The sequence below is a fragment of the Lithobates pipiens genome, unplaced genomic scaffold, assembly GCF_037356315.1.
Source record: "Lithobates pipiens isolate NorthernLeopardFrog02 unplaced genomic scaffold, aLitPip1_a1.2 Scaffold_3, whole genome shotgun sequence".
Lineage (NCBI taxonomy): Eukaryota > Metazoa > Chordata > Amphibia > Anura > Ranidae > Lithobates > Lithobates pipiens.
Genome location: NW_027507790.1, coordinates 6,349,943 through 6,494,121, shown reverse-complemented (window position 1 = coordinate 6,494,121; position 144,179 = coordinate 6,349,943). Strand labels below are relative to the sequence as shown.

The 144,179-nt window shown below is 45.4% G+C and overlaps 2 protein-coding genes across 4 annotated transcripts; one reads left to right on the top strand and one right to left on the bottom strand.

Annotated features, from left to right (window-relative positions):
- Positions 1 to 38,618: 38,618 nt before the first annotated feature.
- Positions 38,619 to 65,751, bottom strand: SF3A1 (splicing factor 3a subunit 1). 2 transcript variants are annotated; one of them, XM_077461201.1, is made up of 16 exons: positions 65,610 to 65,751; positions 61,331 to 61,449; positions 57,216 to 57,414; positions 56,217 to 56,474; positions 52,742 to 52,816; positions 52,064 to 52,214; positions 48,229 to 48,425; positions 48,003 to 48,120; positions 47,726 to 47,911; positions 45,910 to 46,031; positions 45,490 to 45,780; positions 44,142 to 44,352; positions 43,123 to 43,277; positions 42,931 to 43,032; positions 42,691 to 42,762; positions 38,619 to 38,991 (listed from the first exon to the last, which is right to left on the bottom strand). In XM_077461201.1, exons 1-16 carry the CDS (start codon positions 65,661 to 65,663, stop codon positions 38,890 to 38,892), a joined length of 2,412 nt encoding a protein of 803 aa, XP_077317327.1. In that variant the 5' UTR covers positions 65,664 to 65,751; the 3' UTR covers positions 38,619 to 38,889. The 2 variants fall into 2 exon arrangements, with proteins under 2 accessions (XP_077317327.1, XP_077317328.1); XM_077461202.1 differs by having other exon boundaries at positions 61,331 to 61,446; positions 65,610 to 65,742.
- Positions 65,687 to 127,794, top strand: CCDC157 (coiled-coil domain containing 157). Of its 2 annotated transcripts, none has more exons than XM_077461205.1 (11): positions 65,687 to 65,823; positions 69,877 to 70,135; positions 73,609 to 73,783; positions 87,696 to 88,335; positions 88,439 to 88,516; positions 99,700 to 99,887; positions 101,726 to 101,902; positions 102,229 to 102,391; positions 106,258 to 106,397; positions 123,111 to 123,211; positions 126,404 to 127,794. In XM_077461205.1, the coding sequence occupies exons 2-11, from the start codon at positions 69,888 to 69,890 to the stop codon at positions 126,603 to 126,605; spliced, it is 2,112 nt and encodes a 703-aa protein (XP_077317331.1). In that variant the 5' UTR covers positions 65,687 to 65,823; positions 69,877 to 69,887; the 3' UTR covers positions 126,606 to 127,794. The 2 variants fall into 2 exon arrangements, with proteins under 2 accessions (XP_077317331.1, XP_077317330.1); XM_077461204.1 differs by lacking the exon at positions 65,687 to 65,823 and adding an exon at positions 65,940 to 66,187.
- The last annotated feature ends 16,385 nt before the right edge of the window (positions 127,795 to 144,179 follow it).

Here is a 144,179-nt window from a genome sequence, read left to right as displayed (position 1 = left end):
CTGCTTTAATGTATCTTAAATGGAAAACTATCTTTAGATCTATCTCACTATGATTCTGATTGTGGCTCTGCGGACATGTTTCTAGCTATTTCACTATGATTCTGATTGTGTTTCTGCAGATATGCTTTTAGCTATGTCACTATGATGCTGATTGTGGCTCTGTGGTCATGTTTCTAGCTATCTCACTATGATTCTGATTGTGGCTCTGCAGATTTGTTTCTAGATATCTCACTATGATTCTGATTGTGGCTCTGCAGACATGTTTGTAGCTATCGTACAATGATTCTGATTGTGGCTCTGCGGACACGTTTCTAGCTGTCTCACTATGAATCTGATTGTGGCTCTGCAGACATATTTCTAGCTATCTCACTATGATTCTGATTATGGCTTTGCAGGCAGGTTTCTATCTCACTATGATTCTAATTGTGGCTCTTATGGACACGTTTATAGCTATCTCCCTATGAATCTAATTGTGGCTCTGCGGACACGTTTCTAGCAATCTCTCTATGATTCTGATTGTGGCTCTGCGGAAATGTTACTAACTATCTCACTATGATTCTGATTGTGGCTCTGCGGACACGTGTCTAGCTGTCTCACTATGAATCTGATTGTGGCTCTGTAGGCATGTTTCTAGCTATCTCACTATGATTCTGATTATGGCTCTGAAGACACGTTTCTATCTATCTCCCTATGATTCTGATTGTGGCACCGAGGACATGTTTCTAGCTATCTCACTATGATTCTGATTGTGGCTCTGCAGACATGTTTCTTAGCTATCTCACTATGATTCTGATTGTGGCTCTGCAGACATGTATCTAGCTATCTCACTATGATTCTGTTTGTGGCTCTGAGGAAATGTTTCTAGCTATCTCACTATAATAAAACTGATTGTGGCTCTGCAGACATGTTTCTAGCTACTTCACTATGATTCTGTTTGTGGCTCTGAGGAAATGTTTCTAGCTATCTCACTATAATAAAACTGATTGTGGCTCTGCAGACATGTTTCTAGCTACTTCACTATGATTCTGTTTGTGGCTCTGAGGAAATGTTTCTAGCTATCTCACTATGATTCTGATTATGGCTTTGCAGGCAGGTTTCTATCTCACTATGATTCTAATTGTGGCTCTTGTGGACATGTTTCTAGCTATCTCACTATGATTCTGATTGTGGCTCTTGCGGACACGTTTCTAGCTATCTCATTATGGATCTGATTGTGGCTCTGCAGACACGTTTCTAGCAGTCTCTCTATGATTCTGATTGTGGCTCTGCAGAAATGTTACTAGCTATCTCACTATGATTCTGATTGTGGCTCTGCAGACATGTTTCTAGCTATCTCACTATGATTCTGATTATGGCTCTGAAGACACATTTCTAGCTATCTCACTGATTCTGTTTGTGGCTCTGCACTATTATACTGATTGTGGCTCTGCAGACTTGTTTCTAGCTACTTCACTATGATTCTGATTGTGTCTCTGTAGACATGTTGCTAGCTATCTCACTATGATTCTGATTGTGCCTCTGCTGACATGTTTCTAGCTATCTCACTATGATTCTGATTGTGGCTCTTGCATACATGTTTCTAGCTATCTCACTCACTATGATTCTGATTGTGGCTCTGCGGACATGTTTCTAGCTATCTCACTATGGTTCTGATTGAGGCTCTGCAGACATATTTCTAGCTATCTCACTATGATTCTGAATGTAGTTCTGCAGACATGTTTCTAGCTATCTCACTAGGATTCTGATTATGGCTCTGCAGACACATTTCTAGCTATCTCACTATGATTCTGATTGTGGCTCTTGTGGACATGTTTCTAGCTATCTCGCTATGATTTTGATTGTGGCTCTGCAGACACGTTTCTAGCTATCTCACTATGATTCTGATTGTAGTTCTGCGGACATGTTTCTAGCTAGCTCACTATGATTCCGATTGTGATTGTGGTTCTGCAAACATGTTTCTAGCTACTTCACTATGATTCTGATTGTGTCTCTGTAGACATGTTGCTAGCTATCTCACAATGATTCTGATTGTGCCTCTGCTGACATGTTTCTAGCTATCTCACTAAGATACGGATTGTGGCTCTGCAGATACACTTCTAGCTATCTCCCTATGATTCTGATTGTGGCTCTGCGGACATGTTTCTAGCTATCTCACTATGATTCTGATTGTGGCTCTGCAGACATGTTTCTAGCTATCTCACTATGATTCTGATTGTGGCTCTGCAGACACATTTCTATCTATCTCACTATGATTCTCACTATGATTCTGATTGTGGCTCTGCGGACATGTTTCTATCTATCTCCCTATGATTCTGATTGTGGCTCGGCAGATGTTTCTAGCTATCTCACTATGATTCTGATTGTGGCTCTGCAGATGTTTCTAGCTATCTCACTATGATTCTGATTGGGCTCTGCAGATGTTGTTGAAATGGATAAGAACTATAAATTAGTTCTTGGTTATCTGCTGCTATTTCTAATTAAAAAGTATAAATGTGCATGCACATTAGAAGTAAACACTCTCTGAGATATGTTCAGCTCAGGCTACTTCTAAATACTGACTAATTCGTGGGCGGTGTTAATATTTTATACAGAAAGATACGTCATTACTATGTCAGTCTAATTGGTACATCTTATTGGTTACAATACAAGAGAAATGAAGAAACTTGATGCTTGAAGATTGGTTGAAGCTGGTTTTTTTATCTCGAATGCATTCTTCTGCACGCGTGGGATGTAGGGTGTAGACGCCATCTTCCCGCAGAACAGGGTCAATCTGTATGCTACATAATAAGTAAGGAGCATGGGAACATGTATACACATAAGCAAATAGACATTTTCTGATTATCATTATGTACGTTGGATTCCTCAACAGTCCCCCCTAAAATGGCTATTTTCTTCTGTCCCTCATCTAAAGGTCCTACTCACCTGGCCCATTCTCCTCAGCAACTCTTTTTAAGCTGTATATAGAGTTAGGCAGCAACTAGTTCACTACCCCCCTCGATACAGCTGGAGAAGGGCAATCAGGTGCTATCTATCCCTATAACCCTAGAGGATTGTGAGATTTTGGACAGGGAGTGACTGTAGAGGAGTGAAAGGTTTGTTATCCTCCATCATAAGAGGGTCCTCTTCTTCTTGATAGAGAAATGTAGGTGTGCTGTTGTCCACAGCCTTGCTCATTAACTTCTTTACAAAAGGTAGAATACAGCATACAATCAAAGCTAAAAGAACCAGGATTATTAATACCGTTACCCCTATCTGGGCGACCACCTTCTGCCACCCACTCATCCAGCTAAAATATTGATCCCATGGGTCTGTAATACCGGAGTTCTTCAACTCCAATGACAAATCCTCTAATTTCTTTATGGCTAAAGTTACTTTACCATTTGGGCCGGTATTATCAGGAATGTAGGTGCAACAGGTTCCCGTTTTTTCTATCATTTTACAGACACCTCCTTTCTCAGCTAACACCATGTCTAAGGCCATCCGGTTCTGGAATGTCATGTAGGAAGTGGGGGCTAACTGGTCAGCAATTCCCTGGAGGGCATCTTTAGTGTAATTCACAAATCTTTGTTGGTTGTAGTATATGTAATTGATCCAATCTACATTCTTGTTCACAGTTATTATGGGGATCAAAGACTCAAAACCAACTTTTACCTGATCCCTGGCTTTGAATTCATCAGGGACCCCCCTTGGGACCCCTATAGCATCTATGTACACATGAGGGTCAAAGCTTCCGGAGAGAGCTGCTCGCTTCCTCCTCTGACTGTGTGCTGGGTCAGTGTATGTATCAGGGGTATCTTCTGCTAGGATATGGAGGGGCATAATCACCTTTTCAAGGGCACATTCACCGGTCCAGATACCCTCTAATCTGGTCCTATGTTCCAACCCACTGTCCCTCCCAGGAACCACAATTCTGGCCCCAGTAACTGTCTGTAAAACACACATATTACCATCAGGGATGTCTCACCTTACCAACAGGGATGTCACTGTACCAATGGCATTGCCATGAAAGAGTCAAACGGACAAGGTACTATGTCACAGTAATCAAAGGTAAAGGTGGTCACATGTGTACCTGAAGAGTTGTACCAAAATGTAATTATGTAATTTTTTTTTTATTTTTTTTTTTTGTGATGACCACCTCCTGGGCCTCCCCCCTAGACCAAACAGAAAAAGGATATGCAGCATGGTCGTCATGAAGTGGGCGGGATCTTGTCCTCGGGGGTGGAGCTTTCTTGCAGTGGGAGGCGTGTATTCAGGTATTCTTCCCGGCCAATTCCACTGAGGTGGCTGTGGTCAGCAAAACTTGGAATGGACCATCATATCTGGGTTCAAGAGAATGTTTTCTCACAAATTTCTTTACCAGCCCCCAATCTCCAGGTAGTAGTTGGTGTGTTCCTGTATCTAATTCAGGATCTGGAATGGAAGAAAACACCTGGACATGCATTTGGGTTAATTCTCGTGATAATGCGGTTACATAATTAGTCAACACATCAGATTGCAACTGTAACTGTTGTGGAAAGTGACAGCCAAGTCTGGGGGCTGAACTAAACTAAATTTTATAAGGAGATAGGGCATATTTCCCCCGGGGTGTGTGTCTGACACTGAACAGGGCAATGGGCAAACTGTCTGGCCGACTCATGTTAGTCTTTTGGGCCATCTTTAACATCCTGTTTTTCTAGTGTCCCTTTCATCCTTTCTACCTTCCCGCTACTTTGAGGGTGGTAAGGGGTGTGTAGAGCCAACTGAACCCCCAGTGCTGCCCTAATCTTTTGTAAGGGTTGCTGTGAAGGCTGGGCCTGATCGCTCTCTATCACCTCTGGGACCTCAAATCTACATACTATCTCACTCAGTAGTTCCTTAGCTGTGGTGCTGGCAGTCATGTCCACCTCCACTAGGGCGTATTCGAATCTGTCACTCCTTTGACATTTGGGAGTGATCAATTTGTATCCTCTGGAAGGGGTATAAGAGCTTTTGCCAGGTGCTTCTTCTGTGCCTTTTCTGTACATTCTGGGTTACATTTGTTGCAGATAGTGCATGATCTGCAGAAGTTGTTGGTCAATGAAGTAACTCATAAGTTCATAAGAGTCTTTGTCAAGTGGGCAGTTCCATTTCCCCATTGCACCATGGCTGGGTACATACTCCTGGGTAGACAAGGCTTTTTGCTGCACTCGAATAGTCCATCTCTGAGAGTTCCTCCTCTCCGTTTTCCAGCTTTCCTTCTCATCCGGACTTGCTGCTTCCTGTAATTATTTCAGATAAACTCTGTCCACTGGGAGAGTCTGTAGGGTAAGCATGGAGTGGTCTTCTTCTACCACCCTGCTGTCCACTTCCCGTGGACCACTGGCTGTCTGTTTGGCAGCTGAATTGGCTAGATTGCCTCGAGCTTCCTTCGAGTTGAGTTTGTTGTGTGCTTTTATTTTTAGAATAGTCACTTGGGTTGGGAGAAGCAGGGCGTCCAAGTCCTTGATGGCTGAGCTGTTTCACAGGTGTTCCTGCAGCCGTTAGGAACCCTCTGTCCTTCCAGATAACACCAAAATCATGGGCAACGCTGAAAGCATATCTTGAGTCCATATGAATGTTGGCTCTTTTTCCCTCTGCCAATTTACATGCTGTAGTAAGTGCTTGCAGCTCTGCCACCTGTGCAGACATCACCGGCGGTAAGGTTTCAGTTTGGAGAACCGAGTTTTCAGTGGTGACCTGGATCCTGCAGGGGTATTTCACTCATGGTGGGGATATGCGTGGTTTCCAGCTGCATTAGTTCGATGCAGTTATGGGATGACAAGTCAAGACTCGACTCCTCCTCCTTACCCCCCTCGAGAAGTGGAAGAAGGGTGGTAGGTTTCGGTGTTTGACAACGTAATAGAGTAATGCTGTCTAGAAGGTAGAAACACAGGAGTCTCAAGTGTCTGGCAATGGACAGATGTTTCGGCTGGATCTTGGTGGAGTATGGGAGCAATGTCATGGGGAGCAAGCAGAACAAGGCAGAGTCCGAGAGCCAAGTTTGAAGTTTTGTCAAACAAGGCTTGTGCAGCAAAGACAGCTCACAGACATGATGGGCCTCCTCTTGCTATCGCATCCAGCCGACAGGAATAATATCCTATAGGGCATTGGCAGATGCCGTGTGATTGGGCGAGTACACCTGTAGCATGTCCCAGATGTTCAGATACAAAGGGCTTGAACGTTTTGTCGTAGTCTGGGAGCCCTAGCACCAAAGATGGTGTGCTTGAAGGCCTCAAAGTTGGATATTGCTTCAGGAGACATCTGGAAGGGGTCTGCTTTCAGGGTATCATACAAAGCTTGCATCAGTAGGGAGCCTTCTGGAATCCATGCTCTGCAATACGAAATTAGTCCAAGGAAGGAATGAAGGGGCTTCTGGCCTTGTGGCAGTGGGATGTCAGAGATTGCTTTCACCCTGTCTTCAGTGAGGTGTCTTGTCCCATGGGACAAGACAGTGTCCAAGAACAATTACAGATGTTGAGCACCACTGCAATTTGGGCTTTGAGGCTTCGCAACCCTGTGTGGCAAGATAGCCCAACTGGCTTTCTGAGGTGACTTCAACAGTGGATAAGGCAGCTGCACAGTGGAGAAGGTCATCAACATATTGGAGGAGAGTCACTTCCAGGTGATCCTCTTGTTATGTGTCAAGGATGTTAGCCATAGCGTTTGCAAACTAGCTTGGAGAGTTCTGTGCCCCTTTTTGGCATAACTGTCTGGGTACGTTGCTGTCTTTTCGTGGGTGAATGCAAAAGGTACCAGCATGAGGGGTGAGGGTGGACACTGAAGAGAGCGTTTGCATGGTCCACCACTGTGAGGTACTTTGCAGTCAGGGACACCCCCGCAACCAGCTTGTTCTCTTTTAGGGGTTCTCTTCTTCCTAGAGAACAGAGGTGTGTTGCATAGAGATGCGCAGGGTGGGCTCCATCTGACACGAGGGCCTTGACATGCTTCAAAATAGCTGCAGATTGAGCTAACTTTAGGGGGGGGGGGTATTGTGGTTTCCGGGGCAATGATGTGCCCTCTTTGAGCTTGACTGAAACTGGTGTCACCATTAAGTGACAGTTGTCTTCCGGTCCTGTGGATCATAGGCACACAGGGATTCTGTCAAGTACTTCCTGCGGTATTGAACTTGGAGTTATTGCTTCATGAAGTGTCATCAGGTGAGGCAGAGAATACAAAGCAGATGAGTCTTCCAAGGATAGGGGAGTATGTAACTTCACCGCCCCCTTCAGGTGTGAAGATGATTGACGCCTGTAGTCTGGACAGCACATCAGCTCCTAGTAGATTCAAGGGACATGTAGAGGACACCACAAATCTGGTAAGCAAATCAGGAAATGTCCTCACTTGGAGAGGCTCAGTGAGTGGACTGGAGCGGGGCACCCCATCCACTCCCACGCAGGAAACATCAATAGTGGAAAGAATTATCAGGCAGGTCCTCAGCCCTCAACACACTCCTGGCTGCACTTATGTCAATGAGAAAAGTGGTAGGTTTTCCTTGTATAGGTAACGTGACCTTTGCTAGGGGTCCCCCAGTCTCATTTGAGGACACTGTCATAAGGGGTGACACGGGTTTGCTCATTTCCTAGCATAAGTTGGGGCGTGGTGGTGAAGGTTCATGTCCATGTTGCCCTTCGCGGGGATCCCTGTCTTGTCTCAGATGTCTTGGGGCTCTGCGTACTCTTCTGATGTGACCCCGCTTCCCACAGTTGTAACAGATGATCTTCTCCCTGGTATTGGGCAGTGGTGGTGGACGAGTGTAGGCGGGATCTTCGTCTTGTGTTACCATGAGGGGCGTTGTTTTTTTTTCCTTTTTGGTTTTCTATCCCTCTGGCCACCAACAGTAAATTGGACATTTTCATTGAGCGATATTCAGGGCGGGCCACCATCAGGCTTTTTCTGATATCCTGTCTGAGTCCTGAGACAAAAGCAGATGATAACACGTGTGTGTGTGTCTTTTCATAGAGGGAGAAGCCCAGATGTTCAAAGGCCTGTATGAGTCTAGCATGATACTTCTCCACAGACTCCCCTTTATCTTGGGCAATATCTTGGATTGTGGTGGTCTGATCTGCCAATTTCTCCTTTGCCCAGTCGCGGAGTTGTGCACAGAACTCCAAGCCTGAGGTATAAGAAGTGGCACTTGCCAGGCAGGCATCATTGAAGGCTGTCTGCATGACTGGCCAAAAGACATGTCCTGCTTTAATTTGGCATAGGCTGATCAAGTCTCTCCAGGCAGCTGAGTAAGCTTCTTGTATCTGCACTATCCTGCGGTAGAAGAGCATTGGCTGTTTCTCTGGGTCAGGCAGACTTGTCACTAAGGTTGCTGCTTGTGATGGGGTAAAAGCGACATACATCACCAGTGTCCCTTCTGGTAACCGAGACTGGTGTTGGGGCGGGGGGCTGAGAATGGGCACTGTTTCTCATGGTTGTCAGCATATGTTTGCGATCCTCTCGGAACTGTGAGTCCGGAGCCGGATTAGGGGTTAAATCAGCAGGTGGCCTTGCTGCCTGTTGTTGGTCTTCCCACTCGGACGCTTCTTCATCATTAACATATCCGGCCTGTGAAGGTAGTGCTTCCATATTAGGGAAGACAGGTGTGTGGTAGGAACCATCCTGGTTTAAAACGGGAAGAACTGGTTATAGGCCATGGCTGGGCCTATTGGGTGTACCAAGATGGCCGCCGGCAGGAAGTGCACTGGGCTGTGCTTGAAGTGAGGGCTTGGGTGTACCAAGATGGCCGCCGGCAGGAAGTGCACTGGGCTGTGCTTGAAGTGAGGGCTTGGCTGTACCAAGATGGCCGCCACTGGGAGTGGTCACAGTGGGTTGTGCTCGGGTTGGGGTGGTGAAAAGGGAGTGGGCGTTAGGCGGATAGCAGGGTTGTCCCTCTCCTCCTTCGTTCCAGTTTTTTGTATATGGGGGCGGTACAGCCACATTATCAACTCTGTGATACACATACATAGTACAATTTGCATCTTTCTTGATTTTCTCTTCTATCCAACCTTCTTTGTGCAATGCCCTTGCCGTCCTGTACCATGCTTCTGCCACATCCAATAAGCCGTTATCACTCAGACTCCCCTTTGTCTTCTTATCAGCACATGCCATTCCTCTGCTTCTTGCAACATCTTCTCTCCTCTTCTAATATCACATTCTAGCATTCCCTTGTCTCTCTCTCTCTCTCTCTCTCTCTTTCAGCGGACTGCTTAAGAGGAGAATACAGGCAACAAAGTGGTTAATACTCCTCTGACTGCTGTCTTATCAAAGAATTCCTAGGGTGGGGGCTCGCATCCCTGCGAGAGATCTATCTCCTAGCACACTCCTGACTATTCTATCTCTTCGAGGGTCAAAACTAGCACATCAGAGGTGGTGTGGAGCAGTGGCTTATGGCCCAACTGATCCTTCAGGTAGCCACTTTCTCTCACCGTCACCCTCTTCGTGTATATCAAACAGTAATGGACAAATACACACACAGTACAGGACATGACACCTGACACTCTTTGAACTGCAAAGATAGCTCTCGGGAAAAGCTCACCTGAGTCACAAGACTGCCAAATTCCAGCTAGCCTTCTTTCAAACTGCCCTAATTCACAGTTTGAGATAAACCCTCAGGAAAGCTTTCCCGAGCAGAACATTCATAGACGGTTGCAAGGCTGCCACTTCCGCAAGCCTTCTTTCAAACTGCCCTAATTCACAGCTTGAGATTAACCCTCAGAGGTCCTACACAGCCAACCTCGAGTAACCCCGTCTATAAATGCCTGCAGAATTCCACCCAACCACTAGAGGTAGAATCTAGGGGTGAGGATGGACACACACCTGCAGCTGCACTTTCAGTCTGCTAAATTTTCAATCCTTCAGAATGACAGACACTGAACAGATAATAGTCAGCAGAAAACCATTAGCAGGTTCGTTAAAACGGCTTCAGGCGAGAAATAAGTTACCTGCCTCTTTGAACAATCGAAAGGAGCCAACAAGACAAAATCAACCAGCCAAACCAGAGAAGTCGTACAAATGGTAAGGATAAATATGCTTACCGTACTGTTAGGGCTGCGCGCTTAACCCCCTTCTCTGATCTGGCCAGCTGTTCAGTCCTGGAATGTGGTCTCCCTTCGATGGAAGCCTGAAAGCCGCCCCACACATTTGGGCGCCAGTTGAAATGGATAAGAACTATAAATTAGTTCTTGGTTATCTGCTGCTATTTCTAATTAAAAAGTATAAATGTGCATGCACATTAGAAGTAAACACTCTCTAAATACTCTGAGATATGTTCAGCTCAGGCTACTTCTAAATACTGACTTATTTGTGGGCGGTGTTAATATTTTATACAGAAAGATACGTCATTACTATGTCAGTCTAATTGGTACATCTTATTGGTTACAATACAAGAGAAATGAAGAAACTTGATGCTTGAAGATTGGTTGAAGCTGGTTTTCTTATCTCGAATGCATTCTTCTGCACGTGTGGGATGTAGGGTGTAGACGCCATCTTCCCGCAGAACAGGGTCAATCTGTATGCTACATAATAAGTAAGGAGCATGGGAACATGTATACACATAAGCAAATAGACATTTTCTGATTATCATTATGTACGTTGGATTCCTCAACATTTCTAGCTATCTCACTATGATTCTGATTGGGCTCTGCAGATGTTTCTAGCTATCTCACTATGATTCTGATTGTGGCTCTGCAGACATGTCTCTGGTTGTCTTACTATCGTACATATATACATGGCTCTGGGGACATATTTACATTTTAAATGGTAATGGAAGTTATTTCATATGTGTTCATTTGTCGCAGAATAAGTAACATTTTTTTTTTCAATATAATTGTGTGCATTACAATTTTTTTCACATTCATGATATTTTGACAGAACAATGCACATACCTTATGTATGTGTTGGGAAGTTAGCAAACAAACCAGTTGTGGGAGGAGGAGCCATAAGGTGACTGGCCTGGGGGGGCAATATAAATCTGGTCCTGCATCAAATATCTTTTATAACTGCTTAGGGAAAAGTTGTACCTTGGAGGTAATCAGGTTAATGCCATGTATAATGTTTAAACAATGAAATAATAGGAATGAATCTATGGGATTGATTAACTAAAACTGGAGAATGCAAAAACTGTCTCAGATGTGCATGATAGTCGATCAGCTTCTAACTTCAGCTTGTTCAATTAAGCTTTGACAAAAAAAAAAAAAAACTGGAAGCTGATTGGTCTCTATGCAGTGCTGTACCAGATTTTGTACTTTCTAGCTTTAGTAAATCAACCCCTATATGATGTTATTGGTATGCTCAGGTAAATAAATTTATCTCATCAGTGAAATATATTTAGCGGTGTGACTGGGTTCAAAAATCACATTTAGTAAAGAATCTTTTTGTATATGAAGAGTAACACTAAAAGTATTCTGGAGGCCACAAAAATTTAGTAGGAATTGGCCACCATTTTCCTCAGCTGTTTATTTAATTAAAGGAAGATTATTTTGCTGCCATGATCTCAGTGTGATTGTAACAGGGTTGGATGTCATTTCTATTCTCCATAATTCACATACAGAATTTAGAGACAGAGTCAACATCAGGGTGGAAATGTTCTCCAGTTGCTAGCTAGTTAAAATTTGTATGAAGTAGTGAAAGGAAGATTTCTGGGAGAGACAATGTTTTTTTTTCCGCTCATATATTTTACACAGTGAAGAAGTATAAAAGCAGTGTAGAGTACTTGTATGTGTATTCTGGGTGGGGTGGCTGCTGGGAGACTCTTCTTGGTATCCCTCCCAACCCAGCTGCAAGGACTGTCCTCAGTAAAGCCTAAATCCAATTCTCTAACACAGCTGTTTTTTAACTAGAGGGCCTTTGAAATTTCAAGAGGTCCACAGGTGAAAAACCTGTAACAGCAGGCCATGGCACATGGCAAGGGTCCTAAAAAAAACTGTGTATTAGGTTGCATTCGCAGGGGTGGCTCCTGCCAAGTGGCCACATTAAAGTAAAGTCTATTAGGTTGCACTCGCAAGGGTGGCTCCTACCAAGGGGGCCACATAAAAGCAAAGTGTATTAGTCTGCATTGTTCATTAACACAGCACAGTTGGAACAGGCATGAATAGCTGTGGCTGCTGACAACCTGCCATTGCAGTGTATGCCCTTGTACACACGGTCGGACATTCCGACAACAAAATCCGACGGATTTTGTCCGATGGATTTTGTCCAAAACTGTTGCATACACACAGTTGGACAAAGTTGTCAGAAAATCCGATCGTACTTAACGTGATGACGTTATTTCGTTAGGACAGGACTACATTCAGGTTGGTAGCCAATAGCTTTGGTCTAGGAATTTGATCTGAGCATGCGTGGCACTTTGTCCGATCTGAATTTTCTACACATGATCGGACAAAATCCGATCGGATCATGTTGTCGGAAAATTTTATAGCCCAGCTGGAAAACTTGATCCATCGGATACTCCGACAGAAACAGTCCGATGGAGCCCACACACTGTTGGATTATCCGACAACACGGTCCTATCGGACATTGTCCATCGGAATGTCCGACCGTGTGTACAAGGGCTAAGGGCTCGATGCACACAGCTGTCAATCCCAGTAGCATTAATCAGTAGATTCCTGCTGTTGGTACTTGCACCGTGGCTAAATGCCCTTGCGAATGTATATAATGTCCCACTAATACATTTGCAGTGAATGTTGCTGATGCTACATTGGGGGAACTCCTTATTTTCTTATGTAATCTTTATTCATGTATTTATGTAATCTTTATTCATGACAAAATAAAAAGAATACAAACAATAATAGCTTAATCAAACATGTTTGAGAAGCAAGGATTAATTAAACAGACTGACGCAAGCTGCCAGATACACCTTATTAATGCAAAACAAACATTTCCTGCAAAGGGACAGATTATATGGCTAGCGCACAATTTCTCGATGCTGGCATAAATATGTTCAGGTGGATACGCATTTGTTCCCGGCTTGCTTGGCCTGTGTGGACTCACAGGTCCAGCAGAAACCCTGTACTGCAGGCCCTCAGCAGAGAAGGGGGGGCACAAAACAATCTCCATCTGACCTTCTCTGACCAAAAGTCCTGCCCAGGGACAAGCAGGAACAGGCCACCGCATATATGTGTGGACTCCATCTCCAAAACAGGAAAGAGAGGGGGGTGTTGACCACTAGAGGGGGGGTGTCCTATGATAACATAGCAAGTAAATGCTGCCAGATATCACACTTGAGCCGGGTTCACACTGCTGCGGGGGGAGATCCGGATGTGATTCGCACCGCACTGCAGTGCAAATCACATCCTATCTCCGTAGCGATGCGAGTTCAGCCATACAGATAGTATGGCTGAATTTGCATCGCTCCCGCAGCAAACTCGCACGGGACCCTTTTTTTGGTCCGCAGCAGAATCAGATCGCATGGGTGTTCACACCATGCGATCCGATTCCTGTGCGAGTCTGCAGATCGCACTGCGATATGCGGACGGATCTGGGGGTGTCATTAACATTTCATTGACACTCCCAGCCGTTCGCATAGGGCAGTGTGAACTGCCGGCGGGAGTCATGCGATGCGGGAAAACGCCGCGGATTCGCGGCGTTCCCGCATCGCTGTGGTGTGAACCCAGCCTTAAGATAAACATATGCATATCAAAAACACAACCTACAATCTAAAATTAAAAGATTAAAGAAAAAAAAAAAAAGAAGAGGGAGAACCCTCTGTTCCAGGCTCCCACTAGGAAAATGTAGAAGAACGCTCACACCAATGATAATGCAAATACAGGGATATTCTTGAGCAAAACCTGTACCACTCTGTGTGTGATTTGAGGCTAGGATGGAGGTTCACCTTACAGCGGGACAATGACCCCAAACACACTGCTAAAGCAACACTTGAGTGGTTTAAGGGAAAACATGTAAATGTGTTGGAATGGCCTAGGCAAAGCCCAGACCTCAGTCCAATACAAAATCTGTGGTCAGACTTAAAGATTGCTGTTTACAAGCACAAACCATCCAACTTGAAGGAGCTGGAGCAGTTTCGCAAAGGAGGAATGGGCAAAAGTCCCAGTGGTAAGATGTGGCAAGCTCATAGAGACTCATCCAAAGCAACTTGAAGCTGTGATAGACGTAAAAGGTGGCTCTACAGAGTATTGATTTTAGGGGGGTGAATAGTTATGCACATTGACCTTTTCTGTTATTTTGTCCTATTTGTTATTTGCTTCACAATAAAAAAAACATCTTCAAAGTTGTAGGCATGTTCTGTAAATTAAATGATGCAAATCCTCAAACAATCCATGTTAATTCCAGGTTGTGAGACAACAAAACACGAAAAATGCCAACGGGGGTGAATACTTTTGCAAGGCACTGTATATGGTCACATATTGTTATCTGCCCAATCATTTAAGAATCGGTTTGCGATCACATGACCATGATCACATGGTATTGTTATAAGTTATGTGACTGGTTACCTTCTGGTGCCATATTTGTACCGTTAAGCTCCCTTGCTACTTCCATGCCCTATCATATGAGGATGTATATGATCACATGACTTGGATCACGTGACACTATTATACATCACGTGAATCGGCCATTTTGGCGCCACCACACCCTTTCCCCTCTCTTTTGTCACTTCCAAGCCTCTATATAAGATACATGGATTTTAGGTGCCATACACAGTGAGGAAAGCCATACATAGGGGTGCGGTGCCGAAGGGTAAGCCGCAATGTTTGCTTAGCCATTCTAGCAAATCATTATGTAACATCTTTTTTTGAAATTGGATATTTATTCAATTTTTACAACTGTTTTTACTATAGGGGTACATTTTCCCCTGCTTATGCGGCAATACTGATCTGAGCCCTAACAATGTTCTCCCCTATGGGATATTCAGGTCGGTTCTCACGTCTTCTTATTTTTCCTTTTCTTGTCAGCTATGCCTGCATTTGGGCGTTTTCCACATATATGCTAATAGGTTGCTATGCCCCCCTTTTTTAGACATCCTATCAGTCTCTATACTTTAAGGGATTGAGCACTCATCCATTTAAAAAAAGGCGCTGTACTCAAGGGCCATTTCTCAGTACTACTGGTAAGTACCGTTCATACATATATTGTGTATCTTTTGTGTATTCAATTCTAGTATATATATATCCCCGCTCAAAAGGTTTAACACCTAATCATGGATTCTGTCTATTTTTAGATACTGTATCAAATACATTTGTAGCGGGAATCTGTGACTTTTTACCGCTGTGTGTGATTTATAATATATTCTAATATACCTCTACATGAGCGTTGTATACGAGGTGAGAGCCATTCTAGTATAAACCGTTTTTTTTTTTTATCTTTATTTAAGGAATGCTGAATACACAAATATGCCATACAAACAGGGCTCGAGTCCTGCGGGAATGCGTGGGAATGGCGTCCCTGCACTATTTTCACAGCGGGAACGCCGTTCCCTTTGCAGGACTAGAGCCGCCTGAATGAGATGTATGCAGAGTAGCGCAGGAAGCGTTTTGCTGTAGTAAGCTCTCCCTCACTTCACACAGCGCTGTTCGCTCCCCGGCAGCCCCCCCTCTCTTCTCGTCTATGGTCTATCCCAGATGATGTCACTAGCCAGTGGGGATAGACGAGAAGAGAGGAGGGGCCGCCAGGGAGCTAACAGCACTGTGTGAAGTGAGGGAGAACTTACTACAGCCAAACGCTTCCTGTGCTACTCTGCATACTGCCTAGTAAGATGACGATGTGCCCTATAATGTGCCCCCTGGTGTGCTATGTGCCCCATGCTGTAATGTGCCCCACTGCCCTGATTTCCTATGTACCCCATGCCATAATGTGCCCCCTGCTCTGATGTCCTATGTGCTCCACTGTGCCCCATTATGTGCCCTGATGTGCCCCATGCCGTAATGTGCCCCCTGCCCTGATGTCCTATGTACCCCACTGTGCCCCATTATGTGCCCCATGCCGTAATGTGCCCCCTGCCCTGATGTCCTATGTGCCCCACTGTGCCCCATTATGTGTCCCATGCTGTAATGTGCCCCCTGCCCTGATGTCCTATGTGCCCCACTGTGCCCCATTATGTGCCCCATGCCATAATATGTCCCCTGCCCTGATGTCCCATGTGCCCCATAATGTGCCCTGATGTGCCCCATGCCCTGATGTGCCATGTGGCCTGATGTGCCCCGTGCCCTTATGTGCTATGTGCCCTGATGTGCTATGTGCCCCATAATGTGCCCTGATGTGCCATAATGTGCCCTGATGTGTTATGTGGCCCATAATGTGCCCTGATGTGCTATGTGACCCATAATATGCCCTGATGTGCCATAATGTGCCCCCATGTGCCAACATTTCCCCATGCCCTGATGTGCCATGTGGCCTGATGTGTCCCATGCCCCGATGTGCCCCGTGCCCTTATTTGCTATGTGCTGATGTGTCCCATAATATGCCCTGATGTGCTATGTGCCCCATAATGTGCCCTGATGTGCCCCATGCCCTGATGTGCCCTGGTGTGCCATGTGGCCTAATGTGCCCCGCACCCTTATGTGCTATGTGCCCTGATGTGCTATGTGCCCCATAATGTGCCATAATGTGCCCTGATGTGCCAACGTTTCCCCCATACCCTGATGTGCCATGTGGCCTGATGTGCCCCATGCCCTTATGTGCTATGTGCCCTGGGGTGCTTTGTGCCCCATTATGTGCCCTGATGTGCCCTATGCTGTAATGTGCCCCCTGCCCTGATGTCCTATGTGCCACACTGTGCCCCATAATGTGCCCTGATGTGCCCCATGCCGTAATGTGCCCCCTGCCCTGATGTCCTATGTGCCCCATAATGTGCCCCATGCCCTGATGTGCCATGTGGCCTGATGTGCCCCGTGGCCTTATGTGGTATGTGCCTTGATGTGCTATGTGCCCCATAATGTGCCCTGATGTGCCATTATGTGCCCTGATGTGCTATGTGACCCATAATGTGCCCTGATGTGCCCCCATGTGCCAACATTTCCCATGCCCTGATGTGCCATGTGGCCTGATGTGCCCCATGCCTCGATGTGCCCCGTGCCCTTATGTGCTATGTGCCCTGATGTGCTATGTGCCCCATAATATGCCCTGATGTGCTATGTGCCCCATAATGTGCCATAATGTGCCCTGATGTGCCATGTGACCTGATGTGCCCCGCACCCTTATGTGCTATGTGCCCTGATGTGCTATGTGCCCCATAATGTGCCATAATGTGCCCTGATGTGCCATAATGTGCCAACATTTCCCCCATACCCTGATGTGCCATGTGGCCTGATGTGTCCCATGCCCTGATGTGCCCCATGTCCTTATGTGCTATGTGCCGTGATGTGCTATGTGCCCTGATGTGCTATGTGCCCCAATGTGCCACATAATGTTCCCTGATGTGCCCCATAATGTGCCATATTGTGCCCCATGCCCTGATGTGCTATGTGCCCCATAATGTGCCCTGATGTGCCATAATGTGCCCCGTGCCCTGATGTGCCATGTGGCCTGATGTGTCCCATGCCCTGATGTGCCCCGTGCCTTGATGTGCCCCGATGTCCTATTTTTTTAATTTTTTTTGGGTGGTGGAGTGGATCTTGGGTGGGAGTTCCCACACTTTTTTCCCTAGGACTTGACCCCTGCATACAAACGACAAAAACAATCATCTGTAACTGTAGTTAGGTATTCATAGGAACACAAACAACCCGATTTAACTAACAGGTCCGTTATGTCAGCAGGAGTAACCCTCTGCTCAGCCTGAAATATCAAACTTAAACTGAACATATTACCAATAGACCTGTGTTGCTTATTTTAGTATGACCCTCTGTGTAGAGGGAGACCCTCCAGGGGGTAAGACAAGTTTATTCCTATTGGTCAGATAGCAAGGCAAGATATTTAAACAACATGCATCTAAGCGTCGTCTTTGTCTGTAACATATAGGGCTCACTCCTATAAACACGGGAGTGGTGCCAAAATGGGGTATCGCAAACCAGAAGTTTTTCTTAGTTATGGGAAGAAAGAGTGAGTGACACCGTTGGTGTCGCTGAAATTAGGAGGGGAAAGCGAAAGAGAGGGGAAAGAGTGAGGAATTAGGGGGAAAGGGGAAAAAAATTGATAAAGCCCTGCCGAGGCCGACGATCCCCGGCTCCAATCCGCTGAGGGGCATCCCGATTAATTGTAGGACCTGTATTCATCTGAAAATCGAAACAGATCCCAATGTGTCCAACGTGCCCTATGTTCCTCCTCCCTTTCCCCCAAAGCAGCCGTGAGGCACTCCATCCGCTGAATGTCACAAACCCTAGCAAACCACTGCGTCACTGTCGGAGGGGACCTCTGCTTCCACATAATGGGAATACACGCCCTGGCTGCATTCAGGAGGTGCTTCAATAGTGATTTATGATAAAGCCTACTGGACATTGGAGTTAGGTTCAGTAATATCGCCGCTGGGTTGTCTTGAAGATCCACATCCGTTAGTTTGTAAATGATTCCTAGTACCTGTCTCCAAAAGGGGGTCAAAATTGTGCACTCCCAGAAGATGTGGAGCAACGTGCCATTTTGCGTGCCACATCGCCAACATAGGGGGCATAAACCGTTTTTTTGATTTGGGGATGCGGTGTAACAAGGTCCCGTCCCCCTAGACCGCCTTTTATGATAGTAGATTGAATCAGTATTCCACCTATGAAACAAGCTGTTCTAGGGGGTGGGACCTGTGCAATGATGCATTGATCGGCACAGTGAGGTTGCATTTATGGGCACCGTAAAGCTGCATTTGATGGGCACAATGAGGCTGCACTGATAGGTACTGATATGATTTATGTTAATATTGTTAAAGTTGGTTTTAATATTTATTTTTGGAACTTAATTCTGCTTAAAACATTTAACAGTGTAATTTTATGAGATAATTTACAAGGGCGTGTTTAGGCGCGAACTTAGGGGGTGGGGCAGGGGAGGGGTTGGATGGGGCAACTGGTGGCGAGTAGTGGCGGCCTCTCCATAGGGGCCCCCCCGGCAGTCTCAAAAAAAAAAGTCAAAGCTGGCCCAAAAATACAAAAAAAGGTCCTTAAGTGCACTGTGTTCGGATGCTGGACACGGTGCGACGCCGGACACGGTGCGACGCCGGACACAGTGCACTTATGGGAAGCACCATGTCTATGCAATCACGAGATTGCAGATGTGGCGCTTCATTTGCGGGCATGTAGCCTGACTTGTGGCGCTTTCTGAAGCGCGGAGTAGCTTCCGTCCGGCGCTCGTAGTACAGTGCCTTGCGAAAGTATTTGGCCCCCTTGAACTTTTCAACCTTTTGCCACATTTCAGGCTTCAAACATAAAGATATAAAATTTTTATTTTTTGTGAAGAATCACCAACAAGTGGGACACATTTGTGAAGTGGAACGAAATCTATCGGATTTTTGAAACTTATTTAACTAATAAAAAAATGAAAAGTGGGGCGTGCAAAATTATTCGGCCCCCTTGCGTTAATACTTTGTAGAGCCACCTTTTGCTGCGATTACAGCTGCAAGTCGCTTGGGGTATGTCTCTATCAGTTTTGCACATCGAGAGACTGAAATTCTTGCCCATTCTTCCTTGCAAAACAGCTCGAGCTCAGTGAGGTTGGATGGAGAGCGTTTGTGAACAGCAGTTTTCAGCTCTTTCCACAGATTCTCGATTGGATTCAGGTCTGGACTTTGACGGCCATTCTAACACCTGGATACGTTTATTTGTGAACCATTCCTTTGTAGATTTTGCTGTATGTTTGGGATCATTGTCTTGTTGGAAGATAAATCTCTGTCCCAGTTTCAGGTCTTTTGCAGACTCCAACAGGTTTTCTTCCAGAATGGTCCTGTATTTGGCTGCATCCATCTTCCCCTCAATTTTAACCATCTTCCCTGTCCCTGCTGAAGAAAAGCAGGCCCAAACCATGATGCTGCCACCACCATGTTTGACAGTGGGGATGGTGTGTTGAGGGTGATGAGCTGTGTTGCTTTTACACCAAACATATCGTTTTGCATTGTGGGCAAAAAGTTGGATTTTGGTTTCATCTGACCAGAGCACCTTCTTCCACATGTTTGGTGTGTCTCCCAGGTGGCTTGTGGCAAACTTTAGACGAGACTTTTTATGGATATCTTTGAGAAATGTCTTTCTTCTTGCCACTCTTCCATAAAGGCCAGATTTGTGCAGTGTACGACTGATTGTTGTCCTATGGACAGACTCTCCCACCTCAGCTGTAGTTCTCTGCAGTTCATCCAGAGTGATCATGGGCCTCTTGGCTGCATCTCTGATCAGTCTTCTTCTTGTCTGAGCTGAAAGTTTAGAGGGACAGCCAGGTCTTGGTAGATTTGCAGTGGTCTGATACTCCTTCCATTTCAAAATGATCGCTTGCACTGTGCTCCTTGGGATGTTTAAAGCTTGGGAAATCTTTTTGTATCCAAATCCGGCTTTAAACTTCTCCACAACAGTATTACGGACCTGCCTGGTGTGTTCCTTGGTCTTCATGATGCTCTCGCGCTTTCAACAGAACCCTGAGACTATCACAGAGCAGGTGCATTTATACAGAGACTTGATTACACACAGGTGGATTCTATTTATCACCATCTGTCATTTAGGACAACATTGGATCATTCAGAGATCCTCGCTGAACTTCTGGAGTGAGTTTGCTGCACTGAAAGTAAAGGGGCCGAATAATTTTGCACGCACCACTTTTCAGTTTTTTATTTGCTAAAAAAGTTTAAAATAACCAATAGATTTCGTTCCACTTCACAATTGTGTCCCACTTGTTGGTGATTCTTCACAAAAAATTAAAATTTTATATCTTTATGTTTGAAGCCTGAAATGTGGCAAAAGGTTGAAAAGTTCAAGGGGGCCGAATACTTTCGCAAGGCACTGTATATAATACTATGGCCGGGCGGTTTGATTGACATCTGAGTTTGAGGTCACTTCCTGTTTTCTCTCTCCAATTGCGCCCAGGAGAGAGAAAACAGGAAGTATGAGAGGACGGACCTCTCCATCGCCGCTGTGGAAGGAGACAACGCTGGAGAGGACAACACACAGCAAGGTAAGTAACAGGGGGAGGGGGGGTTGGATGGTGACACAGGCAGGCTACTGCAATTGGTGGTGATACATGCTGCTGATTTTGATGGTGACACATGCTGCTGCAATCGGTGGTGACACATGCTGCTTCATTTTGATGGTGACACATGCTGCTGCATTTGGTGGTGACACATGCTGCTGCATTTTGATGGTGACACATGCTGCTGCATTTGATGGTGACACATGCTGCTGCAATTTGATGGTGACACAGCCTGCGGAAATTGGTGGTGACACATGCTGTTGCATTTTGATGGTGACACAGGCTGCTGCATTTGGTGGTGGCACAGGCTGCTGCAATTGGTGGCAACACAGGCTGCTGCTTTTTGATGGTGACATGCTGCTGCATTTGATGGTGACACATGCTGCTGTAATTGGTGGTGACACAGGAGAGAGAAAACAGGAAGTATGAGAGGACGGACCTCTCCATCGCTGCTGTGGAAGGAGACACAGCTGGAGAGGACAACACACAGCAAGGTAAGTAAAAAGGGGCGGGGGGATTTGATGGTGACACTGGCAGGCTGCTGCAATTGGTGGTGACACATGCTGCTGCATTTGGTGGTGACATATGCTGCAATTTGATGGTGACTCAGGCTGTGGCAATTGGTGGTGACACACGCTGTTGCATTTTTATGGTGACACATGCTACTGTATTTGGTGGTGACACAGGCTGCTGCAATTGGTGGCAACACAGGCTGCTGCTTTTTGATGGTGACATGCTGCTGCATTTGATGGTGACACATGCTGCTGCATTTGGTGGTGACACATGCTGCAATCTGATGGTGACACAGGCTGTGGCAATTGGTGGTGACACACGCTGTTGCATTTTGATGGTGACACATGCTACTGTATTTGGTGGTGACACAGGCTGCTGCATTTTGGTGAAGAGACAGGCTGCTGCATTTTGGTGGTGACACATGCTGCTGCAATTAGTGGTGACACAGGCTGCTGCATTTGGTGGCGACACATGCTGCTGCATTTGGTGGCGACACATGCTGCTGCAATTGGTGGTGACACAGGCTGCTGCATTTTGAGGGTGACACATGCTGCTGCATTTGAGGGTGACACATGCTGCTGCATTTGATGGTGACACATGCTGCTGCAGTTTGGTGGTGACACATTCTGCTGCAATTTGGTGGTGACACATGCTGCTGCATTTTGGTGGTGACACATGCTGCTGCATTTGGTGGTGACACAGGCTGCTGCAATTGGTGGTGACACAAGCTGCTGCAATTGGTGGTGACACATGCTGCTGCATTTGGTGGTGGCACAGGCTGCTGAATTGGTGGTGACACATGCTGCTGCATTTGATGGTGACACATGCTGCTGCAATTTGATGGTGACACAGGCTGCTGCAATTTGGCGTTGACACAGGCTGCATGTAAAGAGGGACTGGGGGCACCTGATGTAAGGACGGACTCCGCAGGGGACACCTGATGGCATCTGGTGGCAGGCAATGTGGCTAGTAACACGCTCAGGGCTCCCACTGATTCTGCATTATGGTGAGTTGAATGATTTCATTTTATATGTAAACAATGTAATAATAGAAATAATGCAATTCAATCATCCTGACACCATAACAATCATGGTGCCGGGATGATTTAAGTGCTAACACCAGGTTTTTGGAATACCTTTATCTACTGATTGTTAAACTTTCTAGAATACACATTTCTATTGTTGTGTAGGATCTGGGCCCGCTGTCCCACCATCCCTCTCTCCCTCGTTCATCTCAGACACGAGCCACACCCACTATTCTGCTGAAACCACGCCCACTTTCACCAAGTGGGAGGGGTCAAAAAGGAAGGGCATGGTCTGGCGCCCCCCCATCCTAAAACTTCACCAGCCACCACAGGTGGCGAGTAACTCTTAAGGCCTGGCTAGTGGCTCAGGACTTGAAATGTTGAGCCCTGCCATAGACCACATGATATGTGTGTATTTTACTATCATTGCACACATAAAAATTTTAAACTCCGTCTTTTTCAGTTGTCTGTTAATTCTGTGAGGTTCTCCTATACCCTGAGCCACAAGTTTACCAGGCAAGCATACATGTTGTTTTGTCTATAAGTAATTGGTCTTTTTGTATATGTACTTCTTCTGAAAAAATGTTGTAAACAGTCATAGTTATACTTAAGCTGGCCATACACCTATAGATGATCTGCAGATTTTCTATGGTTAGATGGAAAAAGTGGGAGATTCCTCCATCCACACAGTTTATCTAACATTGAGAAATATGTTGCACTTTTTCCATCTAACCATAGAAAATCTGCAGATAATCTATAGGTGTATGGCCAGCTTTATACAGATATATACTACACTAAATATTTACACATATACTCTTTTGTTTTTAAATATACCAGCACCTACCCAGTTTTTGTCCTGAGGAAGCTAATATTTTAGTGAAACGTGTTAACAAGCAAGTTTTTGGAGGCATTACTGGATCATAAATTCTTCTCCTACTTTAATACATTATGACATAAATTTTTGTACCTTAGATCCAGCCCTCTTTAACTGCATCATTGGGTAACTGGTAACTGTGTCCATATAGGTTGTTGTTTGTATGTTGGTTATGTGTTTTTTCTAATTTTAATTACCCTGTAATAAAATGTATACCTTTTTACCGATTTTCCCTCTCATTGTGTACCCACAAAGTCCGCCAATTTTTTGACTTGGTCAATCCTTGTATATGAGTAGAATACCATATTGTTAGTATTGTAACACCAGACTCCTGGTATTTTGAGAAAACTGAGATTTTATATGTAAAAAAGGATTATAGCCCTTTCCGCTAGCGTAAAGGTAATCTGAAAATCCCACTTCCCATTTAGATGTATAACTCAATAGAGCCAAAAATGGTAAAAAGTTGTGCTTTACTCCAAAAGAAGAGTTTGGGGGGGGGGGGGGGACATTAGTGGTTTCATAGAAAGCCAACAATCCCTGGACACAAAATATTGGTCTCTAAACAGTTGCTGCTGTAGGAGGATTTTAAAAGGGTCTTTAATGCCTGTTCTAAAAGAAGGATTCTCCACATTTGCATAAAGAAGGAAGGTGGAGCACGAAAGACTCTCCTACATACTGTATATTCCAGGTAACACGAATGGAAGGATGGGTTGTAAGCAAGTGTGGTACAGCAGCTTGGCACATACTCCATTTCTTAGTGAATTCATTCTCCATAGGGTATTGTAGAGAGTATTTGTTTGGCAGAACGAACACCTTGTCATGATGAGTCCAGTCCATGTACAAAACTCCCATTAAATGAGAATGTACAGGAAAGGATTGGAGAGGATGTTGTGAAAACTGCCATGAACCAAATTCTGTAAAAATTGGAGTAGATGACTCAGGAAGCAGTGACTTCAAATTACTCTGGGCAACTTTACAAGAAAACTCAGAACAGCCTTTTGGATCTGAGATAAATCCTGACCCTGAGGTTCTTTAGAAGTAGATCCCTCGAATGAGGATTATTCTGCATCTGCTTTTACCAAAACATCCCTGTCTTCCTCTACTGGTTCTTCCTCCATTAAAAAGGAGGGGGGGGGGGGGGAGAGGTGGAACACTTCCTTATACGAGCAAGGCAATCCAAACCAGCAAGTATTCTGCTGCCGTACCCCTAGCAGATGTGAGTTCCTCCATCGTCATAAAGGAATTGTAGAAAGGTGCCCCAGAAGTAGCAGAGATACCAGATAGGAGCCACATGTCACATACTGAGCCCCAGGCAATATGTTGCACAGGGTAGCTGCGCCCAAGTCAAGAGTCGAGAGCTTGCCTGCCTCTTCCAGTATTTTCTCAGGATCCTATGGGCTCAGCACTTTAATAAGTGACATTACTGCACAATAGGGAATGGAGAGGAGATAAATATTGTCAAGAAGGATTAAAATGTACATGTTAGAGCCGGAAAGGCATCATCAAGTAGGAGGTTGTTGGACGAGTTGTTGGTATGAGATGAAAAAATTGTGGTCTGTATATTAAAATATATATGAACAAGAGATTACTCCAAGTCAAATACCTTATACTCTATGCTTTGCTTGGGACTTTTACAAGCAATATGGAAAGTAATTTTCTTGTACTTTTTCAGTGTAAAATGGAATGTTATATTTTATCTATCGGTTTAAAAAATCTAGTGACTTGTTTTGTAATTTCCCCCTCTAGTGGTCAAAAATTGTACTTCAGCATTGTAGAAATTAGCATTTTACTAGAGATAGGGCCTAAACAATACAGGTGATAGAAACATGGATGTCGCCCTTGGGACTTTGAATGAAGTGTGCACAATTGGCCGATAAAACTGACAAATGTATATAGAGTAAAGTATTTATTACAGAAATAGTCACACATAGAAAGTAACATAGAAAGGCAAAGCCGATTAACTATGTGCAATATTGTAAGATCGCATTGCATTTAAAGTACATGAGTATACATTACATCTATAACACCAACGTGTTTCACAAGATGTGGCTCGCTCTTTGGGGGGATGCTTGTAGGATATATCTGGAAATTAATAATTAAAAAATCCAAGTTAGACTTACCGGTAACTTGTTTTCCATAAGGCTTCTGGAAAACAAGTTACCGGTTTAGCCTAACTTGGATTTTCCCAAGGAGTCTTTGAGGAAAGCACCTCAGGGGATAACATAGACTTACCCCCTTAGGGTAGGACAACAGCTTGGAGGACCTTCCTGCCAAATGCCTGATCGCTGGCAGATGTGAGGTCTAGCCTGTAATGTCGCACGAATGGGCAGAAATTTGACTACGTTGCTGCTTTGCAAATCTGTTCAGCGGTGGCATCTGCTCTCTCTGCCCAAGTGGCCACAAGTGATCTGGTGGAGTGTGCACAAATTCCCGCTGGTCGAGACAAACCTGCGTGCTAATATGCCTCCGAAATGGACAATTTCAGCCATCTAGCTAAAAAAACTTTAGAAGCCTGGCAACCCTTTCTGTTGCCCAAAAAATGACAAATAATGAATCTGTACGCTTAAAGTCCTTTGTTTTTTCTAGGTAACATAACAAAGTAATTTTTACATCCACCATGTGGGAAAAAAGTCTCCTTCTCCTCCGATGGGTGTGCATAGAATGTTGGAAGCACAATGTCTTGAGAATGATTATGCATTGAAGCTACCTTAGGTAAGAATCTTGGGTCTGTCCTTAGTAGAACTCTATCCGGAAATATAGACAAGTAAGGTTCCTTAATTGACAGAGCATTTAGCTCACTGATCTTGGGTTTAGAGACAATGGCGATCAGAAACACAGCTTTAAGAGTGAGATATCTGAGAGAAGCTTCCTCCAAAGGCTCAAACAGGCTCTTTGTTAGGGATTGCAGGACTACCGACAGATCCCATTTAGGGAAACCTTTGACCGGTGCTGGTTTAGATCTTGTAAGAGCTCTAAAAAATCTGATTACCAGTGGTTCCGGGGCCACAGATTTTTCTAATAACACTGCTATGCTAGCACAGCAACCTGTACTTTCAGGGTACTGACCGCTATTCCCTTATCTGCTCCATCCTGTAAAAACCCCAGAATAGAAACAAGGCTCCCTGAGTTTTGGGCAGATGATTCGCACCGTGTATTATAGACTTTAGTATAAATATCCCTTGTTACATTTTTTCTAATTGATATTAATGTTGAAATCAGCTGGTTAGAAAATCCCTTGCTTTTTAGGAGTTGCTCATCAGATACCAGGCTGCGAGGGCCAGACTGGCCTCCTCTGGGTGATTTACTGAGTCTTGTATCAGTAGATCGTGCCTAAGAAGTAGATGCCAACGGTTGAGAACCAGGCCCTTTTTGGCCAAAAGGGCATAATCAAGATGACTGGTACCCTTTCCCTCTGAATCTTCATCAATATCAATGGAATTAACTGGAATGGGGGGAAAGCGTAGCAAAGATGAAATCTCCATGGATACACCAATGCATTTGTTCCTAGTGACCCATCGAGATTATTTAGGAAAAATAACTGAGGAACCTGAGCATTCTCCTTTCAGGCAAACAGGTCCACCTCTGGCTGTCCCCACATTCTGGCAATCATCGCAAAGACTTCTGGATTCAGCGACCACTCTGCTTCTTGAATGGGATCCCTGCTCAGTGCAAGGTCCCCTTTAGATGGATTGCTGACAGAGACAGCAAGTATTCTGCTCACCGAAGAATTTCCATTGCCAGTGCTTGCAAGGACCTGCTCCTTGTGCCCCCCCAGTCTGTTTCGATAATCCACAGCCATGGCATTGTCCATTAGAACCTGAACATGGTGTTAACAGAGATCTTGAGCTTGTTACTGGAGCTAACACGATCGCTTTGAGCTCTCTCCAGTTTGAGGAACTTGTCGCCTCTTTCTTAGACCAACTTCCTTGAGTGAAGTCCTTCTCTAGGTGGGCCCACCAACCCCAGGAGCTGGCATCCGTTGTCAATCTTTGTTCGACTGGAAAAGCCCAATCTAGACCCCTTGATAGGATCTCTTGCCTCTTCCACCACCATAGTGACCTCTTCACATGGGTTGAAATCATCACCTTTGTGTCTAAGGATCCCAAACTAAGTTCCCATGATCTCAGGAGAAAAGTTTGTAGACATCTGAAATTCAGTCTCACCCACTGGACAGCCAGCATTGTTGAAGTCAGTACTCCTAATGCCGTCATAACCTGTATTATCGTTATCTGCTGGTTGGTCTGCAGTATTGACACTGTGTAGCAAATCTTGTTCTTTTTCTCTAGGGGGAGAAAGATTTCCTGATCTACTGAATAGATTAGATAACCCAGAAAGCGAATATCTTGAGACGGGCTTAGGGAGGATTTCTGAAGGTTTAGAATCCATCCCAGGGATTCCAGATGGTTACGTGCTTTAAGTTGCTCTGCAACTCTTCCCTTGAGTGGCCGAAAAATAGCACGTCTTCTAAATATGGAATTACTGCTATTCCCTGTAGATTAAGCGGAGCTAGAGCTTCTGCCATCACTTTGGTAAAAATTTGGGGTGAGGATGACAGACCGAACGGTAAGGCCCTGAATTGTAGATGATGAATCACTCCTTCCAGCCTTACCACCAACCTGAGATACTTCTGGGACTAGGGTGAAACTGGGATATGCAGGTATGCATCCTTTAAATCTATTGACGCCCTGAAGCAATATGGGGTCAGCAGATTTCTGACTGAAAAAATCAAGTCCATCTTGAACCTTCGGTATTTGATGGATTTGTTCAGAGGCTTTAGATTGAGAATCAATCTGAATTTTCATGTTGGTTTTCTTTCCAAGAAGACATGAGAATAAAACCCCTCCTGCAGCTCCTTTGATGGCACTTGGATCACAACACCCTGCTGCATCAGCTCCTCTAAAGGGGACTTCATACCCAGGGCTTTTACTGGATCCTTTGGGGTATTCGTCACCATAAATCTTTTTGGGGGCTTTCGGTAAACTCCACTGTGTAGCCCTGAAAGAGAGTGGTCAGTATAAACTGATTTGATGTTATCCCTGACCACTGCGGAAGGAAATTTTGCAGCCTTCCGCCCACCTGCTTGGTCAAGTCATTGGGGTTTTTCAGTTTATGTATGAGGACAGAAAAGGATTCCACCCTTTCCTTTCGCCCCTTGTATTGACCAATTCTTCCTTTTCCCCTGGGACTTGCTGTCCTGCTCCTAAACTTTTTGAGGTTGAAAAAAACTCTTTGGGGTTATTTCTTCTTTTAACTGGGAAGGACCTTTTTCTTATCAGCAGTCCTGTCTAGAATGTTATCTAGATCAGGGCCAAAAAAAAGTCACCTGAAAAGGGAATCCAACAAAGTTTACTTTTCGACGATGCATCACCTGGCCAGGTGTTTAGCCATAAAGCTCTTTTTGCGGTATTTTTCAAGGCTGCTGATCTAGCCAACATTCTAATTGCTTCAGCCCAAGCATCTGCTATATAAGCAACTGCAGAAGATGAGGTAGAAAACGAATCCAAAATCTGCTGTTTGGGTGAATCTGCCACTATATGACACTTCAGCTGGTTAATCCAGTATTCCAGGTTCCTGGCTACACATGTTGTGGCCATAGCTGGCTTCAAATTGCTCATGACTGATTGCCACAATCTTTTGAGCAAAAGATCCATACGTTTATCCATTGAATCCCTTAGAACCCCCATGTCTTGAAAGGACAGGTTGGTGGATCTCGAGACCTGGTAGAAGGCAGCATCCAACTTGGGAACCTTGTTCCAAACTGCAGAGGGGTCTCCTCAAAAGGAAAATGTCTTAGCCCCTGTACACACGGTCGGAGATTTCCACAACCAAATCCGTCGGATTTTGCCCGTCGGATTTTGTCCGTCGGATCTTGTCCGAAATTGTTGCATACACACGGTCGGACAAAGTTGGCGAAAAATCCGATCTTTCAGAAGGTGATGACATCATTTCTTTACGATGGGACTACATTCAGGCTAGTAGCCAATAGCTTTGATGTAGGAATTTGATCTGAGTATGCGTGGCACTTGGTCCGATCAAAATTCTCTACACATGATCGGAGTATGTCTGATCGGCCCAGTTGGTCGGGAAATATTTCCAACATGTTGGAAAATTGGGTCCGACGGATATTCCGACGGAATCAGTCCGATTCATACCACACACAGTCGGATTATCCGACGACACAGTCCGATAGGACACATTCCGACGGATTCTCCGACCGTGTGTACAAGGGCTAAGTGGGCTTTGGAGAAAAAAGGTTTTCTCTCCGGATCCTGCCAACATAACATGAATGGCTCTAAGAAGCCCATCAACCTCTTCCAGGGATAACTTGAATTTGGAGGGGGCCACTTCAGCCTCCTCCTCCGAGTCCTAAACGGAAGGTGCAGGGGAATGTCCTTCGCTGGCAGAAGGACCCTCAGATAGAGTTTCTAACACCGGGACAGAAAGCGAACCCTGGGAAGACCCTGAAGTGGAGGGCTGACTAGCAGCCGGATTAACTAATGAGTCACGAAAAGTCTGAATCGTGGCATATAGTTCTTTATTTGCAGAGGCAACCAAGTCATCACAAACAGAAGCCGATTCCCCTCCTTAACTAAAGAAGTGATGCAAGTACTGCATAGGGCTTTCTTCCAATTTTCTCCCATTTTGGCCCTGCATGAAGGGCATCTCTTTTTGCCTGGGTCTGAGCGCTTGGCCTGTGAGAGAGGACAGAAAAAAGCAAGAAAACCAGGGGAGCCTTAGTGAGACCCAGTCTCTGCTTTTATAGACCACCCCACAGGTGCATTAGGAAGAAACAGGTAACCTCCAGTGCCCAAACAGGCCCCTTGCCACTAGGGGGAAAAGGTAAAAAGAAGAAAGAGACCGGAACAACAGGTAAGGGAGCCTTGCTGGTGCCTGTGCCTGTCCCCACCGCTGCTGACGCTGCATCCTCCATGGTGGGTGTGCAGCGTTCCACTCGTGGCTTCACATGCCACTTCCAGACTCCCATAGTGCCACTGCACTGGACTGGAAGCGGAAATAGGCATCAGCTTCTGTCCTGCCTCCTCCCCCTGCGTCCACGCCGGAAATGATGTTGGCTCTGACCCGGCGACCCGCTCTGTCACTTCCGGCCCAAACTTCCCATTGGCCCACACAAAATGGCTGCGGTGCATGTGCGGCCGTGCCTCCCAGAACATTGCAGGCCACTTGATCTCTGGCTCTCAGCGAGCACCAAAAGGGGGAAGAGGATCCCAAAGCGCTACCGCTGCCACTGCCTGGGTAGGATGGGAGGACAAAGGGTCTTTAAAAGAGGAAAAAATTAGAGTAGGCCACGTGTCTCAGGAGCACCTAAGAGGTCCTGGCTCCCCTTCTAAAAGATGTTCCCTTTGGGCCGGAGGAAACACAAAAACTGAAGTGTGGTAGGGAGGTGCCTCCCTTTAAAGATCTGGAGGAAGGAGGTGTTTTCTGTGGTCCGTGGGAGGAATCACTATCTCTGAGGTGCTGTCCTGAAAGACACCTTGGGAAAGTAATGTAACACATGAATAAATGATGGACAAATGGTAAGGGGGCCTTTACAGAAAAAAGAAAGACCCCATACTCACCAATCACCAATTGGCAAAGCCTAGGTGCCTGTGGCTATGTTCACCGAGGATGGCAGCAATATATGCTTGGTAAGGGAGCTGAGGAAGCGGTGCCAACCAAACAACCCTGACCAAGGAACGATGGGAAGGCGGACATGGCATGGCTAGAAATGAGTGACCTTGGAGATCCTAAATGATCCATTCAGGTGTCAGCAAAAATTTAATGCGATATGTATATAATCAAACATTGCTAAATTAGCAAAATAGTAGAGAAATTTTCGCGGAACTCTACACCTCCAGGGTGGACTATTTGGACTACGATCTCTCCTCTTTTTTTAGACTCCTTGTTCTTTCCTATTCTGCTGACGTCACCCTGGAGGAAGTGCAACTGGCTATGGGTGGTCTAAAGGGAGGCAAAGCCCCCGGGGTGGATGGCTTGCCGTCCAACTTTTACTCCACCTTCACGGAACTCCTAGCCCCCAAACTGATGACGCTACTTTCTGACTTTGAATTCCTGGAGGCCCTACCTGACTCCATGAATGTAGCTATAATAGTGTTGGTCCCCAAAGCAGGCAAGGATCCCCTAGACTGTTCGTCCTACAGACCCATATCCCTACTAAACGTAGACGCCAAGATTTTTGCAAAGATCCTTGCTAACTGGCTGTCCCAGATGATCGAGGATTTGATCGATATAGACCAGACAGGATTCATGCCGGGTAAAGGGACCGACATTAACATTAGAAGACTTTTCATAAATACATCTGTGACACATGATAATCCGGGTACCAGGGTAATTGCCTCATTAGACACCAAAAAGGCATTCGATTCTGTCGGATTTATGGGAGGTTTTGCGTCGATTTGGGTTTGGCCCTAAGTTTATCCACGACATCCAGCTCCTATATCGTGCACCCAGAACGCGAGTCTGGACAAAAAAATTGGCTATCGGAGCCATTTGCTCTCTTTCGTGGTATGTGACAGGGATGCCCGCTCTCCCCCAGTCTGTTCGCCTTGGCCCTGGAGCCCCTGGCAACTTTGATCAGGTGTGCCCCAGATGTTCTGGGCCTGCGGCTGGGTAAGCTGGAAGAGCAGCTGTCCCTGTATGTGGACAATGCATTATTGTACCTCAATGATGCGGGTCCCTCACTCCTTGCCGCCCTATGAATTTTTTACAATTTTGGGGGGTACTCGGGTATCGGGATTAATTGGACCAAGTCAATACTTTTCCCCTTAGATGAGGGGGCAATCCGCGGAGCGGCCTCCTCCCCCCTGCATTGGGTTGAGGAGTTCCGCTACCTTGGGGTCCTGGTAACTAAACACCCTTCAGATTTTATAGGGAAAAATCTATTGCCTGCCCTGTCAGCTCTATGTACAAAATGTTCAGCATGGGCGAATGTGCCTTTTAATCTACTGGGTCATATCAATCTAATAAAAATGGTTATGCTGCCTAAATTTAACTACCTATTTAGGAACTGTCCAGTGTGGGTCCCTGTTGCTTTCTTTGAAGAGATCGATAAATGTATAGGCTCCTTTATCTGGAATGGAATGGCCCACTCCACATTGTGGCTGCCTGCTCACCTGGGAGGACTAGCCCTCCCCAACTTTCAGGTCTATTACTAGGCTGCAGTACTAGTTATGGTTCAGTGGTGGTTTCAGGGATCTAAATCCAACGCTGCAGTCTGTCTGGAGGTGAGCTGCTTGAGCTCATTGGCTGGGCTCCGCAGTTTTGCCTACAGGGGACCCGGGGCATACGAGAGGCCACCAAGGCCAACTAGGGTGATATGGAGGGTGTGGACTGCTGCTCAGCTGCATTTTATGTGGCCGGACCAGTGGTTGCCAGGGCCCCCTCTGTGGGGAAATCCTAACCTACCGCACCATCCCAGACCCCCAAGTGTGGGCCAGATATGGCATTACAACTTTATGCCCCAGGGTACCCTGCTACAATTCACAGATCTGAGGGCCAAATATGACTTGCCTCGATGGATAGGGTTCCCGTACTTGCAACTACAATATGCAACCAGGGCCCAGTTTCTGCGTTTGCCTCTCCTCATTGAGGAACTTCTGGCCCCGGGAGACCAAGCCAAGCCTCTTTCCATCCTATACGGCGCACTTCTGTGCACTGACTCCCCCAAATTGGAGAAGTTATGGGAATCATTGGGGATCCTATCACATGGACATACCCTCCCTGAACAGGGAGGGATTGGAGGACTGTCTTAAGTACAGCTCCAAACTGGTTATCTACTCCAAGGACAAGCTAACTCAGGTAAAATTTTTACACAGAGTATATTACACACCCCAAAAACTTCATTGAATTTTTCCAGACAGGAACCTTGAGTGCCCTAGATGTAAAGCACACGTAGGCACATTGTTTCATATGTCCTGGGACTGTCCCGTAGTTTCGGCCTATTGGACAAAGGTATTCAGGTTCATCAATTCTAGACTGTAGACAATTCTAGAATTCTAGACCCTTCTGGGGGTTCATGAGGACGAACAGCGTTCTCATCATTGCAAATTACTAATTTCCTACCGTTTATTTTACACGAAAAAAGAGATACTTAAGTGGATCACGCCCACCCCCATCTCTCTCCTCCTGGTGTAATGTACCTCGTATCTGAGCCTGACGTGTGGAGGGAGACCTCCCGTACCACCCCGGCTCGGAGACCACTGGAGTGGAGACAGTGGTGGTAAGAGCACGGTGAGGTAAAGGTGCCTGTTTAGTCCTCACTACTTGGAGCTGTATCGCCAAGTGGAAGCTGGAACAGCAGACACAGAGAGCAGCGGATGCAGGCCAGCCGGTGCAAAGGATGAAGATCTGCAGATGCAGGTTTGCAGAACAATGGGTGCCGGTGGACCAGAGCAGGTTTGCAGAACAGTGAGTGCAGGTCGGCAGATGCAGGCTTGCAGGCAGAAGCAGAGTCAGACTAGCCGGGTCATACACATCAAGGTAACAGCATAAGCGGCAGGCAGAGAGTACTTGGAGTCCAGGCAGGGTCTTGGTAACAAGCAATCAGGCAGATGAATAGCAGGGTCAAACAAGCCGAGGTCGGGACTGGAGACAGAAGCAAGGTCAGGAAGCCGGGTCAACACAGGAACAGGATACAGGCACAGAGTCAGGAACACGGGTAACAGGAGCAGATCAAACCGCAAGGGGCGGCATACTGAAAGCATCTTTTCTAGACTGTTTGGGCGCCAATGCGAGCACATGCGTGCGTGAGGACCGCAGTTTGCGATCCAAGACGGCCTCCACTTCAAATTCCTCATCTCCGTCAATGACCACAGGTTCAGGTGGCCCCGATCCCCTGTCTGGGAAGGGGTCTGTCACCGCAGGTTTTAACAACGATACATGACACATGGTGGATCTTCAATGATTCTGGCAAGGCAAGCTCATAGGAAACTTCATTTAATTTCCGTTTTACCAGAAAGGGACCGATAAATTTGGGTGCCAATTTCCTTGCGGGGCAAGCCATCTTAAGATTAGTGGTGGACAACGGTACTTGATCGCCTTGTTGCAGGCATAATTCTCCTCTCCTTATCAAACATTCTTTTACTGGTTGCTTGTGCCCTGGTCATGGCTTCCTGCAATATCTTGCTGTTACGGGTCAAAAAATTGACGGTACTCTAAACCGCCGGGACCGTTGAATCCGGAATGAGGTCAGGTAGAAAGATCGGGTGGAACCCGTGGTTAGCAAAAAATGGGGACTGACCTGTAGCCAAATGTTTAGCATTATTGAAGGCAAATTCTGCCAGGGGTAGTAATGTTACTCCAGAGTCCTTTGCCAAAAGGGTGGGCTGGTGGCATTTTTCTCTTTCTCAGAAAGGAACCAGTCATTTATGCCATAGTCTAACCTCTTCTTGCCAGATGCCTATTACTGGCATATAGTGTGCCTACTAGGCATAAAATGACAGTATATTACCCACACAAATACTTGTCTGTCCCAACCTGCTGTAGGATGTGCAGACCTGGCCTACACACACGTTGTACCCCCATACTAACACCACTGTATGTGCATGCCCTTTGCAGCTTTTATTAAGAAAGCAAATAAGGTTTAACAACTTCAAGTTACCCAAGTAATGCCACCCTATTTTAGTCACATACACGAGATATCTGAGAATGATAGACTAATCTCTTTCCTTGCAAGAATCTTTGAGAACCACAGCCCACTACAATCCTTGACCTTGCTGGAAGTATTTTGCGCAATACTTTTATCCTTTCGTCCGAAATGGATTGCACTTGCTTGCAGTGAGAGCCAAAGGAAGGTCCTACTTATATCCTGCTAGCAGTTCAGAAACTGGTCAAAATTAAACATTACTCCAAATTGGAACTTAATTGGAAATTATTTACCATAATTTTAGAGCAGGCTATATTCCACCAACACTGCCACAATTCCTTAATGTGGAGTGTTGAAGGTTTGTTCTGCAGATCCAAGCAGCTATAAGTACAAAGGAGTATACTTTGAAAACTATCCAGTGTGGGTTGTCAGATTGTTGGGGTATTTATTGCACAGAGGCGCTGCACTGCCCCACCTGTATAAAATATTAACCATTTACTGCCAGGCCCTGCACTCTACTTTTAAACTCAGGTGGCCAGACCATTTTTGCAATTTTTCCCTTACAGCTTTCAGAATTTGTAAAAGATCCCCATAACCAGCAATGGTAAACACATGGCATGCAGAGCCCTCTCTGTGGGCACATGAGCTACTTGGAAGAAACACCGACAAGCCATTGCCAGTGCGCCACCCCATAAAACTACATCTCCCACATGGCTCTGGGGCCAGGGGTGATGTGTCTGGGGTGGTTGTGGACAAGACAAAGCAGTGCTGCTGGGTTGGATGAAGCTTGGCAGGGAAAACACGTGTTGGGATTGAGCCAATGGGAGGCTGTGAAGGCACAGCCGTCTTATCCAGCAGGCACTCTTAGTGGGGCTGAACGAGATTGGCCTATCAGAATCTTCTGCCTCCCATCTGTGACCTGTCATCGTCACCTGCTTTAGTCATTGCCAGCATGTGGCTCTGGCTAGCTGGGAGCGGATGCACATCTCCAAGCTGAGCCATCAGTGTGACCTCTCTCATTGCCAGCTCCGCCTCCTAGCTGGGAGCAGGTGCACTGTGCCAATCCTGTTATTTATTTCTCACACAAATTCTGTGAGATATTGAGAGACAAGATTCGGAGTGAACAGCCCAGGGTTCTGATGAAGCCCATGATTTTTGCCCCGGCTCCTTGTGATCCAGCCAATCCCTTCTGTGCCTGTGCTGGAAGCCAGACCTACACTCCACCCCTGATGACCACACAGACACACAAAAATGGCACTGTGCTGGAAAGTATGGCAGAAGGTGTGTAGCAGGTGGCAAACTGGAGGACATGCATAGTAGAGGTTGCAAAATTGGCAAGTCCATTGTTCACCCACCTTGACAATTGCATATACCTCTACTCTGATTGAAAAAGACTGCCAATACTCTGAAAAACAAATTCATAGATTGCTTTTTAAGAGGCTTTTGACAGGCAGTGAGGTGGCGATATACCACCTGTTTGAACCGCCTAAATGCTGCATCACCCCCATTGCAACCATATGCATGGCACATGATTATAGGGAAGTTGCAGTGTGGACCCTCTTATTTGAATGGGTTGCAAATGGTGAACAGTAGTGCCCACCAAACGCAACTGGGGATAGAATTCTTGCCACAGTCATGAAGCAAAGCATCGTGGCTGTAGCAATGTGTACACCCTCAGCTGCATGCAGTATTTTTTTTTTTCCAGCATGCACCACTTGCCACCCACAGCAGTTTTGAGGATGGGTGGCACAGACAGGCCAGACAATGTACCCATACATGGCCACCTGTCTTTTTTGGGGCATGCATATGTGCCCCCTACCAACCCATAATGTGGTTAATCAACAGGTTTCCGCCAATGATTTTGGCTGAGACCTGCTGATCAGCTGTGTTCAATCACAGCACAGAGTTCTGTGTTTACACACAGGGATATGTACACAGAAGAGCGATCCGGCTGTTTCATGGGAGAAAAAGCTGCCAGATCACCAAGTTAAACCGGACAACTGTACAAGTTGTTTTATCTAAATTAAAACCTCAGTATTCAGGTTTAACTGCAGTGTGGGCACTTTAAAATAAAGAGGTTAAGATCCGTATACAACGATACAAAAATCAGAAGTGAAATTTCGTCCAACGAACAATCTGCCGATTTTCAAATCATTAGTATGGTGCTTTTGACAGCCGATTTAGTTTTTTCCTCAGACAAAAGCTGGATGTGCAGACTATAAAATTTGTCGCATGTGAATTCAACATTTGATTTTGTTTTATTATGGTTTTCATACAAAAAAAAAAAAAAAAAAAAATCATAAGAGCAAGATTGCACATGCTCAGAAACAAAAAAGAATACATACAAAACTATTCAACACATTATGTCACTTCTGAAGTCGTATTCTGCAGTACGAGTAATATTAGCTCATTATTAAATAGTTATTTAAGAATGAAGTGCCTGTACCACCTTCCGGGGTCCCCGATGAGGGAGCCAACATGTTCTGTGTGGCTGGAGCCACAAGGATGTCACTCCCGCGTATGCGCTGGAGTCCTCCGTTCCAGCAAGGAGCTTTGAATTTTCAGCATGATCTGCTGGACCTTCAGAGCAGCACATGCACCGCTGACAGCAGCTGCATACAGGGTAAATATCTCATTATAGGCTTACCTGTAGGTAAACATCACAAAGCAGTGGATAAAACCGCTTTAACTATTGCTAAAGACCCACTTATGCTATTGCCCCCATTAAAAACTTAGTGTAATATCAGGTTAAAGGAAAAAAAATAAAAAATAAAACACGACCATTTCTGCACATTTAGAACAAAATAAAATATATATATATTACGCATTATTGGAATTTGCTAAAATGTCTTATAAACAGTCCAATCAAGACAATTAGCAATCAATCATTCTCTTCTTTCCCCGACAACGGTGGCTGCACACAGGCACTTTCTAGTATTGTTGTCTGCATCCATGCAAGCCACACAGTACAGCCCAGCCCCTGTGCTGGTCAACCTTTTGCTTACTGGCTACAGAGGAGAGGGAAAATTACACTACTGGGAATAAAGGCCCACAAGTTGCCCTTACAGAATGAACAGATATTGCATTGCCATCACAAGACCACAGTGCCTCCAAGAAGAATAAAAAAATAATATCCTGTTTATATATTGCTTCCTTTGTAAGATGTAATCCTGCCAGTTCCCTTGCTCCCATTTCAAACTGACAATGCGATGCATGAAAGCACATTCATCCCAGTGTGGTCAGTTTTCTGGCTGTGCTGGAAGCTCAGACTGCCTGTCTTCCCAATGGTTCTTACCCACCCCTCTTCACAGCTTATTACTGGAAAGATCAGTGTTCGGTTTCTCTGTCCCTTGCTGACATGCCACCTGCAGTCTCCACCCTCACCTTTTCAAGCCTCTTATGCAGCTGAAAACGGATTATGAAAAAAGGAAGAGGGGAGGCCATTTAGAATTTCTTTTAAAATATATACACAAATGTTTTGATTTTCATTTGTATTTGAATTGCCAGGGGATTTTAAATACAAATTTTTTTCCTCTACTTTAAAAGTCAAAACACAATTTGGCAATACAAAACACTTCACAGTGAAATTTTTGTTTTTCGGTATGGTCTTTATTGTACAAATGCTGATAGGATATTAACAATCTTATCTGTAAAACATTTTAACTTACACAGGTCTTGTTTAAAGTGCAAGATCTGCATGGAACCATGCTCAAAAATAAGCATACTGTGCTAGTGTCATATCTAGCAATGAGGGCTATTTAGCAACATATTCTAAATTGACTTTCTACATATATGAATAATCAGCATTACAACATCACAATCTGGCAGCAAGGATGTATTTTGTCAAAACCAGCAATTTTATTTTTTACGTCCTCCTCTTTCCTTCAGTGCCAAGTGGATTGTAGCTCCATTCTGCATGTTGTAGTAAGCAAGAGAGTTTGAATCTTTAATAAAGATTCCCTGCAAGAAAAAAAAATTAAGGATGTTAATGACTGGCTTGTAAACTACAAAACAGTGCTACAAGCTCTCATTTACTTTCAAAAGTACTAGACCCAACATACAAAAAAAATAAATAAAAAAAAATTTGAAAATTAAAAAAGTAGGATTTGTGGCAGGTGGCATTAAAAGCTCCAGGTTTCCAATCAATTACTTTAAATAGTTTGCTTGGGCTTAGAGAAAACAAATTCTATGGAAGAACAGTCTAGCTGCTAGAATTTATTTTTTATAAACTTTAGCAGCTTGTGCGTCATACCGTAACTTGTATTGCCTTTCCCCACGGGTACGAGCGGCTTCCACTCTGCAGATAGAGAAAGTCGCTTGTACAAGACGTCTTTGACCGAGGTGGAGGCATGCGGATGATCACAATCTCCACCTCATCCAAAAAATGTCAACTATGTTCACCAAAACAAATACAAAGCTGTTCCTGAATGGGGAAAGATGCCATACAAGCGACTCTTTCTGGTAGAAGGTTGATTTTACTCCTGCAAGGAAACAGCACAGCTGGTTACCAGGATAGAGTTAGAGGAGGTCTATTGCTAGAATTATTGCTCTCGCTCTGACAATCGCGACGATACCTCACATGCATGATTTGACCACCGTTTACATATGCAAGAGTGACTTCCGTATGAGTTTTCCTTGCCGAGCGAGCTCGCGGGGACGCTTTTAAAAAAACTTTTTTTTAAACTTATTTTTATATTAAGTTGTGTTTAAAAAAAAAAAAAAAAAATTTTTGATCACTTTTATTGTTGTCACAAGGAATGTAAACATCCCTTGTGACAGTAATAGGTGGTGACAGGTACTCTTTATGGAGGGATCGGATGGTCTAAAAGACCTCCAATTCCTCCTTTGCACTTCCAAGTATTAGCGATTCTGTATATATTTTTTACTTTAAAACCAGCGCCATTGGCAGCCGAGTAAACAGGAAGTGACGTTGTTTCTGTGTTTGCAATCGGGTTGGTTGGTTTTATTTCCAGCTTCGTTCCATGCTGTCCCTAGCCGCCAGAAGTTGCGGATTGCCGGGAGGCCCGGCGGGACGGGACGTCCCCTCCCATTCCCCTCCAGGATAACAGCCGATCGCCCGCTCTAAACAATACCTGGATGATGCCTGTAACTCTGTATAACCCGCAAAAGCCGAGTACGCACATCTGCGTACGCTCGACGGGAAGGGGTTAAGGAAGAGACTGCTGCACCTATGGCTGGCATGCTCCATTTCTTAAACGTTTTATCCATGGGATATAAAAGGGAAAACCTCTTTAGGAGGAACAAAAATCCTGTCAGGATGTTTCCAATCAGCATACACTGCCTGTTCCAACAGAGGGTGTCAGGGGAAAGCCTGTGTGGCCTGAAGAAGCCTCATGGATCCCAAAGAGGACCAGGGAGACCAAGTTGCCTCTTGCAGAGGTTACTGAAAGGCAGAATAAACCAATTCAGTAAAGCCCCATACACACGAGCAGACTTTGCACAAACTTTCCCTTGGCTTTTTGTACAAAGGGAGTTGGCAGTAAGTTTGTATTGCATACACACAATCAGACTTTTTAGGCGACAAACACGAACATAGTGACGTTTCAACGTACTGATGACACTTCAAAAGAGGACATTCAATTACTCCAGCGCCACCTTTGGTCAACTTCTGTATTGTGGTCTGATCTTTTGCATTGGCTCTGAGAATGCGTTTGTACTTTGTACAAAAGTCCAATGGTTTTGTGTACACGCGATCGGACTTTGCTCCATTGGACTTATGTTGTCAAAAAGTTTGTCTGTTCGCACAGCCAACAAAAATCAGATGAAAACCGATTAAAGTTTGTCCGATGGAGCGTACACGCAGTCGGATGTTGCCTCAAAACAGCCAATTTGCATGTTTGTTGTCAAAAACTCTGATCGGGTGTACGGGCCTTAAGAATTAGGATCAAAAGCCTCTGAGCCCACGTACACACGGTCGGAGATTTTGCCAACCAAATCCGTCGGATTTAGTCTGACGGATTGTGTCCGAAACTGTTGCATACACACGGTCGGGCCAAGTTGGCGAAAAATCCGATCTTTCAGAACGTGATGACGTAATTTCGTTACGATGGGGCTACATTCAGGCTAGTAGCCAATAGCTTTGATGTAGGAATTTGAACTGAGCATGCGTGGCACTTGGTCCGATGAAAATGCTCTACACATGATCAGATTAGGTCCGTCCGGCCTAGTTGGTCGGGAAATCTTTCCAACATGTTGGAAAATTGGGTCGGACGGAGATTCGGACGTAATCAGTCCGATGCATACCACACACAGTCGGATTATCTGACGACACGGTCCGATAAGACTCATTCCGACAGATTCTCTGACCGTGTGTACAAGGGCCGATTGAGAGGCAGACACCAACTGGATCTCTTCTTGTCCAGATTGCTCAGAAGCAGACTCATTGCCAGGCCATCCACAGAATCCTGAGCTTTAAACTCTTCCCCATCCTCAAGCCAATCCTGCTCCAGACTAGGAGGCTCCGGGGAGGGGGGAATCTGTCACACTTTTTGCAACCTTGCTGGATGGAGGCAATCATGCCAGTAATCCTGTGCTCTAACCCGGCTAGGGCTGAGGACAGTTCATCCTTAGTGATAAAGGGTGAAGTAGCAGCATTGACTGTAGGCACAATCCCAGATAGGTGCAGCGGTTCAGATTGCCTGGAAGCCTCTGGTCCTTCAGGGGATGTAACACTAGGGATACAACTAGGTTCATCAGGAACTACCGATGACATAGGTGTGCCCTTCCCTATAGTGTTAGTCCCGCTCATCTTATTTGAAGACATTTACTAGCCACAAAAAGGGAGTACCTGTGTGTATTATTAACATGCCTCAGAAGGGAGACCCCTTAATAGGGCTCACCAAGCCCCTATGCAACAATCCTGTCAAGCACGTTTAGCCTGCCAAGCAACACCCGGTGACTCACGTGACCCGGGTAAGGAGAAATGAACAGCTGAAAATGCCTAGTTTGGAGCATGCCGTGTCCCACAGCTGCCTTCTGGAAGCACTGCATGCTTGGCATTAACAGCTTAAATAAGCTGACTGTGCTCTGGTCTCTGCGAACAGCGTGGCTGTATTCGCATGACGCAAATCTTTGTGCTCCCGATCAAGATTACGGAGCATCTACAGCGAAGTCAAACTGCTTGCGAACACATATGTGCCATGGCAAACCAAGGCGAAATGGCGCACTGTTGTGTGCAATCACGCAGGGGGAAAAAAAAAGCCAGTAACAAGCAAAACAAAGTGTACACTTTGCAAACACCCACAGCTAGCCCAAAACTCCCCCGTATGGTCACCGCACATAGGTGTCCAACCTCTAGCTAGCTTGACTGATTGTTACAATCATTGGGACACCCACAATATTAAATAAAGGGGTTTAATTTACCCGTTCAGGTGCAGGGCAACTTAGAAACTAAGAGCAACACCCTCCCTCCTGCAAATGTTTACAGGTGAAAATCTGTCAGGAGATTCACATTCTCCATTTGTGCACACACACACACACACACACACACACACACACACACACACACACACACACACACACACAGTCCCTGGAGCTACACCCAAAAGCCCAGGCAGGAGACTGACCATAGGATGTACAAGCTATGTATGGGTCCGTTTCACATTTACGATGGAATACAAATTCTGTTTCAATACTTACATCATATTGAAGCTTCTGCTTTCCAGCGGGCATCCCAGTTGCCTCATGAATTTTAACCTTTATTACAGAGACCTAATAATCACAAAAAAAAAAAAAAAAAAAAAAAAAGGGAAAACCGATTATAGGTTGTACTGCTGCAACAAATGGTTGTTGTATTAATACTATATGTTATCATTTTTCTGCACATAGTGCATTATTTTTTTTGTTATGAAATAAAACACCAACACTACTGTAGGTTACCTGATCGGGAAGGGGAAGGGTGAATGCCAGAATTTGGCCATTTAGCTTCCATTCTGTCTTGTCCTGCATGTTGGGTACTTGTACTTTAACTGTAACTGGACCCTAAGAAAAAAAAAGGGAAAAAAAAGACTGAGCTTGCTTGAAAAAAATAAATTCTCCAATTAAATTAGTGATTAAGGTAATAAAACTAACCTTGTTCCTGCGCAAGAACTCTTCCTCTGGAATCAGCGAGTCCTCACTCTTCATTTTCTTGGCAGAAGGCTCATCTTCCATTGGTGGTGGTGGATGAGATGGTGGCAATGGAGCGGATGTAGGAACAGGTGCAACAGGCGGAGCAGGGACAAATGCTAAAAGCAGAAGGCTTTCAATTAAGTATTTGTTTGAATCAGAATGTAAAAAACACAAAATAGACAAATGTCAATAAAAATACGATATAAATATAATGCGAGTTACATATAAACTGAGAGGTGAGCATCTCAAGGAATTCTAGACAAAGCTGGGTAGTTTCATGTAAAACTAAAATTTAAGCATATAGTTGATCACACAGATATATGCATCTCAACTATGTTATATGCCAAAATATGTAATTTTGTGTAGAAAGTGCAGTTACACCTGGTAAGTCAATGGCTTCACTTTTTCCGTTGCAGCAGCACCCCCAACTTTCTGATTGAAAACTAGAGTATCACTTGGCCAAAGAGGTTATCAATCAGCTCTCTCATGTCTGCAAGTTCCTTGTTACATTAACAATGCAAGAAGGTGGTGCCTTACCACAATATTTTAGATAATCCATAAAGTTCAGCATTAGCCTAGGGTTCACAATAAAAACTGCATGTGTATCTCACCGCATTTCTGTGCAAATCACATGCGATTCTGTGTAGAGCAATTTCAGCCCATTCATTTTTGGCCCCACATCTAAATGGTGGCTCCTTTTTTATTTACCTGCACTGGAATAGGATTGCATGGGCATTTATACCCATGCAATCCAGATGAGGAGAACACTGGGTTTGCAACCTGCTTTTGGGGTGTTACCTTTTAACCAACATCAGCAGCAGTGTCAACCAAGGCTTAAACCGTTTGAACATTTTTACTAGCAAAATGTAAAGATGTTATAGGGGATTTAGGCATGCAGTTTATACAACCTAAATATCATCGAAATGGCTGCAAAATACTGAATATCTGTAGAGGAAAAAAAAAAAAAAAAAATGATGTACCTGTTGGAACAAGCATGTGAGGTGCTCTCTGTGCCATCATGGGAGGTGGGTTTGGTGGCATTGGTACCACATTTATCCTAGGTGCGTGCAGAATAGGAGGCATTGAAGATGCTAAAACAGAACCGGGAGGAAGGCGCACCACAGAGCCCATGGGGGGCCTCTGCATCACAGGTACTGCGGACACCATAGTAGTACGGATTGGTGGTGGCATCTGTTAAAAGATTCAGGTTTAATAATCTGAACAGTCTTACTCAGACAAAGTCTACAGAGTGCTTGCATCATCTAACATACCAATTATATCTGAAAATATATGGTTTACGGCACACATTAAAATTAATTATTTTCCTGTAATGTGTTGGAAGGAAACCTTGCCTTAAAATTTCTGAAAGATAAACCCGACCATACAATAATAGATTTGTTTCAGTCAGCCTGAAGATTTTTACATCCACAAAAACAGTATAGATGTACTACTGCTAGGCTATTGTGATGTGTATAACCAAACAGTGCCTGCAGCTTACTGGCTGCAGGCGCTGTTCAGCCCAGCACCTCCGATAAAAGTCAATTGAGTAGTTGAGTCAGCAGAGCCACCCACTGTAAGCATTTTCACCAATTCCTCTGAATCAACCCACATTCTAACAATGTATGGCCAGCTCCAACATCCTCCACGAAAAGGTCCTTCAAGAGCATATACTTAATACTCCGAAGAAAGGACAGGTAGTGTACAAACCGGTCATCAATATGAATTGAGTCCACAGTAAAACCGGAGGTGCAGGGTTCAAGTGGGGTGACTTTGAAGAAGAGGCTGCGTGATGCACTGTGAAGACCTTAGGGTAGTGGGGGCAACTATATGCACTCCGAGAACTGCTGTGGGGAGGCACATCATGGCACTTTGGTATAGCAAGAAAAAAAAAAAAAAAAAAAAAAAAAAACACACACCACTCACACACACACACACACCATACAGGGTAAGCTAGGGCACAACCCTGACATGCTCACATAGTTTAAAAAAAAAAAAAAAAAAAAAAAAATTCTGCTCACTATTACTTTTCCCCTGCACATACACACGAAAGTGAAACTTTTTGCTTTGGCATTAAATGGGATTACCAATAGGTAAAATAGATTACTATGCTGGGGAAAATGATAGTGACAATCCCAGCATTATTCCATTTATGAAACCTACACATTCTCATTTACCTAATTTAAGTTGAAGTTTTAAATTGCCAAGAACGATGACTTTTTTTTTTTTTTTAGTCTTCCTACTTTTATTACCAACATGCTTCATTTTGTATTCTCTCTCTCTCGTCCCCACTGTAAAAAGTCACAAGAGAAAAAAAGTAAAAAAACTTACAGATGGTGGCCGGGATACAGGAGGATTCATATGCTGGTGCATAGACACTGGTGGTGGAGGTCTTGGAACAGAGGTGATGGGAGGAGCAGAACTGGGCATTGTAGGCGCAGAAGATTGAGACGACTGTGTGATTTCATTGGGCTTGCTAGGTCCAATCTTGTCTTTGCCATCCTCTTCAGGAACCAGACCTTTAGCCTTATGGATTGCCTCAATTTGTTCCTGTAGCGTTATATTGGCCTGTGCAGCTTGCTGGGTACGTGCCATGCTGCCAGAGTGTCCATCCCAAGTAACCTGAACATGACAAAATTATACCATAAATTACCAAGAATTAACCAGTTTCAAAATTGTAAATCCTCCTGCATTACTGTAGGTTATGCATTGCATTTTATCACCAGTTTGTTACATAAAACGTTAAAATACCTTCTCCTCTGGTTTCTGGATCTCCTCCTCTCCAATCTTTTTACCAATAGCCGTTTCTTCAACACCGAAAATATCGGTACGGCGTTCAGCCAACTGCTTCAAGCTGCTTTCAATATCCAACCCTGAAGAAGAAAGATTAAAAAAGACAAAAAAGGATGAAACACAAAGTACATCCAAATTGTAAACAAACGAAAAAGAGGCAGAAAGGGACAAGTGTGGGTGTACAATTGTCTCCCTCTTTCAGAGCAGGGAATTTTACGGACAGCTTTCCAAGAAGGAATTTAAATAAAACAGAACTTGAGAACGTTTGGCTAACCTATAAAAGACGTTTCAAGTGGTTCTAAACCCTTGTATCCCCGGTTGATACACAGATGAAGTAGAGCTGCACAATTAATCGTCAAGAAACGTTTTCGCAATCTTGACTAAAGTGTTTCACAATTCTTTCTATGCAAAGTATTCTCTCCGCTCTTCTGAAACCACAGCAGTCAAAAGAAATGAAGGAGAAAAACTGGGCTGTCTGCCAAGAATCCAAACATTCTGAACTTAAAGTGGAGGTCCACCCTAAAGTGGACCTTTCGCTCATTGGAATCCTCCCCCCCTCCCGCACCACAATTGGCACCTTTCAGGGGGGAGGGGGGGTGCAGGTACCTGTACAGTACAGGTATCTGCACCCACTTCCGGGATGGCTCTCTGCGGAAAGGGGCGTAGATTACACCCCTTTCCGAAAGTCCCCCGCTGCCTGCTGGGAAACACAAAGATCCCAGAGGCAGCGGGTCCATCCTTATTGTGCAGCGCGACACGCGCATGCGCAGTAGGGAACCGGGAAATGAAGCCGAAAGGCTCCACTTCCTGATTCCCATACCCAAGATGGCGGCGGCAGCACCCGAGAGACGATCGAGAGATCGGCTTCGGGTGCCGACATCGCAGGCGCGCTGGACAGGTAAGTGTCACTATTTTAAAAGTCAGCAGCTGCAGTATTTGTAGCTGCTGGCTTTTAAAAAAAAAAAAAAAAAAAAAAAAAAAAAAAAAAACGCGGACTCCCGGCGGACTCCCTCTTTAAGTATAAACATTGCAACAATTTGTCAATGGAATAGACTGTTTAGGTGATAAAAAAGTTTAAACCGGTAGATATCCCATTTTTTTTTCTGTATAACGTGAAAGATTTTTACATCGCAAGAATCGTGATCTTTTTATTCTAAGCAAAAATAAAAAAATTGCTATTCTCATTTTGGCTAGAATCGTGCAGCTCTAAGATGAAGCAAATCCTCCTACATAAGCTGTACATGTTTATCTGCAGTCCTCTCTTCTCTATGTCCATTCAAAAATGACAACAATGAAACTTATTGCTTTTAATTGAGACAAGTACACACTATAGGAGGGATATGCTTTGTTCATATTTCATGTCCAAGGATAGGTTCACCCTTTGGCAAAAAATGCATTATTTTTTGTTGTAGGGCCTGTAAAGCATTGGACCAGCCATGTAGACCTGTCAGTGTATCCAATTGCTCGCACCTTCTACGGGCAAGCAGATACTGACAGGAAAAATCAACAAACTACCATAGCGCCTTAGCGCATGGGGGGGAAGAAAACTGTAAATGAGTGCCACAGCTAGGCGGAGTTTTTTTCCCCTCATTTTGACAGCTAGCTTTGACCCCCTGCTAGCTGTCAAAGCGGGGGGTGTGGGAGATAAGTTCACCTTTCATAACATGTTACACCTTGTATATGGATGTAACATGTCATGAAAGGCAAACTTTTCCTTTCAGTTAAAAATGTGCTGCTTTTCATAAACACTGTTGCTAAATTCTGTTCTGCTAACCTGGAGCATAAACTTCATCATCCCCTTGCTTCTCTCGGATGGAGCGATCTCTCTGCTCTAACCAACGAGGATCCAAAAGTCCAATACGCATGTGCTCCTGCATCTTGCTGGCAGGAATCTTCTCCCCAGTAATAGGAGATACAAGGTATTCATCGGGTGCAGGAGCAGGTGGTTGTGGTTTAGAAGCTAAAGAGAAAAGAAAAAAAAAAAACACAAAGTGGTTAAGGACTTGGCACTACAGCACAACACATTTGACTAGTGGAGAATGGTTACCAACCTTTTGGATCGTAATCTTTACGAACTATTACTTGATCTGGTGTGGGAGGTAAAGGTGGTGGCATTGGCGACTCAGGAGGAAGAGGAGCTTTCTGTGCATAATCTTCATCATCTGAACCCTGTAAAAGAAAAAAAGAAAACCCACACACATTAAAGATAAATGTTGGCTACATGGACAAAGGATATAAATCACTTAGGAGGGAAAAATAAATAAAATGGTATAGCACCTCATCCATATCCTGCACTTGAGTATCCTGATCCATTTGAGATGTGCCTTCTTCAGTCTTGCTATCCTTTACTTCCTCTTCCTCATCAGACTCTACTTCCATTTCAACTTCCTCACTTTCACCAAATTTCTCGTATCGCTCTTGGATCAATATGCGGGCACCCAGTTCCTCCGGTGTTGTAGGAGGTGGAAAGTTGCCTGAAACAAAACATACCTTATCAATTCAATGCACCATATACTTTATAAAAAAAAAAAAAAAAAAAAGACTGTGTGGCCTTTCAATTTTTTATTATTTTAGGTTTAAAAGAAAAAATTTAAAATACATTTTTCTTTTTTTTTTTTTTTTTTTTTATAAATGTTTTTTATTGAGTTTTAGACAGACAAACGAACATTCAACAAAAAAAAACAAAAACAGTGACATGCCACATTGTTATGGTTAGACCCACGCAGGGGTCGTCAAGTGATTCTAACAGAATAATCGACACCTGTAGCACATCCACAACAACATTCACTAACTTAGTGCTAGGTTGGCTCCCGCTCCATATAACAACTTAGGACCAATTTCTGTAGTCGGGCCGCAAGTGGCCCCAGAATAATTGAACTAGGCATATAGGATTGGTAACACTAAAAAACCAAGACATTGAAGTGGAGCAATGCCAGGGGGCCCTCCCCATCCACACTCCCATCTTCCCTCTGGATGACATCCCGGACCTGTTAATCTGTAGTCACTGTGGAGGCATCAGCCAGCCACTTAGACCACACTTTCATGTATTTTTTGGGGCAACCCCTGTTATGATACGTTTCTTTGTAATGTGGTAAGACTTTATTGACATGGGATTTCCACAGTTGTAATGACGGCGGGGCCTGCTTTTTCCAGCATAAGGTGATCATTTTCCTGGCATAAAAGAGTAGAAGTCCTATCAGGGTTCTGTCTGCTATCCTGGGGGCCACCCCCCCCACCAATCCCAGAAGGCATATCCGTGGGGTCTGGGCTACATCTATTCCCACCACTTCATGAATTATGGATAGTACCTGTGACCAGTAACGCTGAATTACCGGGCAGGACCAGAAGATGTGTATAAAGTCCCCCGGATCCCCAGTGCATCTCCAGCATTCCGAGGACAGGGAGGTTCTCATTTTATGTAATCTATACGGGGTAATATATGCCCGGTGTAGAATTTTGTATTGTATGAGGCGGTCACGAAGGGATACCAGGATGGTGAAGGGAAAGTCCCACATGTCCTCCCAGTCCTCGGAATCCAGATCCGATATGTCTTGAGTCCATCTCTGCCGGAGCTTTGACAGATCTGGATAAGAGACCCTAATAAGGTGCGCATACAGGACCGAAGTCGGTTTCCTAGTACATTCAGATCTTGTAATCTTTTCCAGGGCGGATTGCACAATTTGCGTGGTATTGGGTACCACTTGAGCCTTGAAAGCATGGGATAGCTGCATATAGCGGAATAGATGCGAGGGGGGTACATTATTGCGAGATACCAGGTGATTAAAGGGGTGTATAGTCGTACCGGTCGTGAGGTCAGATAAGAGTTTTATGCCACATCTGGCCCAAATTTTGGGGTCTGGTAGTGAATAGAGGTGGGGTAAGGCAGGATTATTCCATAGGGGGGTGTGCGGGGAGATTGCAGTCCCCGGAAACCCCTCCAGTCCCAGTCCCGCCCGCCAGGCCCTTAGAGTTGTGTGCATAGAGGGTGTCAGGTCATAGGGGGCCCTGGGACCCCGCAGGGGTAAGTGTGTCAGGGCCTCCACGGATCGGACCACCGCAGCCTCCAGAACCACCACAGTGTTGGACAGGTCTGGTGTCATCCACCAGACTACCGTGACCAACTGTGCTGCCAGAAAATATTTCTGGCAGTCAGGAAACGCCAACCCCCCCCGCAGCACCGGACGCATCAGCGTGGATAGTTTAAACCTATGGGGGCCGGAGCCCCAGAGGAAGGAAGAGAACAAACGGTTCAATTTCGTAAAAAATGAGGAAGGAATCCATTGTGGGGAGTTACGGAATAGATAGGTAAATTTAGGGATTATCTTCATTTTGATGAGGTTAACGCGGCCTAAGAGGGATAGGGGAAGGTTTTCCCAGGCTTTCAACCTAGCCTTGACATTTTGAACCACCGGATCTAGATTGAGGGGGATAAAGCTGGATACGTCTCTCGAAACCCTCACTCCCAGATACACCATGTCATCTACCCATTGCAGTTGGATATTTGGCGGGGCTAGTCGTTTTGCCTCAGGGTCAATAGCCAGTAACTGGGACTTCGTCCAGTTCACCCGCAGTCCAGTTATCCTAGAAAAGTCAGTCAGTACTCGCAGCGCTCCCCTAAGAGAAGGGCCTGCGTCATTCAGAAAAAGCAGGAGGTCGTCAGCATACAGTGCCACCCTCTCCTCCAGCCAGGCCATTTTCAATCCCTTGATATGGGGCGAGACCCGCAATGCTTCCGCCACCGGTTCCATAGCGATGGCGAAAAGTGCTGGAGAGAGAGGGCAGCCCTGCCTGGTAAATACATTTTTCTTTAAAAATCATGTTATCTATGTTTAAAAGTGGTTATATTGTCATGACATTTTTTTTTTTTTACCTTAATGAACTCCCTACAATAAAAGTATAACTAAAGGCAAACCCTCTCCATTTGTCTCGTTTACCATCATTGAAAGTAAAAATAAAAAAAAAAAAAAAAAAAAAAAAAAAAATTTTTGGGTTGTCCCCAAAAAAGTCACAGCGGAAGTGTTCCAATGGGGACACTAGTACCTAGGGGTCCCCAAGGATTTCCTCTCCTGGGACAGAAGTGAATAAAGATGGGGTAATAACCCTCCCTTGCTCTATGCAAAATAAAAGTGAAAGTTTTGCCTATAGTTTACTTTAAAAGATAAGAGAAAAATAAAAGGAAAGAAAAGAAAGCTACTTTTGTATCGCTCCCTCACCTCCCTAAATACTTACCCGAGACCTATCTTAATCCAGCGCTGTGCCCATTCGCAGTGGTGTTGGTTTATGTTCCTTTCCCAACAGGAAACAGAGGCAGCAGTGGAAGCCATTTAGGAGCCTTGTGTGTGCAGCAGCTCCGCCAGACCCCCTAATACATAAGTCTCATCTTGATCCAGCGATGTGCATGTCAGCCTCGGGGACTCTTCCCCCTCAATGGCTGAGACAGCAACCTGCACCATTGCCTGCCCCCCCCTGCTGTTAATCACAGCCAGTGAGGGGAGACAGAGGGACAGGGCTCTGTGTGTGAATGGACACAGCAGCGGCTCAGGAGAGAACCTGCTTGGGTGCCCCCAGAGCAAGCTGCTTGCCCTGGGGGCACACAGCCGGAGCAAGGAGCACCGGTGGAGGACCGGAGAAGAAGATCAAGGCTGCTCTGGGTAAAACCATTGCACAGAGCAGGTAGAGTATAAAAAATTTTTTTTCTTCTTTTTTAAAGCCAAGCCCAAGCTGCAAATTTATAGTCAAGCCAAAAGGAATGACCCATACAGGGATTTAGAGAGTGTCTGCTTCTGCGCTTTAGAAAACCCATAATACTCTGCAAGTCTCATCTGAGTATTAAATGTAATATTGATTATAAACTTATGGCGCTCTTGTTCATTACATTTTCTCTGCTGACTAATAGGGCATTACCCCTCACTTAAGAGTTTTCTAATCAAACTCAAACCAAGCTATACTAAAATTAGGGGAAGAAAGACAAACAAAAAAAACTTGGCCTTCTATATACAGAATTAGAAACGTTGAATGCATTTTTGGCGAGAGCAAATGTGATAAGAGGCGTAATAAAATCATCATATTTGAATGATTTCAAATTTCCATTGAAGCAGCGATCAGTTTTTACCTTGCTCATTAGGCTGGAAGTCAACAGTTTCCACTACTACAAAATCATGCCAATCTATTTGTGCATAGGCCACACGTTCTCGCTCTTTCTCCTCTTCCTCTTTTTTTCTCTCCCTTTCCTGGAACTTAGCCCACTCCACACGGTAACGCACCTAAACATAGGGAAGAGGAAAATTTTAAAGCAAAGTTCCAAATAAACAGATTCAACCACCAGGTCGACAGACTAACAGACTGTTTGCATCACACTGTAGGACAAAGTAATCAAACAAACCTAATTCAATAAGGTATTCAACCCAGTAGTTTGAATACAGACCAAGCGAACTTCTTTATTCATCTCAAAAGGGGTCTTAGAACCCTAATAAGGTTACCAAGTCTAAATTAAATGTGTTTAATTTTCACTGACATTTAATATGTAACATCACTATTTTTTTGTCAAAACTGTCTTCCAGATTGTACTTTGCTTCATAACAGTAAACACAATGTCAAATGAAAATATTAAACAGATCTGAGCCAATAGAAACACTTTTATAAAAAGTTAAATACTTTAGATTGTTTAACAAACTGTCTTAGAGATTAACAGAAACCGGACAAAAAAATAAAAATAAAAAGAAGGAATGTCGTTTGGATTGTAAAATGTTAATTAAAAAAACCTGCAGCCAAAAAAAGATTGGACAATTACCTGGTCTAAAACTTCTGTGGGGTTCTCGGCTTCTTTCTTCAGCTTGATGAGTAATCCCTTTGGAGGAATCAGGATCTGAAACAGACGAAGAGATCACTTACTAAGTATTATCCAGTGTCAGGGAAGGAGAGCTCACACGGTCATCTTTATTAATAGCTTTGTAATAAAGTCAGTCACATCCCAGCCAGCCTGCAATGACTTGCTGTTGAACAGCTGCCCGAGCATACATGGGAAACAGACGTAGTATTAAAAATATTCAAACACAATCATCTTCTTATACCAGAAGGACCACAGCTTGCTTCCTGTGAGAAACATGTATTTTTTTTGCAATACTGTGTTTTCTGTACAAATAACTTTTCTCTTATAACCCCTAGAGAGTGTTTTACAAATAGAAGTGTCAGCCCTCAAATTGACTTCGGGTTCTGGGGATTTGGGTAGTGTGATGAATATTGGGGTTCTCTTAGTATAGAGGTAGCCTCCATTAGAACTCTAGGTTCGGAGGACTTGGGGAGTATGATGTAGACTGGGATTCTTATTATAGCGGTTATGCCCTCCCTACCCTATAACTATGGGTGATGTTTATTTTATTCATTACTTTTAATTTTTATTTTATTTTATATCCACTACTAAAATGATGTGATATATACTTGAGGGGCTCTATTATTTAGTGAGCCGAATCAAGTTTTGATGTGTATTTTTAAGTTGTCATTGTAATTTTTGTATGGTGTGACTGTGTGGACAGGCCCCCTCCTCCTTTTCAGTTTTTATTATTTATCTTGTGTCGATTTTGATCTATTTTTCCTGTTTGTGATCTATTTGGCATAGCTGGCTTTTGCTATCTTATCCCTGTAATGCAGGTGACCCTTGGTTGTAGATGGAGCGCAACCACTTCCGTGTGGATTCATTGCTGCTCTACATTTGCAACGAAAGCGAGGCCTGGTATTAGATGGAGCGCGCGCGCACTTCCGGGTTGGGGGTAGCGCGCGCTGTCCATCCGCCTGGCACGCATGGCGTGTCATCATGCCGTTGTAGGGGGCGGCGCTTTCTGGCTGCATACCAGAGATGGGCGAGTGACTGCACGATATGCGTCACTTCCGCCGCTCTGGTCCTCTGACCCCGAACGCCATTGGACGTGATAGTGAGGCTTGGTTCCTCACCGTGAGTACGGAGGTTGGCGGCCCGATGGCCGTTGGCGTTATTGCCTCACTATGTTTTTATTCACAAGGATATACATCGGTTAGCGTTCTCCCCCTTTTAGGTGTATTGGGTCCATACTATTTAGTGTGTTTATTTGACCCATTGATTCACAATCTACATGCCACACTTCCGGTTTGACCCCGGAAGTGAATTATGCCTGTGCAAGGGAGGAGGTGGCTTGTGCTAGTCACTCACTATATAATGGAGGCAATATGGCGTGTCACCCATACCCCAGACGACGTGACTCTTTCACGAAACGCGTTGGGTGGCGTGACACGCTTTTTTGCCTCAATTTGAACTGGTACCGGAAGGGATATCGTTTGAGCTCGCGATCGGCCGACGCTTGCCCAATTTTGATAATATGCCCTGTGTTTCCTTACGTCTGTAAGTGTATTTCCTTTTACTCTTATGGTTTTATTAAACGATTTTACACTATTTGGAGTATTTTTTCTTTCTATGGCGGACCTTTTTGATTCTCCAATGAAATATATATGAGTCCTGCTCCATAAAGTGTTCTCCCCTGGTTTGGATGGTTCAAGGCTGGCGTACCCTCTAATCTGGTTTATGGTAGAAAGTTCCATTGGGATCGCTCAAGATTGACCCATCTTCTGACCTGATTTGTGATAAGCGCTCCTTACTGGGGCATCTGGTAAGGGGCTAGGGCTATCTGTTTGGTGGAGGTACACCTAGTTTGGTCTCACGCCAATCCATAGGGCTTTGGATTGGACCTTTTTCATTCAACACGAGGTGTTTTTACTTGGACTCACAAAAGGACTTTTTATATTGTCACATTTATGCTGTTTTATTTTTTCACATGCATAGTCATATTGGATTAAATTTCACATGTTTTCTGCTTTGAATGCTTGGTATTACAGACCTAACATTACGTATTTAATTTAGGGTTTATGAGGGCCAATGTATATGTTCACTCTATAAGCTGTAGGCAATATATACATGTATATGTTCACTCTATAAGCTGTAGGCAATATATATATTTTTTTGTCACATGCAGTTTTTAGATTTAAAGCCATATGAAGCATTTTTTGGGTGGCTTATATCCTAATAGAAATATTAGGGATTGCGCAGTTCTCTTCTTTTTTCAAACATGTAGATATGTTTGTTGCCTTTACAAGAACATTTTCTTAAATATGCTATATTATTCCTAAAGGGACAAGTCAAAATGGAGAACATTTGTATTATATAGTTGCTTTGTTGTGTAGTTGGGAGATGAACACAAAACAGGGATATTTATAAAAAAGGGGAAAAGTGGGCAAATAGTTTTATTTCCTTTGCGTTTAATGATTTTGCACTTGAAAATCATCAAACTTTAGCCTAACAGATCAGCTGCTTGTCATTTTAAATTCCTTAACGCACAACTTTGATATTCTGTTGCAGTTTTATTTATTTTTTTATAAAGTTACTAAATTTCACCACACTTAATTTTTGGTAAAGCAAGAGCTATGTGATTCAGTAAGTCTGTAATATTCAACCTCCTGACCCAAGCTGTCCAGTCATGTGTGTGAATCTTCCGGAGGGAAAGTGGTTAAAATCTTTGTATTTAAAACACTCTACCAGAGAGGGTTGGGGGCTGTTTTTGTGGATAGTTGGAGAAATCTTCCAGGCTTCGACAACAGGAATAAGAAATTTGATGCGTTAGGTGACTGGATTAGGGAGGAAAAGTTTTAGGTTCAGCACTGTCACATCCCTAAATCTGCAGGCACACTAGGCTCTCAATGGGTAGTGTTAGAGAACGTTAACCAGCAACACTGCTGTACTGCTGCCAAGCACTACACAGGACAGTGCTGAGTAGAGAGAGGTAGTGTAATCCCTGCAAGCACACAAAGCTCTTATTTGGCCAGCAGTTTCATCAACGCTGTTACAGAGAGGCAGTTATACAAACCAGTTGCCTAATACATAGGTGCAATGCTGCAATAAGTCTTATAGATACATCTTAAGCCCCATACACACTATCAGATTTTCTGCTGAGTTTTTCCTTCAGATTTACGAAAACCATATAATGAGGTGAAATCTTAGGAGTTTCAATGTGTATGCAATCAGGCAGGCCCTTGCACTACATGGTTTTGTGTTAAATCTGAGTGTGTATGGAGCTTTATAGACAGCAAATGGGCAACGTCTGACTGACAGAAACCAATGTATTTAACTTAACCTTCAACGGCAAGGGAAAAAATAAAAAAATAACTTTTTTTTTTTTTAAGGTAGACCTCAAAAAGTCTATAACAAATTAGATGTGGCCCGAGTTCAGCTTTGAAGAGGATACCTTCGTATATTGTTCCACAAGCTTGGTGAAGTAGTTGAAAAGACTGTGCTGGGGCCTCAGAAAGTCAAATTGGTAATTCCTCTGTTCCTTCTGCATCAGTTGAGTCAAAAACTGGCGCCCGTTACGAGCGACAAATTGGGCCGTCAGTTTCACCACATCCAGGTCAAAGGCAGAGATAGAAGGTGGATCGGCTACAAACTCAAACTCTGGAGGGGGTTCCTTTGGAACTATGGTTTCTTGGACAACCTGAGCTTGAACCTAAGGGAAAAAAAAACACACTAGCTTAGTACAGCAATTATAAGAATGCACCCAAAACTAAAGTACAACAAAACATTTGTCGCTTTATTTATGTGGGGGGGGGGGGAATGGTAGAAGCATAATGGGCTCATATGCATACTAGCCCATCATGTGGCACTTACCTGCAAACAAAGCCCACAATGTCCCTGCTGGTGGAAGCACCAGGGTGCCGCGGACTCCGGCTCTGACTGGCTGGAGCGTTTCTTCACTAAGCCGATGACGGCACACTACAAGGTTAAGATCTCCAAAAACTGCACACGTTTAGGAGATATTTTCAGTACAACCACTTTAACACCACAACCACTTTAACACCACATATCAATTTAAAGTGAGAGTAAACTCCCATGCACAATTTTTCTAATAGGTAAGCCTATAATAAGGTTTACCTATATGTACCGAAAATATCTCCTAAACGTGCACGGGGCCTTTCCTTCAGAGTCCTGTGCAATATATGGCAGCTCCGGCCACTCACACAGCCCGACCTAGTGAAGATGGAAGACTCATCAGTGGTGACATGCGCTGCTGAAAGGCTTCGCTCCAAGGTAAGTTTCACATAATGAGCTAGTATGTGATACATACTAACATTATGGCTTTACCTTGCAGGCTGCAAAAACTAAGAAAAACACAACACACACAGCTTTAACTGCAACATAACACATTTCAGAAAACAACATTGTTTCCATTTGTGGCACAATCACATACCTTCTGAGGAAGCTGCTGTCCAGACTGCTGCTGCATAACTTTAGGTATGGCAGCAGATGGCTCCTGTGCCTTTCCCTCTTTGAACTCATTGACCTTGTGACGGTAGTAGGCATGATAAGGATCATTTGGATTCAAGAAATTAAATTTAGGATTGTTGATTTCATTTTGGCGGATTCTGGCTTCAAACTCAGGGCCATTTCTGTCAAGAAATAAAAAAATAAAAAAAACGCATGTCAGACAGTTCTCTCAAAAATTCAAGTATCTGCTTATTAAAAGAAAGTAATACAGAATCACCAGAATTTCCAGCAGGCTGGAAAACAAACACTAGATAGTTATTATTTGAGTTGGAAAATTTACCAACACTCATTTATAGGACACTAGCATGAGGGGAACGTGGCCGCTGCCAGTGCTGGCTGACCTGTCCTTTTGAAAAAGCTGATTGTGTGGCTGTCATGCTCACCCTATAGCTTTAAAAAGAGTTGGCTGACCTTTACCAAAAAATTGCCCATGCAGATAAGGGGCATCTGTAGATAAAAAACGGTGCAGCTTCAACTAGAGTTCAGAAATGCCCTTGCTATAGGCAATTTATATATTTCATGAGCCCAACCTGAAAATTCCCAGGACTTTCATAAGGACATTGGCATTACTGTTCACCTTCACAGGAGTGAGCTCTCAAACGCCGAGGTCGAAACTAATAAATTAGCAGCGATCTCCTGTGTACTCGGCACTCAGTCACATAGCCCTGCCTTTTGGCCCAGGATTGGACTTCTGTTCTGTCTATCACAGGAGGCAGGACTGTGTGTGACCGATTGCCGGGTACACAGGAGATCACAGCTCTATATAATCCAGCACTGGCGAGGCTGCAGATGAGCAGGGATGTGCAGGCTGCATCAATGGGCAATGGTGCAGGCTGCAGACAGACTGTGACCCTTATTTTTCTTTAAAGTTCTTTAACACTTTTTCCCTGAAACTTCCCTCTTAAAATGAAGGTGTGTGTTATATGCCGATAAATACGGTATATAGCATGTACAATTGTAACGTAATATAAAAAAAATTCTTTCCTTTTCAATCTGCTGTGCTGTCATTTTCTGTAAAATGCAATATGGCAATCTGGAGGAGTACTGTAAAAGAATGGTGTGCAGAAGGGCCCCAGTAATGTTATTTCCTGGTTGCGATTGGCTGATTGATTTTCCCAGAAGTCTGAACCAAGACACAAGTCAGATTTTGGGCATCATTTGCAACAAAATGTCAGTTTTGGCGAGATACTCCCAAAAGGTAAATCACGTCTAAAGGGATGCAGACCCTGCACTTTCCCTCAGAGCCCTGCAGGTGCAGCAGCTGAGAATTATCAAGTCACTTTCATACAGATTCACTCTGCACATGGACAACATCAGTATTCATCCCGGTGTTCTGCCATATAGCGTCCGGACATCTAGAAGTGTCCGCTCCATACTGTGCAGGCGCAGCGCCGTACAGAGCAGAAGGAGATTCGAAAAATCTCCGAAGAGGAACGGCGCCTGCGCCGTGAGTCGAGGTGCAAGCCCCACAATCCAAATGGACATAGGGCTGCACATATTAGAGGACCCCTCGCGGGCTCGCCACGCTTCGGGCATGGCCTCACTGCGCTCAGCTCTTTTTATTCTAACTATGTTCACTTGGATGGTGGGGCTAGAACCTGGACTCACGGCGCAGGCGCCGTTCATCTTCGGCTATTTTCGGAATGTAGTTGTCCTGTGTACTGCGCATGCACAGTACAGAGTGGACACTATCCAATGGGGGACATTATGTGATAGTACACCGGCACTACCCACACAAGCTGCAGGAGCTGCCTGACAACCATAACTGATGCAATATCCCGCTGGAAGAACACAGAACAGGACCACTCTTTGGTAAGGAGAGTTGGTAACACAAGCACACCGCTACTAGCCACCTGGAAGGGGGCTGACTGACAGTTATCAGAGCCAGGAAAACAAACATTATGAAGCGTACTCTAGACTAGTGGTTCTCAACCTTGTCCTCAAATACCCCCAACAAGCCATGTTTTCAGGTTTTCCTTTATCTTGCACAGGTGCTTTAAATCAGTCTATGGCTTGGTATTTTGGACCGCTATCTTATCTAAGAGAAATCCCCAAAACATGGCCTGTTGGGGGCATTTGAAGATAGGGTTGGGAACCACTGTCTGTCCTAGAGGACAGAAAAACACAAAAACTGAGATAAGGGAGGGGCTTTCTAATCTCTGTTCTAGTTTGCGTTTCCTGTTGAAGGTGGAGCCAATCATCGCTCAAAAGAAAAGATGCCCTGGAAAACGATTTAGAAAAGTCTGACCGTTTTGATTCCGTAACTTTGCATACTAAGCCTGGGTTCACACTTGTGCAATGCGGGAACCAATACAATTACAGCGTCGGTTGCCGCATTGCATCTTTCCCACAGGAAGTTCACATGAACACCCTCAGTGGTTTGCAAAGGGCAATGACACCCCCAGATCAGTTCACCGTCCGAACAGTTAACTCGCACAGGAATCAGATCACATACAGTGCCTTGCAAAAGTATTCAACCCCTTGCCATTTTTTGCGTCTTGTTGCCTCACAACCTGTAATTAACATGGATTTGAGGACTTGCAGCATTTAATTTACAGAACATGCCCACAACTGTTGGGTGGTTTGCGCTTGTGAACAGAAATCTTTAAATCTGACCACAGATTTTCTATTGGATTGAGGTCTGGGCTTTGACTAGGCCATACCAACACATTTATATGTTTTCCCCTTAAACCACTCAAGTGTTGCTGTAGCAGTGTTTGGGGTCATTGTCCTGCTGAAGGTGAACCTCCACCCTAGCCTCAAATCACACACAAAGTGGTACAGGTTTTGCTCAAGAATATCCCTGTATTTAGCATCATCCATCTTTTCCTCAACTCTGACCAGTTTCCCAGTCCGAACTCCTGAAGCATGATGCTGTCACCACCATGTTTCCTGTGGGGATGGATTTTTTTTTTGGGCGATGTGATGCGTTTGGTTTGCCCCAGATATAGCGTTTTCTTTGATGGCCAAAAAGTTCAATTTTAGTCTCATCAGACCAGAACACCTTCCTCTATACATTTTGGGAGTCTCCCACATGCCTTTTCACAAACTCAAATGTGCCATTTTGTTTTTTGCTGAAAGCAATGGATTTCTTCTGGCCACTCTGCCATAAAGCCCAACTCTATGGAGCGTACGGCTTATGGTCGTCCTATGTACAGATATTCCAGTCTCTGCTGTGGAACTCTACAGCTCCTCCAGGGTTAACTTAGGTCTCTGTGCTGCCTCTCTGAATAATGCCCTCCTCGCCCGGTCTGAGTTTTGGTGTGCGGCCATCTCTTGGCAGGTTTTCTGTTGAATACTTTTTCAAGGCACTGTAGTTGAGAACACCCATGCGATCCAATATCAGTGCGGGAGGGGGAGGGGGTTGGGGAGTCCCTGCACCTTTGTGCGAGCTCAATGCAATGGTTAAATTCACATTGCACAGACATGGCATGCGATCAGCCCCGCAGTGTGGATGCGAATCATAGGTGATTTACATATCTCGTGCACTAGCCTAAGAGGCATGCATTATTTTTTAATTCCCTCCCACTCCTTTCCTCTGCCAGAATTGGATGTTCCCCACCTCGGCATGATTTGGCATGCTGAAATCGTGTGGTTACTTTCCTGTCTTTTCACTGGATGTTAGTGATCATAGCAGAAGTTCAGTGTAAGAAATACACAGGAGAAAATGCATATTGACAAGGGGAGTGTAGAGGTGGGCGGGGAGTCTAATGACATCACGACTCCACCCACCGAGCTCCAGACAACAGACCCACCCACAGAATATGCAGATATTCGGGTCTCATAGCAGACAGAGGGGACATTTGACAGGTAAGGATGCATGCAGGAGGCATGTATATCCTTATAGATAACCTCTATGGCAGTAATTTAGAAAGGATGACATTGGGTTTACATCCACTTTAAATATGGGGGGGATTAAATGTGGTTACCATCGACAATTTTATACACGAGACTCTACCAATAATATCATTCCTGCTACACCACAGATGATGAAATCGAAAAAGGCTGGAGAGAAGGCAAATAAAAATGATCACTTACCTTGCCACAAAGCTTGCAGTCTTGTCCACAATATTTCGGACTTCTGGTGGAGGATAGATAATACCCACAATAGGCTTGGAGGGAACCACCTCTTCTTTTTTTTCTTCCTCCATTTGCTGCTAAAGAATAAAAAAAAAAAGTGACTGAGGGCCATATGGGGATTGTAGTCCCAATTTGGTACACTCTAGGAGCTCAATAGCTGGCTGCATGTGGATCATCGCTACTCTCTTCAATGGAAAGCCAACACTTGTTCATATTAGCAACATTTATGACTTTTAAAGTGTAACTAAAACACAAAGAACGTACTATATCGCAAATTACAGGTTTTTAGACAAAAGTGCCAGCATTAGTTTTCTTTTTTAGACTATTTTGGCACCTGGTGGTTCTGTCACACAAGAACTGGTAGTGTGTCGCTGATACTCGATCACTGTACTAGGACAACAGAAAGACGCACGGACTTCCATAAGGAGCTGTGAACTCCAGCTATTATACACAGCCATGTTTATTCAAAGGCACTGGTAACCAGGCACAATGAGGGCCAACCAATCAGCTTAGGTCTTTTATTTTTCAAATCTTAAAGGGGTTGTAAAGGTAAATGTTTTTCACCTTAATGCATTCTATGCATTAAGGTGAAAAAACATCTCACACTGCCAGCGCCCCCAGTCCCCCGTTTTACTTACCTGACCCCTCGAAAATCCCGCGCTCGCCCCCGCCATCCTCTTCGCCGCTCAGCCTGGCCACTGATTGGCTGGATTGAAAGCAGCGCAGCCATTGGCTCGCGCTGCTGTCAATCACATCCAATGACGCAGCGTGCCTGGGCGGGGCCGTGTGATACAGCGAGCGGCTATAGCCGCCGGCTGTATCACGGGAGCGCGCCTGCAGGTGCTTCTCACCATGCGAGGAGCTCGCATGAACGTGAGAAGTACCTGCAGGAGGAAGCCGAGACAGCCGCCGAGGGACCCCAGAAGAGCAGGTTCGGGGCCACTCTGTGCAAAATGAGCTGCACAGTGGAGGTAAGTATAACATGTTTGTTATTTAAAAAAAAAAAAAAAAAATTTACTTTACAATCCCTTTAAGGGCCAGTTCACACCACAGATATGAAGTCCAGATGCGTTTCTGCATACGTGTTTGTGATGCATTTTTGCTACCTTCTGGTGAATTTTTTTGATGGGTTTTAAATGTGTCCCCCCACCCCCTTCCAAACCTTCCTGGGGTTTTGTTGCTGTCATTTTTGGTGTGTTTAGATGCATTTTGCTGCATTCCAGTACAGTTCTTTGCAGAAAAAATGCAGTATATATTTTTTTTTCTGCACTGGAACTGACTGCACCATATCTGGTGTGAAACGCATTACTGTGTGTTGTCTATGGTCACTTGGATGCTTTGGACTGGTTTTTATGCAATAAAAAGGTGAATATTGGTGTGCAGCTATCCAGCATATTTTGTTCCTGCACTGGTGTGAACTAGGCCATTGGAACATATAATCTACTGTCTGTGCTTTTTTTGATGCAGAAAAAAAAAAAAATGCACAGGACTCCATGTGGCGTGAACTGGCCCTGAGCCAGAGCTAAACTCAATGATACCTACCCTTCAGCGGTCCAATGTTCCTTCCTGGCATCTTTCTACACGCATCCATTCTCATTGGTCACCACAGGATAATGTCACTCTTTTACAAGTTGTACAGTCATCCTGGTACACAGGTGCTGTGCTGGAATATAAACTGAGATGTGCTTGTGCAGCTCAGTGTACATTTCAAAAACAACTGCGAGCAGGCAGGTAGGTTTGTTTTATTGAAGAGACACGGCATGCATCTTCTGCAATAAAGAGCCTGATCATAGTTTTTTAAAAGCAGGACTTTGGTTCGTTTTAAATGAACAAGCTGAAGACAGAAGATAATTGGCTGCCATAAAACTGCTCCAGTTTTGATAAATTCCCCACAATGACTTTCCAACTCTTTGTTCATCCAATCTGAAAGCTGAACTTTACCCATACAGCTTGATAAAAAAAAAAATAATAATATGTTTTTTAGCAAGAAGAATACAGTCCACAATAATTATGCTAACAAAATGTGTGTGAGCTGTAAATTGCTTTCACTGTTCCTTCTTGCTGGAGGCTGCCATTGTGCTGAATCCAAGAGCCCCTGAACAGCAATAAATCAAAGTGGAACTAAACCCATCGATTTAAAAGTCTCAAAAAAAAAGTGTTACATGCCTGGAATGCTGGGATCATTAACTGTCACAATTTCTTGTGTCCTCAACCAAACTGTCAAATGGCTGTTATCATAACTGATCACATGTGCAGCACCATGGCAGCTGCAGATCAAACAGAAGCAGCTTCCTTGGCTGTAAAAGATAGGAGGGTTAATTCCACTTTAAGGCTGTCAGAAGATCAGCCTTTACAATCTCGGCTGTGCCTAAAATAGAGAACAACTGAGCATGTGCAGAGTGGCACAGTGTATTACTGAACTTTAAACAGTAGAGACACTTATTTTTAATGTTTTATATAGCTATGTGTGCAAAAGGGGGCAACCTGATGTGATTTAGCAGGACTTCATTTTCTGATTAAAGTTCTATTTTAACCACTTCCCCAGGTGGACATCATATGCAGTGATGTAAGTAACTCAGTTAAAATAAACTGAGTTACTTAACGCAGTTACTTTAGAGGGTAACGAGCAATCTGATTACTCTTCCCCTCATGGCAACTCAGTTCTCATTATTTGGGCGATGTTACCACAATTACATTTACCGCCCAGGAGGCCCCGTCGTGGCCGCGCTGCCTGGCTGTTCCTTCCTCCGCGGGGAAGGGGGCTTTCGCCCGCTGAGCTGAGAAGAGGCTGAGACTCAGAGAGACTGTCTGGACCGCCCCACCCCGCCTATCCAGAGAGAGAATGTAGGGAGGAGGGGCAGACACTGAAAAATGAAGTCAGCTGACACCAATCGAGTGAAGGCGAGGGTCTCTTCCTCTCCCCATGAGGAAAGGCATCCCTGGAGGCATTCAAGTAAGTGACTGTCTGATGATTCGAATTGCAGTGCAATCGATCCATCCCAAGTCCTCCACCACCTCTGCTTTTTACTGATCCCATCCCTACCCACCCACCATCACTTCTACAACAGAGGTGATGGGGGGGGATACGGTAGGGATGAGATCAGCGGTGGTGGGGGATGGGATCAGTAAGAGGCAGAGGTGGTGGAAGAGGATGGCACCCCCCCCCCCCAAAGAACCACACTGCCTGCCACCCCTACCCCCCCCCCCCCCAAGTACCACCGCTGCCACCCCCCCGAAGAACCACACTGCCTGCCACCCCCCCCCCCCCCCCAAGTACCACACTGCTTGCCACCCCTACCCCCCCCCCCCAGTACCACCGCAGACACCCCCCCCCCCCCCCAAGTACCACCGCTGCCACTAAAATACTGTATATAATTTTTTTATTCTTCAATCAGTTAATATAAAACATCTTTGATATTAAAGATGTTATAGAACGTAATTGTATTATAGAATATTTTTTAAAAAAAAGTCAGTTACTTTGCTGAGTAACTAATTACTTTTCTAGTGTAGTAATTGAGTTACTAATGCAATTACTTTTTGGGAGAAGTAATTTGTAACTTAACAAATTACTTTTTTAAAGTAAGATGACCAACACTGATCATATGACATCATGGACTTTGAGTGGAGATATCTGAATGATGTCTGTAGCTACGGGAATCATCCCGATATCTTTTTTTTTTTTTTCCAGCAGGCGATTCCCTACAGTGTATAATCCATTTTAGCGGCTGTTTAGCCGGATGATGGCTTTTACAGGCGGTGGGAGTGGACATCCCCCTCTCCTTTCCACCCTCCTGTGTGATCAGGGAGTCGGAGAACGAATCCGCCAGTGGTGATTTACCATAGAACTGGTCCTGGATCAGATTCCCTGGCTTTAGGATAAAAGGGTTCATTTTCAGCTTTACTTCTACTGCCCCAGTGTGAAAGTAGCCTAAAAAGGCAAGGGGAATGTGTGTGCAGTCAAAAAGATACTAATTCCCCTACCATGATCAGAATGTACAGTGCCCCTGGTGACCACAGCTCCCCTGCTGTGATCATACTGTACAGTGCCCCCTGGTGGTGACCAAAGCTCCCCTGCCATGAACATATTGTACAGTGAACATCGTTCCCCTACTATCATGAGATTATAGCAGCACATATGGAGGGTCTCAATAGACACAGCTCGCCGTCTGCATTACGTATGGCATCAATAAGACACGGAGAAGACAGCAGGCTCTATACAAGCACAGCTCACACGTACCTGGCCCCCATCGGGCGCCGGAGGCGCTAACATCTGGACGGGACCGGCCGGCATGGTGTCGGCCTTGCTCTCCGGGACTCTGGCGGAATCCTCAGGTGCTAAACACCAAAATGGCGGCACCACGGAGGAGAAAAGGACGGGCGGAAGTGGTGGAAGACACCACACACAGCTCAGGGAGCGGGGGATAGGAAACTCTGGCTTTCAGAACAGACAGGTACAGAAGTCGGATTTGTCTGTTATCAGACATGCTTTTAGGCTAAGGCTGTGTAGTCCTAGCTGAGAGATGGTAGGTACCATTCAAACTAACGCATACAAATCCCCCCCACCTCTAGTAAAAAAATAGCACATTCCAAATAACACCGGAAATACGCGGCACCGGAAGTCAATGGGATATGGCGCTTTGTTGTTATGGTAACGGATGTAGTGTACTAACAAAGATAGTTTTCGGCTTCCACCAACTGACGTGTCTGTGAATACAGCGATCTCACCCCCGGGGACCCTTCATCAGCCCCGATATGGAATAGTCCTGGAATTATTCCGCACACGTGCTCTGTAGTAGTTACATGTCTACAAATAAAGTAAGTTCTTCCCAAACCTATAGCACTGCAAGATGTAAAACATAGAGCTGAACTGCAGACAGACAACCTACCCATCTAGAATCTACGTATCGAAGCTGTTTTCTTTTCTTTCTGCAACATTTTAGAATTATAGCCTAATTGTCTCCCAACCAGTGATTGGACAGTGAAGGAGCAGCAAAAGACTGATAAAGTCATCTTTCTGCTCTCTCCACCTTGTCAGGACCTTTAGGCCCCTCTCACACTTGTCCTGCGACTTGGGGCTGCAAAGTCACATGGCAAGTCACACCCCATGATTTTCAACGAGTACCATTTATATCTGTGCCACTTCAAAAGTATCACAGAGTTTAGTTCCACTTTAAAGAGAAGCTATAATGGTTTTAGGTCAGTTTTATTTTATTTATCATGTTCTTTAGAAAGGAACATACATTCCATATTAATAATTATGCTACCAAAATGAGTGTGTGCTGTTTTTTGTTGCTGGAGGCTGCCATTTTGCTGAAGCTCGGAGCACCTAATCAGTAGTAAATCATAAAGTGAAACTAAACCCATTAATTTAACAGTTACAAAAAACAGTTCCATTCCTGGAATGCCGGGATTGCTAACTGTCACATTTTCTTGTGTCCTTAAAGTGGAGTTCCACCCAAAAGTGAAACATCCGCTTATCTGCTTCCTCCCCCATTCTGGTGCCACATTTGGCACCTTTCAGGGGGGAGGGGGTAACAGGTACCTGTTTTTGACAGGTACCCTTCCCCACTTCCAGGCAGACTGCAATGCACCACCGTCCTTCAGAAGTTCAGCCCCCTCCTCCTTTCTCCACCGCTGGGCCAGTTAGAAAGCACAGTGCACTTCACCCATGCACAGTAGGGAACCGGCTGTCAAGCTGAAAGGGTTCACTGACGGTTCCCCTTTCCATGAATGGCGGCGGCAGCACCCAAGAGCCAATCCAGTTATCAGCTGGGGTGCCAACATCGCGAGAACCCGGGACAGGTAAGTGTCCTAATAGTAATAGTCAGCAGCTACAGTATTTTTAGCTGCTGACTTTAAATTTTTTTGATGTCAAACCATCAAATGGCTGTGTTCAGAACTGATCACATGTGCAGCACCATCACAGTTGCAGATCAAACAGAAGAAGCTTCCTTGGCTGTAAAGGATAGGAGGTTTTAATTCTGCTTTAAGGGTGTCAGCAGATCAGCCTTTACAATCTTGGCTGTGCCTAAAAATAGAGAGCAACTGAGCATGTGCAGAGCAGGGTGAAACAGTGTATTACTGAACTTTAAACAGTATAGACACTTATTTTTATCGTTTTACATAGCTATACATGCAAAAGGGGCTAACCTGATGTGATTTAACAGGACTTCATTTTCTGACTAAAGTCCTACTTTAACCACTTCCCCAGGTGGACATCATATGACATCATGAAATTTGAGTGGAGATATTTGAATGATGTCTACAGCTACAGGGATCATCCTGATATCTTTTTTTCAGCAGGCGATTCCCTACAGTGTAAAAGCCATCAAGCGGCTCTTTAGCTGCTTGATGGCTTTTACAGGCAGTGGGAGGGGACATCCCCCTCTCCTTTCTGACTTCCTGTGCTTCAGTGCTTCTCCAATCTCTCCTGTGCGATCAAGGAGACGAAGAATGAATCCAGCAGCGGCGGCCGTTCACCATAGAGCTGGTCCTGGATCAGATTCCCTCAGCAATCTCTATGACCCTTGGAGGCCGGAAGCGACGTCATGGCATCACTTCCGGGTCTGGCAGATGTAAACACTGGCATTTGTTTTGGTGGAACGCCTGAGATCGATTTTTTTTTTTGATCTCTGGCTTTCCAGCATAGAGGAGAGATGTGGGGACTTATAGACCCCAGATCTTTCCGTAAAGAGGACCTGTCATGCCCTATTCCTATTAGAAGGGATGTTTACATTTCTTGTAATTGGCATAAAAAATACAAAATTAAGGGGAAAGTGTAAAAATAGAATTAACAATACATTTTTTTTTTTTAAGCACCCCAATACCTAACGCTCACACACAAATCCCTACCTCTAGTAAAAAAAAATTTTCTAAGATGATTTTCAGTCAATTTAAATCTGCGTCTTTCATTAAAGCTGAATTAAACCAATCTGTCACATTTGCTTTTGCTCTCAAGTGAACTGTCAAGAAATCAAATGGCTGCATTCCCTGTCTCCCAATAGCTCCTGCATTGTCGCCCTGTTATACTGAGTGTCTCCAAGTGAAATGTGGAAACACTATAAGCATCTAAAAAACATCCTGATGCAGATCTGGGTGTGTAATTTAAATGTACAGTTTTTATCGGCATATAACATGCACTTTTCCCCCGTAAAATCAGGGGAAAATCGTGAGTGCGTGTTATACACCGATCCTCGCTGTCTGTGAGGGCAAGAGGAGCGCCACCGACATTGACCGAGCTGAGCGAGTGTACTGTGTACTGTGTACTCGGGTCCATTCGGCTCCGGTCGCAGTCACGCCCAGTCACGCCTCCTAGCCTTTACATCCCGCCATTGGATCGTTGTTGTGTCCATCATAGCAGCCGGGCCAAGGGGCGTGACGGGACGTGACTGCGAGGGGAGCCAAATACACACGACATCTGTGTATCTCTGTATTTAAAAAAACCATCATGCTGCAATTTTGGGCAAGGCTGCAGATGGACACTGTGCAAGGCTGCAGATGGACACTGGGGAAAGCTGCAGATGGACAACGGGGAAGGCTGCAGATGGACGCTGATAAGGCTGCATTGATGGGCATTTAAAATGTAAGTTTTTTTTCCTTAAACTTCCCTCCTAAAAGTTTTTTTCCTTAAACTTCCCTCCTAAACTTGGGGTGCGTGTTATACGCCGATAAATACAGTATTTATTGCACATTTAATGTACAACATACAGCATTACAGTTGTGATGATGTTTGCTGGCTTCATTATTTTTAAGGCTTGTTCACACCATTTGCAGTGACCTGCATTTTACTGCACTTAATAAACACAGGTCACCACTATGGCACATAAAAATAAATTGTTTTCTATGTGTCCTGTTCACACTGTTGGTGAGATCTGTAGCTCAGAAAAATGCTGCAGGTCTGCCTTTTTCTGCACTTTACTAGATGGCTCTGCATGTGACCACACAGCGGTGCAATGTACGGTGCTGCTGTGCAGTGACATGAATGAAGTTGTAAAAAAAAAAACAAGCAGCGCGATGTGCTAAAATGCACATCGCAGTGCTCCCTACTGAGTCCGCCATTGCACTAATCTACGCAGTAAAACATTGGGGGTTATTTACGAAAGGCAAATGCACTTCGCACTGCAAGTGCACTTGGAAGTGCAGTCGCTCTAAATCTAATGCTGTGTACACACGGTCAGAATTTCTGACAGAAAAAGTCAGATGGGAGCTTTTGGTTAGATAATCCGACCATAAGCATGCCCCATCGGACTTTTTTTGTCTGTATTTCCTAAACTCTTATCTGCATACTTATTCTGACTCAAAGTATTGAAAAATGAGGGTCAGAATGACTGTCAGGCAACTGGAATTTTAAAAAGTAGAGATCAGTAATAGCAGCCTCCATGTTTTCCCATGACAGGTTTGCTAGACTATCGGTGGCTGTCATGGAGGTAAGAGTGTAATAAATAGTAGCATGATGTCTTCTATCTTTTTTATGTTAGTTTTCTTATTGCCTTGTGTTTACTTAGGGATCAGAAATATGGCTTGTATGTTGGGAGATCGTACATGTATGGAAAGCCTGCGGAAGGACATCACTGATCTTCAGGGTACTGTGATTGATGTTTTCTCAAGAGTGGGTGCTGTTCGTGTGCCCTCTTGGAAATTCCCAGATAAAATGTCCTGTGATCTAGACCTGGTACAGTTGCTGGATAGATATGACTATGTGGAGAATGATCCAGAAATCACACAGGTTTCACATATGGTGTTACTGGAACTTGTGATTGACAGGTATGGTAAATTTATGTAGTTCTGCGATACCTATTGCGAATGCCAAATAGAGAGGTTTTTTTTTTTAAATATATATACATTATACATACATTTACTCTAAAAAATTAAAGTATAACTAACGGCAAAACGTTTTATTTTTTTAATTTTTCATGCAATTTTCTTATCACATATACGGGCATTAAGAGGGGATATTTCTCACATTGGAAAGATATCTTCTCACTTTCTGTTGAGTTTTTTTTTTTTTTTAAGTAATCTTTATTTATTCTATCTGTAAAAACAATACATAAGAAATAGAGACAGGAAACCCTAAAAAAAGGCAAAATATAGTTATCCATTGGTCAACAGGCCCATCAAGAGCCCAACTTGATACATGTAAAGGGGTCCGACTGACCATCCGACATAAGGACCATAAGGGCATATAATCTGCATGTGTAGTATTAATATAGATAAATCCACACACTTTGAATTGCCATATTCCTATCAACAAATCCCGGTATCGATTAACACCCATCCATATGTATTTGTAACATAGAGGGTAATATCTAGGATAACCAATCTAACAGGGAAGGTCATAAGAGCGCGGGCAGAGAATGAAAAAAGAATGGGGGGGGGGGATGGAGAAATGGAAACAAAGTAAAGAGGTAACAGAGAACAGCATTCTAGTATAAATACTTATAAGTATACAATAGAACACTCCTTGGATCTAATCCATTAACTCTTAAAATGTCAATCAATGACAAAGTCCATCGTTCCAGAAGTTGTTAGTTGAAAATTCTGTGGGAACATACTAGTGTAGTGAATCCACGTAGCCCAAGTACTGTAAAACTTGTCATGTCTATCTTTGCATATCTCCATCCATTCCTCCGCAGCCATAATATCGTTTACTAAGCATATCCAATCCTCCCTACTAGGAATTTGAGCTGATTTCCATTGGATTGGATTGAATCACCTAGCCGCATTCAGAAGATGGGGTAGTACAAATTTACGGTAATGGCTAGGAGAGATGGTAGGGACATGCAACAAAAGGTCCAATGGGAGTCGGGTAGTTCAAGATCTAAAATTACTCTGACCGGTGTTCTGACATCTTGCCAATAGGGTCTAAGCTTGGGGCATTCCCACTACACATGCAGGAATGTGCTGTCCACAACCCCTCCAGCAAACATCAGTCAGTTTTGGGTAGATTCTAGCAAATTTGGAGGAGAAGTTTGGACCCTATACCAACGAGTCAGTAATTTGAACCCCCACTCTTGCATTTTCGTATCTACAGAGCTGGAATGTGTAAACCGATACAAATGTTCAAGTTGGAGCTTGGTGAATTCGTATTGAAGGTCTCTCTCCCATTCTGTTATGTAGAGGTGGACATACAGAGCTAAGAGCCAAGGGGTTTCCCCCTTGGTTCTAGTGACTGCAACATCCCATATAACACAGAGATAGCGTATGGGATCATAGAGGTGGACATACAGAGCTTCTCAAAGGGGGGTAGCAGAAGAGGGGGATTGAATGTCCTTAGGCAAACTGCTAATGAAATGTCAGAGCTGTCTATAGCACCACTCATCCATGGGAAAATGGCCATATTGGCCACTGAGAGCATCTAGAGTAAGCAGCCCCTGGTCTTGAACAAACCTGCCAAATTGCATCTCACTATCAGAGGCCCATGCGCGAAAGAAGGAAAGGTGTTCCCCCGGCGTAAACCAGGGGAAGCTCCCCAATGGAGCCAGAAGCAAGACTGAGGGGGCAGGCCGTCCCATGCCAGTTAAAGCATCCCACACCTTAAGAGTGTTGGATAGTAACAGGGGAGGTATATTCAGACAACCCCCGATGCTCCCTGGGTACCCATACCCAAGATGCCCAAGCCAAATTCCATGCCATATATATAGCAGGAACAGACTGTTAAGGGTCGAGAAGAAAGATCTGGGTAAAGAAATGGGCACCATTTGCAAATAGAAGAGGATCCTTGGTAGCACATTAATTTTTAGCCCACTGACTCGGCTCATCCACGAGAATGTTGATCTGTCCCATTTTTGTAAATCCGCTCTGGTAGAGAGTACTGGAGTATAGTTAATGGTAAATAATTGAGAGCAATGAGGTGGAAGGTGGCTACCTAAGTATTTCAAGGAGGTATTGCAGCATGAAAAGGGAGGATTGCAGCTGTGTTCGTAAGTCCCCAAGAAATATTCAATGGTAGGATCTCTGGCTTATTGTAATGTATTTTAAAATTTGAGATCTCATTAAAGTCCTGCAATTCTGACATTATATTGGGAAGGGAAATCAGTGGGACTGAGATATGAAACAGAACATCATCTGCGTAAACTGACAATTTTTGCTCCACAGACCCTACATTCAGCCACTTAATATTGGGATTTAAGCATATCCTTTTCAGCTTAGATTCAAGGGAGAATACAAATATTAGGGGGGAGAGTGGACATCCCTGCCTCATTCCATAACAAATGGGGCATGAGTCAGAGAGTACTCCATTTAGTCTGACTTGGGCCTGTGGGGAGCCATAAAGATAAACCATCCCAGCAAGCATGTTGGGGCCGAGACCCAATTTAGTCAGGACCGCCCGTAAGAATGTCCAGTCCACCCTGTCAAATGCCTTTTCAGCAGCTGTGGAAAAAGAAGCCTCTCTTCTACTCTATCCCAAAAAAATGGTTTGCCTTTAGGTACACTTTGAGATAGATTTACTAAAGGCGAAAATACTGTTCAGACTGTTGAGCTTTGCAAGGGAATTTTCCCCAGAGCTTAATGAAGGAGGTGAAGCTTATTTGACTTCCATCATCCAAGCACAAATTCTGTTATTTGCATGTGATTGGGTGTTCTTTGCAAAGTAAAATTTCACCACATTCACTAAGCTCTGGGGCAAGTTCCCTTGCAAAGTAAAGCAATTTCCCTTAGTAAAGAAACCCCTTTAATTTAGTTCAAATAAATAGTGAAAATCTAACATAGGCCATTCAGTAAAACAATAGATAAATTGCAATTATTCAACTTTAAATTAAAGTATGTCTAAAGGCAAGACCTTTTTTTTTTTTTTTTTGGAAGAGCTGTCAGTTTTTTTGTGAATCCTCAGTTGTCATCAGAACAGATGTCCCTATTTGAACATTTCTCCTCATCTCCTGTTCTGAAGAACATTTTGGATTTCCTATCATAGGTCAAATGGTCAGAAAGGAACCATCTGAAGTTCAAATGTACCTGTCAATGAATTCTGAATTATCTCAGAAGTGTCTAAAACTGATGTCATAGATACAAGCCCAACGCTTATTGATACAGGTCCTAAACATCCTGATTTGGAACCAGGTTTGGTAAAATATAAAATAATGTCCGTCAAGTGACCCTCAGCCCAGCCCAAATGTACAGCCACGTCAATATATATATATATATATATATAGGTGAAATGTCATGCTGTATTCTTACCTGCTTAACTTTGACATTATTTAAACATTTCCTGATTCACAATTATTTCCCTATATGCCCAGGCTGCTTCTCCTGCTTCAGAGTTTTGAAATTTACACAGAGTTAAAAAACAATGAAGGTCGGTTCACTCCAGCCCGTAGTCCTGGACCCTCTATGTCCATTGGGCTGACAGTTCGGAAATATTGGAACTGCATGGTGAAGCTAGAAAGTGTATTCAAAAAGCCACAAAGTGGAAAGGTAAATATGGGTAACTATTGCTTTTATTTTATGTTCAGTTATTTTTTATATTTATTTTAGAGTGAAATATGTTTTTATTATGTTTAACAAAATAGAAAAACATTGATAATAACCAAATGTTCATTACAGAAAATTGTACAGTGTAAGTCACGTATCCAGTGTGTGTTAAAACATAAGCCTTGTGAAGTACCATCATGCAGGTATCTTGCAATATCAACAGGCTAAGACCCTTACATCTTGACAAAACATATTAAAGTTGAGAAATAAAACATTCGGATTTGGGGTGAGAAGACATAAAAATATAGAAAAAAGAAAGAGTAGAGAAAGGGAGAGAAGAAAGAAAGGAGGAAGGGGAGAAAGTTCAGATATAGAGCAAGGGGAGAGAGGATCAGAAGGGAATTGAGCAAACCTTGGAGAAGCAAACCTGTGGAATGTAATCCAGGAAGTGTTTCCGTGTTGGCTATGGGGTGCCAGCATATTTTACAAAGAGTCAGAGGTAGAAAAGTCAATCCAAATGAGCCATAGGACCTTACATTTTTCATAGTCCAGGGCTAGCATCTCTTCCATATGCATGATGTCATTGACCAGTGTGGTAGTTGTTTTCCAGAAAAGATGGTTAAGCTGTCTGGCGGCTGACAAAAAAAAGCTCAATAAATTGTGTTTTTGGGAGGCTATGGCGCCTGGAAGCATGAATAATAAAGCTTTCTCCAGAGTGGGTGCCAGTGGCCGATTGTAGAGGCTGCTATGTATGGTAAAAACCTGTGACCAGAAGGGTTGCATTCCAGTACAGCTCCACCAAATGTGTAAATAGCTTCCCTCGGTCGAACAGAAACTACAACATGTAGGAGGGACCGATAGAAATATTTGTTAAGATTGAGGGTCCCTGTACCATCTGGAGAGGAGTTTAAAGTTTTTTTTCTGGGTATAGCTGGATATGGAGGATTTGTGCGTGAAGTAGAATGACTTTTGCCAGTCAACTAAAGAGAGCTCCCTTCCCAAGTCCATGGACTACCTCCTGGTCTAAGAGGGGGGTTGATCGTGTAGCAGTGAGTGTTGTCACTTGTAGATAGTAGAGAGCAAGTGTCTGGGTGTTTCTGAGAGAGAGCACAGCTGTTCATAGCCTGTCAATGTTCTATGAATTTGGGAGGAGAATAGATCAGAGCAGAAGGAAGATATATGAAGGACTGTAAGCCGGTTACAGTCCCTTGGCACAACAGGGGTACCTGAGGTGGGCCTTACAAATTAGCCTGCTAAAGGCCAGGTAGAGCGTGAGTATGGGCCAACCACATTGGATCCCATACCCTGAGGTAGAGTGGGGTGATCAAACATTGATGTGAGGGGTCTGTGGATAGAAGCAATGACAGCCCTTTATTGTACCATAAATGTAAGGCAGCAGTGGTTAATGGGGAGGAGAAGGAAAGTAGGTGTAGCTTCTGCCTGTAGCCCCATAGGAGGACCCTTAGGTCAAAGGTGAAGAGATCTTATTATACCATGGTGGATGCTTTTGGGAAGGGGCGGGGGAACCATTCCAATATCCTAGACCAGTGATGCCAAACCTTGGCACCCCAGATGTTTTGGAACTACATTTCCCATGATGCTCCACTACACTGCAGAGTGAATGAGCATCATGGGAAATGTAGTTCCAAATCATCTGGGGTGTCAAGGTTTGCCATCACTTTCCTAGAATATAGGGCCGCCCTACTGTATAGTTCAAAGTCAGGGATGCCCACACCCCCTTGAGTTTTGGGGTGCGTGAGCAATGTGTGTGATGAAACATATTGACATAGCGCAGGGAATTGAAGAAACGTTTGGGGACAGTAATAGGTACCGTCTGAAATAAATAAAGTAGCTTAGGGAGGGTGTCCATTTTGAGTGTATTGATGCGACCAAACCAAGGTAGTGAGGACGAATTCCGTGTATCAAATTATTTCCTAAGACAGGACAGTAAGGGGAGATAATTAAGGGTATAGAGGTCTGATAAGCTGGAGGAAATCGTTATCCCTAAATAGGAGATGCCTCTGCAGTTCCATTGAAACAAAAGGTTAGTCCGTACTTGAGTGAGGGTAGTAGGCGATTAAAAGATGTTAAGCACTTCCATCTTTGTTTAGTTTGAAGTTACTAAATTCCCCCAAACCTGTGGAATTCTTGCATCAAGGAAGGCAAGGATGTGTGTGGTTGCTGGATGTAGACCAGAAGATCTTCCGCATAAAGCGAAAATTTGTGGTCGGAGGAACGTGTCTGAATCCCCACTATGGAATTGTTTTGCCTAATGGCCCTAGCCAGATGTTCTATTACCAGAACAAAAAGTAGAGGGACAGGGGGCATCCCTGGCGGGTACCGTTAGAGATATGAAAAGGCGTGGACAAGGAAACATTAACCATGACAGATGCAGAGGGGCGAGAGTATAGTGACATAACCATGGATACAAGGCCTATCTGTTCCATGGAGAGCGTCAAAGGATAGAAGGCATGCCTTTAAATTGTGTCTCTGAATGTAACAAATGAGGTGAATGGTTTTAGTAGTGTTGTCCCTGGCCTCTCGTCCAGGGACAAAACCCACCTGGTCCTTATGAATGACTGAGGGTAAAAGGAGTGATAAGTGGTTCGCTAGAACTTTTGCAAAAAGTTTAACGTCTAAATTGAGGAGCTAAATCGGCCGATAACTGCTACACTTAGAGGGATCCTTGCCTGGTTTGGGGAGGACAGAGATGTTAGCAAGCAAAAGGTCTTTAGATGGTAGATGGGAATCTTCTATGGAATTGAACGCTGCTGAGAGCAACAGGACGAGGGACTGGGCAAATGACTTGTAGAACCTAGGGAAAACCTGTCTTGGCCTGGACATTTTCCAGATTTCAGCCCTTTGATGGCACCTAGGAACTCCCCTACCGATAGAGGGTTATGCAGATCAGCTGACTCCTTATCTATCTGTGGCAGGGCAGTCTCTAAAATGTAATCCTCCATACTGGAGAGATGTGGGTCCCCTGTATGGGTACAGCTGAGAGTAGTAGCATTGAAATGCATCTGATAGACCTTGAGTGTTGCTAATCTTTTGCTGGTCGACGGTGCAGATGTATTGGATGGGTCGACATATGTTATATTGTCTGGGTACCATTTATGTGCGAGTTCAAGTGTAACTATAGTGGACAGAAGTCAGGCTATATCATTGGATCTGGCCTTCTTTAGGCGGGAGCCATGTTGAAGTAATGTCCCCCGAAGCACACATTTTAAGGTTTCCCGTGTAATAAGGAAGCTGGTTTTGTCAGACCGGTAATCCTGAATAAAGTCACGGATCGTCCATTCACTCACTGCTACACATGGAGTGTCTTTCAATAAATTGCCGTTCAAGTGCCATGAAAATGTGTTATGGGACTTAGGGGGGGTGTGCCAGGCTTAAGTGTACGAGGGCATAGTCAGACCATAGTATATTGCCAAGGAATGCTTTAAGTGAAATATCGAGCAAAGATTGGGAGACAAGGAAGTAGTCGATATGACTATAAGAGTTGTGAGCTACAGAATAACAGCTGTAATCTCTCTCAAATGGGTGCTGCTCTCGCCAGACATCCACCAGTTGAGCGGAATGCAGGAGTGATTTAATGTGTGTAAGAGTGAAGTGGGGGATGGAAGACTTACCTGAGGAAGTGTCTACGGTCGGAGAAAGGGTCACATTGAAGTCTCCACCTAGAATGAATCAGGGGCCGCTAAAGGAGAGTAATTTGTTCAGAACCATGGACAGGAAGCTCCCCTGGTCTTGATCAGGTCCATACACGTTCGCCACTGTAAAAATAGAGGAGTTTAATTTTAATTTGAGAAAAAGAAAACGGCTTGAGGGATCAACAAGGGAGTCTAGAACCTCTGGTTGGAAAGATTTATGAAAGGCTATAGAAACCCCTTTTGATTTGTTTTGCGGGTTTGTACTATGATACCACTGATGATAGTAATGATTATTAAGGGTCAGGACAGCTGTGCTCCTAAAGAGGGTCTCCTGCAGGGCCGGACTGGGAATAAAAACCAGCCCTGGAAAAAATTTCATTCCAGCCCCACAGCATTATTATACCAGCCCAACAGCATAACGTCATTATTTTCTTGTTCATGAAAGGGAAAACCATACATTTTAAAGCACATTTGATGAAGAGTGTATAATATATAGATATGAAATCAGAAAGGGATGGATTCATATATATATATATATATATATATATGCAAATTCCAGTTAAAAGTGGTAAGTGGACAATCATCAAGGGGGCCCCAGGGACTCAGAACGTGGGGGGGACCACCTTCCACAGAAAGAATACACTAAGGTAAGGGAATGCAGTCTCACTGTGCCCACAAATGCAGCCTCACTGTGCTCACCATTGCAGCCTCACAGTGCCCATCAAATGCAGCTTTACTGTGCCGTGAATGCAGTCTCACTGTGCCCATGAATGCAGCCTCACTGTGCCCATCATTGCAGCTCCTCCTGTGCCCCATGTCCCGATCTGCAGTCCCTGAGCGAGAGAGCGATGAGTGGAGCTTGAGAGCACCGGGGGGCCAGAAAGAACAGGGGTTGGGAGAATGGGGGGCTGGAGAGCACTGGGGTTGGGGCTGGAGATTGATGGGGAGAGCTGGAGAGCACTGGGGGTGAGAAAGAACAGGGGGGAAGGCACTGGGGGGAAAAGAAAGGGGGGGAGCACTGGGGGAAGTGGAGAGCACTGGGGGGAGGGGCAGGGGGAGAGCACTGGGGGGGCAGGGGGGGAGAGAACTGGGGGGAGTGAAGAGAATAGGGGGGAGAGTACTGGGGGGGAGAGAACTGGGGGGAGTGGAGAGCATGGGGGGGGAACAGGGGGGAGAGCACTGGGGGGAGTGGAGAGCACTGGGGGGGAGAACAGGGGGGGGCACTGGGGGAGGAACAAGGGGGGAGAGCACTGGGGGGAGAACAGGGGGGTGAGCACTGGGATGGGGGGGAGAGCACTGGGGGGAGTGGAGAGCACTGAGGGGTAAGAACAGGGGGGAGAGCACTGGGGGGGAGTGGAGAGCACTGGGGGGAGTGAAGAGCACTGGGGTGGGAGTGGAGAGCACTGGGGTGAGAGTGGAGAGCACTGGGGTGGGAGTGGAGAGCACTGGGGGGGAGAATGGGGGAGAGCACTGGGGGGAGTGGAGAGCACTGGGGGGGTGGTAAGAACAGGGGGGGAGAGCACTGGGGGGAGTGGAGAGCACTGGGGGGGTGGTAAGAACAGGGGGGAGAGCACTGGGGGGAGTGGAGAGCACTGGGGGGGGAACGGGGGGGAGAATACTGGGGGGAGTGAAGAGCACTGGGGGGGAGAAGGGGGGGAGAGCAGTGGGGGAGTGAAGAGCACTGGGGGGGGACAGGGGGGAGAGCACTGGGATGGTGGCTAGAGAAGGATGGGGAGAACTGGAGAGCAGGTGGGGGGGGGGGTGGGCAGAAAGAACAGGGGTGAAGAGAACTGTGGGGGGGGGGCAGCAGAGTGTGGTGGGGGAGGAGAGCACGTGGGGGGGGGGGGGCAGGGAGCACAAAGTGAACTGGTTGGGGCAGTAAAATAGGTTGGGTTAGGAGGATCGGCAGGGGGCGGCATATAGAGGAAATGATCTTTCTATATTCCTCCATGCAGCCGCTGAATGCTCAATTCTCTTCCTCTCACTCCTGCAAGCATTCAGCGGCTGCATGGAGGAATATAGAAGGCTCACTTCCTCTATATGCAGCCCCCCTGCTGATCCTCCTATCCAGGCACACAGAGCGGGTTGTAAAGGCAGCATCTCATCCTCTGGATCACAGCGCTGGCTGGCTCTGTATTCGGTGGCCGCGCTGTAACACAGTCCCCCCCCCCCATCAGACCGCCTTGTGTGATAGGCGGAACGTTGATTCTATCTACTATCACACGAGATGGTTTTGGGGGGGGGGGCATGTTACAGAGCGGCCGCCGAACACAGAGCCAGCCAGCGCTGTGATCCACAGGAGAGAGCGGAGGATGCAGCCGCAACTAAAAGCAGCCCCAGGGCAGGCAGCCTACCCGGAAATCTCCCGGTATCCCGGTAGGCCGGTCCAGCCCTGGTCTCCTGCAAGAGTAAAATTTGAGTCCTGGATTTGTGGAAGTGGTATAATATCTAGCTTCTTTAACTCCTGCAGTTAAAAGATGATAATGTTATATGATCATGTGACATCATGGTGATAGTGAAAAGAGAGGGGGAAACTGATTGTCCACAAAATAAATAACACTGAGCTGGATTTGCACCAAGGCCTGCTCAATAAAAGAGAAAGGGAGAGCGGTAAAAGGGGGTGTGAGGGAGACAGTGGGGGCAGAATAGAGAGGGGTGAGGCGATGACAGTAAGGCGGGTGGGCAGGATCCATCTCCAGTTCAGAAGAGAAATAAGAATTAGAACAGTAGAAGAGGAAAACCACCATTGAACTAAAAATAACAGGCCACTAGGTGGCAGCAGTAAACCACTGCATAAGTAACATAATATTTCTAAAATGTATAACTGTTTAGAAAATGTATGCGTATACATGCACTGTTGGTCCTAAGGGGGGTAGTCGTGGTAAGCGCACACAGTGCCTCCCGGTCCGGGGGACCCACTGGGGTAGAGCAAACATATGCCAAACAAGGAAAAAACAAGCATTATATATTATATACAGCTCAACAGGAACTAAAAGGCATAGAAACACATGATAAAACATATAGTCCTCCATATTGTCATCGGATAGGCATAGGGGAATTTGGGGGATAATGTGGAGGATGAAATTAGAGCAGTGGCAGTAGGTGGGGTAACCTATACTGTCATAATTATATAGGCCAGCTACATTGTGGTAGGAGACACCTCTGAAAGTCTGGAAACAAAAAAAGTGAAAACAGCGCAAAAAAATAAATAAAGAGCAAGAACAAAACTTAGCTGGTGCACAGACTGTGCAATAGATCCAGGGCTCGTGCCCTTATGGGTCACAGATGTAATGTGTGTGCCCTGGGCCGTAACAGTGGGAAGCAGTCACTGCTCTGAAACAAAGGTGCAGAAATAGCAGGAACCAGTGCTGGTTCAATCATCCGGGGGCATCTGGGAAGAAGAACTGGGGGCGCTTTTTCTTGCCATATTTCTGCCACGGTGGGATGAATGGGAGACCTGGGGTAGTAGGAGAGAGGAGCCAGTTTGTCAAGGAGACCTGAGGTAGCTCCAGGGTATTCAGGAACTGCAGCAAATCTCACAAGGTGCGAAATAGGGCTGTTTTGCCTTCACTGTGGATCCACAGCTGGAATGGGAACCTCCACTGGTACTTGATGTGTTTGTCCTGGAGGAAAGATGTGAGTGGCTTGAAAGAGCGTCTCCTGGCCAGGGTTTGGCGCAAGAGATCTGGAAGCAGCATGACAGGGGTATCATTGAGCTGGGTGGAATCTCGTGTGCTGGCGGCCCACGTAATTTCCGCTTGACCTTGTAGAAATGGACCCTGCATAGTGTATCGCGGACAAGAAAGAATCAGGATTGCTCAGGCCTGAGGACCTGTGAACTCTGTCCAATTCAATAGGAGCATCTTTAGGCTGCTGGAGTAGCTGATTAAATATGACGATGACTGCCCCTGCCAGGTCCTTGTGCTCCACCGTTTCAGGGATGCCACATATTCTGATAATGTTCTGTCTGTTACGGTTCTCGATGTCATCCTGCTGATACATGAGCTCCTGTAGCATAACAGTGTGGGAGTTTAGGGTCTCCTCGTAAGACTGTAAAGTATTGTAAATGCCATCAGTAGTGTTCTCTATATCTTCCATGGGAACCCCCAGGTCTTTTTTTGAGCTCAGTTATCTTCTGCCTATTCGTCTTCTCTATGCAGGAGACATAATGTTCAAAGCTAGTTTTTGTAGGCAGGGAGCTTATCTGTGACTCCATATCCCAGCCATCACCGGAGCACAGTGAGGCTTGTGAGAGGCTGTGGGGGCTGTGTATGTGTGGCTCAAAGTCTGCAAGGGAGGCAGAGCGGCCCCTGGAACGTACCTGCATGGTGTCTGCTGGCTCAGAGCAGGCCGGGGAGGGAGGTGCTGGCGCCATCTTGGATTTCCCCTGGTTCATGTAGGCCGCAGATGCTCGGGTGAGAAATGGGCCAAGGCCACCCTGTGTCCAGTCACCAGCAGGTTTAGATTGATTTTTGGACTTCCCCTTCCCATCGGTGTGGTTTGATGAGGATGGGAGCAGTAATGGAGGAGATAGGACCTCTTGAGAGCCATCAGGATCAGGAGCTGCCGCGCTGCATGTCTTACAGCTCCATGCACTAGGCCACGCCCCCCTTTACATTTATTTTAAAGATTTACACATTTTTTAAACTAATCCTTCATATTATTTTTTTTATTATTCATATTTATTCAAAGCCCTTTTCTGGGCTTAGACTATTTTTTCTCACCAGTCCTTTGTCATCCCTCTGTGATAACATTGTCCTCTTCTGGATCCTGAGAGAACCCCACCACTGGACATCCATTAAGAAGTAAAATAACAATGTAGCGCTAACAATTAAAACAGTACTAATATACTGTAAATAATGTGAACAATATGCTCATAACAAACACAGTGCTAAAATAACCAACACCTAAACAGGTGATATGTAAAACAAAATGGAACAAAGGCTTCCAATGATGTAGGTCAAAAAATGAGTTGGCTGTTTATTTGCATAAAACCAGCATACAAATAAAAATGAAAGTAAAAATAGTGATCACAATATTAAAAGCAATATGGGAACATAGAAACCAGGCCTTACTCGTTTCGTCGTAGGGGACTTCAACGGGGGCATCTGTAGAAGATAAATAAAAAAGGTGATCAGCGCAAACTATATACCAAATATTACTACAAAGATGGAAAATCCTTGTTTGATATGTATTCTACTTCATAGATAAAGTGCAATAAATCAATAATTATATCAATACTAATGGTGAATCCTAATGCAAATTTCTGCTGTGCATGCAATTATTTAGCGGCTGTGCAAAAACTGCTACTGTGCAAACTACATAGATAAATTATTTGCTGTGCATGCGATTATTTAGCTGCTGTGCAAAATGCTACTGTGCAAACTACGCAAACAAATTATTTGCTGCGCATGTGCTTATTTAGCTGCTGTGCAAACTGCTACTGTGCAAACTACGCAAATAAATTATTTGCTGTACCTTCGATTATTTAGCTGCTGTGCAAACTGCTATTGTGCAAACTACGCAAATAAATTATTTTCAAAAAATGCACAACACATTACCATAAATTCATAAAGTGGATAAAATAGCTGCTGCTGTGCAGATAATTAAAACAAACAATTGATATAGTGCAAAATCGTGCAAATCATCATCAAGTGCTAAATATTAAATAATAATTGAATGAACACTAAGGTCCGGTTTACACTGAGGCAGCCCAACTTACAGCGCGACTGCCTCAGGCGACCTGGACGAGACCACTGCGGCGACTTGCAAAATGACTTCTGTATAGAAGTCAATGCAAGTCGCCTCAAGTCGCCCCAAAAGTTGTACAGGAACCTTAGTCGCTCCGATTATAACGGTTCCATTGCACAGAGCGGGACGTGACTTGTCAGGCGGCTAAGTCGCCTGACGAGTCGCCCCTGTGTGAACCGGCTCTAAATAGTGCAAGATTATCAGAAAGTTCTGAGTATCAAATGATCCTTTGTGTACACCTTTAAGTGTGTAGGTGTACCAATACAGTCCTATTTATATTGAGTAGTGATACCCATAAAAGTCCATCCATAAACAGTAAGCATGCAAATTAGTGCAAAAAAGTGTTGGTGTGCAGCAATGTGACAGGCAAACTCTTCAGATGACATCCACTGTGTACTCTTTGTGTGCTCCACTCAGTGCTCTCTATGCGCTTACCTCTAAATGGGTAAGAAATGCCACTCAGATATTTCTAATGATGAGTCCTCCTGAGTGTGGTAACCAGGGATGATGTCCTTAAGAGTGCTGTATTGCAATAATGGCTCCCAGTTGGTTATTTCGCCCATTCATCCACGGCACATGAAAGCGGGAAATAAGCAGGAAGATCCAATAGCGTATGACTCAAATAGGTTTAGTTATGTTTATAAAATGGCTACTTACAACAATTCTGAAAACAGGCAGATCAAACAATGTGCAGTTTTACAAACGTCTCTATGCGTCACTTGCGGTTGTTCCTTAATCCAGTAACTTCCCTATGCATTACGTCACAGGTCATGACTTCATCAGGATATCTGGATTGGTCAAAAACCTTGTCAATTTAAGTACCAGTTCTGGTTCTAACGTAAAAGTAAAAGTGGGGTTGATTTACTAAAAGTTCAAAATCTGGTGCAGCTGTGCATAGTAGCCAATCAGCTTCTAACTTCAGCTTGTTCAATTAAGCTTTGACAAAAGGACCTGGAAGCTGATTGGTTTCTATGCAGAGCTGCACCAGATTTTGCAACCCCCTGTCTTTCCTTTCACAATGTCAGACTTCAAGAAATAGACATTGTGGCCTATCTATGTTGACTAGGCAGGCCTGGACATGCTCTCCATGTGCAAGCAGCTCTAGCAAAGACTGGAGAATACAAATTTTTGGGTGCAATATCCACTTTTTAGGCCGGGTTCACACTTGTGCGACAAACACTCCGACATTGGGAGCTCATGTCGCATGATGTGTGAAAATAAATGTTTCCCTATGAGAGCCATTTTAACTGGTCCAATACAAGTCGGTCCGACTTTGAAAATGCTCCCTGCAATACTTTGGTCCGACTTTGATCCTACTTCAGTCCATTGAATATCACTGAAATCGGATCAAAGTCGGATCACTGTCTTAACTGATTTGACTTTGGCATGCAACTTGTGCTCTGATAATCTTGAAGGGAAACCCCACGCCAAATAAAAAATATAAAAAAGTAATGGCTGCCCCCTTCATGACCATACCCCAGGTCCTTTGGTCAGGTATGGATTTTTAGGGGAACCCCCCACACCAAAAAAACAGCTTGGGCCCTCCCGCAAATCCATACCAGACCCTTATCCGAGCACACAGCCCAGACCGGTCAGGAAAGGGGGTGGAGACGAGTAAGCGCCCCCCTCCCCCCTTGAACCATACCAGGCTACATGCCCTCAACATGGGGGGGGGGGTGGGGCCTTGTGCCCGCCACCCCAAAGCACCTTATCCCCATGTTGATGAGGACAAGGGCCTCTTCTCGACAATCCTGGCAGTTGGTTGTCAGGGTCTGCGGGTGGGGGGCTTATCGGAATCTGGAAGCCCACTTTAACAAGGATCCCCCCAGATCCTGCCCCCCCCAACCCATGTGAATGAGTATGGGGTACATTGTACCCCTACCCATTCACCTAAAAAAAAAAAAAAAGTATCAAAGCTGAAAGGAAAGAGGGAGCAGGAGAAGAAAGGGGGGGGGGGTGAAAAGAGAAAAATACATTCTCTATCCACCTCAAACCCATCACCACTACCATTCAGTGACCTGGGGAGCAAAGGAGAGTATATTGAGACCTTGCAACTGCCACCTTCCATTTTTTCTGAGAGGTTGGAAAAGTAAATCAAGCTGTTTGTTGCTTTTAGCAATGTCTCCTTTATTTCTGTTCATAATTTGCATGTACAGTAATGCCCATTGTATGTGTGCAGTATGTGTTGGTTTATATTTATTTTTGTCAGACACACCATGGGCAGTTTATGAACAGCTGTGGACAGAAAAGTGGTGCATAATTGGAGCATTTGTTCAGAACCACCAGTTAGGTTTTGTCTTTTATAAAACATGGAATGCAACTGGTTGCCCTAAAACACTTCTTCCTTTTTTTTTTTTGTACCAGTCTTCTCAAATCATCCCATTTTTTATATGTGCATCCAGAAAGTATTCACAACGCTTAACTTTTTCCACATTTTGTTATGTTACAGCCTTATTCCAAAATGGATTAAATTCTTTATTTTCCTCAAAATTCTACAAACAATACCCCATAATGATAATATGAAAGAAGTTTGTTTGCAAATGTATTAAAAATAAAAAATCACATGTACATAACTATTCGCAGTCTTTGCCATGACACTCAAAATTGAGCTCAGGTGCATCCTGTTTCCACTGATCCTCCTTGAGATGTTTCTAAAACTTGATTGGAGTCCACCTGTGATAAATTCAGTTGATTTGACATTATTTGGAAAGGCACACACCTGTCTATATAAAGGTCCCACAGTTAACAGTGCATATCAGAGCACAAACCAAGCCATGAAGTCCAAGGAATTGTCTGTAGACCTCCAGGACAGGATTGTATCGTGGCACAGATCTGGGGAATGGTACAGAAAAAGTTCTGCAGCATTGAAGGTCCCAAAGACCATAGCGGCCTCCATCATCTGTAAATGGAAGAAGTTTGGAACCACCAGGACTCTTCCTAGAGCCGGCCGCCCAGCCAAACTGAGTGACCGGGGGAGAAAGGTCTTAGGGAGGTGACTAAGAACCTGATGGTCACTCTGACAGAGCTCCAGCGTTTCTCTGTGGAGAGAGGAGAACCTTCCAGAAGAACAACTATCTCTGCAGCACTCCACCAATCAGGCCTGTATGGTAGAGTGACAGCCCGCCTAGGGTTTGCCAAAATGCACCTGAAGGGTGAAACAAAATTCTCTGGTCTGATGAAACAAAGATTGAACTCTTTGGCCTGAATGGCAAGCATCATATCTGGAGGAAACCAGGCACCGCTCATCACCCGGCCAATACCATCTCTACAGTAAAACATGGCAGTGGCAGCATCATGCTGTGATGTCTTATAGTGGCAGGAACTGAGAGATTAATCAGGATTGAGGTAAAGATAAATGCAGAAAAGTAAAGAGAAATCTTTGATAAAAACCTGGTCCAGAGCGCTTTGGACCTCAGATTGGGCCAAAGGTTCATCCTCCAACAGGACAGTGATCCTAAGCACACAGCCAAGATAACAAAGGAGTGGCTATGGGACAACTCTGCGAATGTCCTTGAGAAGGCCCAGCCAGAGCCCAGACTTAAACATCTCTGGAGATTTCTAAAAATGTCTGTGCAACGATGCTCCCCATCCAACCTGCAAAGAAGAATAGGAGAAACTGCCCAAAAATAGGTGTGCCAAGCTTGTAGCATCATACTAAAAAAGACTTGAGGCTGTAATTGGTGCCAAAGGTGCTTCAACAAAGTATTAAGCAAAGACTGTGAATACTTACAGTGGGGAAAATAATTATTTGATCCCCTGCAGATTTTGTAAATTTTGCCTACTTACAAAGAAATGAAGACTTTATAATTTAGGTATATTTTAAATGATAGAGACGGAATACCAACCAAAAATCCATTATGGAGTATTGTTTGCAGAATTTTGAGGAAAATAATGAATTTAATCCATTTTGGAATCAGGCTGTATCATGAAATGTGGAAAATTTAAAGCGCTGTGAATACTTTCTGGATGCACTGTATAGGAAATGCATTTACACAGGATAGCAGAGATTTGATTCCTTAGCTGTACATTTCACTCAAAGCTGGAAGACATAAAATATGCAAATTAATGCAACTCTGTAAGTACTCATTCATCATAATAAATATAAAGTATAGATTTTTTTAATGCAAGTAGTCTAAGTACCTAAATGTGACCCAATATCAGTCTATTGCAGTTCCTGTACAGCTGAGCCCAGACTGTGGAAGTAAGAAGCAGCACAAGGAGTTAACATATGCTGACAAGTACCATGCTTATAGGAGGAGAAAAGCTTATCCTTGTGCTGTTTCTCCTACTCTGTCCAGTCACGGCTGGGGCCAGGTCCATGGCAGCATGGGTTTCAAAGGAACTGAGTGATGCTGGCCATCATTCAACCTAGAAGAGATCATCTGATGGCGTAAATGAAGCCAGCTGTGGTTGGAATGTATTGCATCAAAATCTTCTCTTGTATCTTTGAAGGGCTATTCCTTTTCACTTTTGGCTGGACTTCTACTTAATTATTGCCTATCTTTCTGCAGAGAGTCTCAATACAAGACAATATTATTGTGACTAAAAAGAGTGAAGCATCGAAAGATCTGTCTCATTTATCTGAATCCAGGCTTCAGACAGAGCCCACACGTCTTCAGAGCCACCACAGCATTAGCAACACCCCAAGAGAATCCAAACGTGAAACTGTAAAGGACATACGAAATGTAGGGTCACAGACATTAGAGTCTGCTCTTGTACCATGTGATTCATGTGCCATTGCCCAAAGTAGCTTGAAAGAAGTCAGTGATGCCATTGTCAGTGTATGTAGAAGTCAGAATTTGCCCACATCGCTCACAAAAATCCATGAAGTTTTACCACCTGGAGGTACCCTGTCTCCCAATGAAATGCGATACTGGGCCAGTGAAGAGAGCAAGGACCTGGCTCGTATAGCTAAACATCTGTCAGAGCTCACCCAACTGATACAACCTCTGAGAAATCAGCTTGAAGCTACCAAGGTTGAAAATGAGAGGCTTCAACGAAACATGGAAAGTTTAAAGAATCAGCTTCAGGAACAGGAAGAGGAGATACAAAGACAAGCAAAGGACAATGAAAGGAAGTTAGAAAAAAAGGGGCAACAGGGTCAGGAACTGATGGACAAGTTGGAGAGAGACAAGCAAGAACTCAGAAAAGGTATCATTTGATCAAACCTCTTCCTGATCACGCAAAGAACATTTTAGTAGGCCATGTGAGTTACTTATTTAGTGCATATTGTAATTCTGTATGTTTTATTTAGGCTCAGCAGTCTTAGAAGAAAGAGTTTCGATACTGATAGAGGAGCTAAAAATGCAACACTGCACCATCCGAGATCTAGGTGAGGTTCAATGAAAAATGTATTAAAAAGCATGTGTGAACATAGCAATTTCAAACAATTCTGCGCTTAGAGGGTTAAACCATAACACACAAATTTCCAAAATGGTGAGCTGCTACTATATATGATATATCTAAAAAACAATAAAGCACTACTGCTCACTGAGTATATATGAAGGCATCAGTCCACCTCTGTGTTAGTAGCAGCTAGAGTTTCCTTTATACACCCAAGAAGGTGTCTCCAAACAGTCCCAGCATCCACTCTCAAATGTCCACTCATTTCACCACGTAACGATTGGTAACGATTTCACCATTCCTCACAAGACACCACACTCATGAAAATAAATTGCCTCTCATTTTACTGATCGGTATAACTCGCATAATCCGCAAAGCTCTTTCTTCTATTGGTGTTTCTCCAGCCTGGAATGCTCAGTCCCAATATAGGCATTCACTCTCCGCTAAAACTCAAAAAAGATAGTCCACATAGCGCAATTCCATTCAGACACATTATTAAATTATAAACTTTTGATTAAAAACACTTACAAAAATAGAATTAACCACTTTCAGACCGGACCAATTTGCTGGTCAAAGACCAGACCACTTTTTGCGATTCGGCACTGCGTCGCTTTAACTGACAATTGCGCGGTTGTGCGACGTGGCTTCCAAACAAAATTGACGTCCTTTTTTTCCTACAAATAGAGCTTTCTTTTGGTGGTATTTGATCACCCCTGCGGTTTTTATTTTTTGCGCTATAAACAAAAATAGAGCGACAATTTTGAAAAAAACGCATTATTTTTTACTTTTTGTTATAATAAATATCCCCCAAAAATATATAAAAAAACATTTTTTCCCTCAGTTTAGGCCGATACGTATTCTTCTACATATGTTTGGTAAAAAAAAATCGCAATAAGCGATTATTGATTGGTTTGCGCAAAAGTTATAGCGTTTACAAAATAGGGATAGTTTTATAGCATTTTTATTAATAATTTTTTATTATTTTTTTTTTACTAGTAATGGCGGTGATCAGCAATTTTTATTGTGACTGCGACATTGTGGGGGACCCATCGGACATTTTTGACACATTTTTGGGACCATTGTCATTTATACAGTAATCACTGCTATATAAATGCAGTGATTCCTGTGTAAATGACACTGGCAGTGAAGGGGTTAACCAGTGGGTGGCAGTGTAGGGGTTAAGTGTTCCTAGGGGTGTGTTACTAACTGTGGGGAGGTTGGGCTTTCATTTAGTGAACACTGATCTCTGCTCCAATCACATAGAGCAGAGATCAGCGTCACTAGTTGACAGAATGGAGAAATGCTGTTTACTCTGCATTTCCTCCATTCGGCCGCTCCGTGAGACGATCGCCGGGATGCCCGCGGCGCTCGAGTCCGCGGGTCCCGCGACCGGACTCACGGGGGTCCCGACCAGCGCGGGAGCGCGCCGCTGGTGGCGTGCTCCCGATGGCAGGGCGGCATTGAATATTGGACGTACCTGTACGCCAATATGCCTGCCCATGCCATTCTGTCGACGTACATCGTCGTGCGCTGGTCGGGAAGTGGTTAAACCATGCTCACCATTAGCAAAAGGAAGTCTCACGCTCATACAGTATAGCTAGTAATCCCAGCGTCTCACCACACTCGTCTACCGTGAGTCCAGCATCACTTCCGGCTGACGTACTGATGTCACTTCCAGCCTACGTATAACCACCCACTGGCGCATTTCGTAATTTCGACTTCGTCTGAGGGTGTGTCACAAGGATGTGTGAACTTACAGTATATGCACTGCTTTTCTCCTGTGGTTGCTATGAGCTGCACAGTTGCATTATTCCTTATAGACAGTTACAACCTGGTTACATTTTGTTACAGCTGCTTATTAACCTGCACATAATGGCCATGAAAACAGGAAAGAATTCAAAGCTGCAAAAGAAGCAAAAAAGTGAACAATGGTGAAATAGGGGAAATATTGGCAAACCAAAAAGAATTGCAGAAAGAGCACTAATCTGTTCAAGAATATATACATACAGTGCCTTGAAAAAGTATTCATACCCCTTGAAATTTTTCCACACTTTTTCATGTTACAACCAAAAACATGAATGTATTTGATTGGGGTTTTATGATTGGGATTTGTTGATAGACCAACACAAAGTGACACATAATTGTGAAGTGGAAGGAAAATGATAAATGCTTTTCAAACGTTTTCACAAATAAATATGTGAAAAGTGTAGCGTGCATTTGTATTTAGCCCCCTTTACTCTGATACCCCTAACTAAAATCTAGTGGAACCAATTGCCCTCAGAAGTCACCTAATTTATAAATAGAGTCCACCTGTGTGTAATTTAATCTCAATATAAATACAGCTGTTCTGTGACGCCCTCAGAGGTTTGTTAGAGAACCTTAGTGAACCAACAGTATCATGAAGGCCAAGGAACACACCAGACAGGTTAGGGATAAAGTGGAGAAGTTAAAAGCAGGGTTAGGGTATAAAAAAAAAAACAAGCTTTGAGCATCTCATGGAGTACTGTTCAATCCATCAATATAAATACAGTGGTGCCGACTGCACAAAGCAGGAAGCAGGTTGCAATGAACACTGCAAGTGCAACAGCTGTATAATAATATATTATAGAGTCACTCCCATTAGATTCACTTTTCACATGGACACATACAAAGAAATAGCTATTTCTTCAGAATAACAAAAGGCCATGTGATTTTAACAAATCCAATGTTTGACATTATTACACTTTTTGAAGTCTAATTTTCTTCCACATATTATGGATTCCTCTGGGTCTCTGGAGACTTGGAACATTTGTGATGGGACAAGCAGTGACCCTGAGGGGTTCACTGCTTTATATGCCAAACACGAGAGTGTGAGGCAATTAATGCTGGTGAGTGTACCTCTAATTGGGGAATGGAGACACGATAATGATCATGTGGTGCGTTGTCGGTTCAGTCTATCAACTGAACTTCTCATCACAAAGATACCACTTTGCCTTTTATTGTCTTATTATATGGACTATTTTCATATTACTATATTTTATCTCATGTTTGCACAGCACTACTCATTGGGTGTGTGATACTTAGCACCACTATTTACCTTTTAACTTACATTTGGTAGATTTGTTTTATCATCCACCTAAACTGACAGGCCAGACAAGGAGAGCATTAATCAGAGAAGCAGCCAAGAGGCCCATTATAACTCTGGAGAAGCTGCAGAGATCCACAGCTTAGGTGGGTGAATTTGTCCACAGGACAACTATTAAACGTGCACTCCACAAATCTGTCCTTTATGGAAGAGTGGCAAGAAGAAAGCCGTCGTTGAAAGAAAGCCATAAGAAGTCCCGTTTGCATTTTGCGCAAAGCCATGTGGGGACACAGCAAACACGCGGAAGAAGGTTCTCTGGTCGGATGAGACTAAAATTTAACTTTTTTGCCTAAAAGCAAAACACTATGTGTGGCGGTAAACTAACACTGCACATCACCCTGAACACACAATCCCCACTGTGAAATGTGGTGGCAGCATCATGTTGTGGGAATGCTTTTCTTCAACAGGAACAGGGAAGCTGGTCAGAGTTGATGGGGAGATGGATGGAGCCATATACAGGGCAATCTTAGACGAAAACCTGTTAGAGTCTGAAAAAGACTTGAAACTGGGACGGAGGTTCACCTTCCAGCAGGACAACAACCCTAAACCTACTGCCAGAGCTACAATGGAATGGTTTAGAGCAAAGCATATTCATGTGTTAGAATGGCCCAGTCAAAGTCCAGACCTAAATTTAATTGAGAATCTGTGACAAGACTTGAAAATTGCTGTTCACAGAGGCTCTCCATCCAATCTGACAGAGCTTAAGCTATTTATTTATCGTACATCATGGGACACAGAGCCTTAATTACTTAATGGGTTATAGGCCACCTTCAGGTGATGGACATTGGTATACCCAATCCAGGAAGTTCACTCCCTATATAACCCCTTCTCCTACCAGCAGCACATCAGTTTTATCGCCAGTGTCTAAGGTGTTGGTCACAAGTGAATATGTGCTCTGAGGAGCTCCAGGAGGGATCCAATCTGGATTTAAATAGCCTCCATAGACCAGATCCATCCAAAGTGCCACAGAGGCCTAAGTGGATGGTACCTGGGGCCTCATATCCAAAGCACAAGGTTTTGCCTGCAACGCCTCTCTTTGTAGGGCTGGACCCCAGGACCCAGGGCTTAGGTCTTGCTACATTACTTAAAGCTTTCCTGGTGGGATGCTTTTACAGGTCCAAGAGAGTGGAACCCTGATATCAAGGGACCCGGTTCTTGAAGGTTTGCTAAACGCAGCCCGCCGCGATGGGTGAAGGTTGGATTGTCTGTTAATTCTGCAAATCCTGCTGCAGGGATAAGGTAAGGGATGAAACTTAGGAACTGAAATGTCCACCTATGTATTCTTCTAAGGAAAATTTTTTGTCATGCCTTAATTCTCCACTAGAGGGAGCCTATGCACATACCTTAAAGCGGGAGTAAACCCAGTTTCAGTTTCAAAAAACACTTAAGCCACGTACACACGGGCGGACTGTATGGCCTACTTAGTCCGTCATACAATCCGACGGACAGTCCGTCATACTTTCGAATGAACGGACTTGACCACACACACCACTTTTTGAGCGGACTAATACGGCGTACTAAGTCCGCCATACTATCCGCCCTACTTTTGAAATGAACGGACTCGCCCACACACGCGGAGGAAAGTCCGCTCATTTCGAGCGCGTCTCCAGGTAGGAGGGGCCCGCGAAGGAGACGTCGCTCACCCCGCCGCCTGGTATGGACTTAAAGGGGGAACCCCAACGCCGAAAAAAATCGGCGTGGGGGTCCCCCCCAAGTCCACAACAGACCCTTGTCCGAGCACGCTACCCGGCCGGCCAGGAAAGGGGGGCGAGCGAGCGCCCCCCCCTCCTAAACCGTACCAGGCCGCGTGCCCTCAACATGGGGGGGGTGCCTTGGGGAAGGGGGGGCCGCGCGGCCCCCCCACCCCAAAGCACCTTGTCCCCATGTTGATGAGGACAAGGGCCTCTTCCAGACAACCCTGGCCGTTGGTTGTCGGGGTCTGCGGGCGGGGGGCTTATCGGAATCCGGGAGCCCCCTTTAATAAGGGGGCCCCCAGATACCGGCCCCCCACCCTATGTGAATGAGTATGGGGTACAATGTACCCCTACCCATTCACCTGTAAAATAAAAGTACAAAAAAAAACACAACACACGAGATAAAATACTTTATTGCACAGCTCCGGGGGTCTTCCGTCTTCGGGGGTCTTCTCGCCGGACTCCTCCGCTATCTTCTTGTAGCTCTTTTGCTAGCGGAGGAGTCCGGCTTTCTTCCTCGCCGCCGGCCTCTTCTCCCGACTTCGGGGGTCTTGTCCCCCTCTTCGGTTCTTCTGCCGGGCCACCGCGCCTTCTTATAGCTCTTTTACAGGCGGTGGCCCGGTCTTCTGTCGCCACCGCCGCCTTCCGTTCTTCTTCTTCTCCAGGAGATGTTGCCTCGACTCTCTCTCCGGCCGGAATGCCAGGGACGCACTGCGCGGCCACTTATATAGGGACAAGGGGCGGTGTCACATGGCTTTATGTCACATGGGTTGGTCACATGGGTTGATGTCACATGGGGACTATGACATCGTAAGGGGGTAGGGTCACCATGACAACCAACGGCCAGGGTTGTCGGGAAGAGGCCCTTGTCCTCATCAACATGGAGACAAGGTGCTTTGGGGTGGGGGGGCCGCGTGGCCCCCCCTTCCCCAAGGCACCCCCCCATGTTGAGGGCACGCGGCCTGGTACGGCTCAGGAGGGGGGGCGCTCGCCCCCCTTTCCTGGCCGGCCGGGTAGCGTGCTCGGACAAGGGTCTGTTGTGGACTTGGGGGGGACCCCCACGCCGATTTTTTTCGGCGTTGGGGTTCCCCTTTAAGTCCATACCAGGCGGCGGGGCCAGCGACGTCTCCTTCGCGGGCCCCGCCTACCTGGATACCCGCTCGAAATGAGCGGACTTTTCTCCGGGCGGGAAAAGTCCGCTCATTTCAAAAGTACGGCGGACTGGCATACACACGGGCGGATTGTCCGCCGAAATGCGAGTACGACGGACAGTATTTCGAAAAATCCGAAATACTTAGTACACCGGACTGCACACTGAAAAAGTCCGCTGAAGCCCACACACGAGCGGACTGTCCGCTGAAATGTATTTCGGCGGACTAAGTAGGCCATACAGTCCGCCCGTGTGTACGCGGCATTACATTCCCGGCATGCCGGAAATGCTAACTATGGGATTGTTTGTGCTCTGAACCAAAATTTCAAACCATCCAATGGCTGGTTTCATAACTGATCACATGTGCAGCATTATGGCAGTTGAAGAATCATTAGAGGCCAAGATGGCAGCTTCCTTGACTGAAAACGATAGAAGGGTTTACGTCCACTTTAATCTTTTGTCTTCACCGTAAAGCTCAGTCAGTCTCTGTGTGGCCACAGCAGCATGTGCAGGGGGATTTTTCTCAGGTAAAAGAAATCTGCCAAATGTTTTCTTTCTTCCCCCTGAAGGGACCAGAGGGTTAGGGGGACATCAGCGGTGTACCCCCCTTACATTACCCCCCTGCCGTGGGCAGTGCGGGGTGGTCTTGCTGTTACTGCTACTGTTGTTACTGTTTGTTTGCCTGCTGCTGACAGGTCTCTGCCTCTCCTCCCCATCTTCATATTGGTTCTGCAGACCCAAAATGCCGACGCACACGAGTGTGGGAATATTTTAAAAATGAAACGGGGGTCGGGTTTTTTGGAGGGGGTGGGGCAAAAGTGCAGCGCCGTGATTGTCCACAAGGACGCATGGCAGGCAAATACAATAAAACCACAGCTGGGAGAGTCTCTCCTCGGCTGACGAGGATGAAAGACACCACGAAGTGAGCAGTCTGCACACAGGGACACAGGAGCTGTGGGGCACAGGAAGGTTGCAAGCTGGCATTCATGATACAGGAAGGACACTTTTTTTCCCAGCACTAGGCTGAACTTTACAGTGAAATGTAAATTAAGCTTTGGCGCTAAAACCTTTTTGTGCACTGTGGATATCAAAATCTTATATAAATGTGAAGTATTCTATTATCACTGTTGATACTCTGAAGAGTTAAATGTGAACTAATGTGGAAATCTCCCAAAATCCACTATATACGTGATAATTATCAAATTGCATGAAAGAAAAAAAAATAAATAATAGGATGTGTGTCTGTTGACTTACAACTCAAAAATGCACATGCGTAGTGAAAAATATAGTGAATCAATCACTTGAGAATAAACAATTAAAAATATTTATGTGCTTAGTAGAAAATCATATGCAAACCAATATCTGAAAATTCATATGCAAACCAATAATTATGCTCTATGTTCAAAATCCTCAAAAGTGACAATCAAAAAAGCATTTGTGAAAGTACCAAGAAAAACTAGCAAAAATCTTATAATGTCCAACAGAAATTTTTTTCAAAGTCGCATCATCTAGTGCTGGAAAAACGCATGGAACTTTTGTCAAATGAGGAAGGTAGAGCAAGGTGACTAGTGCAGAAGGATTAGATGCATTCCTCTCCGGTGCGCCACTCTGTGTTAGGAAAAAGATATATATATGTGCTCACCAGACCAAAAACCCTCAATGGGTTAACCGAGCAGTCACAGTATGAGCCACTGTGCAGCTTTCTTTGGGCTCTGCTTCTGCTGTGCTGGGGGGATGTTTTACACTTTTCCTTCCGCAAATAGTCCGTTTAGCATTTATACATAAAAGGAAACAGAAGTACAGCCATAGTGCAATACTGTTGTATGAACGTTTTTGTTTATTTAAAATCAGGTTACTCACAATGTCCAAAGAGACAAATCGCTTTAAAAATAACTGCGCCGGCGTTGCTGCTTGTATAACTGTGCAAGGTGCACGTCCTAGGCCACGCCCTACGCGTTTCGTCAGAGCGACGTCATCTGGAACTTTACAGTGGCTTTATTGTCATGACTATATTCAGTGATTAAGTGCAATTGTATAGTGCCTCTGTTTTTGTGCTTAGGACTATGCCTGCTAAAAAAAAAAAAAAGAAGATACCACAAAGACCAAAAGGGTACTAAAGGTTTCACCCCCAGGCGCTAGGATCTCGAGTCGCATTTCCACGCTGTCATCCTCGCCTGAATTACCAGTTATGGCAAGCCAGGGTGAGCCATTGGAACAAATTGATGGTGCAACTGCTTCTCACATCTCAGCCCCTGTATACGTGAGTGAGGATATCCTTTCCGTCACCCTGCAGGGTCTGAAAGGAAGATTAGCGGCTTTAATCGCATCCTCCATTCAGATTTATAGGAAGCGTGCTAGATCCCCCTCCCCCACTTCAAACCCATTGCAAGGGGAACAGTGGGCACATGATGAGGTGTTACCCTCAGGCGATCAGAAGGGAAAAACAAGCCGATGATTCCTCTGTGGAGGAAACAACGGTAGATTTGCCCATGCGGGTGTCCCAAAGCCTCAGTTGGTGGTTACTAACTCAGACTCTGCTGAAAGGAAAATCTTTCAGACCAGTTATCTGGAAAGTGGTAACGACAGATGCCAGGCTTTCAGGCTGGGGAGCAGTACTAGAAAACACAACTGTCCAGAGACAGTGGTCAAGAGCCGAAAGAACCTTGCCCATCAATATCCTAGAGATTTGGGCAGTGCGTCTGGCTCTAAAGGCCCGGACTTTCAGGTTACGGGATTGTACTGTCAGGATCCAATCCGACAATGCCACAGCTGTGGCCTATATCAATCACCAAGGGGGCACCAAGAGTCTCTCAGCGCAGAGAGAGGTGAACCATATTCTAACTTGGGCAGAAAGGAATGTTCCATGCCTATCGGCAGTCTTCATTCTGGGAGTAGAGAATTGGCAGGCGGACTACTTGAGTCGCCAGCAGTTATTCCCAGGGGAATGGTCTCTTCACCCCCAAATTTTTTGGCCTGTTTTCCAAAGATGGGGGGCTCCGGAAGTAGATCTTCTAGCATCCAGATTCAACATGAAGTTAATCAACTTTGTGGCCTGAGCAAGGGATCCACTTGCATGTGGAACGGATGCGTTGGTGACCCAGTGGAATCAGTTCTCACTGATCTATGCATTCCCCCCAATTCAGTTGCTGCCTCGACTCCTTTGCAGGATCAAGCTGGAAAGAAAGCCGGTAATTCTGGTGGCACCAGCATGGTCCAGAAGGTCATGGTATGCAGAAATCGTAAAGATTGCAGTGGAGGACCCATGGTCCCTCCAACTACGGCCAGATCTGCTCTCACTGGGACCGATATTCCATCATACCTCATGGTGTCTAAATTTAACAGCTTGGCTAATTAAACCCACATTCTGAAGAAACGTGGGCTTTCCGGGTCAGTTATCTCTACCCTGATTAATGCAAGGAAGCCAGCTTCCAGAGCTATATATTATAGGGTCTGGAGGGCTTATGTTTCCTGGTGTGAATCCAAGGGGGAGATATATCATAGGCAGAATTCTTGCTACACATTCTTTAGTCTGGGGTTTTATGCAAGGGGTTATGTGGCTTAATCCGCCAGTCAAACCTCACTTGAACCCTTGGGACTTGAACTTAGTTTTGTCTGTGTTACAAAAACAGCCATTTGAACAACATATTCCCTTAGTCCTTCTCACAAGGAAGTTGGTATTTTTGGTTGCTATATCCTCAGTAAGGAGGGTTTCGGAATTGGCTGCTCTTTCTTGTAAAGAGCCATATTTGATTTTTCATGAGGACAGAGTGGTGTTATGCCCTCGTCCAGACTTTTCGCCAAAGGTGGTTTCAGGTTTTCACCTGAACCAAAATATTGTCCTGCCATCGTTTTTTCCAAAACCATGTTCCAGGGAAGAAAAGTCACTACATGTCTTAATGTGGTGAAAGCAGTCAAAATCTATTTAAAGGCAACTGCTCAGATCCCTCCTAAGAAAGGACAGGCAGCGTCGAAATCTACTGTCGCTAAGTGGATTCGGCAAGTTATAATTCAAACCTATGATTTAAGGGGTAAGATTCCCCCTTTTCAAGTTAAGGCACACTCTACCAGGGCGGTTAGTGCTTCTTGCACAGTGCATCATCAAGCCTCCATGGCACAGATCTGTAAGGCCGCAACTTGGTGTTCAGTGCATACATTCACAAAATGTTATCAGGTGGATGTAAGGAGGTATGAGGATATCGCCTTCGGCGCATTGTGCTGCAGGCAGCAGTATAGGTCTGGTAAGTAGCATTGCTATGGGACGTCCCATTAAGTAATTACTTAAGGCTCTGTGTCCCATGATATACGATAAAAAAAATAGGATTTTTATAACAGCTTACCTGTAAAAATACTTTTCTTGGAGTACATCATGGGACACACAGGTCCCTCCCCTCTTTTGGGATTTAAGTATATTGCTTTGCTACAAAAATTGATGTGCTCCTGGAAGGAGGAGGGGTTATATAGGGAGTGAACTTCCTGGATTGAGTATACCAGTGTCCATCTCCTGAAGGTGGCCTATAACCCATTAAGCAATTATTTAAGGCTCTGTGTCCCATGATGTACTCCAAGAAAATGATTTTTTACAGGTAAGCTGTTATAAAAATCCTATTTTTTCAAAGAAAAATTTGCAAAAATGTCACTCTAGATGTGCAAAGCTGGTAGAGACATAACCAAAAAGACTTGCAGCTGTAATTGCAGCAAAAGGCAGTTCTACAAAGTATTGAGTATTGAGGTGTATTTGGGTGGCTAATTGCAAATGCACGCCACACTTTTCAGATATTTATTTGTAAAAAAAAAAAAAAAAACATTTATCATTTTCCTTCCAGCTTACAATTATGTGCCACTTTGTGTTGGTCTATCACATAAAATCCCCATAAAATACAAGACAATTTTAAGGGTTATGAATACCTTTTCAAGGCACTTATTTGGTATCTATTTAGTTAATGCAACCTCATCGTTTGTATTTTACTAAAATATTTGGCATTATATTGTGTTTGCTGTTTTAAGTAATTTTCAGGCCTAAAACTTCTAAATGTGCAAAAAAAAAAAAAAAAAAGTGTGACAAATAGGGTTAACACTACTGTTTAGTAATAAAGCATACATTTTATTTGAAAAGCATATTGTTTTTGTATGTTGTGATTATTTTTCTTAGACCAAAATTGTTCTTTCAAGTGCATCAGTGAATGAAAAATGTCTATATTCTGTAGAACTATCCAGGCAAAGACTGGTAAACGAGATGCAAAATATGGTGAGCAAGGAAGAGGTCTCTACTCTGGAAAAGAAAATGAATGATTTAAAAGTCCAACTTGACAACACACTTCAGAAACTACATGAATCGGAAGAGGCTCTATCTAAAGAACGGGCTTGTGGAGAGAACCTTCAGATCCAAAAAGAGGTGAGCGCCTCTAGCAATCTAAATTAAAAATCCGATTTTTGTATTTACTGTAAAATCTTTTTCTCTATCATCCATTGAAGGATGTATAAAAGTAGTCCAGCAGTGGGCAACAGCCGCTAACAGTAAATCAACAATGTAAAATGGACAAAAAAAAAAAAAAAACACTGGAGCAATTCCCAAGAGAACAGGTCCCCAAAGGGAACCATGGACAAAAAGTCTGCTGAATCAGTAAGGTTAAAAAATATCCCAGTCAACTGCAGGAGAATATGGTGACCCCAAAACAGCTTCACTCGAGATAGACTGTTGGGACTCTAAATCAGAAATGGCAACAGAGATTACAGGCCTTTATGACTTATGGCTCTGGAAGGTCAAAGATAGACAGACATGGCATTCATAAGGTCTGGATTGCTCTTAGTGGGCACAAAAAGATAGAAAGTTCAGGACAGACATGGAGGTCCTATGAACATGGGGTGTATCCGTTTCATCTGATACAGCTCAGGGGACTCCGAGGATGATGACCCTATAAAAATAGGGATCTCTAGTTTCAGATTATACTGCATAATGGTAAGCAATGCGGCCAAAATGTGAAGACCTTAAATATTCACAAAACTGAGGAAGTGGTGCTGATGAGGGTTTCAGGCAGCTTAAGGTGACCAGAAGCAGCAGTGGCATGGTGCATCCTCTAGGCTGAAAAGCGGAAGAGGAAGTGCTGAGTGTGCAGCACTCCACCCAGTGGATATTGCCAGTGTTTGATCTCTCAGCCTTTTCCCCTTCCTTGACAAAACAGTGTTGGGAAAATTAGTAAAGTATCTCCCAAAGCTTTAGCCCTTCTGGCCCTACTTACTAAGTGAACCTTTAGAGACAGGGTCACACCTTGGGCTGTGCCACAGCTCTAGACCTGGCAAGTGCTACACAGCTAATCAACATGTAGTTAGGTTTATAAAAGACACAAGCCTGTCTAGTTCAACTAATAGAAAAGAACAAACTTTAAAAAAATTCCGTATACACAATCATATACTACACAATACACTAAGGTCTGAAAAGCACCACAATACAGATCACAATGCCCCAAGATCACATTCAAGGCTAGCCATGCATGTCCAGTGCTGTGAAGTCTAGGTATGTCCTCCAAAGCTATTGCTGAGCAATTGCCAATCTGGGCAGCTGTTATGTAGAAACCTGCTCAAACAGCTGTGTAACAAAGAATCTTGATTTAGGTAACCAGAAAAATAAAATATCAGTGTTGTAGCACAAAATCTTGATTGAAGGCACCAAGGGAATAATTCCACGAAGTGGGAAGGCCAGCAAAAAAGTAAGGTAAGACAATTTTCATCAGAGCTGAACAAAGGATATCCAACCATCTAGGACACAAAAAAAAACTAGTTTCTGAATTCTTGTGTGTTCCTCAATCAGCATTGAAGTAGTTTATCACAATTAATCCACACCCGCGTGTGGTGCCTAATTTTTTTCATTTTGTTTCCCAGGTTTGAACTCTCTTCCCCTCCCCCAGGATAAAAATTGCCTACGGCCCTTGGTATAGCATCTAGGGATAAACTGTACAGTTCAGAACCTATAACCTATTGTTATGAATGTAACTAGTATATTTTAGTATTTGCTGTTATTCTAAAAAGACGTAGTGAGAATGCCTTTGATATGTACTGTATATAACTAAGCACCAGAATGGATAGGTTTTTTTTTTTTGTTTTATGCTGCTCTTTTGTGGCTTTTTTCATTGAGAATAGTCCTTTCCAGTTCAGTAGAGTTTTAGCAGACAAATCTCTGTTGCAGTGCTCTGCTTGTCCATTAATAGACTTCACCCCCTTTCCAATGAACCCCAGTCCCTGCAGGCAAAGCAGAAATCCTTGTTGCAGCAGTTGGATCGGTTATCTCAAGAGTGTGAGGACCTACGAGGCAGTTTGGATGATGCAGAAGAACAAAAAGCAAAGCTGGAAGAGCAAATAGAACAAATAGAAAAAGAGGAGGAAAACCTGAAGAGACAACTGAAGGATCAACAGGTACTGCCACATGCGAGAATTACGCTGGCTACACACTATATGATTTTTATACAATTTTCTTGTACAACTTTCCTTTAAATATACCAAAACCATATAATATGAGGTCACACCTAAACACTTTCATTTATATACAGGCAGACAGACCCATGTACTACATACCGGTAGATGAAGGTAATTCTAAAGGAAATTGAACAACAAAAGTTGAATAATGTTTATCCAACTTGAGTCTCCCAAAATAAGGAATTTTGCCTGCCAGAATTCTACCCTTGCCAGTTTCTGCTATTCAACTGCAGGTATATCCTACTAATTGAATTCATTGGCTGTAGGAGGTGGTGAGAATACTTCAGCAGGAGAAGGTGACAATTGAGAAGTCGGTGTCAGAGGTGACCAAGCAGCTTACAGAACTACAAGGATGCTTGCAGGAGCAGAAGGAAAGGGAGAGACTGTTGATATCATACCCAGACTTACATCCACTGCCTGAATTTGAAAGTAGGTTTTCATAATGGAACTTTCCTTGTTAGTTCTATATTGGAAATGTCATAGTTACTTAGCTTATTGAAGGTTGAAAAAAGACACTGGTACATCCAGTTCAACCTATGTGTGTGTGGGGGAAGGTGCAGCGTGATGTGGCAACAGGTAACACACAGAGTCCGGTGTAGTAACAAGAATGTAATAAAACAGAAGTGCAGCAATACAAACAGGCCCTGCGGGAAGGCAACCAGACCTGGAGCACTCACTAGTTGTAACAACAAAGCGTCAGTATGGTGAGTGGTGAATCAGAGGTGCCATCAGCATCTGTCTCAAGGAGAGGAATGCGGCCCGACCGGTCTGCATCAAAACGGGAAAGCTTCTAGGAAGGATTATGTGTCCATGTGCTTTCCCTACTACCTTTACCTGACGCTAAGCACTGTCCCTGACAAACGGGTGACCTGTCCCTACTCTAGCCACTGAAAATGCACACCAAACCCAGGAGCCAGGTTCTTAACCACTTATGGACTGCCCACCGTCATTATACGTTGGTATTTTGACTTTAAATACCGGGGTTATGGCAGCAGATAGCTGCCATAACCCCAGTATTTTTTTTAAACGGTGGGAGATAAAGGTTAAGATTAAGATAAAGTTGGTCTCGGCAGCGGATTCACTGCTAGATCACTTTTATCAGCTGCGGGAGAGGTGCCCCTCCCCCCTCCCGCCATGTCCTGGGCACCTCCGCCGCATACCGAAGCTGTTGGAAGCGGCGGAGACGATCCCATCCTTTGGCCTGATGAGCAGGAATTCGAATGAGAGCATGATGATCCCCAATTGTCTCTATGCCCTTGGAGAACTGTAGCCGCATAAAACGTCACTTCTGCCCAACGACCTTAAAAGGGACAGTTTTTTTTATTGTTTTTAAGTGTAAATGTGAGATCTGAGGTTTTTTTAAGCCCCAGATCTCACATTAAAGCGGGATTCCGCTGACCTATCGTTTTTTTTTTTGGTGTCATTGATATCTGAGTATACTATTAGTCTAGCACTCACTTGTTGCTGTTTTTTTTTCCCTGGCTTTCCGATTTCGTCCGTGAGTTTAACTTTTAAAAATTCCTCCCGGCGGTTTCCATTTTTCTTGTGGGCATTTGAAGCCCACAAGCACTTAGTTCCGGGATGCGGTGAATGCTGTGTACCCAGCATTCACCGCTCGATCCCGCGCATTCTCAGTTATATCAGCAGGGTCATTCAGTCCTGAAATCTCACGAGATTTCGGCAGGACTGCGTTCCCCACTGATTCATGGGAAGAATGTGCGAAAGCTCCCAGGGGACTTTGCGGAGCCGGGGAAAGGCGATAACCACGCCTACTCCCATGGGAGGAGAGCCCGGAAGTCACTTTTAGAATCGCAATTAAAAGGTAATTACGGCGATCTGATTTTTTTTAAGGGTCAATTGCACATCTATGGCAGAAAGATTGGCTTAGGATGTTGTTGAAAATGTGAGTACAAGACCGCTTTAAAGAGTTCATGCCATGTTTTGTTTCTGTTACAAGGGATGTTTACATCCCTTGTAATAGGAATAAAAGTGATCCATTTTTTTTTTAAAGGACAGTGTAAAAATAAAAAAAGTCAAATACATAAGAAAAAATAAATTTTTAAGCGCCATATTATCGCACGCAGACGCGAACGCATACGGAAGTTGCGCCCACATATGTAAAACGTGTTCAACCCACACATGTGAGGTATAGCTGCGACCATTGGAGCGAGAGCAATAATTCTAGCAATAGACCTCCTCTGTAAGTTAAAACTGGTAACCTGTAGAAATTTTTTAAATGTCGCCTATGGATATTTTTAACTGTCAAAGTTTGTCGCCATTCCACGAGTGGGTGGGTACAAAAATTACGTTTGTAAGACTGCTGCCCATATACGGTGTGACATATAGTATTGCAAGAACCGCCATTTTATTCCCTAGGTTGTCTGAAAAAAAATATAATGTTTGGGGATTCTAATTATTTTCTAGCAAAAAAAAAATTATTTTAACTTGTAAACAACAAAGTTTAAAAAAATAGGCCTGGTCCTTAAGTGGTAGACTCTGGCTGACCCAAGATGGCCACCAAAGTCACATGGGGCACTAGCATGCTGCCTCCCTGTAACCGCAGAAACTATAGAGGAGCTAGGTTCCTCTTGAACTCCTCCTCCACATGCATTGTCACTGCGGACAAGCGCCACCTGCAGTGGAGAAAATAGACCTCACCTGCCTACATGTGTATGTGTGTTATTTCCATTTTTTTAGCAATTACCATAGTCCTATATATTTCCATACCCTGTTTTGAAAAGGGGTAGAATTATTGCTTTATCTCTGGAATGTATGATCTATTTAATCCATGCCAGTATTTTGCTAGCTCTGTTAGCTGTGACTTGACATTGCATGCTATTGCTAAATCTCTGATTTACAAGCACTCCCAGATCCTTATCCATCATTAATTCTCCCAGGGTAGACCCTTCTAATATGTAATTTGTATGTGTATTATTGGCACCCAAGTGCATCACTTTACATTTCTCAGTATTGAACCTCACCTGTCACGTAGCTGCCCAACCCCCTATTTTGTGAAGAACTTACTTTAATGATGATAGCATATATCATGTGCCGAAGTTATATGCACTTACATGATCATCACATTGACCAAATTATCACAGTAACCATATAAGGCACCCTGACTCCTGAAAAAAAAAAAAAAAAAACTGTCAAATGCTGAGCAACTCTGAAAGGCAATGCTCTGGTGCTTCTGCTTTGCTCAGCACTTTGTCACTAAGTCCCTCTCACTCATTTTATGGACTTTATTTTATAGGCCAAAGCAATGTGTGAGGTGCAGCAGCTCAGAGCAAGAAATTCATTCTTAAAGGGGTTGTAAAGGTAAATATTTTTTCACCTTAATGCATAGAAAAAACATCCGACAGTGCCGGCCCCCCCAGCCCCCCGTTTTACTTAACTGACCCCTCGAAAGTCCCGCGCTCGCCCTCCGACGTCCTCTTTGCCGCTCAGCCTGGCCACTGATTGGCTACAGTGGATGGATTAAAAGCAGCGCAGCCATTGGCTCGCGCTGCTGTCAATCACATCCACTGATGCAGAGCGCCGGGGGGCGGGGTCGAGTGATACAGTGAACGGCTATAGCCACCAGCTGTATCACGGTAGCGCGCCTGCAAGTGCTTTTCACCATGCTAGGGAGCTCGCATGAACGTGAGAAGTACTTGCGGGGGGAAGCCGAGACAGCCGCCGAGGGACCCCAGAAGACCAGGTTCAGGGCCACTCTGTGCAAAACGAGCTGCACAGTGGAGGTAAGTATAACATGTTTGTTATTTAAAAAAAAAAAAAAAATTACTTTACAAGCACTTTAAAGCATAACTGTACTCACTTAGAATCCAGCGATGTGCTGTCTTCAGAATTCATCGCTGGTCACTGACACCTTCGGGTGGCTGGCTTCCGGGTCTCGATTGTCAGCCACTGTCACTGGCTGGGCCGAGATGACATCACTCCCATGCATGTGGGTGTTCCGGCAGATTCGGCATTGCTGAAATTGTACATTAGCTGCGCTTGCACAGCTTACTTTACTGTATAGGGGCGGGCAGGCTGGTAAGTAAAGCATGCTTCTTCTGCATTAAAAACCCTGGTTTGTCTGCCCATTTTCATTATGGACCCCAAAGTTCCACTTTAATAATATAAACTAATACAAACTGAAATATGCTACTATAACTTAATTTAATGCACATCGTTCTTTTTTCCCCTATATTAAAGCCACTATTGTTACTCTAAAGATGATTGTGAAAAATAAAAAAAGTTTTATGAATTATCTTGACTGTTCTATTGTATGACTTTATGGTGACATTCTGAAGGTTCTGGTGATATCACTGAGGATATGGAAAAACAGCTCCAAGCAAACAGCATTCGTATCAGCATTTTAGAGGAGGAGAACACCAAATTGAGAGCCAGTCTGCAAAAACTGGAAGAAAAGAGCAAACAAGGGCCACTTCAGGTAAGAGCCAGTGGAATGCAACTTGGCACTTAACTGACTTATGAAAGAACAAAGTGTTTATACTGAACATTTACAGGTATTGTAATGTATGCCTGAATTGTGATGAACAATATAAATACTAAATCTGATAGGGATACCTGGATCACAAGATTAGCCAGTGGCGGCCCGCCCATAGGGGGCGCCCGGGCACCGCCCTCCCTCTCCCTAGGTGTAAAAAAAAAAAAAAAAAAAAAAAAAAAACGGGCCCTTTAAGACATTTAAAAAAAAAAAAAAAAAAAAAAAATATGTCATTTAACAATTTAACACAGTGTACTGTGGCGCCGGTCACAGTGCACTATGAGAAGCGCCACGTCGATGCAATCACAAGATTGCATCCATGGCGCTTCATTTGCGGGTTAAAAACCCGCCTTGCGGCGCACTGCAGAACGCCGACTAGCTTCCGCCCGTAAAATCACTGTGATTCTACGGGCGGGAGCATTGTCATTCTTAGACAGGCAGTCACTTCCGGCTTTCGGCTGCTTCACGAAACCCGGAAGTGACGTAGGCAGCTCCGTTCCTTAGCCCGAGCGGAGCTGCCAGACAGTGAGAGGTGAGTCACCGCATAAAGGCTTTCTAGCTTCTACTTTGTGGAGAATGTTTGTGCATTTAGCTGAATGAATGCAAAAAGCTTTCACAACCAGAAAGGTTTCCCCAGGCCAGGCGACTTTTGCCGTGGCCAATCAGAGAATGAGCTCTGAAGGGGGAACTCCACGCCAAATTTCTGAAAAAAAATTTGACGTGGGTTCCCCCTCCGAGAGCATACCAGGCCCTTAGGTCTGGTATGGATTCCAAGGGGAACCCCCTACGCCGAAAAAACGGCGTGGGGGTCCCCCCCAGATCCACACCAGACCCTTATCCGAGCACGCTACCCGGCCGGCCAGGAAAGGGGGGGGGGGACGAGCGGGCGCCCCCCCCCCTCCTGAGCCGTACCAGGCCGTGTGCACTCAACATGGGGGGGTGCCTTGGGGGAGGGGGGGCGTGCGGCCCCCCCACCCCAAAGCACCTTGTCCCCATGTTGATGAGGACAAGGGCCTCTTCCCGACAACCCTGGCCGTTGGTTGTCGGGGTCTGCGGGCGGGGGGCTTATCGGAATCCGGGAGCCCCCTTTAATAAGGGGGCCCCGGATACCGGCCCCCCACCCTATGTGAATGAGTATGGGGTACAATGTACCCCTACCCATTCACCTGTGAAAAAAAGTACAAAAAAAAAAAAAAAAAACACAACACAGGGTTAAAATATTTTATTGCACAGCTCCGGGGGTCTTCCGTCTTCGGGGGTCTTCTCGCCGACTCCTCCGCTATCTTCTTGTAGCTCTTTTGCTAGCGGAGGAGTCCGACTTTCTTCCTCGCCGCCAGCCTCTTCTCCCGACTTCGGGGGTCTTGTCCCCCTCTTCGGTTCTTCTGCCGGGCCACTGCGCCTTCTTATAGCTCTTTTAGAGGCGGTGGCCCGGTCTTCTGTCGTCGCCGCTGCCGCCCGTTCTTCTTCTTCTTCTCCAGGAGATGTTGCCTCGACGATCTCCCTGGCCGGAATGCCAGGGACGCGCTGCGCTGCCACTTATATAGGGACAATGGGGCGGTGTCACATGGGTTGATGTCACATGGGTTGGTCACATGGGTTGGTCACATGGGTTGATGTCACAGTCGCCATGTGACATCAACCCATGTGACATCAACCCATGTGACACCGCCCCATTGTCCCTATATAAGTGGCAGCGCAGCGCGTCCCTGGCATTCCGGCCAGGGAGATCGTCGAGGCAACATCTCCTGGAGAAGGAGAAGGAGAAGAAGAAGAAGAAGAAGAAGAAGAAGAAGAAGAACGGGCGGCGGCGACGACAGAAGACCGGGCCACCGCCTCTAAAAGAGCTATAAGAAGGCGCGGTGGCCCGGCAGAAGAACCGAAGAGGGGGACAAGACCCCCGAAGTCGGGAGAAGAGGCCGGCAGCGAGGAAGAAAGTCAGACTCCTCCGCTAGCAAAAGAGCTACAAGAAGATAGCGGAGGAGTCCGGCGAGAAGACCCCCGAAGACGGAAGACCCCCGGAGCTGTGCAATAAAATATTTTAACCCTGTGTTGTGTTTTTTTTTGTACTTTTTTCACAGGTGAATGGGTAGGGGTACATTGTACCCCATACTCATTCACATAGGGTGGGGGGCCGGTATCCGGGGCCCCCTTATTAAAGGGGGCTCCCGGATTCCGATAAGCCCCCCGCCCGCAGACCCCGACAACCAACGGCCAGGGTTGTCGGGAAGAGGCCCTTGTCCTCATCAACATGGGGACAAGGTGCTTTGGGGCACGCCCCCCCCTCCCCCAAGGCACCCCCCCCCCCCCCATGTTGAGGGCACACGGCCTGGTACGGCTCAGGAGGGGGGGGGGCGCCCGCTCGTCCCCACCCCCTTTTCTGGCCGGCCGGGTAGCGTGCTCGGATAAGGGTCTGGTGTGGATCTGGGGGGGACCCCCACGCCGTTTTTTCGGCGTAGGGGGTTCCCCTTGGAATCCATACCAGACCTAAGGGCCTGGTATGCTCTCGGAGGGGGAACCCACGTCAATTTTTTTTTCAGATTACATAAGGGGCGTGTTTTATGAGAAGTGGGAGGGGCCAAAATGATGGGCGGGGTCATGATGGGCGGGGTCTGGCGCCCCCCCATCCAAAAACTTCACCAGCCGCCACTGAGATTAGCTGAACAAATTTTATAATCCTGTTGGAGAATTTGCTGAAAGAGATTAGCAATGGCTACCTCCAGCCTCATAGCTAGTTCTTCGGTATCCATTAAGGTGTTTCTTTTCATCTTTTTTACAGTCAAAGCATTGTAAAGTCTACTTTCGTTTTATGGATGAAAAAAAGTGATGGTTCAGTTCAAATACTTCTTAAGTAATAGTTCTTAAAATAAAAAATTCCTTTAGTGTTACTCTTGGCCTCTGAACTCTGCAGGTTTTTCCGGCGGAGTTCTGCTGAAACTGTCTTGTGTACACACGATCACACCATAGTCCGATCGTCAAGAACACGGTGACGTACAAGACGTACAAAGGGACTAGAAAAATGAAGTTCAATAGCCAGTAGCCAATAGTCTCGTACTTGCTTCAGCGCATGCGTTGTTTTTTGGTCTGTCGGAACAGCATACAGACGAGCTGTTTTCCCGATAGGATTTGGTTCCGTCGGAAATATTCAAAACATGTTCTAGTTCTAGGTCCGTCAGAATTTTAGAAAAAAAAAGTCAGGTGAGGCCTACACATGATCAGAATATACGATGAAAAGCTTCCGTCTGACTTTTTCTGTCGGACATTCTGCTCATGTGTACGTAGTATCAGTGTCTGCATTATAGGATTTTTGGGATTGTTAAAGCAAGAGTGTAAATTTAGAGTGCCAGAGGGTTCCTGCTGTACACTGATCATATATTTTTTTCAAATATAAATTTTTATTAATGCCCAAGGAGGGCGAATACAACAAATACAACTTATGCAACAACATACAGCAGGGTGTAAAGGGGAAGAAGAGGAGGCCCTCCTGATCAACAAACACATGCAATGGGACAGCAAACACTAAATAAGTATAACATTCCCACTTTACTATACATCATCTGCCCAGGCCACAGAAGCTGTTAATGTAAGGTTCAGGACCCTTCCCACCCGTAAGATCCAACTCCGAGGCTACTGGTTCCAAAAGAGCGATCCAACATCAGTTCCCCCCCCTCCCAACTGCCCCCCGCCTCACTGAGTAGGACTCAATAAGCGGAGGGGAGGAGGGGGGTGGTGATCTCCAACATACGGAGGCCTCCCAGGTAAAGGAGGACAAAAACGCGGGAGGGGTAGGGTAGGAAGGGGGTGGGATGGGGAGGGGAGGGGAGAGACCCCGGTCGGTCCCAGACCGGTCTGAAATGGAGCCATATTTCCCATGTCGCTTTGTATTTTTCCTCCTGCTGTCTCTCTGTAGGCACCAGGTCTTCCATTCTCCTAATGTCCTCTACTCTCTGAATCCACCTAGCTACTGTTGGTGGGGACTGACTTTTCCAGTTAAGCTTAAGTTTAACAGATGACATATGACTGATTTTTCATATTTCCTGATCCACATTGTATTTATATGTAACAGAAAGAATGCTGGGTCATTTGGGATCATGTAGATTGTGAATTTCTGCAAAGTCGTTCTGATTACAGACCAGAAGTGTGATAGCTTCGGGCAAGACCAAAATATGTGAAGCAAGGTGCCTCTCTCCCTCTGACATCTTCAGCACAGTGCTGAGGTGTTCGGGTAGTAGGTATGTAAGACATGTGGGGTCAAGTACCACCGTGTCATGAGTTTGTAGTTAGTTTCTTGTACTTTCGTATATATAGAGGATTTTAGTGCTAGCGCTATCACACGTTGAGTCTGGCCCGAAGTGAACGTACAGTTCAGGTCTTTTTCCCATTTACTTATACATAGTGGAGGTGTGCTTTCCGTCGGAGATATCAGGAGGTTGTATGTTGTGGATAACGTTCTCAGAAGTCTGTCCTCTCCCGAGCAGAGAGTTTTAAAGGGGGTGAGGGGCCTGTCAAACTCGTGTGTTAGGTATAGATATGAGGAAGTGTCTGAGATGTATTGCCGTCCAAAACGACAGCTTGAAGGTACCTGTTTCGCTTTGAAGTGCTTCCAAAGAAGGCCAGGATTTGTTCTGCACAAAGTGTCTTGCTTCTGTACAGTTCATGTTTTTAAACATAGTGCTAGTCTGAGGGTCTAGTCCCGGAGGGAATTTTGGATTCCCTATAATAGGGAATGAGGGTGTCACGATCGCTCGGGCACCCCGGTCGTATACAAGAGACTTACCTGTAGAAACCCGTCGTGGAGAGCCCGTCGTTTTCCTTTGACGCGCGCTAAAGCCAACGAACGCACTCGCGTCAATACGAACGAGCGCGCACGCGCACGTGGGTCACGAACGGGAGCACGTTTCCTTGCGAGGGCGCGCTGACCCGTCGTACGTCCTTTTGGCGCCCTAAGGCCTTCTTTAGTCACTGGCTCCCTTCCACCCGTGCTGTCCAGTCTACAGCGTGTCCGTGATCTTGCTACCTGAATCTGTACCCGTTACCTTGGTTCCTGATATCCGGCTTGTTCCTTGACTCCGATCCTTTGCTGCCTGCCTACGACCTCTGCCTGTCTGACCACGTCTCTGCCTCATCCCTTGTACCTTGCTGACCGATTCCTGCTGACCCGGCCTGTACCCGATACTGCTGTTTCTGCTTACCCACTGGGTTCCTGGTGCCTCCTGACGACCATCTGCCCAGCAGTCCTTCCACTGGTGCCTGCCTGCTACAGATTAGTCCTACCAGCTCTACCTACCCGCTGTCGGTGCCCAGCTGTTCATCTGGACCAGTCTCCATCTGCCAGGCACTTGTGCCCCCTTTACTTTTGAATACCTGTCCCCATCTCCAGGGGTTCATTAGCCAGGGGGATACGAGGGGCCGATCCCTGCATTCCAGGCTCAACTACTAGGTACGTGACAGTACTGGACAGCCATGTCCGAGCCTGCGCAGGGAGCCTCCCCCATGGACGAGCTCTGCCATCATCTGGCCGGCCTTACTCAAGCTGTTAAGAGTTTGCAGGAGGGCTACGGAAGACTGGAGGAACAAGTCCAGGCACTATCTGCTTCAGCACCAGCCGCTCCAGGGGCCCATGCCACTCCTTCAGTAGTCATGTTGCCACCAGAACCTAGGGTTCCAACCCCGGAACGATTCACGGGGGACCGAAACAAGTTCAGGGCCTTCCGCAACTCCTGCGAACTTTATTTTGCTTTGCAACCCCGGACCTTCTCTCTTGAAGCAACGAAGGTGGGATTCATCATCTCTTTGTTGACAGATGAACCTCAGTCCTGGGCACACCGTCTGCTGGAGCGGAAAGACCCATCTCTAGACTCTGTGAATACCTTCTTTCAGGCAATGTCCAGACTCTACGAGGACCCCCAACTCGCTGCAACCGCAGAAGCAGCCCTACGTGCCCTGCAACAAGGTCGTAGACCTGTGGAGGACTATGTCTCAGAATTCCGGCGATGGAGTGCGGACACAGAATGGAACAACGCGGCCCTGCGTTATCAGTTTCGCTTGGGTCTCTCCGAGGCCCTGAAAGACGAGTTGGCTCGTGTGGGCATCCCCGAGACATTGGAAGCCTTGATAGACACCTCCATCCAAATTGACAGACGCTTGAGGGAACGCCGCCAGGAACGTTCCTCCGCAGCTACTCGTCCAATCTGGATGTTACCACGGGTGCCTAGTCACCCAACTCCTCCTGCTCCACCCGCATCCACATTGGACACCCCGGAACCCATGCAGCTGGGGCTACTTCGCCCGTCTCTGACTCCAGAAGAACGCCAACGTCGCCGGGTCAACAACCTTTGTCTGTATTGCGGAGAGCCAGGGCACTTGTTCGTTCCTGCCCAGCTAAGATGCGTAAGTGCCTCCTTGTTCCACCTGTCCCCTCACCTGTGTTGCCTGATAACCCTTCTCATCTGGCTGTTCCTGTCCTTTTGCAGCTCCCAGGAAGGACTATCCAAACCCACGCGGTTATTGATTCCGGGGCTTGCAGTGGCTTCGTCGACTCGTCCTTCGCCCGAAGAAATAGGATTCCCCTCAGACCAAGAGAGAAGGGGCTCTCGGTATACCTAGCTGACGGGTCTACCTTGGGTTCAGGACCAGTGACTCAGGAGACTAGTCCCCTACCCGCTGTCATCGCCGGAACTCACCGAGAACTCTTGTGCCTGGACGTCATTCAGTCTCCCCTGTTTCCAATCATCCTTGGCATGCCTTGGTTGAAGGCACACAACCCACGGATTGATTGGGTCACCGGAACCATCGAATTCCCTTCGGATTACTGCCTCCAGCATTGCTGCCGGAACCCTGATGGGGACTCCTCGGTTCTTCTCTGTTCTGAATCCGATGACGAAACCCCGACAAGCGGTACCCAAGGAGTACCACGCTTTCCTAGATGTCTTCAGCAAAAAGGGGGCAGAGACCCTTCCTCCCCATAGACCATATGACTGCCCAATAGAACTGCTCCCGGGAGCAGAAATCCCCTTCGGAAGGATCTTCCCTCTTTCCGAGTCTGAACTGAGTGCCCTGAAGTCATATCTAGATGACAGCCTTGAAAAGGGATTTATTCGGCCCTCCACCTCCCCGGCGGGCGCTGGAATTTTCTTTGTAGAAAAAAAGGACCACTCCCTACGCCCATGTGTGGACTATCGGGCCCTGAATAGAATCACCATTAAAAATCGTTACCCCCTGCCACTGGTACCTGAACTTTTTTAAAGACTGGGGTCCGCTAAGTTCTTCTCAAAGTTGGATCTGCGGGGCGCCTATAACCTCGTACGTATCGGGAGAGGTGACGAGTGGAAAACTGCCTTCCGCACCCGCTTCGGGCATTACGAATATTTAGTGATGCCATTTGGATTGTGTAATGCCCCGGCTACCTTCCAGCACTTTGTTAACGACATTTTTAGGGACTATCTAGATTTGTTTGTAATTATTTACCTGGATGATATTTTAATTTTCTCTTCCACCCTAGCCATTCATCGGGAACACGTGAAGAAAGTACTGACCCGTCTCCGTCTCCACGGTTTGTACGCCAAACCCGAAAAGTGTATTTTTGAACAGCAGAGTATCCCGTTCCTCGGCTTGGTCATCTCGGTAAGGGGAGTAGAGATGGATCCACAAAAGATCTCAGCAATCCAAGATTGGCCTGCTCCTTCAGATAGAAAGGGAGTCCAGCGGTTTGTGGGCTTTGCTAACTTCTACCGCAAGTTTATAAAGGGGTTTTCTGCTATTATCGCTCCCATTACCGAGCTGACCAAACAGAACCGAAGGTTTCATTGGACTCCTGAAGCACAAGAGGCCTTCCAGGCCCTGAAGAATCTATTTGTCTCAGCCTCGGTCCTGAAACACCCCGATCCTGCTCTACCATATACCCTTGAAGTCGACGCTTCAGAAATAGCAGTGGGAGCAGTACTTTCCCAGAGGCAGGGACCCAAGTCCTTACTCCATCCGGTCGCCTTCTTCTCTCGCAAGCTATCAGAGGCCGAAAGAAATTATGACGTCGGAGACCGTGAGTTATTAGCCATTAAGTCTGCACTTGAAGAGTGGCGTTACTTGCTGGAAGGGGCTACCCACCCAATCTTGGTCTATACGGACCACAAAAATTTGGAGTACCTGAAGACAGCCAAGAGACTAAAGCCTCGTCAGGCCAGGTGGGCCCTCTTCTTCTCAAGATTTGTATTCCATATTACCTACCGTCCCGGATCCAAAAATACTAAGCCGGACGCTTTATCTCGCATGTTCAGCCAGCCGGAGAACTTGCCACCTACTGATACCATCCTCTCTGCTGGGAACTTCCTTCTTCTCCAGGGAGATGTGATGTCTCAGCTTAAGCAGGCGTCCGTAGGCGCTATTCCTCCATCCGGTACCCCGTTATCCTCCAGTGACGGCCTTCTATGGTATGAGAACAGGATTTTCGTCCCCCAGACAGCTCGGACTCTGGTTCTGGCCTCCTGTCATGACCATCCCTTGGCTGGCCACTTTGGGATATTCAAGACCCTGGAATTACTCAGGCGTACCTTCTGGTGGCCACGGATGAAGGACGACTGCAAGAATTACGTACAAGCGTGCACCATTTGCATCCGAAGTAAGGGCGACAAGTCAAAAGCCTGGGGTCTATTAAGACCACTACCCGTTCCCGATAGACCATGGAGGATGATCCCCATGGACTTCATCGTTGAACTCCCCCCTTCCGAAGACCACTCCACGATCTTCGTCGTAGTCGACCGACTCACCAAGATGGCGCACTTCTTGCCCATGAAGGGCACCCCTTCTGCCGCGGAGACAGCTAACATTTTTATGAAAGAAATTGTGAGGCTTCATGGCATTCCTGCCAACATCACATCCGACCGGGGGGTGCAGTTCACCTCAAGGTTTTGGAGGGCGCTCTGCGAAACATTGAAGATTGACCTTTGCCTATCCTCAGCCTACCACCCGCAGACCAACGGCCAGACCGAAAGGACGAATCAGACACTGGAGCAATACCTTCGCTGTTTTTCGTCCTTCGCTCAAGACGACTGGGCCTCTCTTTTACCAATGGCGGAGTTTGCGTACAATAACACTATCCACTCAGCCACCAAGCAATCCCCCTTCTATGCGAACTTTGGGTTCCACCCGTTGTTCCTGTCTGGCGATCTTCCTGAGTGCTCGGTGCCAGCGGTTCAAAAGAACCTGAACTTCTTTGAGGAAAACAACAAGCTTCTACAGGAAACCCTGGCCAGATCACAGGAGCACAGTAAAGAAATCTTCGACCGAAAGAGGAGAGGGGAGCTGGATCTTAAGGTTGGGGATCGGGTCTGGCTGTCTACCCTGAATCTTAAACTCTCCTGCCCTTCTAAGAAGTTGGGCCCGAAATTCATAGGTCCTTTCCCGGTCAAGAGGAAACTAAACGATGTAGCGTTTGAACTCAAACTTCCTGAATCCTTCCGAATCCATCCAGTTTTCCATGTGTCACTCCTCAAACCCACAGTCATGGATCCCTTTACTGACAGAATCTCCAGCCCTCCGGAACCCGTGTTGGTCAATGGGGAGATTGAGTTCGAAGTGGAGGCCATTCTGGACTGTAGAAAGAGACAAAACCAGGTTCAATTCTTGGTCAAGTGGAAGGGGTACGGACCTGAGGAGAACTCCTGGGAGCCAGAAACCAACATCCACGCCAAGAGACTCATCCGTGCCTTCAAGTCCTATCCGAACAAGTGGGCTCGGTTGGGCATCCGGAGGCTGCCCCTTGGGGGGGGGGGGCAATGTCACGATCGCTCGGGCACCCCGGTCGTATACAAGAGACTTACCTGTAGAAACCCGTCGTGGAGAGCCCGTCGTTTTCCTTTGACGCGCGCTAAAGCCAACGAACGCACTCGCGTCAATACGAACGAGCGCGCACGTGGGTCACGAACGGGAGCACGTTTCCTTGCGAGGGCGCGCTGACCCGTCGTACGTCCGTTTGGCGCCCTAAGGCCTTCTTTAGTCACTGGCTCCCTTCCACCCGTGCTGTCCAGTCTACAGCGTGTCCGTGATCTTGCTACCTGAATCTGTACCAGTTACCTTGGTTCCTGATATCCGGCTTGTTCCTTGACTCCGATCCTTTGCTGCCTGCCTACGACCTCTGCCTGTCTGACCACGTCTCTGCCTCATCCCTTGTACCTTGCTGACCGATTCCTGCTGACCCGGCCTGTACCCAATACTGCTGTTTCTGCTTACCCACTGGGTTCCTGGTGCCTCCTGACGACCATCTGCCCAGCAGTCCTTCCACTGGTGCCTGCCTGCTACAGATTAGTCCTACCAGCTCTACCTACCCGCTGTCGGTGCCCAGCTGTTCATCTGGACCAGTCTCCATCTGCCAGGCACTTGTGCCCCCTGAACTTTTGAATACCTGTCCCCATCTCCAGGGGTTCATTAGCCAGGGGGATACGAGGGGCCGATCCCTGCATTCCAGGCTCAACTACTAGGTACGTGACAGAGGGTGAATTTGGTGTGGATAGCGATTAGGCAAAGCATGCATATGACCCCACCCAAAGAGTCGTCCCTATCAGCGGGTGACTCTTAACCTCAGTAGGGAGGTGTTTCCAGCACCATACAGAGCCCTGTAAGGGACTCTTTGTCTGCGTCTGTTCCAGGCATGTCCACAGCTTCAGTTTCTGGTGGCGGCCCCAGTCTATAATTCTACCCAGCTGAACTGCCTGGTAGTATTTCTTCACGTCGGGGATCGTGAGCCCTCCACTAATTTTTGGCAGAGAGCAAAGGGAACTGGGTATTCTCGGCTTTCTGTTAGCCCTTACAAATTTGTAGAACTGACCATGTACCTGTTTGAAAAATGTCGTAGGGATACGGATCGGAAGTGCCTGCAGCAGGTATAGGAATTTAGGTACCGTATATACTCGAGTATAGGCCGACCCGAGTATAAGCCGAGGCCCCCAATTTACCCCCAAAAAACTGGAAAACTTATTGACTCGTGTATAAGCCGAGGGTGAGACATGGCTGTCCATCCCTGTGTGTCCGTCCATCCCTGTGTGTGTGTCCGTCCATCCATCCCTGTGTGTGTGTCCATCCATCCATCCATCCCTGTGTGTGTATCCATCCATCCATCCATCCCTGTGTGTGTATCCATCCATCCATCCATCCCTGTGTGTGTGTGTGTGTGTGTGTATCCATCCATCCATCCATCCATCCCTGTGTGTGTGTGTGTGTGTGTGTATCCATCCATCCATCCATCCGTGTGTGTGTGTGTGTGTGTGTGTGTGTGTGTGTGTGTGTGTGTGTGTGTGTGTGTGTGTGTGTCCGTGCAGCCTTGTGTGTGTGTCCAGCCTACCTGTGTCCCAAGCCTCCGTCCCGAGCCGCCGTCGTCCCGAGCCTCCTCCGTCCCGTGCCGTGCCTCCTCCGTCCCGTGCCGTGCCTCCCCCGTGCCGTGCCTCCTCCGTCCCGTGTCTCCTCCGTCCCGTGCCGTGCCGTGCCTCCTCCGTCCCGTGCCGATGGATCGCCGCTCTTCTCGGCGGCCATTCTACAATTCAAAATTCCGCCTCCGCCTGTGATAGGCGGAACACTCAATTTCCCAGCAGCCTGTGTTCCGCCTATCACAGACATCCTCTCATACTCGTCCGTAGTATGAGAATGAGCGGATGTCCGTGATAGGCGGAACACTGACTGCTGGGAAATTCAGTGTTCCGCCTATCACAGGCGGAGGCGGAGAAGGAGGCGCGGCTTTTGAAAATTAATGTCCGCCGTCTGTCTGCTCGATACGCTGATCGAGCAGTCAGACAGCGGCGACTCGAGTATAAGCCGAGGGGGCACTTTCAGCCTCAAAAAAGAGGCTGAAAATCTCGGCTTATACTCGAGTATATACGGTAATATGCACATTTTGATAAGATTGCATCTGCCAAACCAGGAGTGAAGGCCCCCCTGCCATCTATCCAATAGGGAATGGGTTTTAGAAAGTAGAGGGGGAAAATTTAGATGAAAGGTGTGACTGAGGTTAGCTGGTACGTAAGTGCCTAAGTATTTTAAGGCAGTCTCTGTCCATTTGACGTTCAAATTGGAGCGTAATGTCTGCATGGTCGAATTGGGTATGCCTACTCCCATGGCCTCTGATTTGTTATAATTTATTTTGAGGTTGGATATATTCCCATAGATATCGAATTCCCGGAGCAAGTTCGGGAGGGAGATCAAGGGGTTTGTAAGGGAAAAGAGTAGATCGTCTGCGTAAGTGGAAACCTTTTACTGTGTGTCACCTACTGAAAGTCCTCTGATGTCTGTGTTGTTTCTAATTTTACACAGAAATGGCTCTAGTGATAAGGCAAATAGGAGAGGAGACAAGAGGCAGCCCTGTCGCGTCCCATTACGAATCTGGAGGGGGTCTGATAGAATGCCATTGACTTTGACTTGAGCGGAGGGAATGGAGTAAATTTGGGAGATCCATCTCAACATGGTTTCCCCCAGTCCTATATGCCTAAGAACTGCGGTCATATAGCTCCAGTCAACTCGATCAAAGGCTTTCTCTGCATCAGTATTTATAAATATTGAAGGCATGTGAGTCTTATTGGCTATGTGTATCAGGTTCAAAACTTTGATTGTGCTGTCCCTAGCTTCTCTAGTGGGGATGAAGCCTACTTGGTCTAGGTGAATCAAAGATTGTAAGTGACGGGCTAGACGAGTCGCTAGAATCTTAGTGAATAACTTAAGGTCCATATTAAGAAGTGAGATCGGCCGGTAACTGCTGCACACTGTGGGGTCTTTACCCTCTTTCGGTATAACTGTGATATGTGCTCGCAGCGTATCATTAAAGAAGGCCGCCGTATCTCCTAACTTATTATGAGAGCTAAGGGATGGGAGAAGTGATTTATAATACTGTAGGGTAAGGCCGTCTGGCCCAGGGGCCTTGCCAGGCTTGGCAGAGGCTAGTACAAGGTCCAGTTCGTCAGTCGTTATTGGGGTGTCTAACTCAGCTATGCTTTCGGGTGTCAGTGAGGGAATGTGGGCCGAGAACAAGTAGTTCTCAGTCAGGGATTGCTTGCTGGAGGAGGTTGGAATATTATATAGTTTAGAGTAGTATTCTTTAAAAGTATTGGCAATGTGCCGTGGTAGATTGACCATCGAGCCATTTGCAGTCTTAATTTGAGGTACGTATGTTTGCATTCTGATCTCCCGAATTTCCCTAGGCAGGATACGTCCGCATTTATTACCTGACTCGTAAGATACAAGCTTACATTTCTGTAATGCTGCTTTCGCTCTGTAATTGAGGATCTCATTGATTTGGTTATGTATTGAGGCCAGCTCAGCTTCCAGCAGGGGGTCTGGCATAGTTTTGTGTCATGTTTCAGTAGAGTGCAGAGCAGCCAAGAGTCTTTCCAGCTGCTCTCCCCTCTCTCTTTGAATGTGTGCGCCGTGTTTTATAAAGATTCCCCTCACTACTGCCTTATGTGCCTCCCATACTGCCCCCAGAGCAGACTCTTGCGTGGTGTTGGTCTGGAAGTAGCACTTCAATTCCAGATTCACCTCCTCCCTGACCACTGGATTCTGCAGAAGGCTCTTGTTTATTCACCAGAAACGCATCATGGAGGAGGGATTATCTGAGAGTTTGTAGGTCATGGTGATAGGGGCGTGATCAGACCACTTCCTAAGGCCTATCTTAGAGTCTTGTACGGCGTGTAACTGACCATGTGGAACCAGAAAGTAGTCTATTCTCGTATACAGTTTATGAGGTGGGGAGTAAAAGGTATAATCCCTCTCTCAGGAATGTTGGAGGCGGCACACATCTATCAGTTGCTCTTTGTGGAGGTCTCCAATTATCCGTTTACGAGCCCCCGTCGGTATGGAAGACTTACCCGAGGACGCATCTACTCTCGGCACCAGGGGAGTATTAAAGTCTCCCCCCAGAATGAGCTGGCCTTCCTTAAACTTAGTCAGTTGCAATAGCGTGCGCCGTATAAAAGTGTCTTGGCTAGCGTTCGGGGCGTAGATAGTCACTAATGTCAGATGCACATCGCCTACAGAGCCTTTAACAAACGTGAATCGTCCTTCTGCATCTACTTTAGTGGTACGATGAGACCACCTCAGTCTGCTAGATATGAGGATGGAGGTGCCTCTGAATTTAATTTTGTTGGTAGAATGATAAGCGAATGGGAAGAACCTGTTCTTAAGGACAGGCAGTCTGTCCTCTTTAAAATGAGTTTCCTGAATAAAGGCTATATCAACCCTATCTTTCAGCAGCATTCGCCTTTTCTCCGGCGTGTTAAGACCTTTTGCGTTAATTGAGAAAATTTTGAGTGCGTCCATTCCCAACTGGGGTTGTGGGGAAAGATAAGGTTGGATCCAACAGAGGAGATTATATAACAAGGAAAAACCCCTCGGGGTAGAAGGAGTAAAAGGGGGTTGAGTAGGGTGGGGGAGGGGTAGGTCGGCAAGACTAGCACACCAGGGGTAGGTACTCCCCTAGATTTAGGGAACTTTGTCAGTAGACTTTTCTGTGTAGTACCTCTGTACCATCGGTGCAAGGAAAGAAGTTAGTCCTCGACCAGTGAGAAACTGGACAGGTAGGGTAAACAAGGGGGATTAAATTACTAAAGGCAAGCTTCTAACTTGCTTGGCACAGCTTGACCTACGTGGCCAAGGTATGTGCCGGCCTATGTGGGGGAGTGACTGTACAAGGCCAATTCACAGAAGAGCTCCCGACTCATTCCGTCCGGGCCAGCCTGCGGGATCTGACATGTCCGGGATGCACAACCAAAGCTCCGGTGTTCCCGCTACGCCCACCCTTCAGTCAATCACATGGGGAACTAAAGGGGGAGGGGAGGAAGACCGGGCCACTATGGCCCACCAAACCCCCCAGCCCCCCCAAACATGCATTTAAAGTGGTTCTGAAGGCAGAAGGTTTTTTAGCTTAATGCATTCTATACATTAAGCTAAAAAACTTTCTATATGCAGCAGGCCCCCTCAGCCCTCTTAATACTTACCTGAGCCCCATCTCGATCCAGTGATGTTGCACGAGAGCCTCGGCTGTCCGGGACTCTCCTTCCTCAGTCCCCCCAAAGTCATTGAGCCAATGAGGAGAGAGAGACGAGGCCTAGCAGTGGCTCTGTGTCTGAATGGACATACAGAGCAGCAGCTCAGCTCGGGTGCCTCCATAGCAAGCTTCTTGCAGTGGGGGGCACTCAGCGGGAAGGAGGGGCCAGGAGCGCAAAATAGAGACCCAAGAAGAGGAGGATCTGCACTGCTCTGTGCAAAACCACTGCACAGAGCAGTTAAGTATAACATGTTTGTTGTTTTTAAACAAAAAAAAAGCAAGACTTTAATATCATCTTAAGTGTATTTCCACTTTTGCACCCAAATTGGGATAACACCTACTTTATATTTGTTGCATATGTTCTATTTCACATAGTATAACTCAAATTCTCTTTAAGACAAGGAAACTCAGCTTCTCCAAGATATTAGCATACCCATTCCTACCCCCTCTAACTTACTACTGGTATGAAGAAAAAAAACGATCCAAATGCCCATTTTACCTAACTAAAACCGCTGTAACATGATGAGCCTTCTCTCTTTTTTTTTTTACTTTATGGGGTCTTACTTCAGTTGTCCAAATCACTGCCTGCATAGTGAGTGGATCTACTCTTAAGAAGATAACGAGTAGGGAAAATATCTGGTCCTCAGAATAGGGAATTAGCTTGGATCATAGAGGAAACTGTGACTTTTATCTATTACACTGCAGGATGGCTTAGGAAGAGGTGCTTGAAATCAAGACTGAGGGGTAAAGTAACTGAACATGTTACTAACTGAGCAGTGTTTTTACCCCCCCCTCTCCCAGGGTCCCTTGTGACAGTGGGCTAGGGATCTTCTGCCTGCATCTGCTGTCACAATTTAAAAAAAGAAAAGTGGCAGTGTGAGGCTCCACTCACCCGAATGTGCCATTCATTTACAGAGTTCTGTGAATGCTGGAACTAAAACTACCATCAACCACTGCGGCTGATGGCTTGTAATTCTCAATGAATTACCAGGGTGCTGATGTGCGCTCTAGGTAGTTCGTTGCTGCTTCCTGCCATTCAGTAAACCTGGGTTCACATATATGCAGTGTGGGACACGGCATGTGATTTGGATAGGAATTGTACCGCATTCCTGTTCAAATTGCATGCGATGTCTGTGTGGTGCGATTTGATCCATTCATTTGTATGCAGCGCATCTGCACAAAAAAGACGTAGAACCTTTTTTTTTACTACATGAAACTGATTGCATGGGTGTTCACACATATGCAGCCCGATTTTGTGAACCGCACTACATTTTGCAAACCATTTTGGGGTGTCGTTAACTTAACATTGGCACATACTGTAGTTTGCATGAACGCTGTGCGATTTCAATGTGGTGCAAGAAATGCACAGGATTCAACAAGCGCAACCCCCACCCTCATCCGGGCGGCCCACAGTGCATCACTGACACCACACCCCCAGGGGGTGCAGCTCCCGTGGGCCCACTATGGATGGGCCGTCACTGATCTGAATTCTGATTCGTTGTTAAGGTTACTGTACTTAGGAACTAATACTTAGGAATAAGAACTTTTTACTAAAGTACTGAAGTGCTGTACAAAATAGTCTTTGTATGCAGACAGATACATTTTTCTGTAATAATGTTTACACATTTTTATACATTCAGGTAATTCCTCAGACTCGGTTGTGGACACGCACATCCAGTAGAGAGGAGATGTCTCTAGAACTTCAACCTGCTTACAATAATAGCAGAAGCAGCTCAGCGAAGTAAGTGTTTTGTCAGTATCCTTTCATGTCATGAACCATTTGGACTACATTTGCATTGCTGAGTTTTAAAAAAGGAGTGCAGGTGTGCATGTAGCCTAATGTATAACAAATTTTCTGTGCCCCAGATCACTTTTTCCTGCCCTAGATGTTTCTGCTTTAAGCACTTCAGGCCCGGAAGGATTTACTCCCTTGATCAGGCCATTTTTTGCGATACGGCACTGCGTCGATTTAACTGACAATTGCATGGTCACGCGATGTTGTACACAAGCAAAATTGATGTACTTTTTTTCCCCACAAATAGAGCTTTCTTTTGGTGGTATTTGATTACCTCCTGCGGTTTTTTTTGTTTTGTTTTTTTGCGCAATAAACAAAAAAAGACCGACAATTTTGAAAAAATCTAAAATAATATTTTTTACTTTTTGCTATAATAAATATCAGTTTAGGCTAATATGTATTCTTCTACATATTTTTGGTTGGAAAAATTGCAATAAGCATATATTGATTGGTTTGCGCAAAAGTTAAAGTGTCTACAAAATAGGGGATATATTTATGGAATTTTTATTATTCATTTTTTTTTTTACTAGTAATGACGGTGATCAGCAATGTTTGGTGGGACTGCGACAATACGGCGGACAGATCGGACACTTTTGACACTTTTTTGGGACCATTGACATTTAAACAGCGATCAGATCTTAAATTAGCCACTGATCACTGTATAAATGAAACTTGCAAGGAAGGGGTTAACACTAGGGGGCGATCAAGGGGTTAAGTGTTCCCTAGAGAGGTGTTTCTAACTGTGGGGGGAATATACTGACGGAGTAGAGAGAGATCACTGTTCCTGATCACTGGGAAAAGACAATCTCTCTCAACTCCCCTATCAAAACAAGGATCTATTTACTTTGAAAGATCCCCATTCTGGCTCTCTGTGGAGCGATCGCGGGAGGCACACAGACAGCGTGGCCGCCAGCCACGCGCAATGGCTTTGGCACTGGTGGCGAGCACGCATGCTGTTGCTCTTAAGGCAGCCGATGTACAGCTATCGCGTTTTGCGCATTCCTGCCAACCTGCAGTATGATGGTGGTAGCTGGTCAGCAAGCAGTTAAAGTGGTTCCACTTTTGTGGGAAAAAAATATTGCATATACAATTGCTACACAAGCAGCATGTTAATTGAATGTTATTAAAAATTACCTTTCCTTTTCAATCTGTGGCACTGTAATTTTTTTGTAAAATGCAATATGGCTACTTGGAAGCGTTCTGTACACCATTGGTAAATTACATCAGAAATGTAACTTTCTGCATGTGTTATTGGCTTACTGATTTTCCCAGAAGTCTGGACTAGGATAAAAGTCAGATTTTAGGTATTCTCTGCAACATAAATTTTTAGTGAGAGACTCCAAAAGGGTTATTCGCTTCCAATGGGATAAAGACCCTTTTTTTCATTAGAACACTACAATTTCCGGGTATCGGTATAATATGGATATAAAAAAAAAAATATTACAACGCAGTTATATTGACCTGAATGATAGAATAGACAAATACAAAAAAATGCAAAAAGATGGGTTGGCATGAAAGCATGAGTAAAACACATCTAGATAAAAATGTATGGATACCTCGAAAGTACAGAACACGGACAACGCACATATGATTTGACAAGAAATGTTTTTAAAGTATGGGATTTAATTTATAGGCAAGAAAAATGAGAATATAATTCACCACTAATTGCGCTTTCAGGAACATTTTTTTTTTACCAGGTAAAGGGACACTTTTTGGAAGCTGGATAGGGAACGCACAATTAAAAGACGTAGTAGATAAAGGGAAAATAAGAACGTTCCAGGAGTTAAAACATAAAAGTGATTTATTAAAGATCAATGAATGGAGGTATTTACAGCTAAAGCAGTTTGTGACAACATTGCCACAGTTAATTAGAACAGAGGAGAACCTAAAATGGCTAGGACAAAAAAAAAACAACCTGCAAGACAAGGGCAAAATAGCTAGTATGCATACTAGCTCGTTATGAATTAATTACCTGAGATCAAAGCCCTTCAGTCGTCCTCATACACTGCTTCGCCGGCCGACATCACTCCCGGGGTTACTTCCGGGTAATCGCGGCTCCAGCGCTGTGATTGGCCGGGGCCTCAATGACGCCACTCCTGGGAGCCATCCGGTAATGGCACGCTCACTGAAGCAACGGCACGTGCGTGCCATTGTTTCAGTTTGCTTCAGTGCGCAGGTGCCGATGACGTCGGCACATCCAAATACAGGGGATATCCTCTAAATCATTCAGCTTTAGGAGATATCCAGGATAGCTAGATAAGCCTTATTATAGGCTTACCTGTAGCGAAAAGTGTGTTGTAAGGGTTTACAACCACTTTAAACCCAATAGAATGTAATGTACAGACAACACCGAACCATGGAATATCTCGGATCTATAAAATACTTATGGATCTTGAGGGACTGGAAAAACCTCCATTTATTGGAAAATGGGAAGGGGGGTTGGGTTCACGATTAGATGAGCAACAGATGGTTAAAGTGATGGGAGCGGTGTAACCATGGAGTCTATGCTAATTCTTACCACGCTAGTTCCTATGTGATCTGCAGACCGTTTTTTACCTTGGGAACTGTTTTATCCTTGTCTGTTTGGACTTATGCTACCTCAATAAACCATCACAGTTTTATACTATGTTGGCGTTCTTCTCCTTTCTTTTACCGTACTTGGGAGTGAGAAGCTAAGAGCAGCCACCTATGTTGACCTATGTCTATGACCTATGTCATCATCCTGTTTATATCCAAAGGACAGATCATATGTATTACACTCATACATGCTTTACTAGGCTCCTATATCATGGAGTCTAGTCATCTAGTAAGGGCACAGCCTTTCTTTTTTCACGGTGGAAGGTGCACTTTTGGTGTTCAATCGTTTATCATCACTGAGACATGAATATTTAAGAACTTTATTTATGTTGGATTTCCTCACAGATTTGAACATTAATATTTTAGATGTTCTCATGGACTTATCACTGTTTTTTTAATTTGCATTTTGGTTTTATCACTTGCTATTTTAGCCTGCAATTTTGGGTTATATAGTTTTTACGCACAAATATTCCGTTATTGCCAGCTGCTGTTTTGATAATTTAGTATTTCACCTGCGCAATTTCTATCCACATTAAAAAAAAAATTCTTTTAATCATACAGGCCTCCCACTCCAAGACTTACTTCAGTCACCCGCACTAAGGATTCAGAGAGCACATCAGCTCTTGGTCAGCCAGAAAGAAAAGGTTCACGTCAAGCTGTAAATCTTCTGACGTTTCCACTTGAGAGCTCTCCAATTGCTGCTTATGCACGTGTCAAGCAAGTAAAGGGTAGAAATCGAACCCCTAGCTCAGATCGCAAGTAGCAGGCATACTGACACATAAGGAGAACGTGAAAAGTCTTTTGCCCCATACACAGAATCTGACTTTGAGACAACAAAACTGTGGATTTTTGATCGAAGGATTTCGGCTCCAACTTGTCTTGCATACACACGGTCACACAAATGTTGGCCAACAATTACGATCATGGGAACGTGATCACATACAAGACGTACGATGAGCCAAGAAAAAGGAAGTTCAATAGCCAGTGCGACTCCTTCTGCTTTATTCCGAGCATGCGTGAACTTTTGTGCCTCTGACTTGTGTACACACGATTGGAAATTCCGACAAAGTTTTGTTGGCGGAAAATTTGAGAACCTGCTAGCAAACATTTGTTGGCGGAAAGTCCGACAGCTAATGTTCGATGGAACATATACATGGTCGGACTTTCCAAAAACAGGCTCACATCCAACATTTCCCATTGGAAAAAATCTGACCGTGTGTATGCGCCATTTCTGTCTGGGCCTGCTCCCATATTGGGATTTATTTACTAAATTAGCAAAGGCTGAAAAATGAGCAGTGACTGTTTATTTAGCAATAAAAAAGGTTGGTAACTAAAAAGAACTTGTATTCACTTTGATACTCAATCATGTGCAAGTGAAAAAAAAAGGATTTTATCTAGCACATGATTCATTGATTGACTGATTTATTCATTGAAGTAAGTATATAACTTTTCCTTAGTTGTTAAAGCAGAGCTCCTGCCCCCCTCCAAAAATTAAAAGTCAGCAGCTACAAATACTGTACCTGCTGACTTTTAATATTAGGACACTTACGTGTCCTGGAATACAGCGATGTCGATACCCCAGCCGATTTTCTGATTGGCTCTTCTGTGCTGCCACCGCCATTCGTAGTAAAGGAAACTGGCAGTATACTGTGTGTGTGTATATGTATATATATAATAATATGTGTGTGTGTATATATATATATATATATATTCTCTGCTTGCTAGTTCTACCAACCGATTGTTGTGTTTTACTGTTCCTCTCCTATAATACATATTCATTTATTATCTTGAAGCAGCGAACATGATAGAGAGAGCATTTTCCATGGGCAATTAGAAGAAAGTTCCCAACACATCTGATGAATATAGCCAATCTGGTGCCATGGAATCTTTTGTTGCAGTAATTTTTGCCACATAAATTTATAAATAATAAAGTAGCATCGAATTGACTTTTATCAATGTGTCTCGTTTATTCCTGCAACTGTGATGTTAAATTCTGACTTTTGGATTTGAATGCAGTGTGTAATTTGTAGAGAGTATTGAGCACATACTGTGAACCCCCCGAGGCAGACATGTACTAATTAACAATGAAGGGAAAACAGCTAGTATAAAGTTTGTTTGCATCCAGTGAAAAGCTAATTTAATCATAGTCCTACCTAGGGCTGAAACAATTAATCAATAAAAATCGATAATAATCCATAATGAAAATCGTTGTCAACGATTTTCATTATCGATTAGTTAGTCTGCTAAGGGCACGCACCATCTTCCCTGCCTTTCAGTCCTGCGTCCGTCCAAGTGTTACAATCCCCAGTGTAAAAGGCCGGTGCCGCTGTATACCTCTCATAGCGGCTCTCATGTGACCAGGCACATCTGCCTCTCCTCCTCTCTCTGACGTCAGCGCGGTATTCTCAGACCCGCTCCAGCGCCAAGCTGCAATAAAGGTAGCAGCTAGCTTTTAAAATATAGTGAACTTTGCAAAGCATTCATCTTGGTATTTATGGGAGGGCAAGTGCCCCATCACTGGTGTTCCGGGGGGGGGGGGGGGGGAGTGTCCCATCATTGGTGTTCCGGGGAGGGGGGGGGGGGGGAATAGTGCCCCATCATTGGTGATCCTGGGGGGGGGGGGGGGATAGTGCCTCATCATTGGTGTTCCTGGGGGGGATAGTGCCCCATCATTGATGTTCCTGGGGGGTAGTGCCCCATCACTGGTGTTCCGGGGGGGGGGGGGGGGGAGTGTCCCATCATTGGTGTTCCGGGGGGGGGGGGGGGAATAGTGCTCCATCATTGGTGTTCCTGGGGGGGGGGGAATAGTGCCACATCATTGGTGTTCCAGGGGGGGATAGTGCTCCATCATTGGTGTTCCTGGGGGGGGAATAGTGCCACATCATTGGTGTTCCAGGGGGGGATAGTGCTCCATCATTGGTGTTCCTGGGGGGGTAATAGTGCCCCATCATTGGTGTTCCTGGGGGGGAATAGTACCCCATCATTGGTGTTCCGCGGGGAGAGTGTCCAATCATTGGTGTTCCTGGGGGGGAATAGTGTCCCATCATTGGTGTTCCTGGGGGGAGGATAGCGCCCCATCATTGGTGTTCCAGGGGGATAGTGCCCCCATCATTGGTGCTCCTGGGGGGGGAATAGTGCCCCCATCATTGGTGTTCCTGGGGAGGAATAGTGTCCCATCATTGGTGTTCCTGGGGGGGTGGATAGTGTCCCATCATTGCTGTTCGGGGGGGGGGGGGAATAGTGCCCCATCATTGGTGTTCCGGGGGGGAATAGTGCCCCATCATTGCTGTTCCGGGGGGGATAGTGCCCCATCATTGCTGTTCCGGGGGGGAAAGTGCCCCATCATTGGTGCTCCTGGGGGGGGGAATAGTGCCCCCATCATTGGTGTTCATGGGGGGGGATAGTGCCCCATCATTGGTGTTCCTGGGGGGGATAGTGCCCCATCATTGGTGTTCCTTGTGGGGGATAGTGCCCCATCATTGGTGTTCCTTGTGGGGGATAGTGCCCCATCATTGGTGTTCCTGGGGGGATAGTGCCCCATCATTGGTGTTCCTGGGGGGATAGTGCCCCATCATTGGTGTTCCTGGGGGGGATAGTGCCCCATCATTGGTGTTCCTGGGGGGTAAAAGTGCCCCATCATTGGTGTTCCTGGGGGGGTAATAGTGCCCCATCATTGGTGTTTCGGGGGTAATAGTGCCCCATCATTGGTGTTCCCATGGGGGTAGTGCCCCATCATTGGTGTTACGGGGGGGGGGGGAATAGTGCCCCATCGGTGTTCCTGGTCTGGTCCGGTCCCTCTGGCTCGCTTTGGTCCGCTCCCTTGCCCCAGCTCACCCCCCCCCCCATTTGGATCTGGTTCTTTGTCCAACCAAACTCCCTTTCTATCACAACCCCCTCTAGTCCGGTTCCTCTCCCACATGTCTCTCTTCCAAACTCCCTCCCAACCTACTCCCTCTAACGCTTGGTCTCCAAACTAGCTAACTCCCTCCCACCCTCCAGTACGCTCCCCTCTCCCATTTAGGGCCTGCCCCCTCACTGCATTGTCAGTAATGAATGAGGAATTCACTTTAATAGTTATCTTGTGATGCAGTTTGAGTGTAACACTCCGTTTTGTCATTATTATTTTAAAAAAATGAATTTTTTTTAATGATTTTATACGATTAATCGATTATGAAAATAATCGTTAGTTGCAGCCCTAGTCCTACCACTTTCTGCTGTGTCTGTTACAAAATGCAAAATCTCTATCAAATACCTACCTTAATTTTCCTTTCCTGATGGACTCCGTGGCAACCTACGTGTGGGTTAATCCCGCCCCCTCATATCTCATAGGACCCTTCTCCCATAAATTTTTGTTCCGGGCCAGAGGTCGTGTTCCATAATTTAGCTTACTCCAGCCACTGGGAGTGAACTCCTGCTGCCATGGAGTCCATCAGGAAAGGAAAATTATGGTAAGTATTTGATAGAAATTTTCAGTTTTCCTGACAGACTCCATGGCAGCCTACATGTGGGGAAATAACTAGCCATATACACCCGGGTGGGCAAAGTGCTGGACAAAAGAAAATAGGTTTAATTGGCACCATTAACAGACAAGATACGTAAACTAGATTTAACAGAAGAGAACAAGGCTCTACGCAGTAGTGCACCATGAATGTGTTAATTGAAGACCACAAAGCTGCAAATAACTTGCAGCCACGTGATGTGAAGCCACCCATGATGTAGACACGCTTTTGGTTGAGTGAGCAGTCACCGCTTCTGGAGGAGCCAAGCCACTAGCTTCGTAGGCCCACTGAATGGCCAGAACAATCCGTGCTGCGATAGATCTGGAAAAGGAACGCATTCCCTTATTCTTTCCATGAAAAAGAACAAACAGGTGGTCAGACTGACAGAACGGAGCTGTAGCTTCTAGATACTGACTCGGCTTTCCTGACATCTAGGGGATGAACACTGGAATCTCCGGTAGATCTAAACATTGGAAGAGCAATCTCCTTATTGTCGTGAAACACAGATGAAACTTTGGGGTTTGAACCCAACATAGGTATCAAAACTACCCGATCAGGGTTAGAAATGGCTCCTTGCATCCCAGAGAGTTCATTTCGGAGACCCTCGTTGGCCGATGTTATAGCCACCAGGAAGGCAACTTTTAGAGAAAGAATTCAAAAACCTCAAGTTTGGGAATTTTAAGGCAATTTGAAATGATGATTGAGAAAAAAAATATGCTATATATATATATATATATATATATATATATATATATATATATATATATATATATATATATATATATATATATATATATATATATATATATATATATATATATATATATATAAAAAATAGTTATTTTAACGTATAAATAGATAAAGCATTATATAGAAAGATTTACCATAAATTGCATTTATTTTTTTATTTTTGCATAATTTGTACAAAAATTTAAAAGCATTACATAATGTATTAGATTTGGTTGGAAGTGGTATTTCCCAACTACTTGCTGAACTACCATCGAGTAAGAAAACTAATGGTGATAAGTAGAGGGATATCATGGCAATTACATACCTAGTCACATGAGCCGTCCATATTTTATCACTTTTAGAGAAAGTTACTTAAAGCGGTTCTTCATCCTAAAGGGGAAGTTCCGCTAATCTGATCCCTCCCCCCCTCCGGTGCCACAATCGGCACCTTTCAGGGGGGAGGGGGGGGGTGCAGTTACCTGGATAATCCAAGTAACTGCACCCACTTCCGGCCAGACCGCCGCAGACCCCCGCAGACGCCCCCCCCCCCGTTGGGTTCTGGGAAACACAGTTCCCAGAGACACAGCGGGGGACCATAAGAGACGCGCAGCGCGAGTCGCGCATGCGCAGTAGGGAACCGGGCAGTGAAAGCTGTAATGCTTCACTTCCCGATTCCCTGACAGAGAATGGCAGCGGGGGCAGCAGCGAGACGAGCGATCGCTCCTCATCTGCCGCCGACATCGCTGGACCCTGGGACAGGTAAGTGATTTTATTAAAAGTCAGCAGCTGCAATATTAGTAGCTGCTGGCTTTTAATATTTTTATTTTAGGTGCAGAACTGCTTTAATAGAGGACTGATCTGTATGTTCCAACTCTCTTCCTGAGAAGAAATCCAGGACAAGGAGAAGATCCCCTGGTTGGTCTGGTTGGATTGCCTGACGGATCGTAAGTAGTGTCTCCATCTTGAATTTCTCCTTCTTGATGAAAGAATTCAAGTGGGTTAGATCTATAACTGGTCTCTAGGAGCCGTTCTTCTTCAAAACCATTAGGAGGGGCGAGTAGACCCCTTGAAATCTTTCGTCGGCTGGAACTGGTGTTGCAGCACCTTGAGCCACAAAAGAGTCTGCATAGGACAGGAGACTTTGCTTTTTCATTTCAGAGAGATGCAAGGATGTGGGTATGAATTGAAGAATAGGTGGGCTGCTGAATGTCCAGGCATGGCCTGATGAGACTGTTTTGATGACCCAATAATCTTTGATCGAGGCTGCCCAAGCGTGTTGAAAACAAAGTAAGGGAGCTCCAACTCGCTCTGTCTGGGCAGGCGCAATATCAAAAAGACTTAGGGGCTTCCCATCCACTGGAAGATGCCTCTTTAAGAAACTTCTGGTTTAAAGGCTGGTTTTTCTTCCAGGTCTTCCTGAACTCATGGCCAGGCCTATATCGGCGAGCATCCCTTGCTTGATCTGATCCTTGCCTTAGCTGTGTTCTCTCCTGGTTTAGCATATAAAGATCCTGGGGAAGGAATCCCTCAAAAGGAATCCTGCACCATGCCTGCTTGGAGGCCGTGACGGATGACAGCATAATCCAAGCCACCAGGCGAAATATGTCCAGTGAAGCCTCCCCCAGAAAGGCCGCTGCCAACCTTAGTTCATGAATAGGTGAGCTCCTGGGCAATGTGTTCAGAAGCTGAGTTTAGAGGCAGTTCAAGTGCCAAACGCTGCTAAAACTAGTAACTCGCACTTAGCCGCGTTTCATTTACAGGCGTTTTTCATTTTTGGCTTTTTTGAAAAAAAATAAAAAAACGCTTCAAAACGCAAACATGACAAAACGCTGCTAAACGCAGCATGTAAACATGCCAAAATGGATGTTTTAAATGTGGGTTACGATCTGTCAAGTTAAATTGTTCAGGAGAGGTTGTAAAAACGTGTACATGAAGCCTAAAGCTTAATTTCTACAGAGTTATATTAATTTCTGTTGTTGCTATCTGCCGTCCTGTGACATCACTCTTCAAAATGTGTCCTGCGCTTGATGGTATATATCCATTATATCTACTGTAACATTGTCACATTTATTGTCCATATGGTAATGTCTTCTTATCTTAATTGGGTCCTCACTCATTGGGGCTGATTTACTGAAGGCAAATAAAATCATTACTTTGCAAAGGAGTTTTTTCTTAGTGAATGAGGTGAAGCTCTGCTGACTCCAATAACCCAGTCATATCTAAGCAAACAGTGTTTTTTTTGTTTTTGTTATTCTCTTGCTTGTGATTGGGTATTCTTTGCATAGTGAATCCTTGCTATACTCAGTAAGCTAAGGCTGCGTACACACGGGCGGATTGTCTGGCCAACTAAGTTCGTCAGACAATCCGACAGACAGTCCGTTCAAAATTTGCATGAACGGACTTGACCACACACGATGAACAGACAGTCCGCTGAAAGCGTGCGCAATGACGTGTACAGCACGTACGACGGGACTAGAAAAACGACGTCCTATACACTGCAATGCAACCTTCGGCCGTGTAAATCCTTTCTGAGCATGCGCCATACTTAGTCCGTCCAACTTGCCTACACACGAGCGGACTGTCCGCTGAAACCAAGTTTGGACGGACAAAACCAAGTTTGGACGGACAAAATTTCGGAAATTCCGTAAGACTTTGTTCGTCAGACAGTCCGCTGAAGCCCACACACGAGCGGATTGTTTTGCCACTTTTACATTCCACATTTATGCGTGCTAAGCAGCGTTTATGAGCGTTTGCGTTTAGAAGCGTTTTTTTTTACAGGTAACCTCAGTAGACCCTCCTAAATACCCACAATGCAGGAAAAACAAGTATTTTCTCTCTCTCCCTCCTTACAGGCCACCACAAGGGTTCTGGAAAGGCTGTTTTTTTCCACATTGTAAATGGTCATAAATATTTTAACTTTCAAAACACTTATAAACAAAAACGTGCATAAATGCAGGTTACTGCGTTTAGATGCATTTACAAGCATTTGGCATTTCAAACGGCAGTAAACTCCTGAACACGATTTATCTGCTTCTAACCTCCACTGCTTCTAAACTACTATAAACAACTGAGTGTACATGTACCTATAAGATAACATTGAAGAGAGTTCAGGGGCTGCTGAAAAAAAAAACGCTAAACTGCTCCAAAACATCCATTTAGCAGCTGCAGTATAAGGCCTAAGCCTCATGCACACAGGCCGTTCTGCCATCTCTCCTAGACACCTTTCCTCCTGGTAGTTTGTTTTGGCAGAAAAAACACTTGATGCCTATAAAGATGTGGTAAGGCATTTAGGCGCGTCAAGTGCTTGTACGTTAATTCATTTCATTGGCCAGAATAATAATTCAGTCTGGCCACTAAACTTAATTCAAACTCAAAAGCTAGTATTACCTAGTGCTAAGGGGCATTTAGACGTTGTTTATATGCATTTACAGGCGTCAAGAGGTTTTTCTGCCAAAATGCTGCTGCTCCTGGATGCACTGGCAGTGGGTTTTTTTTCTGCCTCTAAACACCTTTAAACACATAGGCTAACATGCAGGGGCGTTTAGAGGTAGGGGAAAAAATTCCAGGCGTCCCTAGCAGTAGAAAAAATGTCCAGTGTGCGGACATAGCCCTTGTACACACAGTCGGAGAATCCGTCGGAATGTGTCCTATCGGACCGTTTTGTCGGATAATCCGACTGTGTGTGGTATGCATCGGACTGTTTCCGTCTGAATATCCGTCGGACCAAATTTTCCAACTTGCTGGAAATATTTTCCGACAAACTGGTCCGATCGGACATACTCCGATCATGTGTAGAGAATTCCGATCGGACCAAGTGCCACGCATGCTCAGATCAAATTCCTACATCAAAGCTATTGGCTACTAGCCTGAACATAGTCCCATCGTAACGAAATTACGTCATCGTGTTCTGAAAGATCGGATTTTCCGACAACTTTGTCTTACCATGTGTATGCAACAGTTTCGGACAAGATCCGTCGGACAAAATCCGACGGATTTGGTTGTCGGAATCTCCGACCGTGTGTACAAGGGCTAACACTTCCACATTCAGCTAACATCACCTGGTCCTACTTCCAGTGTGATATGAAAAGTCCTATGTATATCAATATCGGGCAATCACACCAGTTTTGTATCATACATAATGCAAAAAAAATACATATCGGGAAATCTCTTTGCATTTAGCAGCAAGTGGTTCCCTTCTTTATTAAAAAAATAGAGCATAAATACTATAGCTTTAATCCCATGCACAAAAATTACGTTTATCAGCCAGACTGAGAAGATTATGATGGGTTCCCGCAGTACATTACCATTTTGGGGATAGGCAGGAGCCTATTGCAGTTCATAGATGTGAATCATCCATGTAAGAAAGAATGACTCTTTTACTTGAATGGCATTTCCCTGCAATAAAGTTCATACATTCTCATTAGTTGAAGGCAGGGGTCTCCAACTTTCTAAACAAAGGGTCACTTTATTGTAACGAAACCTCCCACATTCCGCTTGAGTGCTTTCGTCATATATCACTTCCTCCCAGTCTGAATATAGATATCAGATATTTCAACTGCTAACAACAAACAAGACAATACTCGTTTGGTTGCTGAACGTGGACTGTTTATTGAAAACATAGATAGGTAATACTCTGGACAATACCCCCTTCTTTGCATTCCGGATGGGGTAGACTGTCCTATCAGCAGTGAGAGCTGTTGGAGGAATTTGCCCCCACCAATCTACATACACATCCCATTTTATCCAAGGCAAACAGACACAATAGAACATTGGAATACAGCTACACCCCAAACGAGTACACAAAAAAAATTAGACATATATATATACACATATACAGTAATATTTGGGGGTTATTTTAGCTTAAAGGTAGAGCTTACCAGTGAGCTGAGTCCACGCCAGATATGCCGTTTTAAAGGCTTGTAGGCCCACTTTTATTAAAGAAAGAAAAGTCCGATAACAAAATAGTTGCCCACACAGGGGTTTCAGCTTTCCACAGCAATAATGTACGTAGAACCAAAAATACCAAGCCACCTGGCTCTCTTTAGCAGCACTGCTGCTCAGACTTCGGCTGCAGCCCTCTTGGCTCTTTAACAGAGTTCCTGTACACCCAGTACCTCAGCACTCTTTACTAGCTTCTTTTTTTCAGCCCACAAGCTTGGACCCTCTGTCTGCTCTGACAGACCGACCTGTGCAGACATGCACACTTCTTCTCCCTTACACGCCTGGACTCCTCGGGAGGGTGGAGCCCAGAACCATGGTGTTGGCTTTGTTTTAAGCCCAAAACCCACCTGTGCAATCATCCAGCCAGACTGCTGGCTGTTCCCAAAACCCGGTCCCAGGATTGGAGATTCCGTACTACCACAATACACATATATACACACAATATTCCAGAGTCCGATTAGTACAGATCAGACTGGATTTCTTAGTCACCCTTTGCCCCTTTTTTGGAGACACAGTGACTTAGACATAGGAGGTGCATCGGGAGCTGAAACAAGGTTTTGCCAACCACCCCAAGGGATTCTGGGCTCCATGGCCCAAAGTCCCCCCCCCCCCCCCCGCCCAAAGGGACTCCGTCACATCTTTCCCCTTTCGGCAGTAGACTAACACAGGAAGAGACCCCAGACGTAGTCTCTTGTAACTCCACAAATGCTGCTGTTGGCGCTGGGCAGAGCTCAGTGGAGTTTGGCCCTGATACCAGCTCTTCTGCTGAAGGCTCACCAGGGTAATCTCCCTCAGCAGAAAAGTCTATCAAATCCCCTGTCTCTGCAACTGGTGTCTGGGGATAGAGGTCCATCATCTCCTTTCCGTGGAACCCAGAAGATGCTATTGGTGTTGGGCAGAGGTTAGCAGAGCTTTGTCCCGTTGTCAGCACTTCAGCTTTGGAGATGGCAATCTCCAGATTTTCCACTGGCGATGCTCTGGCATGCTGCTGGACAGGCACATTCCTCCATCTAACCTCATCTTGTGCAGAAACAGGTTCGTCAAGGTCAGTCAGCACTTGCTGCATCCGTCATAAGACCTCCACGTCCATAGCTGCAGGGGCAGGTGCGCAAAGCACACTGTTACTATGCCAGCCATGTGTTACTATACTATGTTTAACAGCCAGCCATGTGTGACCTGTCACTGGACACAGAATGCCGATGTCCTATCACATAATGTCCCCCATCGGATAGTGTCCGCTGTGTACTGTGCATGCGCAGTACACAGGACAACCACATTCTGAAAATAGCCGAAGATGAACGGCGCCTGCGCCGTGAGTGCAGGTTCTAGCCCCACCATCCAAGTGAACATAGAGTTAGAATAAAAAGAGCCGAGCACAGAGCCCTCTAATATGTGCCGCCCTATGTCCATTTGGATGGTGGGGCTTGCACCTCGACTCACAGCGCAGGCGCCGTTAATCTTCGGAGATTTTCCGAATCTCCTTCTGCTCCGTGCTGCGCCTGCGCAGTACGGGGCAGACACTTCTAGATGGGCGGACGCTATATGTCAGAACACTGCTGGGCTGCAGGATCTTCCAGAGATCTTATCAGAGTGTGCAGCTATAAAGAAAAAAAAAAAAAGATTACAGGGGGAGGCTGATCAGTAACATTGCACTGCTTGAAGACATACATTTCTGGAAGACACTGTCCAGCCCGCCAGGGCCGTCTTTAATATAGATTGGACCCTGGGCAAAATTTTTCTTGGGCCCCCCACATGCAATTTCCCTCTCCACCTACTCTGAGACATACAATAAATAGCAGCTTGACTTAAAATCAGTTTTCCGTATCAGATCAGGCAGCAATTGCGATTGGTTGCCAGCAGTTACAGCATATCATTACTGCTTACTGACCAGTTGCTAGAGGTTACAGCACACATTACGGCTCACTGATTGGTTGCTAGAGGTTACAGCACATCACCTCCTCACAGCAGGGGAGCATGATATACATAGGAATGCCGCCTCTATTTACATATCAATGCTGCCAGCCGCATCTATTTACTCAGTATTGTCACCGCTATTTACATATGAAATGTGGTTATTTACATGTAAACACAGGGTCTGCAGGTGAGTCATCTGCACACAACAATAGGGCAGAGCTGGGCAGCATTAGTACCAGCACTTCACACTGAGATATTGGGACACAGCACAGGAATAAAACTTCAAGGGACAATGGAATTGAAACCTGGATAGTTGGCAAGTATGAGGCAGCTGTTTTGGGCCCCACAACAATGACAGGGCCCTTTTGCCCTGCCTTAAAGAAGGCCCTGCAGCCAGCATTACATGTGACTGTACAGCGCTCCCCGCCATGTTCTTTCCATTCAGCCAGAATGATGTGTGTGCTCAGTGCTGCAGTGCTTCAGGTACTGTGTATCTCCCTCCCAGCATCCCCATTCAGCACCTGTGTAGTCAAATGTGGCGAGTTGGAGAGGGGGAGGGTTACACTCTGTCTGCTGCATGATACACTTGCTCCTCCGGCCCTCGCTGTTACACATTTCCTCAGCCCCACCTACTGTTCACAGCACAGCCCCTGCCACCGCTTCTCTCTCTCTCGCTGTTCCCAAGCTCCTAACCCTCTGAGTGACAGGTTCAGCTATGTATCTTGGCAGGGCTGCGGGGCCCCCTATTGGGCTTGAGCCCAGTCAAGCCCAATAGTAAGTCCGACCCTGATCCCAGGCAAAGGGAGCCCAGCCCTGGCGCTGAGCAGAGTCTAGCAGCTGTCTATAGGCAATTTCCTGCTCCCATTCCTCAACTGCCAGAAACTCTAAATCTTCCAGCGCCCAGTGCACTTCCGAAACGTTCAGTTGCTCTACTCTGAAATCCATTATTTCATCCAACCGCCACTCCAAATCACTCCCAAAGTTAGGGTTCCCTGTCAGCTTCACATACAACTGTGACAATAAAAATAATGTTGCGCTATAAGTGAATCTTAAATATGTGTGAATAAATTAATAAAATTTAAAAGTGAATCATACAACAGTCCCAGGCCGCTGTAGCCAAAGCTTTCTGTTGGGCTGTCATCCGCTATCCAAGGACATGCTTGGGATACATGTCACCGGGGGGCTCTGTAGTTCTCATCCAATCGCATACTGCGACCAGTACCTTTCCTGGATGGAGGGGAGAAATTTTCCCTGGCAGTGCTGCTCACAGGCTAGCGTTTCCTTCCAGAGTTCGCAGGGGATAGAATCATACCATCCCAGCAGGACCTGCTCTGATACTGGTTCTCTGTGCTGTATCTGCATCTCTCGCAAACTCCTTCCGAATTCCTATTCCAAGACGGCTGGTATCTGTACCTCTCCTCTCCTGCTATCCAGACCTTGGATCCAGGTGGAGGTTTGGGTGTCCCACACTGCAGGAAGCCCCCACCACTGCCGCCAATGTAATGAAATCTCCCACACTCCGCTTGAGTGCTTTTGTCATATACCGCTTCCTCCCAGTCTGAATATAGATATCAGATATTCCAACCACTAACAACAAACAAGACAATACTCATTTGGTTGCTGAACATGGACTGTTTATTGAAAACACAGGTAATACTCTGGACAATCCCCGCGCTTTGCATTCCGGATGGGGTAGACTGTCCAATCAGCAGTGAAAGCTGTTGGAGGAATTTGCCCCCCACCAATCTCACAGCTAATCTACATACACATCCCATAATATCGACGGCAGACAGTGGTCTCCACAAAGCTTGCTGTATTGGTGACCATCTCCGAGTCTCTCCCAGGAACCACTACGAACGTTTCGCTCTCCTTTGAGGTGGTGAGATTATAGCAACTGCACAGTGCATTATTTACTTGAATGCTTTTTTTAAATACTATGTCTGTAAGTGCAATAGCTTAAAGGCCGGTTCACACTACCGCGACACGACTTGTGCGCAACTTATCAAGGCGACTTCAGCGCGACTTACAACAACTTACAACGCGACTACAAGTCGCCTCAAGCACAGGCGACTTTGCCTGTGGCCAAGGACAGCTAATCAGCTCTTGTGACATCATTGTTGTTCCTGTTCTCTTCCTGCTTCCCTGTTCCGTGTCTGTGTCCTGTGACCACAATGTTCTCTTTGCATTATTTAATGACAGCTGTAGTAACAGCTGGTGTGGCAGTATTAATGGAAGAGAAGGAAGAGAGGAAGCGAAGGATGAGGATGAGAAGAAGACGCTGTTACTGGATCCATCCAATTATTGCTAATAGAAATAACAGAGGCCAATTTTGGGCCATGTATGAAAATTTGCGTGTTTTTGAGGTTTTTCAACTATACCCGGATGTCGATTGCAAGGCAAGTACATATGCTATATGTGGAGCTACACATATGAACTAGACTATTTGTCCCATTTTTTTTTTTATATATATATTTTGTAGCATTTAACCTAGAGAATAAAATGGCGAATATTGCTATTTAGCAGAATTGTTTATCTACCTATGCTAAACTTCAACTGTTTAGTGTTACTAATGCAAGCTTGCCATGCATCACCCCTACAGAAACCCTTCAATTAGAGCAGGGGTCTCAAACTGGCGGCCCTCCAGCTGTTGGGAAACTACAAGTCCCATCATGCCTCTACCTGTGGGAGTCATGCTTGCAACTGTCAGCCTTGCAATGCCTCATGGGACTTGTAGTTTCCCAACAGCTGGAGGGCCGCCAGTTTGAAACCCCTGAATTAGAGGCATCATATTTGCATATGGTATTACAGCGGTAATAGTGTAGCTACAAATGGCAGATATTTCTTATGTAGAATATAGTAAATTACATTTTTTATTCATTTTACAGTTTTGATGAATTGCTTCGTCTAGTTTACATCCATCTGGAGCGACAGAACACATCATATAGGAGGAGCATCTCACCTACTGAAAGAATGATTATTACACTAAGGTAAACTATCTATATTTTTGATGCACATTAGTATTATCACATTAGTATTATATTTGCAACATTCTAGTAAAGTCCAGCCTGAGCTCATTTGTCTCGGCTAGTGATGGACGAACTTCCGACAGGACTTTTCGCGAACGCGGCCGATAGTTCACGAACCGGAACGTTCGCGGCGGGCCCCATTGACTTCAATGGGAGGCGAACTTCGCAAACCTATAGGTCAAATTTGCAGCCACAAAATAATTAATAGCTGTGCAAACATAGTCCCACCACATGGCCAATGACATAACACATGTATGAGGTGAATCTGGGATCGACAACTACAAGCATTCTTTTTTTATATGGGAAATTGTTGTGACAATTCAGGACTGTGGAGCGCATGAAGGCAATGGAGGAGAGGGAAGGTCAGGGACCAGGGTAGGCAAAGAAGAGGGTGCAGGAGATGATCACCAGCAGCGTGATAAACAGCAATGACACCTGCACCGTGATAGAGTCATCTGACAACAGCACTGTGATAGAGAGCGTTGACATCAGCAGCGTGACATAAAGCACTAACACCAGCACCGTGATATACAGCACTGACAGCAGCACCGTGATAGAGAGCACTGACATCAGCAGTGTGACATAAAGCACTAACACCAGCACTGTGAAATGCAGCACTGACAGCAGCACCGTGATAGAGAGCACTGACATCAGCAGCGTGACATACAGCAATGACACCTGCACCGTGATAGAGTCATCTGACAACAGCACCGTGATAGAGAGCACTGACATCAGCAGCGTGACATAAAGCACTAACACCAGCACCGTGATATACAGCACTGACAGCGGCACCATGATAAAGAGTACTGACATCAGCACCGTGATATACAGCACTGACACCTGCACCGTAAGCAGCCCCAGGAGGAAGTCAGCATAGCACAGGGATGGTGGGAGCCCCTCATAATGAGCATAGCACAGGGATGGTGGGAGCCCCTCATAATGAGCATAGCACAGGGATGGCGGGAGCCCCTCATAATGAGCAGAGCACAGGGATGGTGGGAGCCCCTCATAATAAGCAGCCCCAGGAGGATGTCAGCATAGCACAGGGATGGTGGGAGCCCCTCATAATAAGCAGCCCCAGGAGGATGTCAGCATAGCACAGGGATGGTGGGAGCCCCTCATAATAAGCAGCCCCAGGAGGATGTCAGCATAGCACAGGGATGGTGGGAGCCCCTCATAATGAGCATAGCACAGGGATGGTGGGAGCACCTCAAAATATGCACAGCAGAGGTACAGCCCCAGGAGGAAGTCAGCATAGCACAGGGATGGTGGGAGCACCTCAAAATATGCACAGCAGAGGTACAGCCCCAGGAGGAAGTCAGCACAGCACAGGGATGGTGGGAGCCCCTCATAATATGCACAGCAGAGGTACAGCCCCAGGAGGATGTCAGCACAGCACAGGGATGGTGGGAGCCCCTCATAATAAGCAGCCCCAGTAGAAATATGACACCGCTCATAGGAGGGTACGGGCATATAGTACGGTGTGCTTTTTTTGGACAAGGAAGTGAGCCAAATGAAGAAAGAAGGTCTCTGTGCTCGATTAAAAAAATTGTTTATAGACATATACATGGTCTACTGGTCACATGTGTTGAATTCCTCCGAGATCCATGCCTCATTCAATTTTAGAAATGTGAGGTAGTTAACACTGTCGTGAGCTAGGCGAGTACGCTTATCGGTCACGATCCCCCCTGCTGCGCTGAACGTCCTTTCGGACAGGACACTGGATGAGGGACAAGCCAACAGTTCGATTGCAAATTGGGCAAGCTCTGGCCAGAGGTCAAGCCTGCCCACCCAGTAGTCCAGGGGTTCATCACTCCTCAGAGCGTCCACATCGGCCGTTAACCCGATGTAGTCGGACACCTGACGGTCTAGGCGTTCCCTGATGCTGGATCCGGATGACACCTGTCGATGGGTCGGCTGAAAGAATGACCTCATATCCGAAGTCACCAACACATCTTCAAACCGGCCTCTTCTTGCAGGCGCTGTTGGATTGGTACCCGCAACTCCTTCTCTGGGAGTGGGAATTGCTCCTCTGCCAGCGCACGCAAAAGCAGAATGCAGCATTTCTCGAAGCAAGGCCTGGAAGTGCTACATTCTGACAGCACTCTGTGAGGGCGTTAACATTTCCGCCATTTTGTGTTTGTACCGGGGGTCTAAGTACGTTGCCACCCAGTACTGGTCCTTGACCCTTATGCTTTTTATACGGGGTCCCTATTAAAACACTGGAGCATGAAGGCCCCCATTTGCACTAAACTGGAAGCGGTGTGGTGGCCTGGCTCCTGCTCATCATCCAGGATAATGTCGTCCTCTTCATTCTCCTCTCCCCATCCACGCACAACAGGGATCCCAGAAAGGTTTAAAGCATGCTCTTCTTGCTCCTCCTCATCCGCCCCGGCACCATCCTCCTCTGACTCCTCTTCAGACTCCTGTTGTTGACTTGTCTCAGATAGAGTAGCCCCCCCTGGGAATTCATCCAGCATTGCGACTTCCTCATCTTCCCGCTCCTGCTCCTCCACAGCTTGATCAATGACACGACGCAATGCACGCTCCATAAAGAAGGCATAAGGTACCATGTCACTGATGGCGCCATGGCTGCGACTGACTAGTTTGGTGATCTCCTCAAATGGGCGCAGAAGTCTGCATGTGTCGTGCATGAGCAGCCACTGGCGCGGTGAAAAAAACCCCAGCTCCCCAGAACCGGTTCTGCCGCAGAGTTCATACAGGTAGACGTTAACTGCACGTTTCTGCTGGAGCAGCCTATCAAGCATATAGAAGGTTGAGTTCCATCGCGTCGGGCAATCGCAAATAAGACATCTGACCGGCAGATTGTGTCACCGCTGAATGTCAGCAAGGCGAGCCATGGCCGTGTAAGATCTTCTGAAATGGGCCGAGATTTTCCTTGCCTGCCGCAAGATGTCCTGGACCCCAGGATATTTGACAAGGAATCACTGCACGACCAAGTTTAAGACGTGTGCCATGCATGGCACGTGTGTGATTTTGCCCTGTTTCAATGCGCTAAGCAGATTGGCACCGTTGTCACACACCACTTTACCAACTGTCAAATTGAGCGGTGTTAGCCACTGATCTGCCTGTGAACGCAAAGCTGAAAGGATTGCCGGGCCAGTGTGGCTCTTGGCTTCCAGGCACAACAGACGCAGCACGGCATGGCAACGTCTCACCTGGCATGCCGAATAGGTTCTGGGGAGCTTGGGCGGCGCAGCGGAAGAG

What these genes read in the sequence shown, in the direction of transcription:
- CCDC157 (XM_077461205.1), top strand. Translation starts at nt 69,888, where the DNA reads ATGGCTTGTATGTTGGGAGATCGTACATGTATGGAAAGCCTGCGGAAG. An exon ending in CTGGAACTTGTGATTGACAG is followed by an intron (nt 70,136 to 73,608) that starts GTATGGTAAATT and finishes CTATATGCCCAG; the next exon opens with GCTGCTTCTCCTGCTTCAGA. An exon ending in CAAGCAAGAACTCAGAAAAG is followed by an intron (nt 88,336 to 88,438) that starts GTATCATTTGAT and finishes TGTTTTATTTAG; the next exon opens with GCTCAGCAGTCTTAGAAGAA.
- SF3A1 (XM_077461201.1), bottom strand. Translation starts at nt 65,663, where the DNA reads ATGCCGGCCGGTCCCGTCCAGATGTTAGCGCCTCCGGCGCCCGATGGG. An exon ending in CCACAGAAGTTTTAGACCAG is followed by an intron (nt 52,215 to 52,741) that starts GTAATTGTCCAA and finishes CCCTATGTTTAG; the next exon opens with GTGCGTTACCGTGTGGAGTG. An exon ending in TAAAGATTACGATCCAAAAG is followed by an intron (nt 47,912 to 48,002) that starts GTTGGTAACCAT and finishes TTTTCTCTTTAG; the next exon opens with CTTCTAAACCACAACCACCT.